Source organism: Zingiber officinale, chromosome 8B, assembly GCF_018446385.1.
Source record: "Zingiber officinale cultivar Zhangliang chromosome 8B, Zo_v1.1, whole genome shotgun sequence".
NCBI lineage: Eukaryota > Viridiplantae > Streptophyta > Magnoliopsida > Zingiberales > Zingiberaceae > Zingiber > Zingiber officinale.
The window spans coordinates 36,991,091-37,133,755 of NC_056001.1; the positions used below are offsets into that span (position 1 = coordinate 36,991,091).

The 142,665-nt window shown below is 40.0% G+C and overlaps 11 protein-coding genes and 1 long non-coding RNA gene across 18 annotated transcripts in view; 10 read left to right on the top strand and 2 right to left on the bottom strand.

The window, feature by feature from the left end:
- LOC122013388 (S-type anion channel SLAH2-like) overlaps nucleotides 1-1,477 on the top strand; it is a 5,393-nt gene extending 3,916 nt beyond the window's left edge. Inside the window, exons 5-7 of one of the 2 annotated variants that reach the window (XM_042569649.1) lie at nucleotides 1-346; nucleotides 744-775; nucleotides 865-1,477. The exon at nucleotides 1-346 is cut by the window's left edge and continues 425 nt beyond it. In XM_042569649.1, the coding sequence (XP_042425583.1) occupies nucleotides 1-346; nucleotides 744-775; nucleotides 865-1,231 (745 nt within the window). In that variant the 3' untranslated portion in view covers nucleotides 1,232-1,477. The remainder of the gene's footprint in view (nucleotides 347-743; nucleotides 776-864) is intronic. The other variant, XM_042569650.1, reaches the window with a different exon arrangement.
- Nucleotides 1,478-2,714: 1,237 nt separating this feature from the next.
- LOC122013387 (proline-rich receptor-like protein kinase PERK1) lies at nucleotides 2,715-8,458 on the top strand. Its single transcript, XM_042569647.1, has 8 exons — nucleotides 2,715-3,338; nucleotides 4,563-5,117; nucleotides 5,697-5,783; nucleotides 5,855-5,925; nucleotides 6,598-6,674; nucleotides 6,953-7,103; nucleotides 7,191-7,352; nucleotides 7,963-8,458. Exons 1-8 carry the CDS (start codon nucleotides 2,870-2,872, stop codon nucleotides 8,245-8,247), a joined length of 1,857 nt encoding a protein of 618 aa, XP_042425581.1. The 5' UTR covers nucleotides 2,715-2,869; the 3' UTR covers nucleotides 8,248-8,458.
- Nucleotides 8,459-17,569: 9,111 nt separating this feature from the next.
- LOC122017740 lies at nucleotides 17,570-22,279 on the bottom strand. Its single transcript, XR_006121440.1, has 4 exons — nucleotides 22,229-22,279; nucleotides 21,659-21,701; nucleotides 17,739-17,808; nucleotides 17,570-17,648 (listed from the first exon to the last, which is right to left on the bottom strand). It is a non-coding gene; the product is annotated as an uncharacterized LOC122017740 (long non-coding RNA).
- A 19,582-nt stretch (nucleotides 22,280-41,861) lies between these two features.
- On the top strand, nucleotides 41,862-42,332 carry LOC122013686 (pentatricopeptide repeat-containing protein At5g43790-like). The gene has a single exon (XM_042569923.1). The coding sequence runs from the start codon at nucleotides 41,862-41,864 to the stop codon at nucleotides 42,330-42,332; it is 471 nt and encodes a 156-aa protein (XP_042425857.1).
- Nucleotides 42,333-44,423: 2,091 nt separating this feature from the next.
- On the bottom strand, nucleotides 44,424-45,185 carry LOC122013687 (protein OPI10 homolog). Its single transcript, XM_042569924.1, has 2 exons — nucleotides 45,164-45,185; nucleotides 44,424-45,119 (listed from the first exon to the last, which is right to left on the bottom strand). Exons 1-2 carry the CDS (start codon nucleotides 45,183-45,185, stop codon nucleotides 44,518-44,520), a joined length of 624 nt encoding a protein of 207 aa, XP_042425858.1. The 3' UTR covers nucleotides 44,424-44,517.
- Nucleotides 45,186-53,212: 8,027 nt separating this feature from the next.
- LOC122017651 (remorin-like) lies at nucleotides 53,213-55,245 on the top strand. Its single transcript, XM_042575318.1, has 6 exons — nucleotides 53,213-53,900; nucleotides 53,976-54,040; nucleotides 54,099-54,356; nucleotides 54,433-54,718; nucleotides 54,777-54,858; nucleotides 54,951-55,245. Exons 1-6 carry the CDS (start codon nucleotides 53,875-53,877, stop codon nucleotides 55,140-55,142), a joined length of 909 nt encoding a protein of 302 aa, XP_042431252.1. The 5' UTR covers nucleotides 53,213-53,874; the 3' UTR covers nucleotides 55,143-55,245.
- A 46-nt stretch (nucleotides 55,246-55,291) lies between these two features.
- LOC122017650 (rho guanine nucleotide exchange factor 8-like) lies at nucleotides 55,292-57,814 on the top strand. Of its 2 annotated transcripts, none has more exons than XM_042575316.1 (7): nucleotides 55,292-55,949; nucleotides 56,031-56,147; nucleotides 56,250-56,404; nucleotides 56,486-56,560; nucleotides 56,637-56,909; nucleotides 57,009-57,329; nucleotides 57,413-57,814. In XM_042575316.1, the coding sequence occupies exons 1-7, from the start codon at nucleotides 55,709-55,711 to the stop codon at nucleotides 57,674-57,676; spliced, it is 1,446 nt and encodes a 481-aa protein (XP_042431250.1). In that variant the 5' UTR covers nucleotides 55,292-55,708; the 3' UTR covers nucleotides 57,677-57,814. The 2 variants fall into 2 exon arrangements, with proteins under 2 accessions (XP_042431250.1, XP_042431251.1); XM_042575317.1 differs by having other exon boundaries at nucleotides 55,297-55,949; nucleotides 57,420-57,485.
- Nucleotides 57,815-58,231: 417 nt separating this feature from the next.
- Nucleotides 58,232-64,937, top strand: LOC122015990 (cyclin-A1-4-like). Of its 3 annotated transcripts, none has more exons than XM_042573113.1 (11): nucleotides 58,232-58,603; nucleotides 60,007-60,373; nucleotides 60,584-60,714; nucleotides 63,283-63,375; nucleotides 63,462-63,595; nucleotides 63,670-63,745; nucleotides 63,821-63,897; nucleotides 63,979-64,012; nucleotides 64,123-64,240; nucleotides 64,346-64,480; nucleotides 64,556-64,937. In XM_042573113.1, exons 1-10 carry the CDS (start codon nucleotides 58,403-58,405, stop codon nucleotides 64,429-64,431), a joined length of 1,317 nt encoding a protein of 438 aa, XP_042429047.1. In that variant the 5' UTR covers nucleotides 58,232-58,402; the 3' UTR covers nucleotides 64,432-64,480; nucleotides 64,556-64,937. The 3 variants fall into 3 exon arrangements, with proteins under 3 accessions (XP_042429047.1, XP_042429046.1, XP_042429045.1); XM_042573112.1 differs by having other exon boundaries at nucleotides 64,091-64,240; nucleotides 64,556-64,932; XM_042573111.1 differs by having other exon boundaries at nucleotides 63,979-64,240; nucleotides 64,556-64,936.
- Nucleotides 64,938-66,933: 1,996 nt separating this feature from the next.
- LOC122015991 (sulfoquinovosyl transferase SQD2-like) lies at nucleotides 66,934-71,427 on the top strand. 2 transcript variants are annotated; one of them, XM_042573116.1, is made up of 11 exons: nucleotides 66,934-67,264; nucleotides 68,462-68,528; nucleotides 68,733-68,803; nucleotides 69,694-69,811; nucleotides 69,880-69,953; nucleotides 70,070-70,125; nucleotides 70,200-70,283; nucleotides 70,362-70,449; nucleotides 70,521-70,598; nucleotides 70,667-70,723; nucleotides 70,805-71,427. In XM_042573116.1, exons 1-11 carry the CDS (start codon nucleotides 67,140-67,142, stop codon nucleotides 71,316-71,318), a joined length of 1,332 nt encoding a protein of 443 aa, XP_042429050.1. In that variant the 5' UTR covers nucleotides 66,934-67,139; the 3' UTR covers nucleotides 71,319-71,427. The 2 variants fall into 2 exon arrangements, with proteins under 2 accessions (XP_042429050.1, XP_042429049.1); XM_042573115.1 differs by having other exon boundaries at nucleotides 70,200-70,449.
- Nucleotides 71,428-72,778: 1,351 nt separating this feature from the next.
- On the top strand, nucleotides 72,779-73,537 carry LOC122015942. The gene has a single exon (XM_042573052.1). It carries the CDS (start codon nucleotides 72,787-72,789, stop codon nucleotides 73,036-73,038), a length of 252 nt encoding a protein of 83 aa, XP_042428986.1. The 5' UTR covers nucleotides 72,779-72,786; the 3' UTR covers nucleotides 73,039-73,537.
- A 63-nt stretch (nucleotides 73,538-73,600) lies between these two features.
- On the top strand, nucleotides 73,601-74,237 carry LOC122015941 (Bowman-Birk type trypsin inhibitor-like). 2 transcript variants are annotated; one of them, XM_042573050.1, is made up of 2 exons: nucleotides 73,601-73,746; nucleotides 73,810-74,237. In XM_042573050.1, the coding sequence occupies exons 1-2, from the start codon at nucleotides 73,662-73,664 to the stop codon at nucleotides 74,070-74,072; spliced, it is 348 nt and encodes a 115-aa protein (XP_042428984.1). In that variant the 5' UTR covers nucleotides 73,601-73,661; the 3' UTR covers nucleotides 74,073-74,237. The 2 variants fall into 2 exon arrangements, with proteins under 2 accessions (XP_042428984.1, XP_042428985.1); XM_042573051.1 differs by having other exon boundaries at nucleotides 73,607-73,746; nucleotides 73,822-74,237.
- A 59,516-nt stretch (nucleotides 74,238-133,753) lies between these two features.
- Nucleotides 133,754-135,289, top strand: LOC122013688 (zinc finger MYM-type protein 1-like). Its single transcript, XM_042569925.1, has one exon. The coding sequence runs from the start codon at nucleotides 133,754-133,756 to the stop codon at nucleotides 135,287-135,289; it is 1,536 nt and encodes a 511-aa protein (XP_042425859.1).
- Nucleotides 135,290-142,665: the final 7,376 nt, after the last annotated feature.

Consider the following 142,665-nt stretch of genomic DNA (forward strand, 5'->3'; position numbering starts at 1 on the left):
ATGGATGTCTGGAGGGCGACGAAGGTTATCAAAAGTTGCAAATCCATCGAACCACCTATCGATCGTGGGAAATTTTGTAGGCGCTTTGCTTGGTGCCTCTATGGGGCTTAAAGAAGGGCCTATCTTCTTCTTCGCAGTCGGGCTGGCTCATTATTGTGTACTCTTTGTGACTCTTTACCAGAGGCTTCCAACAAATGAAACGCTACCCAAGGATCTTCATCCGGTTTTCTTTCTGTTTGTAGCAGCCCCTAGCGTTGCTAGCATGGCATGGGCCAAAATAACTGGGGAGTTTGGATTTGGTTCGAGGATTGCTTACTTCATTGCACTCTTCCTATATGCTTCTCTTGTAAGTCTCTCTCACACATCAACTTATTTTTATCCTATGTTGTGTTTACTTGGAGAATCAGAAGGAGAAAAGAAAAGGATTTTAGTATCTTACTTTCAATCTGTTCTTTCTTCTTGTTTACTTAGAATCGAAAAGAAAGAAGCAGTGTTAATTACTCATTTGTGTTTATTAAATACTCAAAACTCATGTACATCTATTTCTGCCCGATTAGAGAGAAATTTGAGGTAGAGAAATCAGGCAGCGATGAATTGCTTCCTCTCTATTTTCTAGTAAACAAGAGAAATTAGTGATCCTAGCTTTTCTTACCTTTTCTTTCCTACTCCTGTCAAGCAAACACAATATAAGTTGTAGTTTCTACTTTTGCTTCCATCTAATATCTTGTTGTTCACCTTTGCAGGCTGTTCGCATTAACTTCTTTCGCGGTTTTAGGTACTACTCGCTCTCCACCTTAGTTGTCGTTTTCGCTACTTTGTTCTTAATTTTCGATCCACTGTTCTTATTCCCAACCAATCATTTAGGTTCTCACTTGCTTGGTGGGCGTACACTTTTCCAATGACGGGTGCCTCTATTGCTACAATTCGATACTCGGTCGAAGTCACAAACATATTCACTCGGATTTTATCAATTGCACTCACAGCCATATCCATCATAACTGTGGCATCTCTTCTAACTTCGACTATGGTTCACGCATTTGTGCTTCGCGACCTTTTCCCAAACGACATTGCCATTGCCATTTCCGGAAGCAAGATAAACCCAAACAAAATGGATTTGCCTATACAGACATCGAGTGCAAATGCTAGCGACAATGAAGCTTGTCAATCTGCGAGTAATGGAGATCATACTGGAACGCTATCAAGCGAATCAAAAGGACCTACACTTGTTTGAACAAAACATGAATGAGTTGACCTAAGCATTATGGCGATGAATGATATCTTTGACATGCGATCAGACCCGAATATCGTATTGTTCAACGAGCACGTGAGTCGCGGTAACTTTGTTTACTGTGATAAGAACAGGGGATGAAGATCGTAAAATATGGAATATGATCAAAAGTCGATATGCTTTTTATTGTGAGCTCTATTTGTAATTAGTTGATTATTATGAATAAAAGAGATTTTAATATTTAGGAATAGAGGAATTTCAGTATTTTAAAAAATATTTTAAAAAAATTAATAAAACTATCAAAGTGGTCTATGTTTCTAAAATCTTATCATTTCATCCTAACCATTAATATGGTTAATTCAGTTATTAATTTATAATTTTGATTTAATTTTTGAACAAAAATTAAAAGGGCATCTTAAATTTTATAAATCATAGAACTTTTTTTTTCAAAAAAATTAATCGGGGCGTAGAAATTATCAGGTTATTTTTACAACGTGTAGAAGTTATCTAGTAGTCATTATAATGTGCAAAAGTTATTGGATAGTTGTTATAATATGTTTAGTATGAATTTCAGATTTATGATCTCTAAACATAATTATATTAAAATATTATATATCAACTTAATTCTTTGAGTTGATATTCTATTTGTTTATTTCGGTTTTGCATGGAGCGTTGACTTCATTTCTTCACGAACAAACAAAGGAGGGGCCTTATTTTTTCAACATCTTAAAACTGAAGAAATAATAAAAAAATTCCAATCTTTCACGCATAATTGCAAAAATTGTCAAACATTTCTCCTCGAAGCTAATTCACTTCTAAGCATATGATTTCAACTTTAGTAATAATAATTATTATTATTAATGTTCATCGAGAAAATTTATAGATGGACTCCTAAACCGAACAAAACTTCATTTATAAAATAATATTTAAAAAATAATATATTGCTTTTTTGTATGTATGGGAAGAAAAGATGATATCACTGACTGTGAGTGGTCAGTGGTCGTTTTTTTTTTTTTTTGTAAAAGAGGTCAAATACCATATATTTTATATTTATTAAAAATTAATCATTCCTAACATCCTCATCAAGCCATTAATATGGATGATCAACATACTCATATATATTAAATTTCGATTCCAAAATCTCATATTACAATACTCACTACCTTAACCTGCACCGTCCGAAGAGACAATAATAATCTATACATAAAACTTATAAAATGGAGATCTTGTTCATAAATATTACGATAATTACAGTCCAAAAATGGGGTTGAATTGGAATTTTAAAACAAATGAGATCGGATTGATTTTTTTGCTGCCTATTTTCGGTTCGGATTGAACCGGAATGGTTCGGCCGGTTCTTAATGTTATGACGAAATGAATTCAACAGAGTAGACTACGAGGGCCCTATTCGAGTTGGTAGGATCTGATGTTATCTTCCAGACACAGAATAGGTTGAATCTCACATCATCTGCTCAATGTAAGCAAAGCTTCCCAGGGCGATTCAACTTTTCAACGGTGGACTGTGGACGGAGTCAGAGAGCTAACTTTTATTTCTGTTTCGCTGCGTCGGAAGTGATCGCATGCACTCGAGAAAAAAAGGAGGCATCGAGACTAAAGACGAGGAGAAGGCGCCACAGCCCCATGTCCACCTCCTCCTCGCCGCCGCCGGCCTCCTCCCCCTCGCCGGCGGCTGCACCGCCTGATCCAGCGTCTCCGATTCCCACCTCTCCGCCTCCGGCGTCGCCCTCTCCACCCCCCAGCCCCACCACGCCCGATTCTCAGCCTGCGGCCTCCCCGCAGCCTTCCAGCCCGCCCGCCCCTCCTCCTCAGCCGTCTTCGAATCCGCCTCCTCCAGCTGGTCGATCTCCTTCGCCTCCATCGCCGCGTGTGACTCCGTCTCCTCCGTCGCCGAGACCGCACCCTCCTCCGTCTCCGCGCTCGCCACCGCCGCAGTCGTCGTCGAGCTCGGTACCGACGCCGGTCGTGGTCGGAGTCGCGGTTGGAGGTGTACTTATCCTATTTCTTCTGAGCTTCCTATGCGTTTATTGTCGGAAAAAGAAGCGCCTGCCGCCGCTACTGTCCCCACACCACCCGCCCCATTACTACGAAGGTTCGCTTCCGTCTACTCCTGCAAGAAAACGTCCGACCATGTTAATTCGACACTAATTTCTGAAAAAAATTGTTTTTTTTTTAAAATTCTAACATTACATATAGATGAATAATCTCAAGCGAAAAACACTGAAATCTAGATTGGTTCTGCTTCACTGTTCTTCCATAAATCTATCTTCTATCATCTTTATTTTAGAACTGTTTTTTATTTTGTTAGGTTTTCCTGTAAGAAAATTTCTTTCTCTGTAGTTTCCCTTACCATTTAAACAGGGGAATATGTACATATGATGTATAACTTGTTAGTTGGTAGGTAGATTGTTGTCCAATGAAACTAAGAATTTTATGTGAGAGACGGAGATTCAGATCGTCATTGGGAATTCAGAATTTTTGTGCATATCCATGAGATCTAGTTGTTGGTGAAAAAGGAAAATATATAAACAGAATAGAACAAAAGTCCGGTCTAAGTCTTATGGCCTAAGCAACTGCGAGATGTATTCCAAGCTGTCTTTTTGTGAGAATGGTTGATGCATATGACTTTAAATTTGAATTTTGCAACAGCTGATGGATTCTGGTATATTGTCAACCAAATCAGATAGAGAAACCTCACCAAACTTATTACTAGTCTTGTGACAGAGACATGGAGAGAAAATTAGATGAGAGGGTAACAAGTTTCTTGGATAACTACCAAAGGTTATGTTTCAAGTCAGTGAAGCATTAGAAATACAGAAGGTATAATGCATCAACGTGTTTCACCATTGATTCCACAAATCTGTTATCTCCTCCTTTGGTGGAGGAATCTTGAATCCTTGATGAACATTCTAAGCTGTCATTTCTATGTTTTGGAGGATTTATTCTTGAACTCACGTGAGACTCAATTAAACTTGCCATAGCTGAGCAATATAGGGTGGTGTAGAATTTCCTCCATCATGTTGTTGCATAACAGCAGTGGAAAAGTTTATTGAGGATGTGTATTATTGAAGGTATTAAGTTAGTTAATGTAAGAGCCGAACGATTTCTGTCTACTTCAGCAACTAAGATTCACATTTCACAGGTGCTAACTTCATTCAGTTGCATATCTGGAGCTATAATTGGCATTCTTACTATTTTTGTTGAGGAGAACTGTAGTCATTAATGTTTAGTCATTGCTTTGGAGTATCTTTTTAGTTGCATTGTGGAATTTGTATCAATCAAGATCTTGAACTGTTTGAGTGTGTTGGTTTTTCAGATGACTGGTATGGTGCATATTTGCAGAAACAAAACCATGCTTCATCTCTACAAGATCATGGTGTCAAAGTGCCTCCTCGACCTCCTCCTCCTCCACCAACAGTTTCTTTGCTCCCTCCACACTCACCTGGTCCTCTTCCGACTCCACCTCTGAATAAGATCGGCAGCAGTGGAGGTTCTGGGTCCAACTATTCTGGGTCTGATATACCACTTGCATCTCCATCTCCTGATGTTTCTCTAAGCTTCTCAAGATGTACCTTCACTTATGAAGAGATGGCTATGGCAACAGATGGTTTCTCTGATGCAAATCTCCTTGGGCAAGGTGGTTTTGGTTATGTACACAGAGGAGTACTTGCCAATGGCAAGGAAGTTGCAATTAAACAGTTGAAAATTGGAAGTGGACAGGGTGAGCGTGAATTCCAGGCTGAGGTTGAGATAATAACTCGGGTTCATCACAGGCATCTTGTTTCACTGGTTGGATATTGCATCTCTGGTGGCAAGAGGCTGCTTGTTTATGAATATGTTCCTAACAATACTCTGGATTTTCATCTGCACGGTAAGCCACTGGAGTTTCAAATTTTTAATCATATCCTATTGTTTCGAGTACAACTACTGTATCATCGTTTGTAGCATAAACCATTTTAAAATCTAATCGATAAAACAGTGGAATCTTTGTTAAAGCAAATACTCCAAGTGTTTTATTTTTCCAGATTGCCAATTTTACTTACATGAAATAGTGGATTGGTGATATTGAAGTGTTTATTACTTATAAAAATTGATTACTGGTTGCTATGTTATTAACTTTATTAATGTTGACAATTTGATTTAGTGATTTGCTTAACAAATTCAAAATACAAATTTCCATAATTTTACAGGTGACACAAACAACAAGAATATTATTATTGATACAATAATAGACCTAGTTTTTTTTATCATTGTAATTCCCTACTTTGTTTTTAAGATGAGACATAGTTTCATGTGGTAGCACTCCCTTTTTAGAACAATCTTAAGATGTGACAATAAATAATATGCTACTTTTCCACCACTAGTTGATTTTGTTTCGCACTTGTTCATTTTAATTTAAATTTCTATCTTGACGCTAGGTCTTTTCGTCTAAAGGTAGAATATTTTTCAGGGAAAGGTCGACCAACTATGGAATGGCCTGCTCGTTGGAAAATTGCATTAGGTTCTGCAAAAGGGCTGGCATATTTGCATGAGGACTGTGAGTCACACATAACTTTTCCTCACTGAATTTGTTTCTTTTGCTCGTGATGAAGAATTCTTGATCTTCAGGTCACCCTAAGATTATTCACCGTGATATAAAGGCATCCAATATTCTCATTGACTACAAGTTCGAGCCTAAGGCAAGCACCTATTCTAGCTTATCATGTTTACTTATCGACATAAACCCTACTGATTGACCTCATGTATTTGGCATTGTATGTTTTTCGATAGCTTCTTGTAGGGGTGTCAATTCGGGTGGGTCGGGTCGGGTTGGGTCGGGTTAAGTTTTTTTTTTTTTTTTTTTAACCCAACCCGAACCCGACCCGAACCCGAGTTCAACCCAAAACACCTCAACCCGAACCCGAACCCGACCAACCCGATCAACCCGAACCCGACCCATATAACCCGAAAATCCGGTTCAAAACGATTTTTTTGGGCTATTTTTCCTTTAATTCTTCACTTTTATCTCAATATTCCATCATTATCATACAAACATGATATTAATATACATAAAAACATCTAAATTTTTAAAATAAAATTTGATTTAACCCCAAAAAAATCCACAAAACCCTATATTTAAGTCAACCCGGGTCAACCCGAACCCAACCCGACCCAACCCGAGACTCTTTTACTCTCCAACCCTCCAACCCGAACCCGACCCGAACCCGAAAATGCCCAACCCGAACCCGATTTTTTTCGGGTCGACTCGGGTTGGGTCATCGGGTCGGGTTCATTTTTGACACCCCTAGCTTCTTGTTTGTTTCTCCAAAGGGCATTTAGTGAATGCTCACTTTTCGTATCTGGTTATGCAGGTTGCAGATTTCGGGCTTGCTAAGTTTGCTTCTGATAACAATACTCATGTTTCTACTAGGGTTATGGGAACCTTTGGGTGTGTTAAAGTTCCACACCTTTAATTCATGTTCGGTCTTTGCAATACTCATGTTTGATCTAATAGCCATATCTTACTGAAAGCTGGATCCTTACATCAGATTATTGAACACATTCTGCTCTTTACTTCCAACTGTTGAAGATTATGTAGCACTTTTTAGATTTCTCCTAAATTATAATAACAAATACAAGCTTTTGAATCTGTGATGCGCGCTACAAAGTTTAGTTGCTCATGACCTTTATATCCTACATTAACCTGTAACTTCTTCGTTATTTCAGTTATTTGGCTCCTGAATATGCATCTTCAGGTAAACTCACTGATAAATCAGATGTCTTTTCATTTGGTGTAATGCTCCTGGAGCTAATCACCGGGCACCAGCCTCTTGTTTCTTCCCGATCTAAGTTCTTGGATGATAGTTTAGTTGAATGGGTACTTGTTCTTCACGCCGAATCTTTTTCCTACCCCATATTAAAGTGTATAACGATATCGCTTCTGCTGACTTTTTCATACCTGCAGGCAAGACCATTGCTCACTCGAGCTCTTGAGGATGGCAATTACGATTCCCTTATTGATCCAAAGCTAGGAAATTATTTTAATCCAAATGAGATGGCTTGCATGATTGCTTGTGCTGCTGCTTGTGTGCAGCATTCAGCACGGCGACGTCCAAAGATGAGTCAGGTGTTGTTTCTTTGCTTCATGCATCTCTCAATGAAAATTTTCCATGAAGTTCTTTGAACTTTGCCGAGCTGGGACATTTAACATAAAAAATTGTATGTGCTTGCATTATTTGTTCTTGAATTTGAAGTCTAGCCTTCTTTTCTTTTCCGTTTTTGGTAAGAATTTGTTATGATTTGTCGATTGAATAGCTAGCAACTACTGGTGTTTTTACACGATAAGAGTGTGTATTTCGTTTCTCTGAAGTGTAGCAACTATTGAATGTTTTTTTCATCTCATTCTTTGTGATGTTGAGAAGTTTGTTGCTGTTTCTACTCGATAATACTATTCCTCCTAAGTTGTAAATATAAGAGTAAGAGTGTGTTCTGTTTCTCTGAAGTCTAATAATAGTCGCCTATCATATATTTTTTCACCTCATTCTTCACAATATCGAGAAGTTTATCGCTGTTTCTACTAGATTATTACTAATCCTATTCAGTGGTAAGTCCAAAAATTTGTATTCTGTTAGTGTAAAGTCTAATGAGTAGTAACTGCCTTCAATTTACGACATCACAAAAGCTTTTACTGTTTCTACAAGATCATTACTAACACTATCAAATGGTAAATCTATCAGATTGTCCGAGCTTTGCAAGGAGACGTCGTTCTCGAAGATCTAAATGAACAAACAACCCCTGCTCACAATAGTTCGGAGCTCGAGTCTGGCCAGTACAACGACAACATGAAGAAGTTTAGAAAGGTGGCATTGGCACCTCAAGAGAATGCGAGCAGTGAGTACTCTCAGAGGACCAGCGAAAACAACCGGAATCCACTGTCTTCGAGTTGTGAAAACCAGCAGACACAAGAGATCGAGGCGAGCAACAAGAACGACAGCTATGGTTCGTCCGGCAGCAGCTTGTGAGAAACCCTTTGTAGCTCCATTTGTGAAGCCTCAGACAATCTTAATTCCATACACCATTCTTCCATTCGATGAGCATAAACAGTTTGTATATAATAAACATATTATTTAGGAATTAATCATGCAAATTTCATATTTGTTGTAATTAGGTATTTAGTTTGATATGAATGGACGTTGCTAAACATCTTGTTATATAAAGTTGAATGCTGGACTATTGATGAGAGTTATAGAGATGAAAATATTAAGCTGGATGTCCAACGCATGTATATAATAATAAATAAAAATTAGTGAGAAAGTTAGAATTGTATCTATTGATGAAAAATTTTAAAAGATACATTTAAAATGGTATGTGTATTTAGAAAATTTATAAAATTATTACAAATATACTAATTAGGTAGGAAGATAAAGATAAAAAAAATTTGATTAGTAATAATACTAAACTAGGATAAAATTTATTTAAATAAAACTTATAATATAATTAGGGATATAGCTCATAGAAATATCATATAATTGACCTTAGTTTTTTTTAATCCGGTATTCAATTCTTGTGAGCTAGCTAATTTCGGGATGGACGGATCTCACATTCTCCCTACCAAGTAAATTTAGAAAACATGATCGCCCTTGATCTGACAATCTAACATCACTAGTAGTTCAATCATCGTAAATACGTCCTGTGTGAAAATTAAATCCTAATTACTTGGGAATACATCTGCCACTTACCACTACAGTCCTGGTATAATACTTAGTTGTTATTGTTGTATCTAATTTGTCTAATGAAATGATAAAATGTGAAGATATTTTGTTTAAAGGTAAATTAAAGGGTGCAAATTGAAATTTTCTCAAACAATAACTGATCGCCAACGTACCATTTCGTCGTTCTCGGACCGGGCCCACCTTAAACGTAGTAAGTTATCCGATCACAGTGCGGCAGGTTTGTGGGTTACTCGTAATCTTGATCTTCTAAGTATAGGATTATTCCCTTGAACTTCTGATCAACACGTACGATATCTGTGTGCTGCTGTAATTGTTGGGCTCCTATGACTTTGATAGCGTCATTTCTATGTTTGCGGAGACACTTAGGCTCGCTCTTCTCTGCTGGATCTTAGAGCGTACGGTAAATTCGAATGGCCTGAGAAGACGATATACCTATTTATTGACATTTTGATAGGATTAATTCCTCTTATGTAACTTCATAATTGGTACATGAAATAGTCATTATCTTCCTACTCGTTGACATGTGATGCGGTGATAAAGGAGGACCCATCAAGTATTGGTAAGGGTGGAGATAGTAACTAACGTGGAAGTTAAAGTCAGGACGATCAATGCCAGAGAACCAACGGATTCGCCAAAAAAATGTCGAGTGGAGGTCTACTGCAGTTGCCGATCGGGCATAAACTGTCCGATCGACAAGTGGATTGTCCGAGCAGAACGCTCGAACAACCAAAGAGCACTACGGCTAGAACATCAGATGTTCATCAGGAAGTGGAGAAACGCTAAGGTGACCAGAGCGGGTCTGGTCAGGCGGAAACAATCCACTGAGCTTAACGGATTATGGAGAATATTGACTGAGGTCGACAGGGCAGGGATCTTCAGCCCAGTGACTCCCCTTCTCAGCTAAACAATGGGATCCTTTTTATATCTCTTAATATCCCTTTGAGAGATAATGTCGCTGACAACGAGGCATAGTCAACAGGCGGATTGTACGGTAGAAGCTTCTACTATCTCATCAGGGATTTGCAATCCCTGTTAAGGTAGGGTGTCAGAGATACTTTCCTGACAGGTCCTTTCATAGGATGGTTAGGGAAGCGTGCCCGTGCTTTAAGACGCTTGCACGTTGCCCACTGGAACGCTATATAAAGGAGTTCATGCACCGGCGGAGATGCCCATTATTCACTATTCATTGTGGCAAAAGGCGAATACGCTCGCCCTCAGCGCCCCCCGCCAACCCGTCCTAGGGCCAACATGGAGAAGGTAAATCACGGGTGGCTACTAGCCTTTGGAATAGTGACTAGCACATAAGGGAGGTATTTACCTCGGTTTTGTCGAGATTCAAACCCCAGACCTCATTGTAGCAACACCTCATGTGCTAGCCACTAGACCCATCCGAGAGGACCCATTATTCACTATTCATGCAGGTACTTACTGTTGCTCCGATTTCTTCCATTTTTCTGATGACTGACTTAAGCGTCGGAGGGCCAACGGACCCCTTCCCTGGCCCGACACTGACATTTCTTATGTTGCAGAGCGAAGCGAGGTTTACACTCGGTCAACTCAGAAGCCACATCCCCAGCTAGCCTTCTTCACAAATTTCGGACAGGATCATATTGGTGTCATCGTGGGAACATAGCCTGCATCTGAGACGTGGAGATGGAGTACGTTGGACGACTTACGACGATGACATTGACAAAGGAGAATTAGATATGCTGATACAAGCTTGAGTAAAAAAAATGGTAGGGCAATAACAGTAGTAGGCACTGACCAAGCGCTAGGTACATGAACCCGCGGCATCAGCAGCGGGGCAGCAGGCCACATATAGAGATCGAGCGGAATATATATTCGTTCGGGGGAAGAATAAGAAGCCGACTGACACATATGGAGACACACCCAATGCGCTGATCCCCTTTCATCACGCATTATTTCAGACTCCATCAGATGAATAGTGCCAAGCGGACAGGGAACTGGGATCCTCGTCAGATGAAGCGCCTGTTTGGGATGAACAAAAAAGGAAAGTGTTTGCACAGCGGGGCCGACAATAGGAGGTGAATTTCCTATAAAACAAAATGTCTTTCTCGTTCTTTCAACTTAGATTAGTAGCAATAGTATAATTATAAAAATTAAATTAAAAAACTACAAAATGAAGGAAGAGACACAAGATTTACTTGGTTACAATCTAGATGGTTGTTAATCTAAGACAAATGAAAAACTCTTAAAAGTCTCATTCGATGAAGGTGAAGAAGCTTCTTACACTTGTTAAATGCTCAGACAGTTGCTAGGAAATGAATACTATAGTTGATTCATAATTCCTAGATCCAGGGGTCTTTTTATAGCCCCCGAAAAATCTTATCCAAGACTGGAAGACGCCTCCAATCAAATTGGAAGGCACCTCCAGCAAGGCAAGAAAGGATAAAACTTTATCCTTTGCCAACAACACTTTTGCCCAGTCAAAGGCGCCCTCCAAGTTGATTGAAGGCGCTTTCCATGAAGGGTTGAAGGCACCTTTAATAGCTTGAAGGAACCTTCCACCAGAACAGCGTAAGGGCGCCTTCAATCCACTTGAAGGTGCCTTCAGCAGCTACTACCGAGCTCCAAATCTTCTCCTTTGGCTCTTCTGCTGCTTCGCTCGCTTGGGTGATTTCGGTCAATCGAAATATGGCTCACCCAAACTCATTTTCCTGCCTTCTCCTCGAGCAGCCTTCCTCCCTGGCTTCTCGTCCCTCGAACAGTCGCGCGCATCCTTCTCATCCGCCGGTGTACTCTTCCGCAGCACCTCGCCCCTCCGATGCACCGATCCCGTCGACTTTCTTCCCGTGCCATCCTTCTCGCTAGCCGCGTCTTCTGCTCGATTTCTTATGTTCCTAAGATCCTGCACACTTAGATACAAGGATCAAATACATAGGACCTAACTTAAGTTGGTTGATCACATCAAAATTATTATGGGGTACCAATAATCTCCCCATTTTTGATGTGTATCAACCCAAGCTCAAGTTAGGGGTTTAAAAAAGTATAACATAATAACATGATGATTATATAAGTATAAAATTGCAATAAATTTAAACAAATTAGTTGTAAAATTCAAAATTTAAAAAATCCTAACTCCCCCTCAATCTCCTTGAACTTTTACTTATCTTCCCCTTTGATCACATCAAAAAAAATGAAAGAAAACACAATAAAGTGTTACACAAATTTGGGGGAAAAAATTGGCTAAACATTCATTAAGAATTTGAAAAAATGTTTAAAAAATAATTTTATAATATTTAATCTTTTATACAATTAAACATTCATTTCAGTAATTAGTTTCTAGGCTATGACGAGCCACTATGCCTTCTTGAATATTGGAACAACCACTTCTAGACAAAGTCTCTTAAAAAAATATATTTAATTTTCTTTTTTTTTAGTATGCTAAATGGATTAAAACAATTTAATCTAAACATGATCTTGGAACCCAATATAAGTTTCTTCCTACTGGATATCCTAAAAATTTAGGGGGTATATAATTTTTAGAGATTTTTCTAATTTGGCCACTATGATTCCTGATATACCAACTTAGCTATCTGTAATTTAAAATTTTAAATCCTTTATGAGTTAAGCATGCATAGTCATTTTTTAGTTTTTATATTTGGATCTTTAAGTTTTTATTTTCTATTTTTAAGCAATCATACATTTTTAGGGGACATGACTTTACTAAGTTTAATTTTAACTTAGCATTTTATTTTTCTAGATTTACTAGATCCTTAGAAAGTACTTTAATAAATTGAAATAATTTTTCAAGAGGTAAGACACATACCTCACTTACCTTGTGTACTGATACTCCTCCTCCGTGCTTCTTTCTTCAGAGGATCCTCCCCCTTCGTCGATGCTCATCTTTGAGGAACTTTCAATGTCCCTCTGGTGATCTGCAATCAAAACTAGTTTGGCGTAGGCCTCAATCTCGGACTCAGAGGACGACGACTCATCCCAAGTTGCCTTCAGATTCTTGTGTTTCGATCTTGTCGGTCTTTTGCCCTTATCTTTCTCTCTCTTCTTTAGTTCGGGGTAGTCGTCCTTGATGCACCCTTCTCCTTAACAGTTGTAACATCGTACCTTCCTTTTGCTTCTGATGTCCTTTTTTGTATGCGACTTGAATCTATTAGATTTAATAAATCTATTGAATTTCCTTACTAATAATGCTGCTTCATCTGCGTCGATTAAATTCTTGGAGTTTTGATCTGGTTCGTCCTTTTGGTTGGCTTTTAGTGCTATGTTATGACTGTCTTTTCCCCTTTGTTTTGCAAGACTGCACATCTTGATTTGTGTAGTTCAAAAGTGGGAAAAAAATATTTTCTAATGTACTAACTTCAAGGTCTTTAGATATGTAAAATGAGTCGACTATAGATGTCCACTCGAGTGTCCTAGGAAATGCATTTAAAGCATACCATAACGAATCTTGGTTCATTACCTTTTCTCTGAGATTCGTGAGTCCGGTGATGAGTTCTTTGATCATCGAGTGCAGATGTGCAACTGTTTCACTTTCTTCCATTCGGAGTTTATCAGTTGGTTCCGGAGTAGGTCTTGCCCGCGAGCTTTACTTTGGAAGTTCCTTCGTGCAGCTCCAGGAACTTCTCCTAAAGTTCCTTTGCTGATTTATAATCTCCGATCTGATTTACTTCCTAAGGTGGAAGTACGCTGAGTAGGTGGAACTCGGCTCATCCGTTTGCTACGAAATCTGCTTGCTCCTTGGTCTATTAGTGTTCTTCCTTTTCATTTCCTTAGGAGTCTTTGGGAGATACAAAACCATATTTAATTATTAACAGAATTTCAAAATCAGTTTTGAAAAATACTTCCATACGTTTCTTCCAAGACGTAAATTCTCCCTCAAACTTTGGTGGGAAGATTGTCGATTCGACCATCGTTTCAGTGCTTCAGTCGGTGGTTAGTCCTTTTGAGGTGGTTGGACTCTGATACCAATTGTTGGTGCAGTGGGGCCGACATTAGGAGGTGAATTTCTTGTATAACAAAACCTCTTTCTCGTTCTTTCAACTCAGATTAGTAGCAATAGTATAATTATAAAAATTAAATTAAACAACTAAAAATTGAAGGAAGAGGCATAAGATTTACTTGGTTACAATCTAGGTGGTTATTAGTTTAAGACAAATGAAAATCTCTTAAAAGTCTTCTTCGATGAAGGCGGAGAAGCCTCTTACACTCGTTAAATATTCAGACAGTTGCTAAGAAATGAATACTAGAGTTGATTCTTAATTCCTAGGTCCAGGGATCTTTTTATAGCATCTGGAAAATCTTATCCGGGGTTGGAAGTGTTGGAGTGTATACTGAAAGCCTAAGCTTTTGTAAACATTTGTTTTGAATAAAGAATCACATTTGGTCAAATTGTCTACATTTGTTTGTAGTTGTTCATTTAATTTATATTGTAGATAACATAGTATGTGGTGTCACATACAGAAGATGATGTTATCAGTACCTTATAAATTATAAACAGTAGCTCACGACCAGAATGGAAAGGAACAAACCATTAGAAGGTCGTAGTGTAATTAGGTATTAGTTTATCTTGACTATATAATTGCACTAGTGCACTCAGAGTATATTGAGTAGGACCATTTGAGGTCGTTTCTTTTATATTGACTTTATAAAGGAACAAAGACCTCGGTTATTATGGAAGTGTGTGCTCTTAATCCTACTATAATAACAAACACATATATTTGATATTTATTTCTTTAATTTATCAATGGGTGAGATTTAGTTCGATGAATCAATAAGCCCGATAAATTGGGAAATGATATCACTTATAGTGTGTGTTGTTGATTATAGAAGGAAACTGTGTCCTAGAGATACTAGGTTGATAATGTCCCCAAGAGGAGCTCATAAGGATTGTCATGTTAAACCCTGCAGGTGGACTTAGTCCGACATGACGATAAGGTTGAGTGGTACTACTCTTGGACTTAGATATTAATTAAATGAGTTGTCAGTAACTCACTTAATTAGTGGACATTCGATATCTTAAACACAGGGAGACTAACACACTCATAATAAGAAGGAGCCCCAAAATGTAATTTGGGATTGGTGTGATAGTTCAATAATAGTTCTCTAGTAGAATGAATTATTATTGATAAAATTAAGTTGTGTGTTCGGGGCGAACACGGGATGCTTAATTTTATCGGGAGACCAAAACCAATTCCTCCTCTCGGTCCCTATCGTAGCCTCTTATTTATAGAGTTCTATACCCACCTATACCCACCTTCTATACCCACCAATAGGGGGCCGGCCAAGCTAGCTTGGGAACCAAGTTAGGGCCGGCCTAGGTATACTACAAAAAAAACCAGCATTACCGACAGATTTATCCGTCGGAATTCCGTCGCTATAGACATATAGCGACGGAATTCCGACAGAATAATTTCTGTTGGTAAAATATCCGCCGGCTTCTATTACCGACGGAAACAGAATTCTGACGGTATTTTATACCGACGGAAATTAAGTTTCTGTCGGTAACGTACCGACAGAAAATACATTCCGTCGGTATAATAACGATATTCTCCATCACCGATTGAGCGACATTCTCCGACGGAACAACATCTTCCGTCGGTAAATACCGACGGAAAAGGCTGATCCGTCGGTATTTACCGACGGAACAGGATAATCCGTCGGTAATTACCGACGGAAAATCCCTTTTCCGTCGGTAATTACCGACGGAACAACTTTTCCGTCGGTAATCACCGACGGATCATCCTGTTCCGTCGGTTGCCCGAAGTGATGCATCGAACTAAAAGTTCGATAATTACCGACGGAATATTTTCCGTCGGTAATCCGTCGGAATTTCAAAAAAAAATTTCCAGCTTCTTTTCGTTTACACGTTGTTCCCATATACATTTTCCACATATATAAACAAACCATCACACTCGATGGTTTCATACAATATCCACACAACAAATACAATCCACAATAAATATAATCTACATCAAATATAATCTACACACATATATCTATCATATGATAATCACAAACTAATAAAATCCACAAAAAAAACCATATTCCATATAATCCATAGCTAACTAAATCTACAGAATATATATTCTACACATATCCATATCAAAAATCAAGTTTACATAACACATACCGAACTAAAATGTAGTCCCAATAATACAAGAACGGGAAATCGTAGAGAAAATCCTGTAAAAAGACAAATACAAAATGATGTTTAAATAAACTGTTTACATATTTATTTATTAAGAATTTTATATGAAATAATACCTGAACAATAATTGTGCAAATGATGTAGTGAAGAGCCAATATGTATATATGACTGAACGTGACTCCTGAAACATATAGTAATAAAACCTTTAGAAATAAACATGTTATAATATCAAAACAGGCTCACGTTCTATATAATAAATAAAAAACTAAAGTATAGCTGAACTAACAAACCTCAAAAAGCTAACGACCACCGTCTGATAGATCTGGAGTCTCCTGTGACTCAGATCCCTGTGATGCTTGGGTGAAAGAAGCCACGATTGCCCGCATTTGGGCCATGAGATCTTCATTACTCTTGTCACGTTCAGCTCTCTTCTTCTCCTCATCAGCTCTCCACTGATCCATATCAGCCATCCTCTGATCCATTGATTTCAGCTGAGACCGCAGTTCTTGATTTTCACGTCTTAAAGACTGCATCTCACCAGAAGAAGAGGAACTAGCACGGCCTACTGGATTCCTCAAATGATCAAATGCCACTTTGGCCTGAGAGCCAAGGCCGTAGAGGGTGGAGTTTTTTGTCCTTCCACCGACAACATCATAATATATCTCATTTAGATCGTCGGTGGATAAAGACTGTGACTCTCCACCCTCTGCTGATGGCTGAGATGCCTGAGCCACCCGTTCTGTCATTTCTTGCTGCATAAAAAATAATATAGTATCCAATTTGATATGTATTACTAATTACTAATCAAGATATAAATGAACAAATGTAATAAAGTTAATTATCTTACATGTAGAATTTGAGATCGAGAATCAACAAATGACCCATCTTTCTTCTTGTGGGTCTTCAGAAAAATCTCCATACATGTAGGCTGTCGGGCAAGCTCACGTTCCTACATTTATAAATTAAGGAAAAAATTAATATGCTCAACAATACAAGGTTGGTAATAAATACAAAATTTGTTATAAAGTATAATTTTAAATTATACTCACCAGATCAATGGTATGCTCAACAATAGATCTGGATCCTGACGTATGCCGAGCGGTTCCGGTGCTCGGGCCACCTGGTTCTGTATTCCTATTTGCTTTTGCCTTTTCGGCATTAGCTTGCCACCTTTCTGCAGCCCAGGTGGCCGTCCATGCACTCCATATCACCTCCGAAACATACGCAGGCCTAGTGCCCTTCTTTCTCATGTAATACATATGATCTCTGTAGAGTTTGGCACAATAAGTATTCCATGTAGCTTTAAATTGATCTTCTTGTCCGTCCACCCAAGTATATCTTTTCTATAATTATAAGTTAAACATTTAGTTTAAATGATATAAATGATAACTATATTATAGAATGTGAATTAAATATATTAAATTTACTCACCACAAATTCATTATAATAAAATAGCTTCATCTCCTGGTCTACATGCCTCCATGTAGTACCAGACGCGCTAACTCGTTCCTTAAATTTTGCAGTGATATATGTGGCAACTCTGTGCCCATCCGGAGTGAACCTGCACAAAAATAGACCTTTAGGTTATGAGAAATATATTATAACTAATGTTATATATAAACTTGAATAATTAATAAGACAATATACTTACGAGTCCCCGACAACGGTAAGGACTTTGTGGCCACGGGGTGCCACAGCCTGCTGCTCTGCCATGATAATATCTACAAAATAACATTGCAACACATCATAAAAAGGTCTAAAAACCTGATAATATAAATACAAAATATTAAGGAAATCTACTTACTGACGGAAATAATAATGTTAATATTTAATCATCATTAACATCTGACTAGTCAACATTAACAGTTTCTATGTCCTCATTGCTAGATGAGCTTAGTTCAACTTCATCCTCACTGTTGGACATCTCCCCATCATCCATCTCTTCGTAAATGTCATTAGCATCTACAAGCAATTGAGAAGTAGATTGGTGTTGTAAATCAACTGAATATATCTCCACTTCATTATTCTGAAATGCATCATGGTTTTGAGCAGTGATTGTATTCGGCATCTCTATGGTCGAGCGAGGCTTGATTCGACAAACAGACAACCATTCACTAGATCTTCTTCTCTTCGTAGGGTATTCAAGATAGAAAACTTGACCCGCTTGTATTCCGAAAATAAAAGGCTCAAACTTGTTGAATCTTTTATTTGCATTAACCTCAACTAAATTATAATTTGGATGAATTCGAGTACCTATTCTTGGGGTCGGATCATACCATGAACATTTGAACAACACACATCTCTTTATTGGTAATGCAGGATATTCAATCTCTATGATTTCATCAAGTCTACCATAATAATCAAATTCAGTGTTATTGTTGTCCACATATCCTTTGACGCAAACACCAGAATTATAAGTTAATCTTCGTGAATCTCGTTGTGCCACGTGGAATTTAAGACCATTAACATAGTAACCAGAATACACCTTTATTTTACGAAAGGGTCCTGATGCAATATTCATTATCCTATCATCTTGCACATTTGATATTCTACGATCTTTCACCTATAAAAATAAGTAACATATATCTTAGTACACTTCTTAATAAACATGAACTTAAAAATTTCACAAATTTTCTAACTTACATATATTTGAAACCACAATGCAAATTCGGTCTCTAACTTTGTAGCTACCTCAGTTGCACCAATTGATGGATTTTGGAGATATAATTGTTGTTCGTATAAGCTGAGAAAATAAGTAATTATATTAAAATTGGGATATCAAGCAAAATAATTAAACAAATGATAATTGTTTGATTTAAGAAGTTTACTTACTTTATGTATGGTTTGACCTCTTCACAATTTAAGAGTATATATGTTCTTGCAGCATGATATTCTTCCTCGGTTAACCATCTAGCAAGCGATGCACCCATTAACTTACCAGAAACTTAAAAATAGAAAGCATAGATGGATCTATCGGTGACAAGCATCATCAGAATTTCTAGGACACTTGCGATGTCTTGTTTGCACACTATCAACAAAATAATATGAGCAGAAAGAAGATGCTTCTTCTACTAGATAAGCATTGCATATTGACCCTTCAACTCTTGCTTTGTTACGAACATTATTTTTTAATTTCCTCAAAAACCGTTCAAATGGATACATCCATCTGTACTGCACAGGACCTGCTATTTGTGCCTCGTATGGTAAATGTACTGGTAGATGTTCCATTGAATCAAAAAAACTTGGTGGAAATATGCGCTCCAGTTTACATAATATGAGTGGAATGTCTGTTTCTAGCCGAAGCATATCATCTATCGTAATACACCTTGATGTCAAATCTCTAAAAAATAGACTCAATTCAGTGAGTGCTTGCCAAACATTTTGAGGAAGTAAGTCATGGAAAGCTACTGGAATAAGTCTTTGCATAAATACATGACAGTCATGACTTTTCATTCCAAACATCTTTAATCTATTCATATCCACGCATCGACCTGCATAACCATCTCGAAATTTGATTTCTTTCAACCAATTACATAAAGCTTGCTTGCCATCTTTGTCCAATGTATAACAAGCCTTTGGAAATCTATTAGTTATTTCATCTTGATGCAACTCTGGTCTATTGACTAGGTCTTTTAATTCCTCACGTGATTTTGCAGTGTCTTTAGTTCTTCCAGCACATTCATCACAGTATTAAAGATATTATCAAGAAATTTTTCTCAATATGCATAACATCTAAATTATGTCGAATAAGCAGATACTTCCAATACGGTAACTCCCAAAATACTCCTTTTCTTCCAACCACACTTGCACATCCTAACAATATATTTATTTATCTCATCGTAATCAGATTGTGATATTGGTAGAAATCCATAACTATCAATTTGCTCAATGATTTGTTCACTTGAAGCATGGAGTGGCGGAGATTTTCTGACTACAACATATTTTTAGAAAATTTTTCTTATTTCGCCTAAAAGAGTGATCAAGTGGTAAAAATTTACGGTGATTATCAAACCAAGACACCTTCCCACTGTAAGGTAATGAAAATGCATCAGAATCGGTCATGCAATGTGGACATGCTAATTTACCAGCCGTGCTCCAACCCGATAACATTGAGTATGCTGGAAAATCACCGATCGTCCATAATAATGCAGCATGCAATCTAAAATTAGTTTTGCTTGCAACATCATAAATCACCGACCCTACATTCCATAATTCATTTAACTCTGCAATAAGAGGTTGTAAGAAAACATCTATCTTCTCTTTGTGATTGGTTGAACCAGGAATAAGTACTGTAAGGAACATAAATTCATCTTTCATACACATCCATGGCGGTAAATTGTAAGGTGTTAATATAACCGGCCAAGATGAATATTGTTGTCCTGACTGTCCAAATGGTTGAAATCCATCTGCAGAAAGTCCCAATCTCACATTACGTGGTTCCATTGCAAATGAAGGAAATACAACATCTAGATGTTTCCATGCAGGTGAATCAGAAGGATGACACATTATACCTCCATCATGCTCATGCTCATGATGCTACGTCATATGGCAAGCTGTAGCAGCAGATGCATACAAACGTTGAAGTCTAGCAGTTAACGGAAAATAATACATCACTTTCCAAGCTATTTTTTCTTCTTCCGCCCTGTATGCGAGTATCATGCTTATAACGAGGGTGTGTACAGATTTTGCATTCACGCAGATCATTGTCTTCATTCCAAAATATCATGCGCTTATTTATACAACAATCAATTTTCTCCACAGGCAAACCTAAACCTCTGATCAATTTTTTTGTACTGTAAAAACTATCCGTCATTATGTTATCATCAGGAAGCAATTCGACATCAATCGACAAATGTCGTCGTAACATCTTTCTGAAAAATGATGTTCGCTTTCATATTTAATAACCTTACAGTAGTTGATAATTGAGAATGACCCGAGGGAATGTCTTTCCACACTTCTCTTTCACTAGCCTTTAACATTTCATATAGTTGCTGATATTCGGTGTTGGTGTTTCATCTATATTAGAATAATCAATCGTAGCATCGTATCATGAACCATTGATTGCATTGCGATATCATTAATTGATGATTCCCTAATCGCAATTGTGCCGGATGACGAACCACCGGAAGGTCCAATTGGTTCATATAAATAAGGTTCTCTGTGATAGTACCAGTTATAATTTGGCACAAAACCATTTCTACATATATGCATTTTTACGGTATCCTCATCACAGAAAGCTCTATTTTGACACTTTTTATGATTGCATGGACACCGTAACTCGGCACCATTCATACATTCTGGGTGACTTTTAGCAAAGTTCACAAACTGCTCAACTTCAGCAATAAAATCATCTCTGATAAATCCTTTTCTAATCGATTGTACATCCAAGCTTTGTTCATAGACATTTTTACCTAAAACTAATATATTGAGAACTAAAAATTAACATACATTAAGATACTAACACAAAACAAACAAACGGACTATATTATGCTATAAATTAACATACTAACATAACATATTTCTAACTTTAATCATGTTAAATGACATACAGTATAATTTAGTAAATTTTACCTGAATATGTGTAGGTCAACTGGAGAAGAGCAGCAAATGCTACCTGTTTACAAAATAAAAATAATTTAGCTAAAAAATTAACACAAAATATTTTTCAAATTTCTCGTGGCACCAGCAGCCAGCTGCCGGTTAGCACAGCAACCAGATGTCGGCTGGCACAGCCGCCAGCAGCCAACTGGCGGCCGACAACAGCCGGCACACCTGCAGGCAGGCACAGGCGCCCGCTGGCCAGCGCAGAAGGCCGCAGCCGGCCACTGGCGGGCGCAGAAGGCCGCAGGCAGCCGCCACCGACCACTGGCGGGCCCAGTAGGCTAGAGGCGGCCGCCGCCGGCCCCTGCCGGCCCCTGCCGGGCGCTGGCGGCAGCAGTAGGCCGGAGGCGGCCGCCGCCGGCCCCTGCCGGGCGCAGATGGTCGCTGGCGGCCGAAGCCGAACGCCGCTAGCCGATGACGGGCGCAGAAACTCGCTGCGGGCGAGGAAGCCCACTGCGGGCACGCGCCGCCGCGTGTGGGCGAAGGCCGGCGGCAACTGCCGCTCGCCGAAAAAAAAGGAAAAAAAAACCAAAAACTAACCTGCGATCGGGAACGGGAGAACGAAGCGATCGGGAACGGGAGAACGAAGCCGTCGGGCGCGCGCGCGTGAGGGAAACAGGAGGGAGGTTAGGGTTTTTTTAGGGGAACTTGCCGACGGAATTCATATTCCGTCGGTACACTTTAAGTTTACCGACGGAATTAGTAATTCCGTCGGTAAATTACCGACGGGATCGCTTATTCCGTCGGTAATATCATTAGTTTACCGACGGAATATTAATTCCGTCGGTATCACGCTGTTATACCGACGGAATGATTTATTCCGTCGGTAAACTAATGATATTACCGACAGCATATTAATTCCGTCGATAATTCCGTCGGAAACACTGGTTTTTTTTGTGGTGCTATAAAATTGGGTGGCCGGCCCTAGCTTGAACCCAAGCTAGTGGGGGCCGGCCAAATTAAATTAAAAAGGGATTTTAATTTTAGTTTTTATTATGTGGAAGAAATAATTTATTAAAGAGAATTAAAATTAAAATATCTCTCTTGTAAAAGATCTACAAAAGATTAAAGAAAGAGATTAAATCTCTTTCCTTATTTGTAGATTGGTGAGTTATTTTATTTTCTCTTTAAAAATTATCCACATGTTGATAAAATTAAAATTATAGAAATTTCCTTTTATCAACCATGAAGAGATTTTTAAAGAGAAAGTTTATTTTTAAAATTTCCGGAAACAAATTAGGAAGTTTTAATTGTTGATTAAAACTTGTCTAATTTTTTCCTTCATTGATGTGGCCGGCCATTAGAGTTTATTTGGGAAATTTTATTTTATTTTTCTCAAATAAATCATGTCAAGGAAATTAAGGAAATTTTATTGTAATTAAATTTCCTAATTTGCCTAGGCCAAGGAATATAAAAGAAGGGGTGAAGGTGCCTTCAAGAGAGACAACCTCTATTATTTTCTCTCCCTCTTTTGTTCCTTGGTGTGGCCGGCCATCCTTTCCCTCTCTTCCTCTTGTGGTGGCCGAACCCTTCTCTTCCCTTGGAGCTCTTGTGGTGGCCGGATACTACTTGGAGAAGAAGAAGAAGAAGGAGAGGAAGCTAGCATCTCTTGGAGCTTGGTTGGTGTTTTGATTTTCTTCCTTGGTGAAGCTTCTTTCTTTGTGGCCGAACCTAGCTAGGAGGAGAAGAAGGTGGTTGGTGGTTTCTCATCTCAGAAGATCGTTGCCCACACAACGTCCGAGGTTAGAAGAGGAATACGGTAGAAGATCAAGAGGTTTTTTCTACAAGGTATAACTAGTAATTTTTCTTTCCGCACCATGCTAGTTATTTATGGAAATAATACCAAATACAAGAGGCTTACGTTCTAGATTTTCGAATATGTTTTTCGATATTGTGTTCTTTTGTTTTTTCTTTTCCTTGTGATTTAATTGTTCTCTTTGGTTAACCTAAAGTTATTTTAGGAAATTAAATATTAGCTTTCTATAAAAGGTTTTTGTCTAGTCGGTGGTGGTTGCTCCCATATCCAAGAAGGCCATGTGCCTCGCCACGTCAGTACTGGGAACCAATTATGGAAATTAATATTTAATGGAATTAATAACTTAAGGAGACTTGGGTCAAACGTGTTAAGTTCCGCAGGAGATCCAAGTCAAAACCTAAAAGAACAAATAGATTAAGTTTTGGATCAAACGTGTTAAGTTCCGCAGGCGATCCAAAATTTAATTTAAAAGAACACATGGTAGCTAGGAAAAGGTTCAGACCTTTGTACAAAATTTTTGTACAGTGGAACCTGTTGGAGCAATCCCAATGGTCCGCGGGACCATGTGTTTTGGTGTTTGGGCAAAGGGTTTAAGTTAGGTTCACCCTTGTATTTGATATGTGTATTTGAGTTGTGCAGGTTTGCAGGATACACATATGACTCAGGTTGATGGCTTCGGGTCCGGTGAAGGATGGAGCATCCGAGGGACCGTGGACAAGGCAGCGAGGACAAGGGCCGAGGGAAGCGACTTCGAGGCATACGCGAAGGATGGCATTGGGTACGAGCCGCGGGCTTGAATGCATCCGAGGGACGAGAGCCAAAGGAAGTAGGCTTGAAGGCAAAAGGTCAAAGCTGCAAAGGAAGAATCAAGTGAGTCATAAGGGTGAGGGTACGAGTGCACGAGAGATTGTACTCGGAGTAAAATCCTAGTTTTTAGGGTTTTACTGTAGCAGTACTGTAGCACTACTGTAGCAGTACTGTAGCAGTCGACTGCATGTTTTAGCAGTCGACTGGTGCAGTCGACTGGGGCAGTCGACTGGCAGCGAACAGAATGTGTGGAATCGAGCCGTTGGGATGTAACGGTCGAATTTCCACAGAGGGCAGTCGACTGCATGTTTTAGCAGTCGACTGGTAGGCGGGGTTTTCCAACCCGTGGCCTATAAAACCAAAGCTTGGGAGCTTGGTTTGAGTTGACGAAATAGAGGTGGTTAATCTCTATTAGTAGTCTACTTGTGCCCTAGCGTCAAAAGAGTTCTTGTGAGGGTTGTGGTGAGGTTTCTCCACCCACAAGGAGCTACGTGAGCTAGCCGGAGTTTGCCGGGGTGTAATCCACCGAAGGATCGGGATCGTCCACCTTACGGACAGCCGTGGAGTAGGAGCCCTAATCTCCGAACCACGTTAAACGATCGTGTCAATTGGTTTGCTTGTCTTTCTTATTCTTGTCTTTAGTTTAGCTTGTTTGTTTTGTATTTCCGCTGCGCAAGCTAACATCGTAGGAGAAGCGAGTATTTGGGGGCGCCGTCTATCCAACCCCCCTTCAAGTCGGCCGTCCGATCCCCAACAAGTGGTATCAGAGCGAGGACGCTCTCCATTGGACTAACCGCCAAGGAAGCACAAGATGGCCGGGTTTATTGTCCCTCCAAAATTTGAAGGAGGAAGCCTTGGGGACATCACGTATTGGATGATGAGGATGGAGACCTTCTTCAATACGGATTGGGACATAATGATGGTGGTCAAAGAGCCATTCAAAGTCCCAAAGGACAAGAAAGGAAAGAAGCTCCGAACACGACATTGGACGGAAGAGCAAACCTCACGATCGGAGGCAAACTCAAAGGTAATATCAATCTTAATAGATATATTGCCGTCTAATGTGATAAATGGTGTAGGTGAGTATAAGAACGCCCACGAGTTGTGGAGCAAAATAAAGAAGGTTCAATGGGAAGAACTCATACCTACACAAGAAGAAGAAGAAAAAGAAAAATCCGAAGAAACGGATGTAGAAGCTCAAGTAGAGGAAGATCAACAAGAAGTTGAGAAATGTTCAACATCCGAGGAGGAGAAGAAAGATGAAGTGGTTCAAGAGGAGAAGAAGGACCATTTGGATGTGGAGACCAATTCAACATCAAAAGAGGAAGAGGAAGTGAATTCGGTCACATCCAAGGAGAAGGAGGATGAAGAAAGGCCATCCACAAGTGTGGATGAGGAAGATGAGGCATCATCAACATCCTCAAGAAGTGAAGAAAAATCCAAGACAAGTGAAGAGGATGAAGAAGAGGTCTTGGAAGTGGCCAACATAGCAAGCACCTCCACCGAAGTGAAGTCAAAGGACAACATAATATGCTTCGGGTGCAATGAGAAGGGACACTACAAGAATAGATGTCCTATGGGTAAGAAGAAGGTAAATCCTAAACCCAATCAAGTTATTTTAAATTCTAATGTGGATTGTAGGAATGAAGAAGTCCAAAAGAAGAAGATGCGCATCATATGCTTCACGTGTGGAGAGAAGGGTCACTACCACACCAAATACCCCAAAAAGGGAGAGTTCAAGAAGTTGGAGCATCTAAAGAAATGGGAGAAGAAGAAGAAGAGCTCAAATCAAGGGGGAGCTTCAAGGGTAAGGGAGGTATACCCTAATTTGAAGTGTAATTCAAATTCAAATTCTTATGTTCCCATGCATGTTAGGAAAAATAATGTTAATCATTATATGCCCATGCAAAATTTTGGTTTCAAATATCATGATAGGAGTAGGGAAATTGTAGATCAAAACCCTAGGAAATCTATGCATGAAAAATCTAGAAACAATAGACCTAGGGAGACCCAAGGCATTAATCCCAAGAAGGGGAGACACATGCCTAGGAAGGGTAGGTCTAGGAATGTCCAATTTGGACAAATTAACTCTAGGGTTAGAAACCTAGAGAAGGAGAATCAAGCTTTAAGGGGAAAGCTTGATAAGTTGGAACAATTCCTTAAGAGATTCAATGTTGGATCTAAGGAATTAAGGATGATGTTGGGTAGCCAAAGACCCAATAATGATAGATCGGGCTTGGGATACCGATCTAGTCCCTCCAAGGCCAATGAGAGTTCATATGCTAGGGTGGCAAATGATCATGGCAAGGGAGAGGTCTCCAAGGCTAAGGGAAAGTCTTATGCTAGGGTTGCATATGACTATAGCAAGGAGAAGTCAATTAATGGCAAGGGAAAGTCATTTAATGGTAAGAAGAAATTAACCAAGGACAAGGTGTCCAAGGTTAAGAAAGTTACGTTTGTAGGCCAAGTGTCACCGGGGGTGGATCGATGTGGCCTAGCCATTGTGGAAGAGTCACCTAGGGAGGTGGCTAAGGCTAAGAGCTCTAGGGGGAGCTCAAAGAGTCAATTTGGGATCCATGGCCAATGGATCTCAGGTGGGTTCTACTTGGGGGTCTAGAGGAGCCATGGAGTGTGCCAAGTGGTTTAGAGACGGACTTGAGTCTCAAACCTAGGGAATTGGCACACATGGTTTATGTTTCATGCAAGAAATATGACAATTGGGGTCATATTGCATGATAATTGGTTTTGGAAGTATAGATGCCATATAAACCAATGCTAGAGATGCATTGTGGGTTAATATGGGCAAATACATCAAGAGGAAGCCAAAACTAGGACTTTAGGTCAAGGTTCAATTGAACTTTTTAGCTAGTTTTGTGTTTTGTGTCAATCTTGGGATTGGTGATAGATATATTTTTATATATATTTTTCCCAAGTAGATATTGATATAATAGACCTCTCCACAAAATTTGGGGATTTTTGGAGGTCTGTGGAATTTCTGGCGCATTTCTGAAGTTGGCCAGAAAAGGCTGATTTTTTCATGAATAGTGTACCAGTCGACTGGTACAGTTACCAGTCGATTGGTAACATGTTTCAAACACAGAATGTTCTGTGTGTTGTCGTTATGGGGCAGCCGACTGGTGTTTCTGGCAGTCGACTGATACCACCTGAAAGTGTTTTCAAGACTAGATTTTGACCATGTCAACTCATATAGATGTATGGGATCCATGGGTGATACATACATGAGTTTAGGGTCATTTGGATGACAAGTTTTCAATAATTGGGATATTGTTGGAGAACTTTTGGATGTTAGGCAAAGGGGAGAAGTAAGGTTTAGTTAGGAAAACCTGAAAGTACCTTTGTGAAGGGGGAGCCTTGGGATAGGTTCTTAAAAAGCCCGTTGTAAAAATCCTAGCTCAATGGAGAGCTTAGGTAAAGGGGGAGCCTTGGGATAGGTCCTTCAAAAGCCTTATGTGGAAAATCCTAGCTCAATGGAAGCTTAGGTGTAGGGGGAGCCTTGTGATAGGTTCTTAAAAAGCCCTGTGCATTGTTACGGCGGTTGCCAAGTGTGTAGCCTTGGCAACGTAAGTCCATTTGGCGTTGTAAGTCCAAGTGTGTAGCCTTGGCATCGTAAGTCCATTTGGCGTTGTAAGTCCAAGTGTGTAGCCTTGGCATCGTAAGTCCATTCGGCGGTGTAAGTCCAAGTGTGTAGCCTTGGCAACGTAAGTCCATTTGTTTTAGCATGTTTATTTGCTATATGTTTTCCCTAACTTAAACGTATTGCCAAACACCAAAAAGGGGGAGATTGTTGGAGCAATCCCAATGGTCCGCGGACCATGTGTTTTGGTGTTTGGGCAAAGGGTTTAAGTTAGGTTCACCCTTGTATTTGATATGTGTATTTGAGTTGTGCGGTTTGCAGGATACACATATGACTCAGTTGATGGCTTCGGGTCCGGTGAAGGATGGAGCATCCGAGGGACCGTGGACAAGGCAGCGAGGACAAGGGCCGAGGGAAGCGACTTCGAGGCATACGCGAAGGATGGCATTGGGATGAGCCGCGGGCTTGAATGCATCCGAGGGACGAGAGCCAAAGGAAGTAGGCTTGAAGGCAAAAGGTCAAAGCCGCAAGGAAGAATCAAGTGAGTCGTGAGGGTACGAGTGCACGAGAGATTGTACTTGGAGTAAAATCCTAGTTTTAGGGGTTTACTGTAGTAATTACTGTAGCCATCGACTGTAACAACACCAGTTGACTGGTGTATCGCATGTTTTAGCAGCCGATCGCGCCGATCGGTCACCGACCGGCATCGAATGTGTGGAATCGAGCCGTTGGGATGTAACGGCCGAATTTCCACAGAGGCAGTCGACTGCATGTTTTAGCAGTCGACTGGTAGGCGGGGTTTTCCAACCCGTGGCCTATAAAACCAAAGCTTGGGAGCTTGGTTTGAGTTGACGAAATAGAGGTGGTTAATCTCTATTAGTAGTCTACTTGTGCCCTAGCGTCAAAAGAGTTCTTGTGAGGGTTGTGGTGAGGTTTCTCCACCCACAAGGAGCTACGTGAGCTAGCCGGAGTTTGCCGGGGTGTAATCCACCGAAGGATCGGGATCGTCCACCTTACGGACAGCCGTGGAGTAGGAGCCCTAATCTCCGAACCACGTTAAACGATCGTGTCAATTGGTTTGCTTGTCTTTCTTATTCTTGTCTTTAGTTTAGCTTGTTTGTTTTGTATTTCCGCTGCGCAAGCTAACATCGTAGGAGAAGCGAGTATTTGGGGGCGCCGTCTATCCAACCCCCCTTCAAGTCGGCCGTCCGATCCCCAACAGAACCTATAGGTTTTTCGAGTAGCAACCAACAGGAAGGCGCCTCCAATCAAGCTGAAAGGTGCCTCCAGTAAGGCAAGAAAGGATAAAACTTTATCCTTTGCCAACGACACTTTTGCCCAATCAAAGGCGCTCTCCAAGTTGATTGAAGTCGCCTTCCATGAAGGGTTGAAGGCGCCTTCAATAGCTTGAAGGAACCTTCCACCATAACAGTGCGAGGGCGCCTTCAATCCACTTGAAGGTGCCTTCAGCAACTGCTACTGAGCTCTAAGTCTTCTCTTTTGGCTCTTCCGCTGCTCCGCTCGCTTGAGTGATTTCGACCAACCGAAATATGGCTCACCTGAACCCATTTTCCGGCCTTCTCCTCGAGCAACCTTCCTCCCCGGCTTCTCGTCCCTTGGGCCGCCGTGCTCGTCCTTCTCGTTTGTCGATGTACTCTTCCACAACACCTTGTCCCTCCGATGCACCGAGTCCATTGACTCTCTTTCCGTGCCATTTTTCTCACTAGCTACGTCTTCTACTCGACTTCTTGTTTTCCTAAGCTCCTGCACACTTAGACACAAAGATCAAATACATAGAATCTGACTTAACTTGGTTGATCACATCAAAACTATCATGGGGTACCAACAAAAAGCATAAAAAAATGATGATTCACCCTAACGGATCAACCGACAGTTCTCTCAGGGAATCTTAGATGACCCCCTACCCCGACATTACACCCCATTGACGATCGGGGAATACAATGAAACAACTGATCCGGATGACCATCTGGCCAAGTTCGATAACGTGACCACACTCCATCAGTACACTGGCGGAGTGAAGTGTCGGGTTTTCCTCACCACTCTTTTAGGTGTTGGTTGCTACTCGGAAAGCCTATAGGTTCCACTGTACAAAAATTTTGTACAAAGGTCTGAACCTTTTCCTAGCTACCATGTGTTCTTTTAAATTAAATTTTGGATCTCCTGCGGAACTTAACACGTTTGATCCAAAACTTAATCTATTTGTTCTTTTAGGTTTTGACTTGGATCTCCTGCGGAACTTAACACGTTCGACCCAAGTCTCCTTAAGTTATTAATTCCATTAAATATCAATTTCCATAAAAGGTTCCCAGTACTGACGTGGCGAGGCACATGGCCTTCTTGGATATGGGAGCAACCACCACCGACTAGACAAAACCTTTAATAGAAAGCTAATATTTAATTTCCTAAAATAACTTTAGGTTAACCAAAGAGAACAATCAAATCACAAGGAAAAGAAAGAAACAAAAGAACACAACTTAAAACCATATTGAAATACTAGAACGTAAGCCTCTTGTATTTGGTATTATTTCCATAAATAACTAGCATGATGCGGAAATAGAAATTACTAGTTATACCTTGTAGAAAAACCTCTTGATCTTCTACCGTATTCTCTTCTAACCTCGGACGTTGTGTGGGCAACGATCTTCCAAGATGAGAAACCACCAACCACCTTCTTCTCCTCCAAGCAAGGTTCGGCCACAAAGGGAAACTTCACCAAGGAAGGAAAACAAAATACTAACCAAGCTCCAAGAGATGCTAGCTTTCTCTCCTTCTTCTTCTTCTTCTCCGAGTAGTATCCGGCCACCACAAGAACTCCAAGGGAGAGGGAGAAGTTCGGCCACCACAAGAGGAAGAGAGGGAGAGGGTAATGGCCGGCCACAACACCAAGGAAAGAGGGAGAGAAAACAATAGAGGTTGTGTCTTGTGAAGGCACCCTCACCCCTTCTTTTATATTCCTTGGCCTAGGCAAATTAGGAAATAAATTTTCCTTAATTTCCTTGACATGATTTAATTGAGAGAAATAAAATAAAATTTCCCCAATTAATTTGTGATGGCCGGCCACATCATTGGAAGGCAAATAGGACAAGTTTCAATCAACAATTAAAACTTCCTAATTTGTTTCCGGAAATTTTAAAAAATAAAATTTCTCTTTAAAATCTCTTCATGGTTAATAAAAGGAAATATCTATAATTTTAATTTTATTAACATGTGAATAATTTTAAAGAGAAAATAAAACATCTCTCCAATCTACAAATAAGGAAAGAGATCTAATCTCTTTCTTTAATCTTTTGTAGATTTTTTATAAGAGAGATATTTTAATTTTAATTCTCTTTAAAATATATCTTCCACATAATAATAAAAATTAAAATTAAATTTCTTTTTTAATTTTATTTGGCCGGCCCTACTAGCTTGGGTTCAAGCTAGGGCCGGCCACCCAAAATCATACCTAGGCCGGCCCTAGCTTGATTCCCAAGCTAGCTTGGCCGGCCCCCTTGGGTGGGTGTGAAGGTGGGTATAGGTGGGTATAGTACTCTATAAATAAGAGGCTACGATAGGGACCGAGAGGAGGAATTGGTTTTGGTCTCCGATAAAATTAAGCACGTGTTCGAACACACAACTTAATTTTATCAATGATAATTCATTCCACTAGAGAACTATCATTGAACTACCGCACCAATCCCAAATTACATTTTGGGCTCCTTCTTATTATGAGTGTGTTAGTCTCCCGTGTTTAAGATATCGAATGTCCACTAATTAAGTGAGTTACCGACAACTCATTTAATTAATATCTAAGTCCAAGAGTAGTACCACTCAACCTTATTATCATGTCGGACTAAGTCCACCGCAGGGTTTAACATGACAATCTTTATGAGCTCCTCTTGAGGACATTATCAACCTAGTATCACTAGGACACGGTTTCCTTCTATAATCAACAACACACACTATGAGTGATACCATTTCCCAATTTATCGGGTTTATTGATTCATCGAACTAAATCTCACCCATTGATAAATTAAAGAAATAAATATCAAACATATGTGCTTGTTATTATATTAGGATTAAGAGCACACACTTCCATAATAACTAAGGTCTTTGTTCCTTTATAAAGTCAGTATAAAAGGAACGACCTCAAATGGTCCTACTCAATACACTCTGAGTGTACTAGTGTAATTATATAGTCAAGATAAACTAATACCTAATTACACTACGACTTTCTAATGGTTTGTTCCTTTCCATTCTGGTCGTGAGCTACTGTTTATAATTTATAAGGTACCGATAACATCATCTTCTGTATGTGACACCACATACTATGTTATCTACAATATAAATTAAATGAACAACTACAAACAAATGTATATAATTAGACCAAATGTGATTCTTTATTCATAATGAATGTTTACAAAGCTTAGGCTCTCAGTATACACTCCAACATTAGGATCAGCGCAACGTTGGTTTAGACGTCGGCCATTCGAATCAATTCACAGCTTCAAACATTTCCAAGCTACATTCTTGCATCACTTCGCTAGCAGTCGCCGCTACCAGAAGACAAGTATTAGTCTGTTCACAGTGAAGCAGGGGCCTAAGGAAGTACTGAGGGCCTACATTAACGGTTCAACTAGGTGACCATGGATGTTTCATCGGTCCCTCAGAGATATTAACAAATGTCTTCTCCCAGGGGCTCACCGAAGGGGAATTCTTTCGCTCCCTTAATCGATGGCCGCCAAAAGACTTTGACCACCTACTCAGGTGGGCCACCGAATACATGAACGTGGAGGAAGCCCAAGCGGCGTGGAGAAAGGAAGCGTCTGCCGAGTATACTACTCCCCCGGAACGGTGGTCGACCACCAATCATCAACCACCAAAGGGCCCTGATCGGGAGTAGCACAACGGCACCAGGAGCCAAGAACACATGTCGTGCAACATCTAGCAGCAAGTTGGCCCAAAGCCGAGAAAGGCAAGACTTGGACGTTGTTGTTGTTAGAATTTGAGGGATATCATAAGGCAATCGCCTTACAATTTTTTTCTATTTATTTGATAAGTATAAATTCACTATTTGAGTACATATTATATGTTTGATTGTCTTAAACTCATTTACTGAATGCTCGTAATATAATTCATAGAATGAGAGAATTTATGATTGGATCCCTAGTCGTCGAATTGACGTATTCAGACACCATCAATTCTGTAAGACTAGCACGGGTTATACTCCTTGGTTCGGCCAAGCAACTTTTTTTCTCACTGGCTGGAGATATTGGGATGTCAAGAGTTAAACGTGGATATTGGTTATGATAACTAGTTCATTAGAATGACTCACTGTAAGACTTCATATGATTCTCTACATATATATAGATATGTCTGTGAAGTTCTTACCGTAGCACGAGTGCAAGTTTCCTTCAACTTGAGGTATACAAGTCATCTTGGTCATGGAGACTTATACTTTGACATCTTAAGCAAGCATCTCATTGAGGTGTGGACCCGAGATGATTGAATATAAGTTGAAGTGCACGAAGGTGTTTGGATAGCCCAAAGAGGATTCATCATTCCTTACAAGGAGACATATACTCTATGGTCACTCGTTAGGATTATTACTCAAAGTCTTTGGCCAAAGCATCACATGTTAAGAGTGCGAGACTTTTGTACACATGTACGAGTAATTTGAATATGCAAAACAAAAAAGAATTACTTGGGCTAGGTGTGACATAGTCAGCCTAATGGGGACAAGATGTTGGTGCAGTTAGCACTAATGGTCTAACTCAGGTTTTGATGAATGACAAATCGGGTTAAGTTAGGTTTGTCGTGATCTAACACTCTGATCGAGTGTGCAGATGAAGTCCAGACAGGTCGATGGGCTGATCGGATGTCTGGCAAGAAGTCCAAGCGGGTCGACGGGCTGACCGGACGCTTGGTGAGAAGTCCAGCTAGGTCGACGGGTTGACCGGATAGCTGGCGAGAAGTCCAAGCGGGTCGACGGGCTGACTGGACGCTTGGTGAGAAGTCCAGATGGGTCGAAGGGCTGACCGGACGTCTGGCAGGTGAGTAAAGGTAAGTCACTGGAAGGGAGTGACTGTGAGGACGCGTTCCCGGGAAGGGAACATTAGGCGTCGATCCGGCTTAGATCCATTTCGGATACCTAAGTCGAGATTGTGACTAGATTCCGGTCTCAGAAAGACGGAATCTAAGTCATACTCTTTTTGCTAAACTATAAACTGAACTAACACTCTATTTTGTAGATTACAATTTATATATTTGTCTCGGACTAACCTTGTTTTGCAAGAAAGGTACTCCCTGGAAAAAGGTGGTCCGGGCGCCCGGGAGGCGAATTTTATCCAAACGCGTCTCGCCACGTGGAGCTCACTGGTTGGACCTGCCACGTCCCATCAGGGGGATCCGGGGTGCCTCGAGCTTCATATAAAAGAAGGGGTAGGGGTGAAGCTTCAACAACAACTCTGATTTGACGATCTGTTCTCTTGTGCTCCTGCAACGCTGTGACTCTGCTCCGACAAGTTCCATTCTTTTCTTATTCTGTTACATTTGTGGGTATTCTACTTCTAGCTTTTCTGTACTTAATCATTGTAATACATTATTCGAATTGCTAGTGGATTGCCCAACGAAAGTACTCAACGAGTACGGGCCTTGGAGTATGAGTCGACACAGGCTCCGAACCAAGTAAAAAGAACCTGTGTTAGCATTGTCCTTCTGTTATACTTTTCCGCTGCGCTTACTCGTTTCGAACATTTTTCGATATTCACCCCCCTCTATCGATTCCTCACGATCCAACAAGTGGTATCAGAGCAGGTACCGCTCTGATTTGGTGCAACCATCAATCAGACAAGGGGGTGATTTATTTTTTTTTATTTTTCGGATTTCAGTTTTTCGTAAAGATCCAAACTGTATTATTACCTTTTTGGAAGTTTCTTTCCGTCGTAATTTAATCTAAATTGGTGCAACACCAATTTAGTTATTTTTATTTAATTCTTCCCGCACTACTAATCCAAGACCAAGTCTTGGAACCTCTCTATATTTTTGTGTGCAGATTTAAAATGTCGCAGATCGAGGGCTTCAACACAGTGCGACCTCCCCTCTTCAACGGGGATGATTTCCCGTACTGGAAGAAGCGAATGGAAGTGTATCTCAAGATGGATTTCGACCAGTGGATGAGCGTCACCAGACCCTACAAAATACCAGTAGACAGTCCGGGAATCTACTGGATCCAGAAGATTGGACATCAGACCTAAACAAGAAGGCATCAACAGAAAACAAGGCAATCAGCACCCTACAGTGTGGATTGACTAGAGAAGAACTAAACCGGGTCGGACCACATAAGAACGCCAAAGAGTTGTGGGACAAACTGATCGAGCTGCACGAAGGAACGAGCGACGCTAAGGTAACAAAACGAGACTTGCTCTTAAATAGAATTTTTAACATAAAAATGCAGGAAGGAGAAACGGCGAGCCAACTCCATGCAAGAATTAAAGACATTCTCAACGGACTCCATACAATAGGGCACCAAATGGAGAACCGGGACTTAATAAGGTATGCCCTAAACGCCTTTCCACGCAACAGCTTGTGGGCATCTATCGTAGATGCCTACAAGATCTCTAAAAATTTATCTAAATTAAAATTAGATGAGCTTTTCTGTGAATTAGAACTGCATGAGCAAACTAACGCCGGGGTCGAGAAAGGTGTAGCCTTATTTGCAGGTTCCTCAAAAGAAAGGAAGAACAAGTCTGAACCGGAAGAAGACTCTGACCAGAACTCTGAAGATGAAGAACACCTGGTGAACCTGGTAAGGAAGATGTTCACCAGGAGGAAAAGAAGCTTCAGCAAGAAGGACCTTCAAAAGATCAATTCTCCAGCCGAATCGAGGAGTGTGACGTGCTTCGGATGCAACAAGAAGGGCTACTACAAGAACGAGTGCCTGAGATTAAAAATCGACAAACTGAAGCCGACCAAAAAGAAGGCCCTCAAAGCGACGTGGGACGACTCCTCCTCGGAAGAGTCGGAAGCACAAGATCAAAAACACCAGAGCCACCTCACGCTGATGGCCCGCGAAGCAGAGTCGGAAGATGAATCGGAAGACGGGTCCGAACCCGAATCAAGCCACGAGTCCATACTCGTTTCCGAAGGTTTCAAAGAGGTATTCCTAAACTTAAATCGGAATTTTTTTAAAATTATTTCGTACTTAAATAATAAATTAGTTAAATTAGAAAATGAAAATAAATTGCTCCTCGAGGAAAATCAAATCCTCAAGGAACAAGTTGTAAATATTAAACCAACTCAAGATCTAACACTTGAGGAGGAGAATTCATCATTAAAATTAGAAATTAACAACTTAAAAATTATGTTAGAAAAATTTACTACTAGATCAAAAAATTTAGATTTAATACTAAACAATCAAAAAACATGTTATAATAAAATCGGACTCGGATATAAGTTGAACTCAAATAAAACATATAAATCATTAATAACCTAACACAAATCAACGAACAAAGCCTGGGTTCCGAAAGCGTGTTTGACCACGCAAATTGGAGCTAACCAATATTATATCCCTAAAGATAAAATATATTATATAAAGTCAAATAAACCAAATAAAAAACCAGAATACAAACCTGAACCAAAAAGTTTAAAATCTAAATATATTAAAACTCAACAAAATGTAAACTATCATCAAGTAAAATATAATTATAAAAGAAATAGACATAAACCGAGAACAAAATTAAATTAAACGGTCATTAATTCAGGGGGAGGCTCCAGAATAGCTGGCACCTCCAAAACTAACCTACCCGGCAGGGTAATCCTAACCAACCTACCCGACAGGGTAATTAGGATTAGTTAAAAAGGGTTCAAGTTTAACTTGAAAAATGGTACTGGTGAAATTTTGGATGATAGTACATTAGGGAAGCTTAGTCTATGCATGTCTAGGAAGATATGGCTTCGACCTGGTGCATTTGGCTAAGTGGAACTGACCGAAGCTACCTTTATGGATCCTAACTAGTTAGACCAAGGTTTTGTACTAAGTCCAGTGGATAGGACTATTTGGAAAACCTCGAAGGCATAGTTACTTTAATGATGTCCGAGTGACTCACCGTATCCCAGAAGTTTATCCAGAGAACGCCTATTTGTTGAACCCAAAGCTAAACCTGAATCTAACACAAGTTAAAAACAAACTCTAAAATTGAATCTAATTCATCTCACAAAATTATAGGATTCCCTGATTGAAAACATAGATCGGGTGAGATGACAAAGGACATTAAATAAAATTAAAATTAAAATTAAAACTAAAATTAAATTAAAACTAAAATAAAATTAAAACTAAAATTAAATTAAAACCAAAATTTAAATTTAAATTAAAATTGAATTAAAACTAAAATTAAATTAAATTAAATTAAATTAAAATTAAAATTAAAATTAAATTAAGAATAAAATTAAATTAAAATTAATCGTAATTTTTTTTAACTTAAAAATTCATTTTAAAACTTATTTTTAACTTAAAAATTATTTTAAAAATTAAAACTTAAAATTTTTAACTTAAAAATTATTTTAAAAATTAAAAATTATTTTAAAAATTAAAAATTATTTTTTAACTTAAAAATTATTTTAAAAAAGTAAAACTTATTTTTTTAACTTAAAAATTATTTTAAATTAAAACTTATTTTTTTTAACTTAAAAATTATTTTAAAAATTAAAACTTAATTTTTTTAACTTAAAAATTATTTTAAAAATTAAAACTTATTTTTAACTTAAAAATTAAAACTTTTTTTAAAAATTAAAACTTAAATTTTTAAACTTAAAAATTATTTTAAAAATTAAAACTTAAATTCTTTTAACTTAAAAATTTATTATTAAACTTAACTTAAAGTTTTTAAAACTCAAAAAACAAAAAAAAAAATTTATGTTTTAAGTCCAAGAGTTAGACTAACCCCAATTCCTACCTATTGTAGGAAACTAAGTAGATTTTGGATAGTGGTTGCTCCAAACATATGACTAAAGATCACACAAAATTCACTCAACTCACCTACAAAAGCTTAGGAACAGTTGCCTTTAGGAACAATGACAAACTCAAGGTAATTGGTATAGGTAATATCGAATTAAAAATTGACTTTATTATTACAAATATTTTACTCGTTGAAAATTTCAAGTATAATCTTTTAAGTATCAGTCAACTGTGTGATACTAGGTATAAGGTTAGGTTTTTATCTACAGAATGCTTAATCAAACACCTAGACAACCCTAACATAAGCCTAAAAGGGTTTAGAAAAGACAACATCTATGCAATTAACTTAACCACTTCTTCAATTGAGTGTCACTTAACACAAAAAGAAGAAACCTGGTTATGGCATAGAAGAATGTCATATACAAACTTCAGAAATATAAGCAGACTAAATGGACTAGTTAGAGGACTACCAAAATTAACTAACCTTGATTCAACCATATGTAATGCCTATCAACAAGGTAAGCAAACAAAATCTACCCACAAACCAACTAATGAATCACAAACCAACTCAATTTTAGAACTGTTACATTTAGACTTATTTGACTCCCATGGAGTCAAATCAATAAATGGAAGTCTATACTGTCTAGCAATAATAGATGACTATTCTAGGTTTACTTGGGTAAAATTTTTAAAAAATAAAGATGAAACTTTTGAAAATTTTACAAACTTTTGTAAACAAGTTGAAAATGAAAAGGACCTTAAAATTAAAAGAATTAGAAGTGATAATGGGGGAGAATTTAAAAATCATAATTTTAACAAATTCTGTCTTGAAAATGGCTACCATCATGAATTTTCGTGCCCTAAAACCCCCCAACAAAATGGGATTGTAGAAAGAAAAAATAGAACCTTACTTGAAGCCTCTAGAACGATGTTAAATGAATACAACTTACCTAAATATTTTTGGGCAGAAGCTGTTAGTACAGCTTGTTATGTACAAAACAGAACAGCACTAAACAAAACCCATAACAAAATATTTTTTGAAGTTTATCACAATAAGCAACCTAATATAAAATACTTTAGAGTGTTTGGGTGCACAGCTTTTATCTTAAACACAAGAGAACATTTAGGAAAATTCACCTCCAAGGTTGAAAATGGAATTTTCTTAGGATACTCCCTAAATAGTAGAGGCTACAGGGTTTACAATAAGGTTACCTTAAGAATTGAAGAAACCACTAATGTGAAATTTGAAGAATCCAAACAAAACCTAGAGCAAACACAACATCAATCAAGTGAATTTGTTCAAGAAAATAATAACTCTGAAGGAACCAACCAAATCCTAAGTCATGAAGAAGAAGAACAACTTCAGGAGAGTCAACCCCCTAGAACAATAAGAGTCAATCCAAATCACCCAACTGATCAAATAATTGGTGACCCAGATCTTAGGGTTCAAACTAGATCTTCCTTTAGAAATCTAAGTCAAATATCTTTAATCTCAAAAATTGAACCCAAAATCATAGCCGAATCACTACTTGACCCAGACTGGGTCATAGCTATACAAGAAGAATTAGCTCAATTTGAGCGTAATGAAGTTTGAGACTTGGTACCACCACCCAAGAATAAGAAAATAATAGAAACAAAATGAGTATTTAGAAACAAACTAAGTGAAACTAGTGAAATTACTAGAAATAAGGCCAGGCTAGTTGCTAAGGGATTCAGTCAAGTGGAAGGACTTGACTATGATGAAACATATGCCCTAGTAGCTAGACTAGAGTCTATTAGGATGTTACTAAATTATGCAGAATACAAAGGGTTTAGACTATACCAAATGGATGTTAAGTCAACATTCCTAATAAAAGAAGAAGTCTACGTAGGACAACCACCTGAGTTTGAGAGTCTAGAACACCCTGATTATGTATATAAATTGGAGAAAGGCTTATATAGACTTAAGCAAGCACCTAGGGCTTGGTATGAAAGACTAACGTCTTACCTAACCTCTAAAGGGTTTAACCAAGGATAAATTGACCCAACCTTATTTGTCAAATTAATAAAAGAAAATATTTTTATAGCACAAATCTACGTAGATGACATAATCTTTGGTTCAACAAATTCAGAATTCTTAGATGAATTTACAAGTTTAATGGAACACGAGTTTGAAATGAGTCTGGTAGGAAAATTAACCTACTTCTTAGGATTACAAATCAAACAGACAAATGAAGGTAACTACATTTATCAACAAAAATATACTAAGGAATTACTTAAAAAATTTGGAATGGAAAACACCAAAGAGATAAAAACACCTATGACAGTAAACATAATCCTAGATGATGATCCAAATGGAAAACCAGTTGATCTAAAACATTATAGGAGTGCCATCACTACAACAAAAACCCTCATAGACATTGATTTTCCACCGGTGTCTATTTCATTTTCGACCGATGTCTACGAAGCCGATGTAAAAGGTCTGACATTTTAGACATCGGGTTAAAACCGGTGTAGTATCACTTAACGACACCGGTCTTCGAATCGGTTATTAACCGATGTAGTATTACTTAACGACACCGTTTCATCAACGGTGTAAAACCGATGTAATATTGTATGTTAATAACACCAGTTTTGGCAGCGGTAAATGACCGATGTAATATTAGTTAATAACACCGGTTTTGCAACGGTGGAAAACCGATGTAATATGGATATTTTTTAACAGCACAAATTTGATTTTCGAAACAATGAAAAATCGACAGTAATAAAAAAAAATACACAAATATTCATAAATTACACAAATATTCTTCATTCAACAATATCCATAAAATACACAAATATTAATAAATTATATAAATAATCTTCTTACAACAGTATCCATAAAATACCCAAATATTCTTTTTACATCAAAAGCTAGCTAATAGATATCAAAATCAAGGTAGAACATTCTTTTAACAACACATCAAGGTAGAACCGCACTTCAAATGTAATCTAGCATGCATTCAGCCCATTCGAACCGCACTTCATCAATTTCAACTTTGGAGTACTTGAGATCTGTAAACTATAAAAACACATAAATAATATATTAGTAAACCAAGACCAAAAATCATAATTGAAAAAGTAGTAAGAGCACCATGTAACAAGATGACTAATTGGAATGCTTAAAAAGAAAAACATTCATCAATTATCTCAACCACATCATATAGTGATAGATCTATCATTCCTGGGAACTTAATATAATCCAAACTAAAAATTTTAATCTAACTACATAAACAACAATTTAATCTTTCAAATTCAATTCATTAGTAGTCGACCCAAATGACATAACTGTTTACCACTAAGAGTACATGGAAAGTAAATAAATTCACTTTTAGTTTGCAAATAATAAATTCACTTTTATCACTAAGAGTACATGGAAAGTAAATAAATTCCTCAGCAGCAATAAAGATGAGTAACATCAATTCATTTATATGATTTCCAATGAGATATATATGCACCTTAGATGATAATTTATGTTTCAGAAGTGAAGCAACAGAGCATAAAGCAACAATAGTCAATAACCACACCTCATCACCAATGTCATTCATGTAAAGATTCAGCCATAGCAAGGACTTAGTTTTCTTAACATACTCAGTGATGCTAAAGGCGCCTTTGGGACCAATCTCATTGTTGCTAAATCTAGAAGTGTTATTTTTCCTAAACAAGAAGAAATATAGTTTTACATAATTGCTGAGAAGTAGTACAATCAATAAATACTGGAAAGTCAACAGATCTGATGAAGAAATTAAATCTGCAAGAAAGAACTGCATGGATAGAAAATCTAAGTGTGTGTAAGTCTTATTAGCTTGAGATGTATAGATCGAATTGCCTTATTCTCAACTAGTGCTCCAGCAAGACTTGCAAACCCCTATAAAATTTCACATGGAAATAAGGTGTAAGGAGTAAGGACACCAGAAACAAAGTGTAAAAGATCTAGGAATTTCATAAAAAAACATGAAAGATTGCCCAAGAATAAGATCATACAGAATACAATTGTGTGTAAGTCTTAAGTCTGTGTGGATTGGCTGTAAATGGATGTGGAATGGCTACTTTTTCCCTGTTTGCGCAGATGATCAAGTTCAGATTGCGACCAGATAGGATTACCTTCATCGGAATTTTGATGGCTTGCAGCCATGTAGGCATGATTGACACTGCTATCATCGGCTTCAATTGCATGAAGATGGTTTATGGAGTTGAGCCAAAGGCAGAACATGTTGGATGCTTGGTGGATGCTCTTTCTCGTGGGGGGTATCTCGATAAGGCGAGATTAGTGCTTGAGAGCATGCTTTTCGAAACAAATGCTTCTGCTTGGCGTGCACTTTTAGGTGGATGCTTTGCTCATGGTGATTACGAGTTGGGCGTAGTGGTGGCGAGGCATCTCATTGAGCTTGAGCCACCGGAGGAAAGTGGATATGTAGCTCTGCAAAAGTTGTATGCAATTACTGGTAGAATAGAGGATGCATTGAAAGTGAGGAAACTGATGTGTGATTTGGACATCAAACAATCCTCATGAGCAAGCATGATTGAAGTGGAAGGAGCAGCGTGTGAGTTCTTGGCAGGAACACTATGATCATCTAGAGACAAGTAAATACAATCTCATACAATTCCAAACAATCTTTATCTAAACCAGAAGAGAGAAATCAATGGAATGTGCCTGGGTTAGGCATGATAAAGATCCATCAGAGTCACTTTCCGCACTATGCTCAGTTTGCCATGGTTGTAGTATGGCTCGAGAATTGGATTTGCCCTGCAAGCTGCTAGTATGGCGTAACCCTTTGACACTACCCAATTTGCATCTCTAATCAGAACTACTAATGGAAAACTAACATATCATAAAGTAGAAAATTTTAAGTTCAACATTTTAACCTACCATGGAAACAAACACTCCACAAGAGTATATCTGAGGACATTGTAAAAGTTTCAAGATTGTTCATGTGGGCATTTAGTTTAGTAAAAGGAAGTTAAAAGATGGGCAGTGTCGTAGCTTAACGGGACTAAATTGATCCACTGAGGAATCACTGGTTCTTTCTTCTCTGCTCTTTTCTTGGAAGCAGAGAAGAACTAGCTAAACATAGAGCGGAAAACCGACCTAAACAAACTAAGATAAATACAGTCAAATGAACTAGCTAAACATAGTAGGGTATTTGCATTTAGCAACTACAATTAGGAGTATGCTAATTACTTTGTGTGAATTCCTACTATATCAACCACAGTAAATTTATCTAATACCATTAAAGGATTTTATCATTTACCGTCAAAGAAATCATCTACTATCAAATTATCAATTAATGATGATAATGAACTTTAATTTTTCTTGTATTCCAATACACTATTGTACTTCCAGCAGAATCAAATTGCTTATTTCCAGATGAAAAGGCGCAAACATAAAAATTAGTAAAATTAAAAATAAAAAATGGACTTACCTTAGCTCCTTCATCGCCAATATTATTTCCTGATAGGTTCAGAGTTTTAAGCATGGTATTCGTCTGAAGAACACCATCAAGTGCCTTTAGGCCAATTGCTGTAATCCCATTGCCAGAAAAATCAACTTCCTCTGCTGCCTGAGACTTGGAAAAAAACTAATGAGATGCTAAACGACACTAAAAAAAGTTATGCTTAAATGTCTTGCTTTAGTAATGTCATACCTTTAAGAGTCTGGTTCAGCAATAGTTTACAAGTAGGAACAAGAAAAAAAAAGTAAGGTTATGGAAAAGGAAGGAAAAGAACTAACCTGATTGTAACCAAGGCTTTTAGCAAGAAAAAATAGACCATCATCACCAAAGTTACGACCTAACAGAATCATGAATTTGTTAAATATTTACAAGTATTCCATTACCTTGGTAAAGTAAATGTAAGTTTAATCCCCTGAAAAGTTATCTCAGCATATTCATTACCAGATATTAGATTTAGAAATAATCAGTTATAGAGTGAACAACTGTAATCACTCGCTGTAGATACATTCTAACAAGTTCAGTGTGCTAACCTGACAAGTCAACACTTCTGAATGTTCTAAGTTCCTTGGAAAACTCATTTAGTTTTTTCCTAAACTCTTTTTCAAGTTTTGCAGCACCACCTGATAGTAGGTTAGTCCCAGGAGAAAAGGACCACTTAAGTCCAGACGATGAAGCTTTTTTAATCTCAGATGTTGAGCCCTTTGGTTTTGGCATGATTAGTTTTCTAGCCACCTTCCATAAAACTGTGTGCTAAAGGAGTAAATTAGCTGTACCATCTGAATAACTAAAGCATGATGAAGCAAAATGGAGTTCAACAAAGCTATGATATCTTTTAGTGTTTCTTGATGCATGTTCTAGTTGACGTTTTCTAGTTGACTACTTCAATGAGATGAATAAATCCAAAATTAAATAATTACTGAAAAATTTAGCTTATTTCTCCTGCCATATATAATATCTTGAGATCCTATCACTTTTTGAGAACTTCACTTCAAACAATGTCAAAATCGCTTTATAGTTGGTTGGGGACAATCAACAAACACATTGTGGGTGGTTAAAGTGGACATCAAAGATCATCCGCCTGGATTAATTGAGAGAGACATAAAAATGAAGAGGCATGAAAAGAAGAAGTATCATACAATTCAAGCAAATCAGATGCAACCAAAATATAATATGAAACGCGATACCATCAAGGAAAGAGATCCTTGCAAAAAGCAGCACCTTTGGGATTGGGCATTCACCTGTCTGTCACAAGGCGAAATCTTTGAGGTAACTGGTATCCTTCCGGGCTCGCTCCTGGAACTTCTTGAACCACCGGTCAAGGATATCCATGGGCAATACGAGCTGGCTTCCGTCAATCCCGCAGAAGGACTGCATGAAATTGAAGAGGTTCTCACCAACCCTAAGAGCAAGTCGCTCGGCCTTCTTCTCCGCAACGGCATAAGCGACAGGTGGCAAGGAGGCGAGGTCCTCGACCGAGATGCCGATCTTGGCGGAGGTGAGCGCGAGCTGGAGGGGATTAGGGTTAGGGTCAGGAATGGGGGGTTCTTCGGAAGGGTCAGGCCAAGGGAGGGAGAGGAGAGCGGATGGGCGGGCAGGGTGGACGGCGCCGCAAAAGAGGAAGGGATGACCAAGGGGCTGGAAGTAGACGGTGAGGGTCTTGCCGGGTGGGAAGGAGGAAGCCGCAACCGGGAGGAGAAACACACAGAGTTTTCTAATGTCGCGGTAGGCATCACTGACGAGGGAGTTCATGTCAAGGATCCAGTGGAGCGGGTCGATCTGCGCGAATGCCGATGCGTCCATGGGGAAGCTCCGCTGTAGTCGAGGTTCTTCTCCATTTTCTTTGATGACTATTTAAAGTCGTCTTCATCGGATCGGTGGAACTTAGTATCACCTTTCCCCCTAGTCGTCTTCATCTTGCCTCCCTCCGCCGCTACTACTCTAAAACCCTAGAAAACAAGACAAACTCGTCACCTCTCCTTTCTCGAAATGCGAAGAAGGGTTTCGGCTAAGTATTGGTGTGAAAATTAAATTATTTTATTTTATCATAGACACCGGGTTTTAAAAATCGCTGTTAAAATCGATGTCTATTAACGAAAAAAAGGCACTCATAGACATCGGCTTAAAAAACCGATGTCTATGAGCGAAAATCTACACTTATAGACATCGGTTTTTGGAAAAACCGGTGTAAAATACTCAAAGACATCGGTTTTTGCTTAAAATCGTTGTTGTTCCACCGATGTCTATGAGGAGTTTTCTTGTAGTGCATAGGTAGCCTACTATATTTAACTGCAAGTCGACCGGATATCCTATTTGCAGTCAGTATGTGTGCCAGATACCAAACCTGTGCTAAAGAATCTCATTTGACTCAAGTCAAAAGAATCTTTAGATACCTTAAAGGAACAACAAATGTAGGTATTTGGTATCCTAGAACTAATAATTTTGAATTAATAGGGTATTCTGACTCAGATTATGTTGGATGTAAATTAGACCGCAAAAGCACAAGTGACGGATGTCAATTATTGGGTCCATCACTTGTCAGCTGGTTCAGTAGAAAGCAACACTATGTTGCCTTATCTACAACTGAGTCAGAATATATAGCAATAGGAGAATGTGATGCACACCCTAAAAGATTTTAACTTGAACCTTACAAATGTCAAAGTCTTAATTGATAATATTAGCTCAGTTAACCTAACAAAAAATCTAGTTCATCATTCTAGAACTAAACATATTGAAATTAGACATCACTTTATCAGGGATCATGTTACTAAAGGGAACATTGAACTTAAATACATTGAGTCCAAATCCAATTTAGCTGACATATTCACAAAAATCACTCCCTGAAAGTGAATTTAGCAATCTGCGTAGAAAATTAGGAATGTGCTTAATAGACTAGGACTTTTTCAAAACTCAAAACTATTTTTTCAAAAATAATTGTTTCAAATTCTAGGTTAAAATTGTTCTATTTTTTTGAAAATCTTCCTACTTTTATAATTTCAAAACAACTTTAGCCTTAGACTAGAAAAATCCCTTTAGAAATCATGTTCCCCCAGGACTAGTATTTGAGCATTTCACCAACACCCTAGGATTACCTTGCTTGTGATTGACAAATATAGAAAGGGGTGAGATGTATAGGCCAATTGCCTGAACTTAAGATGCTTATATCAGTGCATCGATATAAGTCTAGGCGTTAAATACAAAACATACATTAATCAAGTTAAGTTATTTAGTTTAGTCAACCGCTAACTGATCACAATGAACTTAACTTGACTAACCAAGTGAAAGCTGCTATCTTCTGATAGACAGTAAGTACCTAACTGGTTAGACAACTATTTTAGATGTCAAGTTTAGGGGAAGGATTAAATCAACACTTAACCTTAATCATACTATCTTTTCTAATATTTTTTTTCAGTATTCAAATTGAATTTTGGTTTCAAATTTAATTTTTTTTACAAACTTAATAAGTATTGAAAAGAAAAGTTTTCAAACTTAGTTTTTGAAATCTTATGTTTCAAATATTTTTAACTAACTTTCATAAAATTAAATTCTTCAATTAGATTTTATAAACTCAGATTTTTTAGTGAAAAGTAAATATCTTTTAAAACTCAGTTTTGAAATCTTTTTCAAATTTGAAAAATGTTGTTTGAAAAATCTAGTTTTGAAAACTTAGCCTTAAAATTTTAATTTTCAAAACTTATGTTTGAAAAATACTTCAAAATTGAAACATATTTTGAAAATTTACTTTGATCCTAAAATTTGAAACTTATACACTTATATTAGAAAATTAACTTTTCAAATTTCTGATTAGAAAATTCTCTTTTGAGTTTGCAAAAGTAATTTTTGAAAATTAAATTTGTAAATGATCCTTTAAAATTGGTCACTCTTTCAAAACTTAGCTATTTTTCCAAAAGCTAAAATTTTTTAAAAACTCCCTCAAGATAACTAAGACATCATGCCTTACATTTTTTATGTGTTTTGTGTTCTTAAATGTTTAGATTATATCCTTGTTTGATGAATGTCAAAGGGGGAGGGATATGTAGTTAAGTTAGAAAAATAAAATTAAAATTAAAAACTAACTTAAACCTCATGCTAGAACAAAATGTTTAACTTTTTACTCGCATATTTTTACTAACTTAACTAGGTTGTCATTCCATCAAAAAGGGGGAGATTGTTGGTGCGGTTAGTACTAACGGTCTAACTCAGGTTTTGATGAATGACAAATCGGGTTAAGTTAGGTTTGTCGTGATCTAACACTCTGATCGAGTGTGCAGACGAAGTCCAGATAGGTCGACGGGCTGACCGGATGTCTGGCAAGAAGTCCAAGTGGGTCGACGGGCTGACCAGACGCTTGGCGAGAAGTCCAGCTAGGTCGACGGGCTAACCGAATAGCTGGCGAGAAGTCCAAGTGGGTCGACGGGCTGACCGGACGCTTGGCGAGAAGTCCAGACGGGTCGAAGGGCTGACCGGATGTCTGGCAGGTGAGTAAAGGTAAGTCACTGGAAGGGAGTGACTGTGAGGATGCGTTCCCGGAAAAAGAACATTAGGTATCGATCTGGCTTAGATCCATTTCGGATATCTAAGTCGAGATCGTGACTAGATTTCGGTCTCGGAAAGACGGAATCTAAGTCATACTCTTTTTGCTAAACTATAAACTGAACTAACACTCTGTTTTGCAGGTTATAATTTATATATTTGCCTTGGACTAACCTTGTTTTGCAGGAAAGGTGCTCCCTGGAAAAAGGTGGTCCGGGCGCCTGGGAGGCGAATTTTATCCAAACGCGTCATCTCCACGTGGAACTCACTGGTTGGACCTGCCACGTCCAACCAGGGCGCCCGGAGGGGATCTGAGGCGCCCCAAGCTTCATATAAAAGAAGGGGCAGGGGTGGAGCTTCAACAACAACTCTGAATTGACGATCTGCTCTCTTGCGCTCCTGCAACGCTGTGACTCTGCTCCGACAAGTTCCATTCTTTTCTTATTCTGTTACATTTGTCGGTATTCTACTTCTAGCTTTTTTGTACTTAATCATTGTAATATATTATTCGAATTACTAGTGGATTGCCCAACGAAAGTACTCAATGAGTACGGGCCTTGGAGTAGGAGTCGACACAGGCTCCGAACCAAGTAAAAAGAACCTGTCTTAGCATTGTCCTTCTGTTATACTTTTCTGCTGCGCTTACTCGTTCGAACATTTTTCGATATTCACCCCCCCCTCTATCGATTCCTCACGATCCAACACAAGACACATAGACCATGTCCTAAACTAAGTGGGTGTAAGACGAGTGAAAGGAATGAGACACAATTCACTGTAACTACTGAAGGGTTTAGAATTAATTCTAAGATCAACTATGATTTTTCGGCTAATTGGGATCATGATATACTACTAGGTGTCACTCATGATCGTTCTATAATTGAGTAGTTAATTATGGATGCCAAAATAAATCGGGAACCTATTGAGTCACACGCACTAATGAGTCTCTAAAAGACGTAAAACAAGTTAAAGAATAAGATTCTTAAATCAAGAGATAAATGTTTGGTTGGACCATACATAAGACAAATATGAAAATAATTGTCGCAATGGAAGCGCGGATGAGCCACATTTCTTATGAAAGAGTTGGACCATATTTAGTTTAATCATGAATTAATCATGAACTAACTTGATTTAGTTGTAAACCAAACCAAGGGGTTAATGAGCTAATTTTTGGTTAAGGGACAATGAGTTGGATTTGTGATTTCTAATCCAACTCATTAATGAGGGCTATATATTGATATGGTTGAGAGAAAATTATATACATGAGATTATTAATTGGCTTGTAAGATTTTTGAAAAATCTTAACCCAATTTCTCTTCTCCTCTCCCTCTCCCCTCTCCCCTCTCTCTTTGTCACCACCAACAAGGGGAAGCCTTTCCCCTTGTTTCCGTGACCACCACAAGGGAGAAAACTCTCCCTTGTGTGCTTCTCTTCCTCTTGATCCCTCTTCTTCACTCGTGACTAGTAACTTCCGAAGGAGAGGCTTATACTCAAGAAGTTATCTTGAGGAGCTATGCGTGGATATGAATAGAGGCGAGGTTCGACAATGTCACTATGATTGATGCCTTTCTCGTTACAAGTCATCCGTAATGTACACCTAGCGTAAATTTACTTTCCGTAAAAATTTAATTATGCGATCGTATTTGACATGTTGTATCCTTGTATGTGTGGTGTGCATGTGATGTAATAATTTAGGAATTATTATTGTTTTATTTTCCATTGCGCATGTTTACAAAACGTGTTTTAGCACACGCCGCATTGGGCATATCCCAACAGTTATTTTGTTCGTTTCATCAATCGACGATGCATGACACTCAAGACTATTACGATTTGAGGTCGATTTCCAGCCGGTCGGCTCCTCCAGGATATCGTCGTCGCTCACCGACTCCCGAGCGACGACATCGATGCCGATCGGAAGTGCGAAGAGAAGAAGACAAACTAGCGGATGAACAACACCATCGTCAGCCTCAAAGAAGAAATAACACAAGTCTCATACGAGCTTCTACTAAGCGGACTAGATTCTCAGCTCAGGAAGAGGAGAACCGAAGCAACGTCGCTCGGGGCGAAATTGGAATGATCACCGATGGGCCAACCGACTGTGATTCCAACCGAGCAAGAAAGTCGCATGCCCAGTGACTAGAGATACACGCTATAGGATGCAGTAAAGAGAAGGCCGAGGGACCAGACATCAGTTTCGACCCTTGAGACCTAGAGGGAGTAGAGATCCCTCACGACGACGCCTTGATCATCCGGGCGGTAATAGCTAACTATACTCTTTATTAAACTTTTATTGATACAGGTAGCTTGGTGAATATAATATTTAAGGAGTTCGACCAATTACAAATCGATCAGAGCGAACTACAACCCATGATGACCCCACTCTACGAGTTCATGGGCAATGAAGTATTACCGATCGATCATGCTCGGTTGGCCATATCGCTCGAAGAAGAACGTCTCAAGAGGACCAGGACTACAAATTTTATTATGATGGATGCGCCACCCGTCTACAATGTCATATTAGGCCGACCGACCCTTAATGAGTTCCGAGTTGTGGTGTCTACCTTCTGCCAGAAGATCAAGTTTTCGGTAGACAATGAGGTGAATGAAGTTAAAGGTGAATAGTTGGTCGCTCTGGTGCTACGTCGAGATGGTCAAATCCGAAGCAAGGGCCGTGCGGAAGATCCTTTGTCTGGAAGTGAACACTATCATGGAAGAACCTCCCACACTGGTCTATGAGAAAAAGAAGGAGGTTCATATCCATCCCAGCCGGTCGGAAGCCACTACATTTATCACTGCCGACCTAACAGATGAGAAGAAGGCAAAGCTAGTCACTTGCCTTAGGCGAAACCATGATGTGTTTGCCTGGTTGACACACGAGCTCCCGGGCATCTCGCCAAGCGTAGCTCAGCACCAACTTCACATTTGACCGGACGGTCGACTGGTGAAACAGAGGAAGAGGGACTTCAGCTCGAAGGAGAATCAGATCATCCGAGCAAAGATAGAAAAGTTACTGGAAGTTGGCCACATCTGCGGGGTACAATTTTTAAGTTGGTTGGCTAACATTGTGCTAGTCTCCAAGGCGGGCAACAAGTGACCAGCCTGCATCGACTTCTGCGATTTAGACAAGGCCTGCTCAAAGGATTTCTATCCCCTGCCTCGGATAGACAAAATGGTAGACTCCACGGCGGGTTGCGAGCTGATCTGCATGCTCAATGTATACCAAGGTTACCACCAAGTCCGGCTCGCCCGAGAAGATCAAGAGAATGTCAGCTTCATTACGACCGACAAGACTTACTGCTATAACATCATGTTATTCAGATTGAAGAATGCCGATGCCACCTATCAAAGATTGATGAACAAGGTGTTCTGATGGCAGATCGACCGTAACATAGAGGTATATGTCGATGACATCTTGATAAAATCTTTGCGAGCCGTTGACCTTTGCACAGATATTGAAGAAACCTGCCAAACTTTAAGTGCATATAAAATCAAACTGAATCCAAACAAGTGCCTATTCGGATCAAGGAGTGGTCACTTCCTGGGCTATATAGTCACCGAACGGGGGATCGAAGCGAATTCGAGCAAGGTGAAGGCACTACAGGACATGCCCCCACCCCGCAATTTGAAGGAGGCCCAACGACTGACTGGACGGATCACCGTATTATCGAGATTTATCTCCGAATCATCCAACCGGAGTCACTCGTTCTTCAAAGTGCTGCGCTGTGTGACAAAATTCCAGTGGAACGCGGAGTGCGACAAGGCGCTGGAGCCTGGAGGAGCTTAAGGAGTACCTTACCTCCTTACTTGTATTAGCAAAACCCAACGTCGGCGAGCTGCTCTGGATTTATTTGTCATCCACAGAATATGTGGTTGGCTCGGCATTGCTGCGGCAGAATGGATTTGAGTAACAACCGGTGTATTTTCTAAATCATATATTAAAAGATGCAAAATTCTGCAACACTGGTCTTGAGAAATTAGTGTACACGCTAGTATTCGCCGCTAAGGGACTTCACCCGTATTTTCTCTCACATCCAATCGTGGTGATGACCAGCATCGCACTGGGAAGAGTTCTCCTTAACCCAGAAGTGTTTGGACGGCTGATCAAATAGACTACCAAGCTGAGAGAGTTTGACGTACAATATCAATCGTGGATGGTGATCAAGGCCCAAACCTTAGTTGATTTTGTCACTGAGGTCCAGAACGCCGAGCTAGACACGACTTGGAATATATGTAGATGGTTCATCCACTCGGCAGGGCAACGGGATCGGCGTCCTTTTGCTTTCGCCACAGGAGGACAGGATGTAATTGTCTGTACAGCTAGATTATCAGGCTAAAAATAATGAAACTGAATATGATGCCTTGATAGCTGGCTTACATGCAGCTCAGTATGTAGGAGCCACAAGAGTCCTCATCCATTCGGATTCTCAGCTAGCATCTCAGCAGCTATTGGGCAAGTTAGAGATAAGTAATACCCGACTCAAGCTATACGTCGAAGCTTTCGAGAAGTTGAAGGCAAGCTTCTAAGAAGTGGTTATACAGAAGATCCTTCGGTCGGGCAGCCAGGCCGCTGACGAGCTAGCTAAGTTAACTAGTTCGTTGTTGCCGATCGTTATTGATAAGTCGATCGAACAAGTCTCATTGGTGGCACATATCAACAAGACGGACGGAATAAAATTCTCGAGCGATTGGAGGACGCCACTGATAAAGTTCCTCCGATCGGGCGTCACTCCAATCGATCAGGAGGAAGCTCATTTGTTGAAAAAGAGGGTCGGGTGGTTTACTCTAGTTGGCGACTAGTTATATAAAAGAGCTTTCTCAAAGTCGTTGCTCAAGTAAGTCAGATCGGAGGACATAGAGTACATCTTGCAAGAGGTTCATCAAGGCTCCTGCGGTAGTCATCCAGGCGACAGATCATTAATATCCCTTTGGAAGATAATGCCGCTAATAACGAGGCATGGTCAATAGGCGGATCGTACGATGAAAGCTTCTATTGTCTCATCACGGAGTTGCATGCCTTGTTAAGGTATGATGTCAGAGATATTTTTCTGACAGGACTTTTTATAGGACGATTAGGGAAGCGTGCCCGCATCTTGATGCGCATGCACGTCGTCCACTTGGGTGTCATATAAAAGGGAATCCATGCACCGATAGAGGTATGCATTATTCACTATTCACGTCTGTGCGTATTGTCCTCCGCTTTCTTCTATTTTTTTGATGACGAACTTGAGCATCGAGGGTCAACGCCGAGGACCCTTTCCTTGACGTTTTTTGTATTACAGAACGAAGCAAGATCTATATCCGATCAACTCAGAAGTTACATCCTCCAACCTTTCTTCATAATTTTTGGACAGGATAGTTATTCCTGATATGGATCTAATGAGAGTCTCTCAGCCATGCACATTCATAGCCTTGTGGTGAGCACAATTTATATCAGCATTGTTGTTTAGCACTTCTTTTAGCTCTTTCATCCTAAATATGCTTTTAGTTCTGATAAATTTGTAGAACTTTTGAATATTCATTTTCCCTAAATTCTTCTTGTCTACCTTAAAGTAGTTAGTTCGCTGTAGAAAGTCATCGCCGGAGCCGCCAACTTCATCCGATGCCTCCTTCCACTGCCACCGGCCACCGGCCACCGGCCACCGCAGAAGAGGAAGAAGGTGACATGAAGTGCTGCGTTGAAGACCCTTCACTGCCCAGTGGCGGGAGCGGCCCGGACGTGCTCGTCGGCATCGGAGTCGAGCCTTCAGCTTCGACTATGATAGACCCATACTAGTTGAGGAAATACTTGTATTTCTCCAACCTTTTTGTAACATATTCTGTTGCTCCAGGATTCTAAAGCAACACACTCAAGGAACCATCTAAATATCGTAGACTCAGATTGAAAGCTATTCAGTGACGGAAACTGATGCTTTTATTCTTCGTGAAACTTGCAGATGCTCGCGAGGCCTTCCATGGCGAAGCAATACCTTGCCTTTCTTGTCCCTGAAGCCTGCCCAAATTCTAACCGACTCGATCGCTAAATAAACTTCCCAGATTTCGTCTCTAATAACAAGCTCGAACTACTGCTGCACCCGAATGGACAGTCTCTTCAAGCAAATAAGGTCGGCTTTCTTCCCAACCGCTCAAAGGTTGGATCAGAATTTCAACTGAGTTCTCCTCCTCTTGTTCATTGCCAGGGTGAGATTTTCTGACTCAGGAGAAGAACCGATAGCACCGGAGAAGATTGCATCACTTAAAGAAGGTAATCCATGTTGCCTATCACCAGCTTTGGAGGTTCATCCATGGCCGTTGTTTTGTAGGGAAGAAGAGGAACCGTAACTGGTTCCAGAGGCCATTTCCTGGGGAAATGAGCGGCATCGACGAGACTGCCGATATTGAGTTTGCAGCTGCGGCTGCAGCGGCTGCTTACGCTGTCGCTTTACTGGACGAAGAAGAATCGCTCGATCAGAACAAGAGAACCATGAAGGTAGAAGACAACATGAACAAACCCCCTGAATACAGCAGAATAACCAGATGGTTGACTGGTAAAGATCAGAAGGAAGATGAAATTCAATCAGGTACTTTTTCCTGTTCTATGCTCCTCCAATTTTTCAGAGGTGAAGAAACTAAGTTTTCTCACGTTATCCATGTCAGGAGGTTCTTCAATGAGAATCGGAGGAAAGACGCAGGATGAGTTTGGCATTGGCCAGAATCTATCAAAGGAACCCAATCTTTCCCTGAAAAAGAAGCCAACTTTCTCTGACAAGACAAGCAGCAAGAAACCAGAGCAAGAACAAAGTCAAACAGGTCCGAAAACCCTCAGACTTACAGACTTGATTTCTTTCAATGCAAGCAGAAGCAGGAAAACAACTTATACCACCAAAGACGAAACGAAAGTAGATGCATGGGAGAGAGCGAAGATGGAGAAGATAAGGAAAAGGTAAAGTGTACCTTTATTTTTCTGGCGAATGTATTCTGTTGATATATCTATTTTTCAGGTATGAAAAACTGAAGTCCTCGATTGCGGAATGGGAGGACGAGAAGAAGTTGAAGGCGAAACGTCGACTGGAGCGCAAAGAGGTTTACGATTCTCATAAAATCCTAAAGCACTTCAATAATCTACAGAGAAGTACGAGGCAACTTACATGGTTTCATGTGGGATCGATCTGCAGGGGTATCTGGAGCTGCAGCGTGCGAGAGCAGTACAAGAACTTCGAGATGAGATGGCGAGAATAGCCAAGATTGCTGGTGGAGCAAGAGCCCTCGCAGAAGAAAGGCGAAGAAATGATGAACAGAAGACGAAGGGAAAGGCGAGGAAGATGCGATCCGCTGGGAGTTCTCCTCGTTCCTGCTTTGGTTTCTGACGTATCCTTGAATGCGTGAAACGTCGCTCGCTGTAAATCTGTATAGTTTGTATAAAACAGCAAGAAAAAGGAAAATAAAAAATAAAAAATCATGATATTGCTATTTCTTCTTTCTTTTTTCCATTTTTAGAACCACATCGGTCGCTCCTCCTGCCAGGCTTCGCTCCGATGAGCGCCACCCGTTCGATTTCTTCCTGGGAAAGCGCCGCACCTCAAATCTGCAAGATACCTTATTTGGAAGCTAAATCTATCTTCTTAATCCATTTCCACGTGATTTGGATCAATTTGCCTGCATCTTCGTCGACAAAGATGGAAGTGCATTGATCGTTTTGCGCCGGAAAAGATTGAATCTTTGCCGACGTTTTGAGTCGGCAAGTTGCAATCTCTAGCTTCCGTTAGGCGTCTCTGATATCGGATTTTAGGGTTTTCAGCAATCCGTCAAAATTCCGTCGCGGAGGCGATCGGCGTGCACCCCTCTCCTCCACCCTCTGATCTCCCGGAGAAGCGGAGATGAGCTGGTGCACCCCCGGCATCTGTGGACCAGGGTCCGCACGCTGAGCCTGCTGATGGTGCGGTTCCTCAAACGGGGGCACGGCGCCGGGAAGCCCTACGATGAGGAGCGCGACGAGGGGTGCGGCGCCGCCGTGCGCCAGGCGGAAAGTCCGATACTGGAGGACGTGAGCTGGGATGTCCCGGCTTTCGACGACTACGACGACGATGACTACGGCGTCCTCTTCCAGGACCAAGGGGAGCCCGCCGCCGGCCGCCCCCGCAAGGCGCCGCTTATCGGAGATGAAACGCCTTCGGGTAAGCCTCAAAGCTCCGATCAAGCTGAATCTCGCCGACGATCAAATATCACCGTCTGTTTCCATTGCTTCTTTTCTTCAGAAATCGAACTGTTTAAGGACAGGTACGCAAAGCTGCTGCTTGGCGAAGACATGTCCGGTTGCGGCAAAGGAGTTCCATCGTCTCTTGCTCTGTCCAACGCCATCACCAACCTCGCCGGTGCTTTCCTGTTCCCTCGATCATCATTTATGCAAAAAGATTTCTTGTGAGTGACGGCAACAGAAGAAGTAACATTTTCTGTTATGCTTCTGGATCAAACAGCATCTATTTTCGGCGAACACTCGCGGTTAGAGCCGATGTCTGCTGAAAGGAAAGCGAGGTGGAGGAGGGAGATGGACTGGCTTCTATCTGTTACTGATCACATTGTTGAGTTTGTTCCTTCCAGGCAGACATCAGAGGATGGAGCTACCATAGAGGTCATATAACACTCTGTTTCGAATTTGTCGATCGATCGTTCAAGCAAGCTTAGCTCATTTGTTCTTCTCCTCCAACTGCAGATTATGATAACTCAGCAACGCGGAGATCTTCAAATGAACATCCCCGCGCTTCGCAAGCTAGATGCGATGCTCATTGTAATAAGAATTCTCCCACAATCTTTGGTAGAATGGATTGTTCTAAGCTTACAATTCTAAGTTCGTGGCCTCTCAGGGCTCCCTCGACGACTTCGAGGACCAGACCATGTTTTCGTATGTCTCAAGAGATGCTGATGAATCGGAGAAGGGAAATGCTCGAAGGGACGGCGATAAATGGTGGCTTCCTACGGTGAGAGTCCCGCTCGGCGGACTCTCAGAGTCATCCAGGAGATGGATTCAGTTACGGAAGGATTCAGCTACACAGGTACACAAGGCAGCCATGGCAATCAATGCTCAAGTTCTCATGGAGATGGAGGTGCCTGAAGCCTATGTCGAATCTCTTCCTAAGGTTAACACTAAACGTAAACGATGATCCTTGGTTTCAAAATGAGTTCTGAAACAATTTGAGTTAGTATCTGACTGTTTTGGTTTTTACATCATGTCGTAGAATGGGAGGGAAAGCCTAGGAGATACGATCTACAAAAGCATCACAGACGATGTCTTCGACCCCCAAGAATTCCTCGGAAGGATGGACTTGTCGACGGAGCACAAGATTCTCGACCTGAAAAACAGAATCGAGGCCTCGGTTGTGATATGGAAGAGGAAAATGCAGGACAAAGAAAGCAAGCCCTCGTGGGCTTCGGCAGTCAGTTTGGAGAAGAGGGAGCTGTTCGAAGAGAGAGCTGAGATAATCTTGATTCTCATCAAGCAAAGGTTTCCCGGCATCCCTCAATCGGCACTCGATATAAGCAAGATCCAATACAACAAAGTAATTAAAAAAAAAAGGGACTATGAAATCTCTCGATCTTCTTTGAAAATGTTCCCAGTGTTGGTTCTAATCGATTTCTTCAGGATGTAGGACTATCGATCCAAGAGAGCTACTCGAGGATCTTGGAAAGCTTAGCTTTCATGTTGATTTCACGAATCGACGATGTTCTTTACGCGGATTCTATCGCTAGGGGTCCAACCACCAAATGTCTAAAGGGAAGACAATCCCCGCCTAACGTGGAGGCAAAGACGGGACATGCGAAGGTGCCCCCCGAAGTGAAGGCCGGCAAGAAGTTTTCTTACACGGAGCACGTAGGAGTCGCTAGAAGTCCTACCGCTCGCCATTGAGGGGGTACAAGAACCTCTCGATTGTGTTCATGGTAGATAGAGCCTTTGTAGGTCTTACGATTTCATTTACTCTTCCATGCTTGTCGGCCCACTACTGAACTGTGATGCATCATTCAATCCATTGCATCGAATGTTTTGATTTCGATTCTAGTTTATTGTTCCTTGTTTGTCAAGGGGATCGACTGGGACTTCAGCAGAAGAACTTCCCTCTTCTTCTCTAATATCCATGAAACAATTAACAATTTAATTTTCACCGATATTAAAATAAAAAAAATTGCACCTTTTGATTTTTTATCCAAATAAAATTTTCCTATTTTTTTTCACATAAAAATATATTTAAAAAATGAAAGTTCATTATTAATGCGTTAACTAAAATTCTGTGGTCAGATGGACGGTTGAGATCTATTTTTGTTCAAACTAACTCTTTCCCTCCAAAATAATAATAATAATAATAATAATAATAATAATAATAATAATGTTTTCTGAGTAATTTGTAAAGTAGCGTTTTAATAAAAGCCCTTCGTGTTCTTATTCTCGCCCTTCTCATTTTATCCACCAGACGGAGAAGGAAACTGGTACGCCTTTCCCGATTCCCTCCCTCCAAACCTAAATACTCAAGATTAGGTTGCCGAATGATCTGGTGATCGATCCTCTCCCTATCCTTGTTGCTTGATATTGACGGCTTCTGTTGTTGTAAGAATAGAGTATTGTGAGGGTTTCCGGAAGATGAATCGCCGGTCGTCCGTTTCGTCTTCTACGTCGGCAGCGATGGCCTCGTCGAAGAGAACAGAGGCGATGGAGGTTTCAGCCAAGTTTACGGCTGCCAGAGCGGCGCAGGGGAAGAAGAGGGTCGCTCTTCGGGATATCAGCAAACAGAGCAATGTGTTACGCGGTACTCCTAGCCTAGTAGGCGCTAAGGGGGCCAATGTGGGTATCCTTTCTTTTGGCTTTCTTCTTCTTCTTCTTTCCTTTTCCTTTCAACTTGTTGGGGAAAATGATGCGATCTTTGAGCGGAATCTTCACGTTTCGTCATGATTTCACTGAGTTTTAGTCTTGGCAATTGTTTTTATCAAGTGATTTTTTTTCTTCAACATCAAGAATTTCGTAATTTAGTATTTCTGACCATGGTTAATCTAGTGATGCTGCAGTTTTTTTAATGTTTTATTCGCTTTGAAAATTTCTTTTTAATAACTTTTACATACGATAGTATTTTAGCATGCCATTTTGAACAAGAACTATGAAAAGTGACTTTCCAAAATTGTTCTTAGGTTCAACTTTTATTCCATTAATTTTTACATGATGTAACACGCACTATATATTGTTGAAAAAAAAAACCAAAGATAAAACCAGCATGAGTTCTAATTTATACGAGCAAAAAAGTAAGTAAGAAATTTGACTTTAATGTGCAAAAATATAAGACTTGAAACATCGATGGCTTTTTTTTTCCTAAAGAATATTTTTCCCAATTAAATTACATACTCCGTGATAAGCACAAAGTAAGCAAAATATGTTATGTATAATTATTTTATTCCTCACTAAAGTCACGTGAATTTTTTACTCAGTGGAAAGAGGATCCTAGTAGAGGGGCAAAAAGTTTTAACAATTAAAATATATGTAATATTGACAGAAACTATAGTCTCTTCATTATTATCTATAAGCTATTCTATGGTTGTTCCTAAAAAGTACTTGTGAATGACTTTGATTAAATATAAGTATGGGAAATTTTTAACTTGAAGTGCACACTATTTTAGCCTGATTAAAATTCCTTAGCTGCTATTGTTTTTGAGTCCAATAGTATAGCTTGTTTTAAGTGCCTAGTTGTTCACTTTTGATGACGCTGATTTTACAATGGCATTATTTGCTTTGAGGTGGTTGTGTCAACTGTCAAGTTCAACATTTTGGAATTTTGGATACAGTCAACTCATTCTGAACATATCTTGGGATCCTCTAATGCTGCAGAAACTGCATATATTGGCTAACTAAAATATTAAATGAGTTATTGCAGTATCTTTTTGGTGGAGGAATATTTGACTGAGCCATGATAATCACCTTTTTTTTACATGTTACTCTCTTTTCATTATTTTTTTGCTTCTTGATCTAAACTTTTTAATCAAAAGTCTATTGTGGCTTAAGATGTTTCTATTTTCAATTACATTGCTTGGAAATGCCATTCTTCTTTATTTTTCTTCTCTCTCTCTAGTTGATCACTAACTACTATTGTGCTTGCTTTCAATGATTGAGCATGAGCGTAATATTTTTGTCATATTTTCTTTGTCCCCACGTTTCTTAGTAAATAGCTAATCAGTTTTATCATGGCTATTCATAAGCAGACCAATGCTACAAGATCAATTTCAATGGTCAAGAAGGGGTCTTGCACTACTTATTGTGATTCAAGATTGAGTCAAACCTCTTCAGTTCTTTCAGCTTCTATCAAACCAAATGCTATTGAATCTAGCAACAAAAGTTCCCTGCCACACAGCAGTGTGTCTAAACCTGCAGTTGTTACCTGGCTAGTACCTTGCACTGCCCTCAAGTCACCTAACTTTTCTGGGGATTCTGTTTCATCAATGTCCACATGCAACTCAATTCAAAGCCCTGAATTTGAGTATATAGACAATGGAGATTCTCAGGCTACAACTTCTTTGGAGAGGCAAGCAAATGAGGATCTAATCATCTCTGAGCATGTAGCTGTAGCAGGTGCATTTTGATTAGTTGAATTATCCAATTATGTTTTAATGCTCTTTATTTAAGGTTCATGATTCTATGAAATGGAATCACCTACTATCTATTTATTTTTCTAGTAAAGCTCTACTTTTTTGGAGTTTTTGAAACCAAGTAGTTTAGAAATCAATCTCTAGCTGGGTTTTGTTTAATTTGTCTATTGATATTGTTGATAATATTTATCAGAGTCAAAATCAAAGAGTAATGGTTCTATGCTGATGGAAGTTGAAGTTGTGGAAGTTGATACAAACCACAATGATCCTCAGTTTTGCACTACACTTGCTTGTGATATTTACCAAAATTTACAGAAATCTGAGGTGATATATTCCTCTTTATTATTTATTGTTTTTATTCTGTTGTTTTTTATCCTCTTTTATATTTCCAAATATTTTCAATAATTAATGATATATACATATCTTCAGCACATTATTGTTTATTATTGATTAATGATTACTAATGATATTTTGGTATTTTAGACCACTGATGTTGATCTTGGTCATGTATGATATGCACCCTGCAGATTTATTATGTTTCCTTGCTAATTCTCTGGATTAGTTCTAAAATTTTAATATTAATGAATCAAGGTTTTTAATTTTCAATCCGAGTGTGTAATTTGTTCATTGGATTGCCAGAGTATAAGGTAGTAAGCTTTACAGGATATATATGTAGGACCGTTTAATTTACTAACAATCTTTCGATCACAATGATATTATAAGATGTGCAATTAAGTATAATATTATTGACAAAGGAATGGTAGTAGATGAAGCGTTTTGTTGGTGTTGCTCTCGACACGGAGACTTGCTCGAAGATGATTTTGGTGTAGATAATGAGAGTATAATGTAGAAGAGTCGTTTGTTTAGAAAAGTGAACCTTGACTCTGTCCTCGAGCCCTCTTTTTATAGTCGAGCTACCAGCCGATCAGATCCCACTGATCTGGCTGAACTTCCGAATTTGGACTTGATCTGTCAATTGATCTTGATGATTCGTCGACGGAATCTGGTGAACCTCCTCGAGTTCGCGTCCAGCTTCTCGATCTGATTCATTGCAAATCTGTCGACTGAACCTCTTTATCCGTCAACAGAAACCAAGTTTCCTTTTTGCTGGATCTGGCTGATCAAGTGGATTTCCATGAAATCTGTTGATCCATCGATTGATCAAGTCTATCCGTCGACGGAACACTTTTTGTCTTTTCTTCTATGATCCGATCTTAGATCCGTCAACTGATCAATAGGATCCGTTGACTGATGGAAGCTATCCGTCGACTGATGGAATCTATCCGTCGACTGATCCTTTGTTTAAACTTTAGAACTTTGTTTGCAAAACAAAGTTAGCACAGACAATATATAATAATAGAAGTCATGTAAAATAGAGTTAGAACAGATATTATGCATGAGTAAGACAGTTAGGACTGTTTTGATTTCAATTTAGAAACCTTCGTTAATTTCTTCTATTGGAACAGCATCTAAGGTTTGTCTCTACCGGGACAAGAACTTACTGCACTCCCACTAGGAGCTTATCTCAACTCACCTGCCAAACATCTGGTCCTCTAGACTTGTTTGACTTTCTCTGCTCAATGTATGATTGCCTGATTCACTAAAACTTTTCCTCCAATACTAAATTAGTACAATAGTAAGAATAGTAATACAAAATAGTATTAGTAAAATTATACTTAGGTTGACCAAAATTCGCTAGTCCGGTCAACCGTGCGCGATCGACCTGAAATCTTTCGTTAAACCTTGCTTGGAGTTCACTCCTCCAAGACTTCTCATTACCTAGGGCTACCTCCCTTTTCCACTGCTTAGCTTCACTCACTAGGACTTTTCATTACCTAGCTTTATTAACCAGGACTTTCCACTACGTAGCTTCACTCACCAAGACTTTCAACACCTAACTTCACTCACTAGGACTTTCACTTTGTTTGGAGTTCACTCCTCCAAGATTTCTTATTACCCTTGCAATCATTCGGTAGAGTACTCACTCGACTAACTCAACCTTGACCAAGCTCCATTAAACATATTGTCAAATAAACATCAAAACCCTAGAGGTCGATTGCACCAACCATAAATAGTGATAGAAGCATCCAAATAATCAATATTTCTCCTATGATTTATACAGTATATGTCGAAGGGAAAAAGATTTTTAACATACCTAGCTTGTGTGCCTTTGGTCTTGAAGTTATGATGTTCGTGTAAATTTACTTCTCAAGTTCAAGACAATTGTGATCATTGATAAAGTGGGTTGATTGCATAGCACTTGCATTAAACATTTTCTTCTTCGATCTGTGAAATACAAACTGTACTATTTCCTTTTCAGTAGTTTCCTTAATCCTGTCCTTGATAATGAAGTAACCTAGCTATTCAGTTAATGTCGGACTGGAGCTTTACCTTTGTATTTGAACTGTCTGTAAGCTAGATCAATCATCAAATGCCTTCAGTTAGGCTGAAGCCCTTGAACTTGATGAAATATTTTCATCTTTAAATGCTACGCCTAACACTTGTTTTGTTTATAATTTTAGTTTGTGTGATTAAACTAAGTGGAAGATTATATTACAAACTTGTAATTCCCATGCATTACTGTTTGTCAGATCGGCAATTATACTTATATGGAACAAGTCGCTTATTTCATGCTATTGTTCTGTTGAAAGGAAACCTTTTAAAATGTTTATGTAGCAACAATAATATGACAAACATTATAACTATGAACTGCAAGGTATGACAATTGTTTTCAATGTTCTTTGAGTCAATTATGTATTCGTCATAATTCAGATTAATGTTCCTAGACTTCACACTAAGTTCCTTAGTTTGGACTTGCTATCAAAATCACATTTTCTTTAAGTAAACACCTTTTTCTTTCTACCGGATAATGCAGCACTATTTTTTCTACAGACTAAGAAAAGACCTTCAATAGATTTCATGGAAACAATTCAGAAGGATATAACTGCAAACATGCGCTCCATTCTGATAGATTGGCTTGTAGAGGTACCTTTGCTCCAAATCACTCCATTCTAATAGTATTTTTGTCTTCTAACTTAGGTTGACTAATTTCTAATCCCATTTGACTACAGGTTGCAGAAGAGTATCATCTCGTCCCTGATACACTATATCTCTCTGTTAATTACCTTGACAGATATCTTTCTGGAAATGAAATAAACCGAGAACGATTGCAACTTCTTGGTGTTGCGTGTATGCTAATTGCAGCGTAAGAACTATTCAATAATGTTATGGGAATTTAGACTTGTTTTGTTCATAATAATTTGAATTCGGTGTCAACAGAAAATATGAGGAGACATGTGCCCCGCAAGTGGAAGATTTCTGCTGTATGACTGACAATACATACTCAAAGGATGAGGTGGATGTCTTTGTAACTCTAATTTACGATTCTGTGTTGCATGTTTGGGCTGCCCATTCATAACTTGGTGCGCAGGTTTTGCGAATGGAATCGGAAGTGTTGAATTACTTGAAATTTGAAATGACAGTTCCGACTACCAAGTGCTTCTTGAGGTAATACTAAGACCGTTGTATTAGCTCTTAAATGTCTGTGAATAAGTTGCTTATTTTCATATCTGATGTGCAAATGAAAAGGAGATTTGTTCATGCTGCTCAAGGATCCAATCAGGTAACTACATTGTTTGCGAATGGTCTTTTTAGTTTCTACATCGGAACGAAGAGTTCATTGTCATATTTGTTTTTCCAGCTGCCTCTATTGCAACTTGAGTTTCTTGCCAGTTATGTTGCAGAGCTCTCATTACTCGACTACTCTATGCTTCGCTATGCCTCATCACTGGTAGCATCTTCTGCTGTCTTTTTGGCCAAGTTCATATTGCAACCAGCGAAAAAACCTTGGGTACTGATTCATGCAGCAGTTTTCCCAGAATTTTACTAAAGAGAAATACTCTGAACATCATGACGTCCTTATCTAAGATTAGTTACATTGTGGTTGATGATGCAGAACGCCACGCTGAGCCATTACACGCTATACAAACCTTCGGACCTTGCAGACTGTGTCGAGGCATTACACCGACTAGTCTGCACTAGTGCAGGGAACAGCTTGCCTGCTATTAGAGAAAAGTACAGTCAGCACAAGGTAAATAATTTGGTCTCAAAACCTTGTTTCGATTCGCAGTTGCCCTGCAGAAGTCTTGATTTGTTGTTCTTCCAGTATAAGTTTGTTGCCAAGAAGTACTGCCCTGCTTCCATCCCTTCAGAGTTCTTCCAAGATAACTTTCAAGACATCACAGCCAAAGTCCAGGAATTGAGTTCAGTCTCTGCGTGACCGATGATGAAGGTTGCTCGATGATGAATGCTCGCAACAAGATGTGAATAGGGTGTTCATATCCTTTGATCTATAAGATACACTGTTGCAATTGATCTCCTAGAAATAAATAGAAATTGTACTACTGATCTTGTGAGAATGAGCATTTTTGTTTGGGTCTAGCCGAGTTGATACTCGGGCAGAGTTTACTATCAGTGAGGTATGATTCGATTGCCGATAAATGATAAGTGTAAATATTATTTTGGATTATTTCGTATCTCCTTGCTCGGGAAGGCCGCTCGACAAACGTTAAATAATTTCCTTAATTTAGGGGGTGTATTCAATCAAGAGATTGAATAATTTTCATTGACTTTTTTTTAATGATAGACTTTTGTGCAGTTGATTGATTTTTATTAACTTATATAGAATCTCACGTAGTTGTGGAAAGAATTTTATGGAGTTCTATAGATTTTTTTGCAAGACTTTTACAGACATTTACAAATGTTTTCATGGAAACTTGTGGATTTATGAGAAAGAAATATTCGTTTCGTTATTGCTAATATGATAAACATCGCTCTAAATTCAATTCGCTATTGTATCTCTCCATGCATTGACATTTGCTCGTTGTTATTATTGAGTATCAGATAATTGATCAAAGCAATCGATACCATGAACTTGTTCTGGTAAGGATGATGAAGTTTCATTATCTGGTTCAACTAGAAATTCATCAGAACAACACTCCTTGTGAAGAAAATTATGTAATCCAGCACAAGCCAAACTTTTTATAATAAAAATTTTATTTAAAAAAAGACCGTAAACTTTAAAAAAAATTTAAGGAAAATTAAAAAAGGGTAATTAAAAAAACATAAACTAAAAAAAGGTAAACTAAAAAAATAGTAAACTTTAAAAAAATGTAAAAAAAAAAATATAAACTTTAAAAAAAACTTTAACTAAAAAAACGTAAAGTAAAAAACTTTTTAAAAAAAACCTAAACAGAAAAAAAAAACATAAATTTAGAAAAAACGTAAACCTTAAAAACAAAAAAAATAAAAAAAAGAATAAAATAAAAAAAATAAATAATAATAAAGTAAAAAAAAGACATGTATAGTTAATTTTATAACAGAGGTTAACACACCCCTAAAGTAATCTCTATGGTAAATTGTCGACGTGATCAAGGTGGTGAAGAAATAACATCGAGAACAGTGTTAAATTTGACCAAAGTGGTGAAGATTCTTGGTTGAATATGTATCAAGTTGGACTGTGTACTATTGTATTGGTAGGCTCTGGACGGAGCTTAAAGAAATAATCAAAATCGAGGAGCAGCAAGAGAAATGACTTATTCGTAAAAAATTAAAATGATTTGAAGTCTATAGAAATCGCAAGGCTGAGGAGAAGACTTTTTATTTTATATTTAAACTTGTACCAAGTATTTTGGAGAGGTCTCATTGGTTAAAATTTATATCTAAGAAATTCTAAAAGAATCCATGAAAATCTATTAAAATTTTGGATGGCAAAAGATTTTCATAGAGTTTTAAAAAGTCGAGTTTGAATACCACATACTTTTTAAAACTCTATAAAAATCTAATTTGGATACCATTAGATTTCTATAGAGTTTATAAAAATTTAGATTGAATACATCTAGACTTTTAAAATCCATAAAAATCATTCAAAGTAATTAAAAGTCCAACATTGAATACACCCTTATTCTCTTTTAAAATGTGTGGGATCATCCTCGAGGGTTGACTACGACGATAAAGGGGCTAAAATGACTTCACTTTTCTACCATCCGAGAATGAACATTATTGGTTGTGAATCTATTGAGTTTTGAACCAAAAAATCAAAAAGTCCCCGATGTTTTGTGTTACATGGCTCCTTAAGTACGCCATGAAATGAATATTTTTTAAAAAACAAAAAATTATATTATATAAGCCTTTTATTTTAAATTTTAATTTAAACAAAAACAATATTTTTGCATGGGTGGTGGTGGGCCCGTTACAGATCGAACTGGCTGTCTCAAAACCTGAACTGGGAGTGGATCCCACCCCCCCTTTCCCTTCCTCTACTCCAAAGTCGTAGTACAACTCGTGTCTGATACGTGGCCATGTCTGATTGGTCACATCGCTGTTCAGTGGTGACGCAACACCAAGTAAAGAATTGGGACAAGAAAGGAGAGGCACTGAACAATTTCCATTATTGACGGGGAGGACAGGTGTCAGCTCCCGATTCGCGGAGGGAGACTAAGCAGAGTTATGAAAAGTTACCCAATTTGCGAAAGCGAAGGAAGCATATACGGCATTCGTGATGCGGTTCTTCCCTCGGGAATATACTCTTGCCGAAGAATCGACGATGCGAAGATTACAAGCTTGAATTCCTCCGCCTCTGATTCGTTTTCTATAAATTTCTACTTCCAGATCGCGATCCTGGTGGCTTGTTTCCATTCGTGCTTTCGTTTGGTGGAGAGCTGAGCTGGGTGCTGGTGGAGTGGAGATCGATGATTATGGAGGAGATCAAGGAGGCTCTGGTGGGGGAGGAGGAAATGCCTCCTCTGCTGCAGGATTTGGAGGCCGACGCCAAGCCTCGTCGCATTGCTCTCTTCGTCGAGCCCTCTCCGTTCAAGTTAGTAAAGCTATATTTGTTTGCTATGGCAGTCGTACTTATCTTAGTTTTGTTTGTTTGTTTCTCTCTTTTAATGCTTAGCGTTGAGTTCATGTCAGAAAGATTAGTGTCCTTAGTGATCGGGTTCTTTGTTGCTCGGAGGAGTTGCATCTTGGTTTTGATGCGCTGGTCACGACAAAAAAAAAACCCTTTTCTTAGAAGAAAAAATTGGGATTTTGGTGCTTGTGAAGCGCCTTTTAGTGATTCGGATACGCCTGGTCATTCAATAAGTTGATTTAAGGTCACGTTGCCTTGATCTCAGTAAATGGTTTTTTATTTATTCTTTCCCAGTTGCTATAACTGTTATCTTTTGTAAATTTGTGGCGTCTCTCGGTGATTTGGGTCGTTTCTGCTTGATTTAATTCGCTTTTGCTCGATGCAGCACATAGGTAGTTGAGTTGTTACCTTATTGGGTTGATTGGTTGAGGTAACTTTTGTTTCACTCCTTGGTTGAGGATCACCCTTTTATAGTCTTGAAGTGGGTTGAGACGATCTGTATCTTTTTCCTTTCAAGGGTAACTTGGCCATAACTTTTTTTCTCAGCAAAAAAACTTGGCCGCATCTTAGATGATTCACTGGTGATGCCTTTTCACTTTTTTTTTAGGAGAATTCTGGCCCTGAAGTGGGTTATATTGGTTAGGATGGTTATTCTTGTTTGGATTCTGATCTGTTTATAACTTTGTTTTTCCTGTTTAATTGAACATTACAAGTTACAACCTGTTCTATGTACCGTTCATAAAATAAAAGTTGTAACTTTGCTTGAATGCTTTCATTTGAGATTTTCTGGTATAAAGTTGTCGCCACCAGTCTTTCATTCTTCTATTTCTTCCCCAGTTTTACTATCAATTTGAATGGTAGTCTCTGATAAAATGTATATCATACTTGCGCCTAACGTCTTCTTTGAAAGGAGGAACTTTGGGACTTTCAAGCCAGTGACAAATTATTGTGCTAGACTAGTCTAGGCTAACCTCTGTCTAGTTAAATGGATAGACTTCTCCAAATAAGATTGTTAATCATTTATTGCAATCAGGAATTTGCCCTTAATCTTATGATCCAAATCTTGGTTTGTTAGTTTGTCTATTTCCTAGCAACTGTTTGATTTCAGAATTTTTAGTATGTTGCTTTAATAAACCTACCTCTCATTCTTATGTTTGACAGTTACATCTCTGGATATAAGAACCGTTTTCAGAATTTTATCAAAAATTTGCGTGAAATGGGAGATGAGGTGAATACTTCTAGTCCAAATTGATCCTGAAATTATTTATTTTACTGTTATATTGATGGGTTGTATGAGTATTTATTTCAAAGCATAGAGGCCAAATGGTATTTATTTTGGTCTTTCAACCCAAGGAAAAATGAATATGTTCAATGATCAACGAAGATCTGCTTAATAGAAATCCAATGAATGCCTTCGTCATGTTTGTTACAGGTAATTGTTGTAACAAATCATCAAGGTGTGCCTCAAGAGTTTCACGGTGCAAAAATTATTGGTTCAAGAAGGTAAGCAAAAATAAGTACCTTTTTGGTCCATGTACAGAAATTTTGGATAAAAATGATGCTTCATGCCAATAGAAATTCTGTTTTTAACTGGCATCTCGTTTTTCAGTTAACTTAGAGATCCTCCTACTTAATCATGTAATGCTTTCAAGAATTGTTTTTCCCTTTAAAAATAATACACACTGTCTTACTTAGGTTTCTCATTTACCTATTCTACTTGATGAGGTCTAAATGAATATTTATTCAAGTTAAAATATTTGCAGCCTCATTGATTATACCTGTCATATAATCAATCAGGTCTCAAGTACTAAGTCTATGCGTTATTCCAATCCACCTGCTAATTGTTCAAATTTAAGCTGTAATCTCATTGATATACAATATAAATATTCCAGTAGACTAGTCCAAACACTTATCAATTTGTATTGTTACGTTGAATTATATTTTTGGGTTACTATTGCTTTTGAGATGATTTCTTAGACTTAGTGTTACATTGTTCTAATTTGATATTTCTGTCGTATGATTTGCTACTTTATCGTGTATTGGTTCTTAATTGAGTGTTCTTGTTAGTAACCAAAAATTTGAGCAAATTGTTGCTTGGTTGATATGGTACCAAACAGAATCAGTCAAGTATATAGTGTAGGAAGACCTCTCCTCTAATCGACCTTTTAATTGTATACCGAACAGATCTTCAAACTGAAGAATTTCCTATTATCTGAAGTTAATTGAGACAATCCAGACACTATTGCACAATATTAGTTTCTCTGCGGTGAGAATTGACTTCAACATATTAAATTACACATTTGAAATCTAGAGATAAAGAATAAATCCCATAGAAAGCTCTCTGTTATTTCATTCTTTTGCTTCATTCTCACGGTTTCTAATTTGTTTGCCAGCTTTCCGTGCCCATTGTACAACAATGTTCCTCTTTCACTGGCACTTAGCCCGAGAATAATTTCAGAAGTTGCAAAGTTCAAGCCAGATATTATCCATGCATCTTCACCAGGAATCATGGTTAGTTCTATGTTTTGAAGACTTCAATACCTTTGCATATATTCCATTAAAACCTTCTGGTATTTCAGGTATTTGGTGCTTTGGCAATCGCCAAGATGCTCTGCGTCCCTATAGTAATGTCGTACCATACTCATATTCCAAAGTAAGTGACAATATGAAGTACATTCACTGAAAATAATGTGAATAACAAGTCCAGCACTTGAATCAAAATGTACATGATAATAATTATCGGTTCTGCAATTATACATTCTTGTTCAGATACATACCGAGGTATACATGGGGCTGGTTCGTAGAGCCAATGTGGATGGTAATAAGTAAGTTCTCTCTTTCTTTTTCTCCTTATCCATGTCCAATATCATCTGACTTGCTGCCACTCTCTCTTCTAAAGGGTTCCTTCATAGAGCAGCTGATCTTACTTTAGTACCTTCAGCTGCCATTAGCAAAGATCTCATTGCTGCTAATGTAACAGAAGGTTTGAACTTACTCGGTTTTCAAGCTTCTCAAGTTTTGTTATCCTCCATCACTTTGCTATTGCTTTCTTTTCTCATAGCTCATAAGCTACGCCTTTGGAATAAGGGTATTGACTCCAAAAGCTTCCATCCTCGTTATCGCAGCCATGAAATGCGTGCAAGGCTCAGGTATCTATCTACTACCTCAAGCAGATAGCATACGGCAAAAATGTTACAAACTCTGTTCTCTCCTTTGTCAGTAATGGTGAAACAGAGAAACCATTGTTAATCCATGTCGGACGCATAGGAAAAGAAAAGAACTTGGATTTTCTCAAAAGGTAAAATCTTTACTTTCACCATCAATCAAGTACCAGAATCACTCCTCATTTGATCTTCGTTTGGTTAGGGTTATGGACAGGCTTTCAGGAGTAAGAATTGCTATTGTAGGAGATGGGCCATACAGGTAGAACACTACTTTCCCATTCTGTTTTTGAGCAATGAATTCCGCCGCTTTGTATAGCATGGCCTTCCGCTGTGTAAACAGGTCTGAATTAGAGAAGATGTTCGCCGGCGTGCCTGCCGTGTTCACCGGCATGCTCCAAGGGGAGGAGCTCTCTCAGGCGTACGCCAGCGGCGATGTGTTTGTGATGCCGTCGGAGTCTGAGACCCTCGGCCAAGTCGTGCTGGAGGCAATGTCCTCCGGCACGCCGGTCGTCGCGGCCCGTGCCGGGGGGATCCCCGACATCATACCGGAGGAGCATGAAGGGAAAACGAGCTTCCTCTTCTCCCCGGGCGACGTGGACGATTGCCTGAGCAAGGTCCAGCGACTGATCTCCTGCGACGAGGTCAGAGAAGCCATGGCGACGGCCGCCTGGGAAGAGATGCAGAAGCACGATTGGGGGGAGGCTACGCGAGTGATTCGCAACGAGAATTACAACGCGGCGATCTGGTTCTGGAGGAAGAACGAGTCACACATCATCGGCCCATTGCAGGCATTTGCGAGATGGGTCTTTGGGTCACCTCAAAACAACCACAGCTCTGAACCATTGAATTATTAGGGTTTTAGGGTTTCCCCTTGATGATGATTGCCACTCTCGTGGATTTCCTCAAGATTCGTTTGTACAAAGACAGTAGACAGTGATTGGGTTTGATTCTTGATCGAAGTAATTAACGGGATTGCGCACGCAGGTTTAGAAATTTAGGACGCGTTATATCGAGCACGGATCCTCTTGCCGGCAAAACGCGACTGAGGATGTGCCAGTGATGGAGAGTGATAGTCCCACTTAATTTACATTTTCTCAGCGACACTATATTGATATTGATTTTTTTAAAATAAGAATCATGGTGATAGAGTGATCAGGATCAATTTGATTTTAGTCTGGATTGGATCCAATGTGGGTTTGATCTTTAGGAGATTAGGCCTAATATGTGCTTAGTCTCTAGGAGAGTAAATATAAATTAATTAACTGAAAGTTAGTATACTACTAAAGCACTTCTAGATACTCTGAAATAAATAATGAAAGAAAACGTGAGATTCCTTATAATTTTAAAAATCTATCGATCCAGAAATGAATGTAATATGAACTTTTTAAGTCGATCAATAACTTTTGACCGAAATCTACTAATACAGATAGGCTATTTGAATTTTTATAAATTTATACTCGGAATGAGTAAGCAAAAAAAATAAATATGATAGCAAATCTTAATTCAGATGAAGGAACACGGTTTCTGTGGTGGGCAAAGACCTAATCTGAAAGAAGATAAGACCCAACTTGATCTTAATCAGGATAATTAAGAAGGACCTGGTCCCCACACCAAGCCCAACCTTAGTTTATCTCTTAGCGTGATGACATCCTTCTCAATCATTTCCCTGTTACCCTCAAGAGGACCCTCACCAACGCCAACAAAGACAGAAAAACCACCTACTGACCAAATATTAAATATTAAAGTCAAACATTATGAAATTCAATTCAATGGCCTCCCATGAATACCAAGCCTTTGCAATATAGTTGATCAGTTCCATGATAAATAGATATGGTGTCAAGAGATCTATAAATTATTTCCCCTATTTTTAAAAATAGGAAAGTAAATGTAAAGCAAACGCCGTGTTCCTAGTATTCCTTAATCACAATTAATATTTGACATCATATTCTTTATCTTGTTATTATTCAACCCTATCAGGTAGATGTAAATTTACATAAATTCAAATAATCTAGATCTATCAGTAAATTTTTATCAAAACTATTGTATTCGTTATACTTACCAAAATATAATGCGCTGACAAGTTCTTAAATATGCGTGCGTTGTAAATTCTCGAGTAATTAACGGAACTTCGAAAGAGATTTTGACTTTGAAAATCGTCAGATTATTTAAGATCGGCACGTCAGTATTGAGCATGCCGTGCAAATCGCCACGTAGAAACCTCACCTCCTGCCCGCCCGCCACGCGTCTTCAATTCTGATTTAATTTTATTTGATCCTTTCGCCTGTGAATAAATATCTTAGGCATCGGACCGGCAAGCAAGAAATGGAGGGTGCGAAGGAGAGGAAGGAGGTGGCGTCGGCCGAAAATAAGGCGGCTCCGCCGCAGGAGGAGGCGACGGAGCTGCCGACGGAGAGCAGCCCGTACGTGACGTACAAAGACTTGGAGGACTACAAGATGAAAGGCTACGGCGCGGCCGGCCACCGGCAGCCCGTCGACAAGCCAGGCGGAGGAGGCGGCACCGACGCCCCCACGCTCGCCGGGAAAGATCTCTCTGCCACCGCTGCCGACCGCTAAGGAACTGCGAATCTGGCGTGCCGTTGACTTTGTCGCTTCTTAATTTGTAGAAGGAAATAAAAAAGAGGGAACGTACAATTTAGGTTAAATAACGGTGGGGCCCTTCCTCCACTTAATGAAGACTTCCACTTCGACCCCGAGGCGCCGCGCTGTCGAATCTATCTCTTTTTCTCCCCCTCTCAAAATCTAAACGGATAAGGTCGCTGCGTCATGTCAAAACTCGGGATCGTGTAAAACGTGCGAAATTCTACGGGCAAAGTGCAAAATCGCCAAATTTTTCACTTTGATCCTCGAACAAGTCTCCTAGTTTTTTAGTTTACATAATTCAGTAAATTATAACTTACCCCCGAGTACAGTAAGGTTGTATCATGTCGATCGATGAATATTTTAAACATAATTTTATAAAGTTGAGACTAATTAATCTTTTTTTAGAGTTTGTATATTTTTTAAAAATAAATTAGCTTTCACATAAAACGTTTCCAGGATAAAAATATAATTTATTAACTCTTTATGAGTAAAATGTAAAACATAGAAATATTCAAGGGTCAAGGTGAATTTTGTTCTTTTCCCCAAATTTGTGTATAAATCTTGCACGCCGTCGACTGATCGAAGTGGAAGAAGAAATGAAGCACAATCTAGCGGTTCTCGTCATGCTACTCTCTGCTGCGGCCGCGGCCGCCACCGCCGCCACCCTCCCGGAGCTCAAAGGTCAGCATCCAACTTCGAAATTTAGTGACTGTCCATTTCCTATTTAGGCTTCAATTTCGTCAGGGCATGAAACAGGGGCGGCGGCGGAGCAGGCCATAAGAGTCCGGCGAACGTGGCCGTGCTGCGACCGCTGTGGCGGGTGCGCCACCGGTTCCGACGCGCCGGAGTGCCAGTGCCACGACCTGGTGCGGCGGTGCCACCCCTCGTGCCGGAGCTGCGTCCGGTCGCCTCTCAGCGTGGAACCTCCCCTGTTCTACTGCTCCGACCGCATCCCCGGCTACTGCCAGCGCCGGTGCAACTCCGGCGACAGCTTGCAGATCCACTGATCTTATTTGGCAAAACAAAAAACTGCAAGTTTTTTGTTGTCAAATTCGAGATCTCATGAAGCAAGATTACATGGTTAGTTTTTTAATCTTGTGCCATATTTCTAGGAACTGTAAGAACAGATCTGTGATTGAGATGAACAGATAGATCTCCAGTTTTCGTTTAAATTGTTGATTACGACTCAAACAAAATCCTTTGCGTGGCCCTTTCAACAACAACAAAAAAAAAAAACAGAGTGGTTGGAATTAAGCCGATAGACCATAGACCATAGAGTGGTTGCGTGGCCCTTTTAATACGTAATTTCATTTCATGCCCTTAACAATTAATTATACATTTTTACGAAACTGCCCTCGGAAATTTGGATCTTCCATAATACGTCTAAATATTTTTAGGCACTTGTCTTTCCATCTTCTAATAATAATTATTTGTTAGGATTAATATCTTTAAGCACTTAATTTTTTTCTTACATGATTAATTGAGTGAAGGGTTGTTTTAGTTAACTTGAGTTTTTAAGCATCGAGGACTTCTTATATTCAAAATCTAATTTTATTGATCTAGAGTTGACAAAGCGCCGACAAGGAATCAAGGGCTTAAAAAAAATTAGGTAATTTAACCCCTTTAATTTTTTTTTAAAAAATTATCCACTCTTAATCATCAACTCAATCATAGCTCATCTAATTCTCACGTAGTTTTATTTATTAAAATTGATACGGTGATTGCATGATCGGCTGACATACAGGTCGATTATTTATAATCGAAGTTAAATAATTAAAGTGACAGAGTCGGACGACCTAAAGATTGCGGACTAGGTCTGGTTGGCTGAGTAGGATCTTAGTGCCGGACCGCCGGTCGGATGTCAAGGGCCGACTAGACCGATCTATTGATCGCCCTCCATAACTTATAAATGAGATTCAACCAAATACTAAATTATTCGGATCACCGTCCTTATAGATAGTGTTGGATATTGGGGCCTTAAATGGACCAAAATGATTTAGAGGAAGGAAGTCATCAATTGTTGAAAGTCGTAATTGACTTCAAAATTGAAATCTACGATTTGCGTAGATAGATTTAGACTATTAATTTGCTCAAAACCGATTAAGGGTGAATGAGAAATTAATGTTTAAAGTCAACCCAAAATAACATTTGTTATTCATTAATAAAGTGCATAGGAGAATAGTCCCACATCGGAAATTCTCGATGTGTATTCTCTACTTATTAATGAAGATGTGTTAATGGAGTTAACACAAAAAAAATAAAAGGACAGGTGACCCCTTAGCCCAGGGCGAGCAGGTGCTCGCACCTGTGAGCCTGCCACCCGCCACGTGCGCAATGGGCGCTTTGTAGGCGCACTTTGCACGTACGCATCGTCGCGAGGAGCTTAAATTTATGCTCCAGGTGACATTGCAGTGCCTGCGTGGCACTCGGGTGACGTGTCAGGCTCTTACCTGACGTGGCAGTGCCTATGCGGCATCCTCGTGGGCAAAGGGAGATGATTGGACAGTTGACTTAGGGAATGGATGGCTACCGTTGATCAACATTGATCAAATAGATATGATGGATCGCTTGTGATCTAGAGCGTTGGATCGCAAAGAGTAACGATCTGACGGCCTGGGATGAGGCTTGATCTGAAGCATCGAATCAATGGATCCAGATCCGATGGCTGATGACAATAGGCGGGATCTGAGGGTCACAACTCCTCAGATCTGATGGATGAGATTGAAGTGGGCTTGGTGAAGGGTTACAACCCTTCAGAATAGATGATGTAGATCGATCCAGCCCAAGGAACACATCCACTCACCCAAAGGACACTCAACCTCTTCGTTCAGTATAAATAGAACCCTCCAGATGATGGAATACTCACTCAATCTTCTCTTCTCTTCCTCAAGCATTCATCTCATCTTGTGCATTCAAGAGTCCAAGAAGTCTACTAAAAGGTTCGCTGGTCTCGGAAGTCGGAGTGCTACGATTCTGGGGAACTAATTGCAACAATCCGTTAAGCACCGTAGCGGAGCAATATCGTTTACGGAGATAGTGTCGAACACTAGCCTCGACGATCGGTTTGCATACTCCGAAGCTACCCGGAGCTAACAGATAGGACATAAGGGTCGATTGGACATGGTCGTACCGACCGTCGTTCCGACAACCATTCCACACGGAGAAAAGCCGGAGAAATTCACCGGAACCGATTTCAAAAGATGGCAACAGAAGATGTTGTTTTATCTAACAACGCTAAACCTTGTACGGTTTTTGCACGAAGACACGCCAGCCGCTACGGAAGGTAGTAAGGCTGCTAGCGATGCGTGGTCTCACGGAGATTTTCTGTGCCGCAATTATATACTCAACGCCTTGGACAACACGTTATATAACGTATATTGTTCTCTGAAAACGGCGAAATCTTTGTGGGAATCCCTTGAGAAGAAATAGAAGACCGAAAATGCTGGATTGAAGAAATTCATCGTCGGTCGGTTTCTGGATTTCAAGATGGTGGACTCAAAAAGCGTCTCATCTCAAGTCCAAGATATGCAATTAATGCTGCATGATCTGGACGCCGAAGGCATGAAGCTGAATGAGACATTCGCAGTTGCTACGGTAATTGAGAAGCTCCCTCCGTCATGGAAGGATTTCAAGAATTACCTAAAGCACAAGCAAAAGGAGATAGGGCTGCAAGACCTGATCCTGAGGCTACGAATAGAGGAGGATAATCGAAAGTTATCCGACTCCAGAGGAACCAAGCGGACTATAGACGAAATGTCCAACCTGGTCGAGCCGAACGCCAAAAAGCCGAAGCAGTTCAAAAAGAAGGCTCAAGCAAAGAAGTTCAAAGGCTCCTGCTACAACTGTGGAAAGGCAGGACACCTATCCAAGGACTGCAGACGCCCAAAGAAGCCAACCAAGGGGCCAAAGGATGTTGCGAATCATGTCGCAACCTCTCTTGAGGACTTGGATCTCACTGCGGTTGTATTTGAAGCCAACTTGGTGGATACCAACCCGAAGCATTGATACTGGAGCAACTCGTCATATCTGTTCCGATAAAGCGATGTTCTCCAAGTATACTCCGATAAATGGCAGGAAGCTCTATATGGGTAATTCCACGACGTCGCTAATTGTTGGACTCGGAAAAGTTGTTCTGAAGATGACGTCCGGAAAGGAGCTAACACTCATTGATGTACTCCATGTTCCCGACATCAGTAAGAACCTAGTTTCTGGAGCGGCATTTGTCAAGGCCGGATTTAGGCTAGTGTTCCAGTCAGACAACTTTGTACTTACGAAGAATGGTGTCTTCGTAGGAAAGGGGTACCTAGAAAAGGGTCTATTCAAAATGGTTGTAATGCCTGTACTCCAAAATTTTGATGGTAATAAAATAAATGCTTCCAGCTATGCTGTTGAGTGTTTTAATTTATGGCATGATCGACTCGGACATGTGAATAATAATACTCTCAAACGTCTCGTCAAATTAAATTTATTACCAAACGTCAATGTTGACGGAACACTCAAATGTGAAGTGTGCGTGGAAGCGAAAATGACGAAACTACCTTTTCATTCGGTGGAAAGGACGACAACTCCTCTAGAGTTAATACATAGTGATCTATGTGACTTGAAATTTGTGCAAACTAGAGGAGGTAAAAAATATTTTATTACTTTTATCGATGACTGCACAAAGTTCTGTTATGTCTTTCTTTTAAGAAGTAAAGACGAAGCCCTAGAGGCGTTCAGAACCTATAAAACAGAAGTTGAAAATCAACTTGACAAATGAATTAAAATAATTCGAAGCGATAGAGGTGGAGAATATGGTGCACCGTTTGATGAATTTTGTACAGAATCTGGCATTATCCATCAAACAACGGCACCTTACTCACCTCAATCAAACGGTGTTGCCGAACGTAAAAATCGGACACTAAAAGAAATGATGAATGCCTTGTTGATAAATTCAGGCTTACCTCAAAACTTGTGGGGGGAAGCAATATTATCGGCAAATCACATTCTCAACAGAATCCCTCATAAGGAAAATGATAAAACTCCATATGAACTATGGAAAGGCCGCGAGCCATCGTACAAATACCTGAAAGTGTGGGGGTGCTTGGCAAAGGTCGAAGTACCTAAACCAAAGCAAGTAAAGATCGGACCTAAAACGTTCGATGCGATATTTGTTGGATATGCCCATAATAGTAGTGCATATCGTTTCCTAGTTCACAAATCAGATATTCCTGATATACATGTGGGAACAACCATAGAATCTCGAAATGCGATATTCTTTGAAAACGTATTCCCAAATAAAAAGGGAAACGTTGAAAGTGATAACAACGGAAGTTCAAACAAAAATGACGTTACCGAACTTAGCTGTTATAAAAGGACTATTGACGATCAAAGTGAAGAGCCACGTCGTAGCAAACGGGCTAGAGTTGAGAAATCGTTCGGGCCAGATTTCATGACTTTCATGTCAGAAATGGAACCAAGAACATTAAGTGAAGCTCTCTCTAGACCCGATGCTCCAATGTGGAAAGAAGCTGTCAATAGTGAAATTGAGTCTATCATGAATAATCATACTTGGGAATTAGTAGACATTCCTTCTGGTAATAAACCATTAGGTTGTAAGTGGATACTAAAACGTAAGTATAAAGCTGATGGATCAATTGACAAGTATAAGGCCAGACTTGTAGCCAAGGGGTACAAGCAAGAGGAAGACCTTAATTACTTCGATACATACTCACCGGTGACAAGGATTACGTCCATACGAGTGCCATTGCAACACTGTATGACCTTGAAATACATCAAATGGATGTTAAGACCGCATTCTTAAATGGTGAGTTGGAAGAAGAAATTTATATGGAGCAACCCAAGGGTTTCGTAGCTGGAAATGAGAAAAGGTGTGTCGACTTGTTAAGTCGTTATACGGACTTAAGCAAGCGCCTAAACAATGGTACGAAAAATTTGACAAAGTAATGTAAACGAATTCAGAATAAATGAATGTGACAAATGCATTTATGTCAAAAACACACCTGAAGGATATGTAATTGTCTGTCTATACGTAGACGACATGCTAATAATGGGCAGTAATCATGATGTAATCATGACTACAAAGAAAATGTTGACCAGAAATTTTGATATGAAAGATATGGGTCAAGCAGATGTTATATTGGGAATTAAAATTCTCAGGACATCAGAAGGGATAGTTTTAACACAATCCCATTATGTAGAATCTGTATTGAAAAAATTCAATGCGTACGATCTCTCTTCAGTGAAAACACCTATGGATCTAAGTCAACACTTAGCGAAAAACCATGGTGAGACCATATCGCAATTGGAATATTCTCGGATAATAGGCAGTTTGATGTATCTCACAAACTGCACACGTCCGGATATTGCCTGTACGGTCAACAAACTGAGTCGTTTTACGAGTAATCCAAACGACACCCATTGGAAAGCATTGATGCGAGTTCTCAGATATTTGAAATATACTATGAACTATGGATTACATTATGGAAAATATCCCGCTGTGTTGGAAGGATATTGTGATGCTAATTGGATATCAGATACAAAAGACTCCAAATCCACTAGTGGATATGTATTCATGATCGGTGGGGGAGCAGTATCTTGGAAATCCACTAAGCAGACTTGCATTGCTCGGTCAACTATGGAATCCGAGTTTATAGCACTAGACAAAGTAGCTGAGGAAGCTGAATGACTGCGGAATTTCTTGGAAGATATTCCTAGCTGAGTGAAACCTGTGTCTGCCGTACTAATCCACTGTGATAGTCAATCGGCGATTGGAAGGGCGCAGAGTAATATGTATAATGGGAAGTCACGACATATACGTCGTAGACATAATACAATTAGGCAGTTGATCTCGAATGGAGTGATTGCAATCGACTATGTTAAGTCCAAAGATAATTTGGCAGATCCTCTAACGAAGGGTTGAGTCGAGATCAAATATCGCTCATCAAGAGGAATGAGATTAAAATCTACAACTAAAAATGGTAGCGGTAACCCAACCTTGTTGGTTGGAGATCCCAAGATCTTGGTTCAATGGGACAACGAACACAAGTTGTGGTCCAGCACATTAGACAGTTTATCTCTATCCCAATCCTAGGATGAATTTGTGCTGTCCTACCTCATGTAGTGAGGTTAAGCTTATGCTTTTAGTGACTTCTATACCTGATAAGGTGGAGTATGGTAGGATACTCTTGATAGAAGTGTCACCTATGTGAGTGTGAAGACAGGCCGCTTCAATGAAACACTCATGAATCCAAGATGGTATCCATGGCCGAAACGGAACCAACCATGAGAACCTAAAGTAGGTGAGATAGATCTCTATGTGGGTGTTATTGTCTAAGTATACACCAATAGCTGAGCAGTTCAAGACATCACGTTCACTGCGCAGCCTAGTATACTCGATAGCATTTCACTACGGAAGGTTCAAAGCCACAAGCTACCTCTCCCGATGCAGTGACTTATCGATTGGACTCTTGTAAAATGTCAGCATGCATACACGCATTGCATTAATTTCTATTCATGTGGGGGATTGTTGGATATTGGGGCCTTAAATGGACCAAAATGATTTAGAGGAAGGAAGCCATCAATTGTTGAAAGTCGTAATTGACTTCAAAATTGAAATCTACGATTTGCGTAGATAGATTTAGACTATTAATTTGCTCAAAATCGATTAAGGGTGAATGAGAAATTAATGTTTAAAGTCAACCCAAAATAACATTTGTTATTCATTAATAAAGTGCATAGGAGAATAGTCCCACATCGGAAATTCTCGATGTGTATTCTCTACTTATTAATGAAGATGTGTTAATGGAGTTAACAAAAAAAAAATAAAAGGACAGGTGACCCCTTAGCCCAGGGCGAGCAGGTGCTCGCACCTGTGAGCCTGCCACCCGCCACGTGCGCAATGGGCGCTTTGTAGGCGCACTTTGCACGTACGCATCGTCGTGAGGAGCATTGAGGAGCTTAAATTTATGCTCCAGGTGACATTGCAGTGCCTGCGTGGCACTCGGGTGACGTGTCAGGCTCTTACCTGACGTGGCAGTGCCTATGCGGCATCCTCGTGGGCAAAGAGAGATGATTGGACAGTTGACTTAGGGAATGGATGGCTACCGTTGATCAACATTGATCAAATAGATATGATGGATCGCTTGTGATCTAGAGCGTTGGATCGCAAAGAGTAACGATCTGACGGCCTGGGATGAGGCTTGATCTGAAGCATCGAATCAATGGATCCAGATCCGATGACTGATGACAATAGGCGGGATCTGAGGGTCACAACTCCTCAGATCTGATGGATGAGATTGAAGTGGGCTTGGTGAAGGGTTACAACCCTTCAGAATAGATGATCTAGATCGATCCAGCCCAAGGAACACATTCACTCACCCAAAGGACACTCAACCTCTTCGTTCAGTATAAATAGAACCCTCCAGATGATGGAATACTCACTCAATCTTCTCTTCTCTTCCTCAAGCATTCATCTCATCTTGTGCATTCAAGAGTCCAAGAAGTCTACTAAAAGGTTCGCTGGTCTCGGAAGTCGGAGTGCTACGATTCCGAGACGTCCGTCGTCGTTGTATCTTGGGAACGAATTGCAACAATCCGTTAAGCACCGTAGCGGAGCAATATCGTTTACGGAGATAGTGTCGAACACTAGCCTCGACGATCAGTTTGCATACTCCAGAAGCTACCCGGAGCTAACAGATAGGACATAAGGGTCGATTGGACATGATGTACCTCTCTAATAACATAAAAACCAAGTAAGAAATAGATCAATAGCTTCATGCTATATGGCCGGGCTAACGATATATTGGTCGAGTGATCACTGGTCGGTCTATAGCAGAACTTATATATTTGTCATTGTCATATCATACTATTTTTAAAAGTTTGTGTCGGAAATGAGAGAGAATATCTTGTCAACAAATCGCCCTTTAAAAGCTTATAACCTATCAAGTCACAGCGATTTATAGATTTATTTAAGAAAAAATATCAAAGATATTTTATTATTATCATTTCTTAGGAAAGTTTTGGGAAACGAACTAATACTTTGAGATGCGTGCATAATATAATAGTAGGAAAGTTTTGGGAAACATGTTAATACTTTGAGATGCATGCATAATGTAGCATTAACATTATAAAAGGAGTCTCTATCTATAGGTAAAGATATGTGATGTTTCTTATTTGCACACGCCTTTCGCTATATTTTACTATTTTCTTCTAAGATCGAGAGCCATGAACGTCGGAGGACCAATATCAAAGACCCCTTCTTTGACTCGGTACTAACACTCATTGTATGGTAGAATAGTGCGGAGTCTTGTCTTTGCTGATTTCGAACCGGATCAAAAATCATTTAAAAAAAACTCTCTTTTTTTATTTATTATTAGACTCACACGGTATCCATCTCAATACATTTTTATTTTTAAAAATATTCTTATTTTAAATATTGTATGACCGTTATAAAATCAAAACCGTAGGACAGTTTAACTGTGATATTTTCTAACTGTTACAATATAAATAGTTTATTTTGTATTAATAATTAATCAGTATTATGTTAGAATAGCTACGAGTATTCTATTATAAAATAGTTGAAAATAAAAGTAAATTGAGATATTATTTTATGATATATATATTTTTTATTCGATCAAGATAAAAAGGAATACTACGTAACTTTTTGTCGTGTTTCCCCCAGTAATAGGATTTGAGTATTATGAATTTTAAAAAATATCTCTAGGTCCGGTTGTCCTATAGTAGCCAGATGATTAGATTTGTTTAGTGATAGATTAAAAATTTAAAATTCAAGATTTAATTATAACATATTATTAAAAATTTTCTTCTTAAGGAATAGTAAATTTGAAAATGTTGATGAGAAATTATGCGAATATTATCTGCTTCCTAATTTTTTCTCTCTATTATATTATTAGTTGCCCCTTCGTTAGCACCAAAGGTTACAACCATATTTCTTAACTCTGATGGTCCCCCCTTTTATGGTTGTAGATTGAGAAAAAGCCTAGAAGGATCATGAAAACGACCTTTAACAAACTGTTCCAATGTCTTAGTCTTTAATCTTGCTCATTAATTATATCCATGTCCATTAATACCAACTGTATTATTATTATTGTCGTCCTAATTGATTAGAGGGTGGCCAGATGGGAGACCAGCTTAATGACATGTTACTAGAATGTATTATTGTTATTGCCATTTTTTATATAAATGATCATAATGGGCCCATGCTAATTGCTAGTGGCCAATTATTGCAAAAGACCGAGCACTCGAATGGAAAAAAGTCTAGGGGGTTTTTATTCAGAGGTGTCTATCCAGAAGAAAAGAAGAACAATCTATCGTCGATAGAGAGAGATTGAAAAGACGAAGAAAATAAGAAAAATAAAAATAAATTAGACTCATACCGTTCTATTTTTTAAGATGGATAAAAAAAGTAAATTGATTCTTTTTTAATTTAAGTTAGACGAAGGACGATTGAGATAATATTGATATTGATGGAGAGATGATTTGGGTATATTTAGTATATGTGCATCGAAAAAATGAACCTCAGGTGGTACTCTTAGACAGTGGCAACGAGACTGGCGGTACTTTGGCTCTGCGCACACTTAGACAAGCACACGGAGCGTTAGAGAAATAGGAAAGAAAAAAGAACTGTAGAAGACGAATGCATATGTACATGTATCTGGCTAAGGGAGAGGACCTCTCTTTTATATGATGCTGTGCACCTTCAGAGCCTGCATGTTGTTAGAGAATGTTGGGTGTCAAGACCTGTCGGGTGAAAAAGGATGTACGGTGGCTTTCTATTGGTGGAAGGAAGGTTCCATTTGCAGGCAATAACAGACCACTGGAATATTCCCTGACGCATGACATTTATTCTCTGACAAGAAGTTATAATTCCCTGACATTGTTTGTCGCTTAGCGCTTTCTGTCCTACCCGGATTTAGCTACGGACAGTTCGGGATGATCGTTCGGGTGTGCCCCTGGCTTGTGTCTTGATGAGGGAGATGAGTTGTGGCGAGGGCCCCATCTTTCACACTTGGATCGTTGAAGGGTCGACCGGGAGTTGTCTTACTGAAAGTACCAGGCCTGGCTATGCGGCCCGAGCTGAGGAAACCCGATCAGTCGGGACAGGTCAGACGCTACTCCAGGCTACGTCTCATGTCTCATATCTAGGACTCTTTTTCTATCTATACCCGGTTAGGAATTATGTGGCTGGTAACATGAGGCGGTCAAACTCCTTTCTGCTAACTGTTAATTGTCACGTTTCTTTGACTTCTAACCGCCACGTCCCCTTGACTTTGGATTGTCCTTGACTACCATGTGCCCTTGACTTCTGACTACCTAGCCTTATTGGGCCCCACCTTTATGCACCGTGTCATAAGTCTCCCCTCCAAGTCCAGTCGAAGGAGGCTCAAGTCCGACTGACTAGACCCAAACTCAAGTTTCACTTACTTCGCCTTTATGACCATAAATGCTATTTCTTTTCCCGGACTATTAGTATCTGTAACCTGTTTAATTGCTCAATTAATCTTGGGCGAAGGGCCACTTTAATCTCTGCAAAAGTCGACTTTTCCCATCTTCCTCTTTAAAAGGGGTTGACCCCTACCCACAGATACATAGTTTCCTTTAACTGACATCCACTAATCATGGTGTTGAACCCCGAGTTTAGTGAACTGCAACACCTTCACCAGCAACTGGCTCATATGACCCAACTGCTTGCCCAGAAGGATATGACTTTAGTTGAGATGACGCAGGAGAGGGACCTTCAGTCTTCCCTTTGTAGGGAAATTGAATAACTTTGGCTAGTTGCTAAATCACGAGCACGTGCTAAGGTAGCGCTGAAACATAAAGCTTATTCAGACCTGGAGAGCCAAACTCAATTCATGATCTATTTGAAAGAGAAACACGCCTCTTCCATGTCCCTAATGCAGGAAGAAGTAAAGATTAAAGATGAAACGATTGCTCAACAATGACGCATTCTTCAGTTGACTCAAGCTGAGCTAGAACAGGCTCGTATCCATCTCGAAAAAGTAGGTCAAGCAGCATTCTTTTGCCTGGGGTGCCGACTCCCCGCTGGCACCGAAAGAGAATTTTAAGCACTTAAATGACCTTTATGTTCTTATTGATTTAAAAAAGAGATTTTGAGGGGCGCTTCCCTGTAATTTATCAATTGAATGCAGATCTGATCGTGTTTCAGTCTTTTTTCCTTCCGTTTTACCTTTTTCACCCTAGAACTCCTTTGCTTTATGCAGACACCTTTAATAAAAAAGATGTTTTTGAATAGAAGACGCTCCACGAATTGAGTGACGGTAGCGACATTAATTGCTCTCGAGAGGTAGTTAGTGAAGGCCTCGCTTACTTATAACCCACGTAGGGACGAGAGTATAAAACGCCGGCCGAGAGGTTGTTGGTCGTGAGAACATGCTCACTTATAACTCGCGTTGGGACGAGAGTCTGGAATCCCGACCGAGAGGTCATTGGTCGTGAGAGCATGCTCACTTATAACTCATGTCGGGTCAAGAGTCTGGAATACCAACCGAGAGGTCATTGGTCGTGAGAGCATGCTCACTTATAACTTGCGCTGGGACGAGAGTCTGGAACATCGACTGAGAGGTCGTTGGTGTTGGATTGAGTAATTCGTTAGAGGGTGGTGAATAGCGATTTAGAAAATTATTGTAGAAATTCTAGTACGTAGTGGAAAGATAAAAGCGAGAACAGAACAATGCTAACACAACCAATTTTACTTGGTTCAGAGCCTTCGTCGACTCCTACTTCAAGGTCTGCACTCGTTGAGTGCTTTCATTGGGCAATCCACTAGCAGTTCGAAAATGTGATTATAAAATTAAGATACAAGAACTTTGGAAAAGAAATACCAACAATAGTAAAGGAAATAAAAGGCATTATGTTGTCGGTGTAGCTTCGCAACGTCGTAGGAGCACAGCACAGCAGAGCAAGCGTTGGAAGATCTTATTGTTGTTGAATTATCATTTGCTCCAGGGCTCACCCTCCTTATATAGGAGCTCCGGGCACCCAGATCCCTTCCGGACGCCTGGAGTGTGATGTAGCCTAGCCAACCATGAAACTCCACGTGGCGAAGCGGCGATGAGGATAGAATTTACATTCCGAGTGCCCGGAGTCCTTCCGGGCGCTCGTACCCCATTTTCCAGTAGCTTCAACTCCTTGTAGGAAGACATTAGCTCGAAGCACAAATGTAAATTATATATCCTGTAAAATAAAGTGTTGGCACAATTTATAATCAAAAAGAGTATTAATTACATTTCATCTCACTGAAATCAGAATCTAGTCAAGATGTCAACTTAGAGTTCCGAAATGGTTCTAAGTTGGATCGATGCTTAAGTTCCCTTTCCGGGAACGCGTCTTCACCATCACTCCCCTCTAATGACTTACCTTAACTTACCTGCAAGAGGTCCGGTCAGCCCTTTGACCCGTCTGGACTTTGTGCCAGACATTCGGTCAGTCCGTCGACCTATCGGGACTTCGTGCCTGACATCTGGTCAGCCCGTCGACCTGTCTGGACTTCGTGCCAAATATCCGGTCAGCCTGTCGACCTGTCTGGACTTCGTGCCAGCTATTAGGGATGACAATTTCACCCGAACCCGATGGAGGATCCGACATTTGACCCGAATGGAGGAGGGTATGGAGGGACTATCAATACCCGATACCCGATCCGAATACCCGATTAAATAATATATATACATATATTAAAGAAAATTTTATTTTTCCAAAATCAACTTACTATTTTTGTTGATATTAGGAGGAGACTATATAAATGTTTAATCTATTTTTTTTAATTATATATATATATATATATATTTTAATAGGTTGTTAATTTTAATATATTTTTGTTGAATGATAATAGTTGGATAGAAAAAAAAATTATAACTATAGAAGATATCCGATCATTTAATGGGTATGAGTATACCCAATGGGTATGGGGACGGAGGATATAGAATCCGACCCGAACCCGACCCATTGCCATCCCTACCAGCTATCCGGTCGCCCCGTCGACCTAGTTGTGTTTCTCCTGCACACTTGGTCAAAGTGTTAGATCACAATGAAACTAACTTAACTTACTTTGTCATTCATCAAAACTTGAGTTAGACCGTTAGTGCTAACCGCACCAACAGTTGGTCATGAGAGTATGCTCACTTATAACTCGCGCTGGGGCGAGAGTTTGGAATCCCGACTGAGAGGTTGTTGGTCATGAGCTCACTTATAACTCGAGCTGGGGTGAGAGTCTGGAACATCGACGAGACGTCATTGGTTGTGAGGGCATGTTCACTTATAACTCATGCTGGGGCGAGAGTTTGGAACACCGATCGAGAGGTCGTTGGTCGTGAGGGTATGCTCATTTATAACTTATGTTGAGGTGAGAGTCTGGAATATCGACCGAGAGGTCGTTGGTCGTGAGAGCATGCTCACTTATAACTCGTGCTGGGACGAGTGTCTGGAATCCCAACTGAGAGGTCATTGGTCGTGAGAGCATGCTCACTTATAACTCGCACTTGGGTGAGAGTCTGGAACACCGACCGAGAGGTTGTTGGTAGTGAGAGCATGCTCACTTATAACTCGCGCTGGGGCGAGAGTCTGGAATACCGACTGATAGGTCGTTGGTCGTTAGAGCATGCTCACATATAACTCATGCTAGGACGAGAGTCTGGAACACCGATCGAGAGGTTGTTGATCATGAGGGCATGTTCACTTATAACTCGCACTGGGGCAAGAGTCTGGAACACCGACCGAGTGATCGTTGGTCGTGAGAGCATGCTCACTTATAATTAGCGCTAGGACAAGAGTCTGGAATCCCGACCGAGAGGTCGTTGGTCGTGAGAGCATGCTCACTTATAACTAGCGCTGGGGCAAGAGTCTGGAATCCCGACCGAGAGGTCGTTGGTCATGAGAGTATGCTCACTTTTAACTCGCACTGAGACGAGAGTCTAGAATTCCGACCGAGAGGTCGTTGGTCGTGAGATCATGTTCACTTATAACTCGTGCTGGGGCGAGAGTCTGGAATCCCGATCAAGATGTCATTGGTCGTGAGAGCATGCTCACTTATAACTCGTGCTGGGGTGAGAGTTTGGAACACCGACCGAGAGGTCATTGGTTGTGAGCGCATGCTCACTTATAACTCATGCTGGAGCGATAGTCTGGAATCCTAACCGAGAGATCGTTGGTCGTGAGAGCATACTCACTAATAACTCGCGTTGGGACGAGAATTTGGAACACCGGCTGAGAGGTCGTTGGTCGTGAGGGCATGATCACTTATAACTTACGTTGGGGCGAGAGTCTGGAACATCGACTGAGAGGTTATTGGCCGTGAGGGCATGCTCACTTAGAACTCGCGCTGGGGCGAGAGTCTGGAATGCCGACTGAGAGATCGTTGGTCGTGAGAGCATGCTTACATATAACTCGCGCTGGGGTGAGAGTCTAGAGCACCTACCGAGAGGTCTTTGATGATCAGGAGAAATGAACTCATAGACCTGCCCTTTGCGGCCCTTGGAGTAATCTATGATCATGACTCCTACCTCCCTACCTCGCCATTAGGCCTTGACCAAATTTAAATCTTTCTCTGAATCTGAGTTTGGGGTAAGGCACCAAACTTTGATCAACGACTCCCGCCACCTTCTATTCCTTTTCTCGAGGTAGCCGCATGGAATTTTCGGTCCTCGAGGCATGATGCCACTACTCCCATATAAACACTATGATTTTCTTGTCCTATCCATTATAAATGTCATTTCATAGAACATCACCACGTGTCCCACTTACTCCCTCTGACACGACACCTGATGCACATTTTTTGCACGTGATCCGATGACGCTTCTCTTCCCTTGATCTGATGGCTGCCATGCGTCATGTTATTTCGATTTTTTGGTTCGAATCCCGATGTCTCTTAAGGGTTTTGGTTTAGAACCCCTAAAGGCCACAAGCGGCTATTCATTGGTGCTTCTTCTCCCTCGTCTTCCGCTCTAGCATTTTTCAATTTGGTAATGGCCGGAGAAACAATAGTCCCCTGGTACACATACTTCCGATCCGATTTGGATAAGAGTAACCTTAAGTCGAGACGCTCTAGCCTGCAGCTTTTCGAGGCATACAAGCTTTACCTTCCTGGTCCTGATGACCATCCTTGTCCTTCTCCCCACAACTTCATGACTTTCTTCAAGAACCAGCTTCTTGACGGTCTGCGCTTTCCTATCCCTTCCTTCTTTTCACACTTGAGTCGGTATTTTGGTATCCCTTTATCTCAATTTCCCGCAATGCCTTCCGTGCCATGTGCGGAAAAGTAATTCTATGTCACTTGTATGAGATTCCTTTAACTCTCCAACTCTTTCACAATTTCTATTCCCTCAAGTGATTAGAGCCGGGTGTGTTTATGGTGTAATCTAGGACCGGGTATAAGTTTTTTGAGGATATGCCTTCTTACCACAAAGGCTGGAAGTCCTGTTTCTTTTACGTACAATTGCCTGAGTCTGTGACTTGACATATTTATTGAATGGCATCCCAGTTTTCCTTCTCCTTTTGAGTTGAGTGACTATCAGCACTGGCTAGATTGCTTCATTACTTTTGAGAAATTGGCATGGGGTGTAGCTCTGACTTCCCTCCTTGTTGCGGGAGAGTGTGTTGTACACCTCTGGGCTGAGCCCTATCCGGACGCCTCTGACTGCACCTTTTGATAAGATCAAACCACTTTCCTTTCATATATTCACTAACTGAGGTATTTTCTTTTGCCTGAAGAAGTCATCATGTTTAGAGCTTTTGCCCTTGACTCCTCTGCAATGCCCAGCAACATCTTGAGGAAACGTGGGAGAGAGATTATGGCTGACCAGGAGGTTCCCCCGGCCAGCGCTTTAGCGGGAGCCTCTTCCCAACACACAGGAGGACACGAGATTCTTAAAGAAGAATCTCGCCCCACAGCATAACCTTCGACCACAACTGTGTCTGGTGAGAGGACTTCTTCTCCAGCGGTCGAGTGTCCCTTGCGTCTTGAACGTAAGAGGTGACACATGACTCCCTCGGTCCAGTCCTCCCCCCAGAGGCCGCCTCTGTCACGGGTGTCCGGTAAGGCCAAGACTCCCGCCCGGGATAGTACTCCAGTTTTTTCAGAAGCTGCGGCCTCCTCTCCTGTTCCTACCTCGGTCCAGGAGCAGACATCCTCCCGAGCGAAAATCCAACCCAGGACTTCTACAACTCCTGTTCCTCCTTTGAGCCAATGATCACCCCCAGCTCCTATGCTCCCTTCTAACCCCAAGGAGTGATCTAAGGGACGATATGTTTTCACCTCTTCGTTTAAACTACCATCCCTTCAAGTGATGGGTCCAATCCCCTCTTATAGCAGCTCTCCCAACTACGGTCAGGTGCAACTTCATGGTACCTTGGTTAATTCGTGGAAGAGCACTGCCGACCAGATTTTGGAATATCCTCAACTAGACTTGGTTGATCAGTTCTCCCAACAAATAGTGTTGGTAAGTTTTATCTACTTCCTTTCTATATCCTCTCCTCTAGACCTCACTCACCTTATGCTCTTTACAGACCTGTGTCATGGGCCTGAGCCTGTCCCAATAAGTGACTGATCTGCATCAGAAGAATGAGTCCTTGAGGGCTCGAATTCAGGAATTAGCGTCTCTTGCGACCACAAGTCATACTTTTGATTTGACAACCCCCGAGAGCCTGATTCAATCCTATTTGTGGATGGCGGAAGACCAGACTCGAGCCGCCCAGGACTTGGCACGTGCTGTGTCTGAGCAAGTGAAGTCCCTGGAGGTTGCCCTAAAGACCAGCACATCCAAGCTTAAGTCTGAGGACCTGAGGTGTGCTCAAATCTTAGCAGACTTGGAGGCGAGGGACATAGAGGTTACCAACCTATCCTCTCAACTGCAGGACCTCCAAAGGGCACATGCCTCCTTACAAACAGACCTGACTACTAAAATGGTAGATTTGTTTGCCAGCACTGATTGGGAGGCCACTCTACAGAAGCAACTGGATGCTGCTCAAGCATCTTTCAAGTCTATGCAGGTGGAGCTCTCGGCATTAAAGGTGGAGACAACGGCTGCTTGCCAGGAGTTGGCCAGTGCCCAGGACGATGCACACAAGGCCCAGGAAGAACTAAAGGAATATCGGGCAGGGGAGGGCTCTCGCCTTGCAGCGCACAAGACTTTCTTCTTAGCTTCCAAGGGTTTTGGAGCTAAGCTAGGCCACCTCATCGACCAGATGTTGTGTTATGGTGGCGAAGGGGCTTTATTGTAGCTACATGAGAAAGGTTTACTTCGGTCGACTCCTCCTGAAGACTTCTTGGACCGGACCCATCTCCTCAATGAGCTCCCCGACAAAGCCTTTCCCACCTTTGACTAGTCTATGATGTCTTGTTGTAACTGTCTTTATTTTAGACAACAATGCAATGTCACCAACCTCCCTTTAAACTTTGAACTTGTAGTTATAAAAAATGTTGGGTTCATGAACATGTTGCTCATGCGTAGTGCTGTGCCTAAGTGTCTGCTAGGTTCCCTCAGGATCCTCTGACATTTCCCCTTATACGGCTAAGTGTTAGGTTAAATATCCAACCCTCTTTTAGATCCCTGATCGGCTTATCACCTGGGCAGACATCATTGAAAGAAGGGCTAGCTCTCCCCAGTCATGCATTATCGCTAGTTATTACTAGCCACTTCCTTTTCCAGAGCAGGTCACCCCTTATCGATACCAACTATCCGCCCAGTCCCGAGTCGCAGTGATTTCAGAGTCATCCCACCTGCCCAGGCAAGGATAACTATAACATCGTCTATTTTCGAGGTTATAAAGACTTCCATTCCTTTTGTACCACGTGTCCCTTGATCCAGCTTTTTCTGACAAGACCACTTCTGCATAATATTCCGAGACGATCCAACAACCAACCTCACTCCTATGCCTGTGGTTGACGCCAGCTACCACGTCTACAGATCGCATAATTGGCGCTGATGTCGAGGCATTCTTCCAAGAGTCCTCCCAGATAGTTATAAATAGTCTGCTTCGACCTCTCACTTAGACTTCATCCTCCCTTCTCTTCCTTCTTTCGTGCTTCTGCTTCCTTGCCTTCATGGATTCTCGAGCGCCCAAGTATGCTCCAGGAATCTCGACCTTCACCGGTGTAGATCTGGATGATCTCTGTTTTGCGTATGAAGTGTCCACGGTATCTAAGGTCCATCGGGTCTCCCAACCCCCTCAAGGTTATGTGACTTTTTTCAAAGAACATATTATAGCTGGTCTTTACTTTCCTATCCACCTCTTCTTCTCCAATGTGAGTTTCTACTTCCGCCTTCCCCTTTGTCAGTTTACTCCCAATTCCATGCGGATCCTGTGCGGGTTCGTTCTTCTTTGCGAATTGTGTGACATCCGCTAGACCCCTCGCTTGTTCCATTGCCTTTTTACCCCTCGACACTATAGTGAGAATCTTTTTCGCTTCCAGGCTCACACCCGGACTACCCTTTTTGCTCCCCTTCCATCTTTAGAGCCAAAGTGGAAAGATAGGTATTTTTTCCTTCGCTTTCTCTTTACCGTTGAGTGGCCTACCTAGCGCCGATCATCCCTTCTTACGGTGCCGTATCTGGGAGACTACCGCACGGACCCCACTTTTATAGAGGTGTCGTCGCAACTAGAGGGCAGACACTTTGATCTGCTCGTGCTACTGATGAAAGACGTACTGTTTCTATTTAGTCTGAGCGTCGTCCTTTCAGAGCTATCGCACTCTCAGGTAAACATTACCTTGCACATGATTTTGCCTTCTTATTATGACTCTTGCCTTGTCGCAGCGGACACTCTTGCCCAAGCGTCTTTGATCAGGCCTCTCCCACTAAGCGCTTTGGAAATAAATCACCGAGGGTGCATAATCTTAGGTAGACGGGGCCTCTCGCATTCCACTCCAAGTGCGCCTGAGATGGCTACAAATAATGCCTCTCATCCTACCGCTCCTCAAGCGACGTCGCCTACCCGCTCTGTTCTTGAACCTGCTTGGCGGACTCATCCGGTTCCCCCTGCTCGTCACCCTTTGACTCCAGAAGAGGGATCAGATTCGGAGGAGCAGCCACTTTCACGTTGGTCGAGGCACAGACCTGCTGAGTCTCGCCTGTTGGCTGAGGACTCCGTTGCTACGCAGATACCCAGGTCACCTCCGTCTTCCGTTCCGAAGCCATAAGTTTCTAGCGACCCTACTGCTCCTCCAGAAGACCGACCAGGGAACCTTCGAGGGAAAACCCTGATCGTTAAAGAAGAGATCGACCCGGAGTGACAATCTACACCAGCCACCCAGGTCGGGCCTTCTTCCTCTAGATCATCTACCTCCACTCGTCTTGCCACTAGCGGGATCGCCCCTGGACCACCCAAGTTCCGATGTTTCCATTTTAACACTTCTATGCCTTCAGAGCGGGGATTGCGTCGTGACCCTTCTATCAAGGCTGGCAGTGTCCTTCTATGGGGGAACTATCGACTGTTTCGATGGAGTCTCTGAAACAGATAGATTCCATCCCAATGTCCGCTCAAGTAGATCTGTTCTCCGAACATACTATTGAGGTAAGCCTTCACCTTCTTTTATTGTTGTTTTCTTCCAATTCTGACTATCCTTTTATATGGCTAGATCTGTGTCGAGATGCTGCACTTGAGTCCGACGTCCGTGGATATGTATCAGCAAAATAAGGTCTTGAAGGATCGTATTGAGAACCTGGAGTCTCATCCTCTTGACTCCTCTCCAGCCATGCTCCAGCTAAAGGTAGAGGTGGAGTCTTTAAAAAAAGTTAAATGCATCCTAGGAACAAACCTTAAGCGAGATCTTATTAGAGGCTAATCGGCTACAGGAGGACAAGAAGCAACTGGAAGCCCTCCATCAATTAATTGATGCTAAGTACCAAGAGGAGCTGGCCCTCAAGGAGAAGGCCTTATCCGAGTTGGCCCAGCAGACTGTGGCCCTAGAGACCTGCAAGCTCACCCATAAGCAGGAGATGGACCGCTTGACTAATGAGCTTAACTCTAAAGGCATACTCCTCATGGATCATTGAAGGGATTTGGAGTCTCAAGCTACAGAGCTGGGTCTCTTACAGGAGGAGCTATCTCAAGCCCACTCGGTCGTATCTACTTCTGCTACTGCCTTAGAAGCTTATAAGGCTGGGGAGAGCGTGTTGGATCGAGAAGCGCTAGAGGGGGAGGAGGGGGGATGAATAGCGCTCGTGACTTTCGCTTATTGTATTCGAAAATGTACAAGTAACGCAGCGGAAATAAATAAAACACACACAAAAAGACCCAAGTATTTTTATTTGGTTCGAAGCCTTGGGCAACTCCTACTCTAAGGCTCATGCTTGTTGAGCGTTTATTTTGGGCAACAACTATAATCATGCAAAAGGATTACAAAGAATGATTACAAATAATGCTAGAAAAAGCTATACCGACAACACAATATGAAAATTTCGTAGCTTTAGGTTGTCGGGTACTTGTCGTAGCTCAATCGGAACGTCTCGTAAGCAGCACATGGGAGAATGATCACTTGGAATTCGTTGAATGGAGCTGTTGGTCAAGATCTACATATAATGGCTGTTGAAGGTGCCTCAAAGCCCCTTAAGGGTGCCTCCATCATAGCCAAGTCAGCCGCGCGGATAAGCGCAGAAGAAGTCCTCGCTGATCCTCTTGGAGGCGCCTTCAAGGCTATCCGAGGCACCTCAAGCTTCCATGAGGGCGCCTCCAGCCTTGCCGCTCGCACATCTTCTCCTTTTCACCCGAGGCGCCTCCAAGCTCCATGAGGGTGCCTCGGGTACTGTTCATCCGAGGCATCCTTTGCTTTTTTTTTGTCCCTGCAACACGTGTTAGTTCACAAAATACCAACATATCCTGTAAAACAAAGTTAGCACATAATAAACATAGTAACAGAAATATTTTGACAATCTCCGGACTGTCCGGTTCTGACTTCGGATTTCCGACCAGAAACCTTAGGTCGAACCGACGTCTACTTCCGGGGAACGCGTGCTCACCTACTCCACTCTAGAGAGCATATCTGATGCCAGTCCAGTCCTCTAGACCTACTGGACTTTCTGCCTAGAGTTACCACCCCCTAAGACCTAGGGTTATCACCCCCTAGGATTTTCTGCCACCTAGGGTTACCACCCCTACGACCTAAGGTTCCCCCCTTAGGATTTTCCACCACCTAGGGTTACCACCCTGTAGGACTTAAGGTTGCCGCCCCTTAGGGGTTTCCTCCACCTAGGGTTACCACCCCCTAGGACCTAAGGTTACCACCCCTTAGAGTTTTCCACCTGCCTAACCACAGTTAGGATTTTCCTGCAAACTCATTCAACATATCAGATAACAAACAACCTTAACTTCGAATTCCTTTGCCATTATCAAAACTTGGGTTCGATCGTTGGATGCTTCTCGCACCAACAATCTCCCCCTTTTTGATTATGCAACAAGAATTCAAAGTTAAGTAAAGCAATGCTATAAAGAATTTTCAAAGACAACATAAGCATGATAGTACAAGTATAAACTTAAGTACAAAGCTCTTCCTTAGTGAAAGCTTAAGTATAAAGACTCCCCCTTAATAAAAGCTCCTCAGAAAATTTTGAATTTCCTTATTTCTTCTTTGAATTTTCTATATTCTCCCCCTTTTTCATATATCAAAATTATCAATAAAAAGAGGGTAAAGACAAGTTGAGAAAGGTATTGGCCTTAGCTAAGAGTAACTCTATTTGAGAAATGATTTAGCTTTTTAAAATTGCAAATACTTTGATAAAAGTTTTAAATCTTTCTTTTGACAACTTAGATAACTTTTTTATTTCAAGATCCTTAGATTAAAGATTTAGTAATTATTTTTCGAAAAAGAGAGAGCCTTTTAAAGTTTTCAAATCTTAATTTTCAACGCATAGCTAAAAATTAATTTTAGAAAAAGTATTAAGGGAGAAAAACTTTAGCTAAAAATAAATTTTGACTTGAAAAGTGACTTAGCTAATTTTGAAAAATATGCGAAAACATAGAGAAATACTTAATTAAATCCTTAGTTTTTTAAAGAGGGGAGTTTAAAGAGTGAAATCATAATTTCAAACACTAAGTTAGAAATTAATTTTAGCTAAGGGAAAGTTTTGACTTGAAAAGTAACTTAGCTAAGAAGTTTGCAGAAAATAGATGATAAAACTTTTAAAAAAACTTTAGAAAAAAATGGATAACACTTTAAAATATTTTTCGAACAAGACTTTGATAAAACATTTAAAAATTTTCAAAAAGAAACTTTTTAGGGTGTAAAAAAAATTAAATTTAGTTAAGAATTAAATTAAAAAACTTGATAATCTTTAGGTAAGGCCACCCTTAAATTACATTCAAAAGTCCTACAGTCCAAGTATGAGTAACAAAAATACTTAGTCTCCTTATCCAAATGTCTAACCATTTGCTACTAGTTGTTTACCTAGAGGACAACAGTTTTCACTTGGTTAGTCAAGTTAAGTTAGTAATCTAGTTAGATTTGACTAAGACAGGATTACTTAACTTGATTAATGTATTTTTCGTCTTTAATGCCCAGACTTATGTCGATGCACAGACATAAGCATTCTTAAGTTTAGGCAGTACTCTATACATCTCACACCGTTCTAAGTGTTTTCAAACACAAGCAAGTTAAACCTAGTGTGCTTGTGAGATGCTCTGGCTGAAACTAGGGGTACATGATATCTAGGGGTAAATTCCTAAGCTAAATCAGATTCTTGAAAAAAAAACTATAAAAATTTGGAATTTTGAAAAATATTTTTCCTAGGATTTTAAAACCAAAATAAAAAACAAGATGATTAAAGAACTTAGTATAAGTAGAAATAAGTGCTAATCTACTAAGCATAACAAAAATCCAAAAAGACAGTCATCCATACATGAAGTATAGGTCTAATAGATACAGTGCAAGTCTGAAAGAGGATCAAATAAGAGGGTCGTCAGCTGGAGGAGGTGATCACTCGGGTGCATGTAGTGCACGAAGAACCTCCTCTCGGAGAGTGATCATCTCGACCTGTAGTGTACGGAAACCATCCGAGACGAGCTGTCATGTCTGTGCGGAAGATCGCTCGAGATGAGTGAGTCTATCCTCAATGGATAAGGAAGTGAAAGGTTGAGCTGACGTCGAGGGCTGTGATGGATCGAGAGGCTCCCCAAATATCTGATCATGAGTAAACTCAAATAACTCCTCTCGTCCCTCAGGTGGCTGAAAGAACTCATCTGGGGGTAGACCAAATCTCTCGGCTGGAGCAACTGGCTCATCCTCGATTGGATCGACTGGCGGCGACCCACCTCTCCATGCTAGGACCCCCTGAGCAGTGATATCTATATGTGCTAATCTAAGATGACGCTGGCCAAACTCATCATAAGGTGTAAGGGGGCTAACTGTCCCATGAGTCATATCTATACCATCTATAGTAGAGAAGATGTATGTCAAGATATGGCAGTAGGGCATATGGACGACTCGGGATGTAACAAGAATGGCGGCATGAATAATGTTATAAGAAATATGTAATGTGATGTCTATGTCTAAGTGTTGACACAATGCATACAAAAAGAAGGAATGTGATGAACACATCTTCGGGACATCCCGAGTTGAGATAGGCAAAATGCATGCTGTCAGGATTCTATACATGATGTAGTCCTGAACCCTAAGATAGAGTGGCCTGAAGTCAAAAACTTCAAGTGGTCTCTCCTCCCCCAAAAAATACTCATAGAGTGTATCTAGAGTAATGTGGGAGTAGGGCTCGTCAAATGGCAGATCTCTACCAGGGTAGCACAGGAAGGGGCATGTTGACTGTTTAAGCTCTAAACTGGTACGTAATCAGGAGGGAGTAAGCTGAAAATCCTTTCCACTAACTCTGGTGGAATAGGTCAAGTCATCAACTCTTTCTAGGTTATTATAGAATTGAGCACATAAGGTCTGATTTACTGCATTACTGCAGTAAACCAGCTTATCAAGCTGAAAATGCTTAATCATTTGGACCACAAGCTGACAATAACTAGAAAATAATTGTCTATTTAAATATCTACATTTGATTACAGAATATGTATGCTCAATGAAATCAACCCTATGCCGCTCAATGGGGAATCCAGCATCGGCAGAGGGGGCAGTGCCCAATGTGGACACAATATTGCGTCATTTCCTAATTTTAACCGTATACACATAAAATAGTAAAACAAGCACAACAAACATGTATAAGATGATTTAGAATGGATTAGGGTATACCTAGGAAGCATTGTTAGGTTTAGGCGAGGGAAACTTGGATTGAAGGCACCTTGGAAGGAGAAATCACCGACTTTGTGAGTGAAGATTGCGAACAGAAGTCGAACAAAAAGTATTCTGTTCGTGGAAAGATTACTTGTTGAGGGCACCTTCAATGACCTTGAAGGCACCCTGAAGGCGTTATTGGAGGTGCCTCGGAGATGATCCTAGGCGCCCTAAGATGGGTCAGCTAGAATTTTCCCGCCTCTCTCGAGGGCGCCTCCCTTGTGTGGGAGGCGCCTCCGAGAGGCGCTTGACGTGTCCTTTTTTTATTTATTTATTATTATTATTATTATTATTATTATTATTATTTGAATTAGTGTTTAGGTTAAGCTTTGATTAAGTTAAATAAATTAATTTAAGTTAAGTTAATTTATTAAGTTAAGTTATGTTATTAAGTTAATTTAGTTTATTTATTAGGTTGATTAAGTTAAGTTAATTTAGTTTATTAAGTTAAGTTATTAAGTTAATTTAGTTTATTTATTAAGTTGATTAAGTTAATTTAGTTTATTAGTTAGATTAATTATTAAATTGATTAATTATTATTAATTGAATAGTTAAGTTGATTAATTTATTAAAGTTAATTTAATTAATCTGATTAATTTATTAAAGTTAATTTAATTAATTTATTTGATAAGCTAATTAAGTTGAAATAGTTAAAATTGATTAAGTTTAACCTAGATCCATCTCACCCGATTCTAAGTTATCAATCAGAGAATCTTAAGTAGTTTTGTGAGATGATTATCTTTAATTTCGATTATTTCTAAGGATTAATTTACATTTGAATTAAATTTAGATTTTCCAATTGGTTAATTAAATATACATTTTGATGATTGGCTCCCAGGTTGTGACGAGGCACTAGACTTTCTTAGGTATGAGATCATCCACCACTTCTAGACAGAGCCTTTCAAAGAAAATATATATTTAATTTCTCTTTTGAAACCCCTAGGTTTAACTAAACAAGTGTAAATTATGCCTAGGCCCTTAATCTATCCTAATCTAAGCATGCATATTACAAGGAAAAGAAAATAAATAAGCATCAAGCAATTTTATCTATTTATTAAGATAGTTTTCCTATTGGCTCCCCCTGGATCATAGCCTCGATATGGTCTATCAAAGTAATGTACTTGATCCTTGGGGACCCAATATTGACTAAGTCCCACTTGATTGACCAAGTTGGACTTAGGTACCCATGCTTGGACTATCTTTCTATTCGGTATGTTAATAAGCGATAAATAAGACCGATATTTTCTTTTAGCTTTAAACCCTAGTCCGGATCGATTATATACAACTTTCTGTTTTCCAACAATCAAGTCAAGATTCTTGGAACCCAGTGTAAACCGTTCCAATGTAATCTTCATATCCTTGACTTGAGTTTTCAGACTAGAATTCTCTTCCTCAAGCTTTTGGACTTGAGTTGAAGTTTCAGTCTGAACAAGGTCAATCAAGGATTCAGAGTGAGTCACTTCTTTAAGGGATGTTACCTCCTTTAGAAGCGACTTTATCCGAAGATTGGATTTTGATAGTTTATGCATTAAGTAATTAATTAAATTATATAATCGACGCGTACTTACAGGGAGGTTAGGCCCTTCGGAAACAGATACGGATCCGTGGCTTCTCTCGGACTCAGCTTCCGATTCATCCTCGCTTCCGGATTCGTTGAGTTGGTCCCGGGCTGTCATTGCAAGAAAACTCGTCTGCTCGAGTTCTTCATTGTCTGACTCTTCGGAAGAAGACTCGCCCTAGGTCGCCTTCAGTGCCTTCTTTCTTCTTGGATTCTTCGCATCTTTCTGGTTCGGACAGTTCGCCTTGATGTGCCCCTTCTGGTTGCACCCGTAGCAAGTGACTTCGACTTTCATCTTGGAGTTTGGGTGGGCCTCCTTGGACTGGATTACATTTTTGATATCCTTCTTGTTGAAGCCTTTCTTCTTTCTGTAGAGTTTCCTCACCAGGTTGACGAGTTCTACCATAGCTCATCATCGTCGTCATTGTCCGAGTACGGTTCTTCTTCTGTCTCTGATTCGGTTCTGTGTCTTGGTTTTGGTTCGCGCACTCTGCTTGTACCTGTAATCAAAGCTATACCCTTCTCGGTCAGACGTGAGTTTATCTGTTCATGCAATTCAAATTCTGCGAAAAGTTCATCTAGCGTAATTAAGGAAAGATCCTTAGAAATCTTGTAAGCATCTACCATGGATGCCCACAAGGTATTCCTTGGAAAAACGTTTAAGGCATACCTTAGGATGTCGCGGTTCTCCAATCTTTGTCCGATCGCGTGAAACCCATTGAGCAATTCTTGTATTCGGACGTGGAGCTGGCTAGCCGTCTCACCTTCCTATATTTTCATATTATACAATTTATTAAGTAATAAATCATGTTTACTTACCTTCGTGTCAGGCATTCCCTCGTGCAACTCGATCAACTTTTGTCATAGTTCTTTGGTGCTTGAGAACGGATCGACGCGGTTCAGTTCCTCCTTTGTTAGGCCACACTGAAGTATACAGGTTGCTCTGGCATTTGCTTCTACTTTCTTTATAAGTGCAGCATCCCAGTGTTGGTGCAACCTTAGGTCAAGGTTGACCTGGTTGACCCGACTCGAGTTGACCCGACTCGAGTTATATTTTGATATTTGATGAGAACAGAAGAGTTGTATTTTGATGGGAGATTGTTGGTGCAACCTTAGGTCAAGGTTGACCTGACTCGAGTAGACCTGACTCAAGTTGTATCTTGATGTTTGACAAGAACAGAAACTTGGGAGGTTGTGGGTGCAACCCTTGGTCAAGGTTGACCTGGTTGACCCGAGGTGAGTTGAATTGGCACGGAAAAGTCCAAGCAGGGAGCTTGGCACGGGAAAAGTCCAAGCAGGGAGCTTGGCACGGGAGAAAGTCCAAGTATGGAGACTTGGCACGGAGAAGTCCAAGTATGGGAACTTGGCAAGTGGAAGTCGGAGAGGGCTCGGTAGCTCGTTCTCCGGACTAGGTCAGAGAGGGCTCGGTAGCTCGTTCTCTGGACCGGAAGTGAAATACGGAGAGGGCTCGGTAGCTCGTTCTCCGGACTAGGTCAGAGAGGGCTCGGTAGCTCGTTCTCTAGATCAGGAAGGTAGATGGAAAATCCTGGTGAGTGAAGCCAGGTGAAAATCCTGGTGAGTGAAGCCAGGTAAAAGTCCTGGTGAGTGAAGCCAGGCAGATGGAAAGTCCTGGTGAGTGAAGCCAGGCAGACGGAAAAGTCTTGGTGAGTGAAGCCAGGCAGATTGGAAATCCTGGTGAGTGAAGCCAGGTGAAAACCCTAGTGAGTGAAGCTAGGTGAAAGTGAAAGTCCTGGTGAGTGAAGCCAGGCAAGGGAAAGTCCTGGTGAGTGAAGCCAGGCAGTTGGGAAGTCCTGGTGAGTGAAGCCGGGCAAGGGAAAAATCCAGATGGATCAAGGGTGATCGGACATCTGGTGTTGGAAAGACCAAGTGGGTCAAAGGGATTGACCGGACACTTGGTGGGGAGTCTTAGCAGGTCAAGGGAGTGACCGGATGCTAAGTATGATGTACCAACAGGTCAAGGTTGACCGGATGTTGGTTTGGAAGGCTTGGGACTTGGTTTGGGCAAAAACCAAGCTCTGGATCGATCAGTGGATCGATCCAGTGATACACTGGGTATCTGGATCGGTCTGGTGACCGATCAGTAACCAAATAGTAGCCTACTGAGTGTTATCTGATCGGTCTGCAGACCGATCAGGAAACAACGATCAGAAGGCAAGAAGTTCGGGAGAAAAGGAAGGGACATGCATGCTGATCGGTCCCTGGACCGATCAGAGGAAGCCCTGATCGGTCCCCAGGACCGATCAGGGTCTTCCTGGACCGATCAGGATATGTCCTGATCAGTCCAGGTATATCCGTTGAGATTCAACGGGTATCTCCGTCTTCTTCGCTGTCTGCTTTGCAGGTGCAGTTGCAGGTTCAGGTTATAAAAGGAGATCGAGGGCTTCTACAGAAACACTTATTCTTCTTCCTCTCCTCAGCTGCTACCTCTTGCTTCTGTAAGAGCTTGCTGTTGCTGAGCTCTTCTTAGCTGAAGCTTCGCGTGAGCTTCCTCGGCTGGGGTCTCCAACAGTTGCTGCTGTATTTGGCCCGTGAAGTTGCTGCTTCATTAACAGCCGACGAGAAGGCAAGATTGTTTGTTTTTACATTCATATTGTTGCTTCTTCTTGTGTATTCTTGTACTCCTATTCTTACTGGTGCAAGAAAGATTGTGGCGATGTTTCTCCACCCAGAAGGAGTATATATATTAGCCGGTTCTCCGGGGACTCATCCACCGATGGATTGATAGGCTTCGTCCACCTTACGGACACGCCGAGGAGTAGGAGTATATCTCCGAACCTCGTTACATCGACGCGTGTTGAGGTTTGCTTTCTCCGCTTTCGTTTCTATTATTTTTATTTCCACTGCGCTAACCTTGATTTGTAGAAAGAAACAAAGATTTGGGGTCGGCTATTCACACCCCCCCTCTCTAGCCACGACCATCGATCCTAACACCCAGTTCTCGCACGAAATTGGTTTGTTAGCGTTGTCCATTGGAAGGTCCAGACCAGTTTTGATGATCATCTAGACTTCAAAATTTGTTTGGAGGTACGACTCCATCCGGCTCTTCCAGTAGCCGAAATCTTCTCCGGTGAAGAGCGGAGGTCGGGTTGTACTGTAAGCTTCTTGGAGTGCCATAAAATCGACGATAAAACTTGCACACAAAATAAACAAAAAACTTGTCCTAGAAATAGATCCTAGATTAGTAGTGCGGTTTAAAATAAGAATAAAATACGATCTCGAGTGGTGTCGCACCAACTTCGAGAAAAATTCGATTACGAAAAATCATATCGGAAGGCGGCAAAAATACTGACTCCGATCGACTCCGAAAACTGAAAATCACCATGAAAAGAATGCTTGACTGGTGGTTGCACCAAATCGAAGCGACCCCGCTCTGATACCAATTGTTGGATCGAGAAGCGCTAGAGTTGGGGGGGGGGGGGGGGGGGAGTTGAATAGCGCTTGTGGCTTTCACTTATCGTATTCAAAAATGTATGAGTAACGTAACGGAAATAAATAAAGTATACACAAAAAGACCCAAGTATTTTTACTTGGTTCGGAGCCTTGGACGACTCCTACTCCAAGACCTATGCTCGTTGAGTTACTTTGGGCAACAACTATAATCGCGCAAAAGGATTACAAAGAATGATTACAAACAATGCTGGAAAAAGCTATACCGACAACACAATATGGAAATTTCGCAGCTTCAAGTTGTCGGATACTTGTCGTAGCTCAATCGAAACATCTCGTAAGCAGCATGTGGGAGAATGATCACTTGGAATTCGTTGAATGGAGCTGCTGGTCGAGATCTGCATATAATGGATGTTGAAGGCACCTCAAAGCCCCTTGAGGGTGTGTCCATCATAGCCGAGTCAGCCGCGCGGATAAGCGCAGAAGAAGTCCTCGCTGATCTTCTTGAAGGCGCCTTCAAGAGGTATGGAGGCGCCTTCAAGGCTGTCCGAGATGCCTCAAGCTTCCATGAGGGTGCCTCCAGCCTTGCCGTGCGCACATCTTCTCCTTTGCACCCAAGGCGCCTCCAAGCTCCATGAGGGCGCCGCAGGTACTGTTCATCCGAGGCATACTTTTCTTTTTCATCCCTACAACACGTGTTAGTTCACAAAATACCAACATATCCTACAAAACAAAGTTAGCACATAATAAACATAGTAACGGAAATGTTTTGACAGTCTTCAGACTATCCGGTTCTTACTTCGGATTTCCGACTAGAAACCCTAGGTCAAACTGACGCCTACTGTTCCCTCTTTCGGGTAACGCATCCTCACCTACTCCACTCAGGAGAGCATACCTGATGCCAGTCTGGTCCTCCAGACCTACTGGACTTTCTGCCTAGGGTTACCACCCCCTAGGATTTTCTGCCACCTAGGGTTACCACCCCCTAGGACCTAAGGTTGCCCCCCTTAGGATTTTCCACCACCTAGAGTTACCAACCCCTAGGACCTAAGGTTGCCACCCCTTAGGGATTTTCTTCATCTAGGGTTACCACCCCCTTGGACCTAAGATTATCACCCCTTAGGGTTTTCTACCTGCCTAACCGCAGTTAGAACTTTCCTGCAAACTCATTCAACATATCAGATAACAAACAACCTTAACTTTGAATTCCTTTGCCATTATCAAAACTTGGGTTCGATCGTCGGATGCTTCCCGCACTAATAGAGTGACCGTCTGCGAGCAAGCCGAGAAGAATACCTGCATTTTTTAGAGTTTGGCTCCCAAGTGGGAGACCGCTGTTGGTGCGGGAAGCATCCGACGATCAAACCTGAGTTTTGATAATGGCAAAGGATTCAAAGTTAAGGTTATTTGTGATCTAATGTGTTTAAATGAGTTTGTAGAAAAAGTTCTAAGGTATCTTAGGCAAAAGTCTTAGCTGCGACTAGGTAGGCAGAAAATCCTAGGGGGTGGTAACCCTAGGTGGAAAGTCTTGGCGGGTCGAGATCTTCGGGCAAAAGTCCAAGAGTCGAAAACTCTAGGTGAAAATCCTGGTGTCGCGGATCGGGTGGAAAGTCTGGGTGGGTCGTTGAGCGAATGCCCAGCGGAAAGACTTGAAGATTCGGGTGCTGAGCAAAAGTCCAGTTGATCGGGAGGATCGAACTGGCAACGAGTATACTCTCCTGAGTGGAGTAGGTGAGGACGCGTTCCTCGTTGAGAGAACAGTAGGCGTTGGTTCAACTTAGGATTTCCGATCGAAAATCCAAAGTCAGAACCGGACAGTCCAGAGACTGTCAAATACTTCTATTATCATGTTTATAGTATGTTTTGTTGGATATGTTGTTGTTTTGTAGACTATAATATCTTACAGGACATAAAAAGAACTCAAATCCCCGGATGAACAGTGTCTGGGGCGGCTCCATGGGGCTTGGAGGTGCCTTGGATGCTTTGGCAGAAGCTGCACAGAAAGCCGGGTTGAAGGTGCCCTCTTGGAATGATGAGGCGCCTCGGACGGACTTGGAGGCGCCCTTAAGGGCATCGGAGGCGCCCTCAAGAGGATAAGCAGCGGGCGAAGTGGAGCTTATTCGCGTTGCGAATCCGCCGGTGATGGAGGCTCCCTCAAGGGCCTTGAAGGCGCCCTCAACGGCCTATATCAGCCATCTCGACCAGCAGCTTGAGACAACACATTCCAAGCAATCCTGCAGCTATGCACTGCTAATGAGACAATCCGGGTGAGCTATAACAAGCCCCCGACGACCCGAAGCTGTGAAGTTTCAATTTGTTGTTGTTGGTATAGTTTTTTAGTACAATTTTATTATACTAATCTCTTGTAATATTTGCGAGCTTATAGTTGTTGCCCAAAATAAACGCTCAACGAGCGTGGACCTTGAAGTAGGAGTCATCACAAGCTCCGAACCAAGTAAATCCCTGTGTTTGCTTGTGTCTCTGTGTTTTGATTTCCACTACATTTATTCTAAGATTTTTGAAACGAAAAGTGAAAGCACGAGCGCTATTCACCCCCCCTCTAGAGCTTTTCGATCCAACAATTAGTGTCAGAGCGGGGTCGCTTCGATTTGGTGCAACCACCAGTCAAGCAATTTTTTCGTAGTGATTTTTCAATTTTTCGGAGCCGATCGGAATCGGTATTATTGCTGCCTTCCGATCTATTTTTTTCATAATCAAATTTTCCTCGAAGTTGGTGCAACACCACTCGAGTTCACGAGTTTATTCTCTCTTTATCCCGCACTACTAATCCAAAACTAAGTCTTGAAATAAGTTTTTATTTTCCCGTGTGTGTGAGATTTTCTTTGCTATAATGGCTCATCAAAAAGGCTACAACATTGTCCGCCCTCCGCTCTTCACCGACGAAGATTTCGGTTACTGGAAGGGCCGAATGGAGTCATATATTCAAACCCAGTTCGAGATGTGGATAATCATCAAGACTGGTATTGTTCTTCCACTCGACAGCTCGAGAAAACCGGTATCATGCGAGAACTAGGATGCAAGCATAATCAAGAAAGTCAAGGCCAATGCCAAAGCGACCTGCACCCTCCAATGTGGACTAACGAAGGAGGAGCTGAACCGCGTCGACCCGTTCTTGAGCGCCAAAGAATTGTGGGAAAAGCTTATCGAGTTGCACGAGGTCACGCTCGACACAAAGGTGAGTAAGCGTGACTTACTATTTAATAAATTATATAACATTAATGTTGGTTAATCCTAGGAAAACGTATCGGTTCCACTGTACAAAATTTTTTTTTGTACAAGTATCGAACCTTTCCTTAAATAACCTATTGTGTCCTTTAGAAGTTAAATAAGGAATCGCAGACAGAACTTAACATCATTGATTCCAAATTTAACTTATCTGTTCTTAATCATTTAGATTTGAATCACAAGCAGAACTTAACACTATTGATTCAAATCTACCTAAGTTATAAATTCCATAAATATTAATTTCCAAAATTGACTTCCAGGACTGCATGGCGAGGCACATGACCTTCTTGGATAAGGGAGCAACCACCACCGCCTAGGCAAAGCCTTTTAAGGAAAGCTAATATTTATTTCCTTAAATAACTCTAGGTTAACCAAAAGGAACAATCGAATCACAAATTCGAAAAATGAAATAAAAGAAACAACTTCGAAACAAATCCGAAAACTCTAGAATCATATGCCTCTTGTGTTTGGTATTTCCAAAAATAACTATACAAAGAAAACTAGTATGATGCGGAAAACAATTACTAGTTATACCTTTCTTTGTAAACAAATAACCTCTTGATCTTCTACCGTATTCCTCTTCTAACCTCGGACGTTGTATGGACAACGATCTTCCGAGATGAGAACCACCAAGCACCTTCTTCTTCCTTCTAGGTTTCGGCCACCAAAAGCTCCTCCAAAGATGAAGAGGTTCGACCACCACCAAACTCCAAGGGACGCTAGAAATATCGCCTCCTTTTCTCTTCTTCTTCTCCAAGCAAGATCGGACCACCACAAGGACTCCAAGGAAGAGATGAGGTTCGGCCACAAGATGAAGAAGAGAGAAAGAGGAGGGGCCGACCACACCAAGGAGGAAAAGAGAGGAAGAAAAAAATAGAATAGAGGTTGTTCCCCATGAAAGCTCCTCTACCTCCTCTTTTATAATCCTTGGTCTTGGCAAATAAGAAAATTTTAATAAAAACTTCCTTAATTCTTTTGTCATGAAAAGGAAAATTTATTTAATTAAAAATCAATTTTCTTTTCATTATTTCAATAGTCGGCCACTTTAAAATCTCCAATCAAATAAAGTTTTAAACACAAATTAAAACTTCCTTATTTACTTCCGGAAATTTATAAAAAAATTCTCCAATAATTTTTCCCTTCATGGTGGATTATAAAATGGAAATTTTATAAATTAAAATCTTTCTTTTAAACATGTGGATAAAAAGAAAGTTATCTCTAAAAAATTAAAATCTCTTTCAATCTACAAATAAGGAAAGATATCAAATCTTTTCTTAATTTTTTTGTAGAAACTTATAAAAGAGAATATTTAATTTTTAAACTCTCTTTTAAATCATGAACATGGTTAAAAAGAAAAGTTTTCTTAAAATTAAAATCCACCTTTTAATCTACAAATAAGGAAAGATTTCAAATCTTTTCTTAATCTTTTGTAGAAAGCTATAAAAGGAAAGATTTAAATTTTAAACTCTCTTTTAAAACCATGATATCCACATAAGAAATAATTTTAATAAAAATCCCTTTTTAATATGATGTGGCCGGCCACCTAAGCTTGGGCTCCAAGCTATTGGCCGGCCACCTTAAGGCTCATCCTTTAGGCTTGGCCGACCCTAAGCTTGAGCTTCAAGCTTAGCTTGGCCGACCCCTACAGGTTGGGTAAGAAGGTGGGTATAAATCTCTATATACAAGAGGCTACGATAGGGACCGAGAGGAGGAATTGGTTTTGGTCTCCCGATGAAAATAAGCTTCCCGTGTTCACCATAAACACACAACTTAATTCCATCAATAATAATTCATTCCACTAAAGAACTATTATTGAACTACCGCACCAATCCCAAATTACATTTTGGGCTCCTTCTTATTATGAGTGTGTTAGTCTCCCTGTGTTTAAGATGTCGAATACCCACTAATTAAATGAGTTACTGACAACTCACTTAATTAATATCTTAGTCCAAGAGTAGTACCACTCAACTTTATCGTCATGTCGAACTAAATCCACCTGCAGGGTTTAACATGACAATCCTTATGAGCTCCTCTTGGGGACATTATCAACCTAGATCACTAGGACATAGTTTCCTTCTATATTCAACAACACACACTATAAGTGATATCATTTCCCAACTTATCGGGCTTATTGATTTATCGAACTAAATCTTGCCCATTGATAAATTAAAGAAATAAATATCAAATATATGTGCTTGTTATTATATTAGGATTAAGAGCACACACTTCCATAATAACTGAGGCCTTTGTTTCTTTATAAAGTCAGTATAAAAGAAACGGCCTCTAATGGTCCTACTCAATACACTCTAAGTGTACTAGTGTAATTATATAGTTAAGATAAACGAATACCTAATTACACTACGACCTTCCAATGGTTTGTTCCTTTCCATCTTAGTCGTGAGCTACTGTTTATAATTTATAAGGTACTGATAATATGATCCTCTGTGTGTGACACCACACACCATGTTATTTACAATATAAATTAATTGAACAACTACATTTATCATAAATGTAGACATTTGACCAATGTGATTCTTATTTCTAGATAAATGTTTATACCAAAAGCTAGGCTTTTAGTATACATCCTAACAATCTCCCACTTATACTAAAAGACTAAGCTGCCATTTCTGCTGCCATACATCTGATTTCCAACCCTTCAACATGCCTATCAAAAGCTCTTGCCTTAAGGACCTTAGTGAAAGGATCTATAGGTCATCACCTGATGCAATCTAAGCGGCAACAACTTCTCCTCGTTATACGATTTCTCTTATGGGTAGTACTTGCACTCTATTGTGTTTACTTGCCTTATGGACTTATGGTTTCTTCGAGTTTGCTACTGCACCAAATTATTTTGGGTAAACCAGAAATCATATCTAAGTCTATCTTGAAGTATCTGAGCCATACAACTTTTATGGCTACCTCAGAGGCTGCCATATACTCAGCTTCTATGGTGGAGTCCGAAAGAGCACTTATGCTTATCACTCTTCTATAGTTATGACTTCACCTCCTAAAGTAAACACAAAACCCCGAGGTCGACTTACTATTGTCCCTATCTGATTGGAAGTCAAAATCCGTGCAACCCACAGGGACCAAATTAACTGCCTTGTAAGTTAGCATATAATCTCAAGTGCCTCTAAGGTACTTCAATATATGCTTTACCACAGTCCATTGTCCTTATTCAGGGTTACTTTGATATCTGCTAATAGATTCCTAATCTCATGCATAGCATACATTAGCCTTCCGACAGCCGAAGCATAAGGAACTGCCTTCATTTCTTCTATCTCCTTTGATGTCTTTGGAGACATCTCTTTAGATAAAGCTACTCCATGCTGAAAAGGTAAGAAACCTTTCTTAGAGTTTTGTATGCTTAAAACGAGCAAGCATTGTTTTGATATATGAAGCTTGGGATAAGTAAAATATATTCTTTTCTTGCGATCCCTTTGATCCCAAGAATATATGCATTCTCCCAAGTCCTTCATATCGAATTGTTTGGACAACCATACCCTTACTTCTGACAATACTTTGATATTGTTTCCAACTACCAAAAATGTTATCTACGTATAGTACAAGAAATACCACCACGTTTTGATCACACTTTTTGTATACACAAGATTCATTCGGCTATTAAATAAATCCATAGATCTAGACTACTTTATTAAATTGGATGTTCCAAGACCTTGAAGCTTTACTTCAATCCATAGACTGTTTGAGCTTACACACAAGATGCTTTTTGCTCTTTGCAATGAACCCTTCTGGTTGCTTTATATGAATGTTTTCTTCAAGACTTTCATTTAAGGAAAGTTGTCTTGACATCCATTTGCTAAATCTCATAGATAAAAGAATCCGGGTAGACTTAAGCATGGCTATCGGTAAAAAGTTTCCTTTTTCAACAAGCCTTGCTTTGAAAGTTTCTACCTTCCTGTCTATCCCTCTTTTCCTATTGTAGACTTATTTTTCAAGTTCCCAGACTTTATTGGAATACATATATTCTAATTCTTTATTCATTGCTCTTTGCCAAGATGTTGCATCTTTATCTTGGAGCGCTTCGTCGTATGTCTGGGGATCAGGTTCATGTCCTCCAGGGATCAAATCCAAAGACTCTCTCAAAGCATGAATCTTTTAGGTTGCCTAACAACCCTCCCACTACGACGAGACACTTTCTGTAATTGTGTATCATTTGTGATACGTGTTGCAATTTCTTGTGATATTTCATCTTAAAATAATTTTTAAGACTAGGTTAGATGTGTCCTTTAATTTCCTTAAAATAATTTTTACTCATGGGCTTGTGGTTCATAGTATAGTCTAAAATCGAGCATTGGTACCAATAATGAACTTCCGATTTTAAGAAATATAAACCTCTTCTCGTTTTTCTAGGATGACTCTCAAACAAGTGAACTCATGTCCAACTTATCAGTGTCTCTCACGTGCTAGACCACCCAAATCCGAATATGCTTCGGACTAGGCTTATGCCTATTCTGCAATTCTGTGGGAGTAGAGAGTTATGACTTTAGAAGGTATTATGTTCACTTCCGTTTCCAGTGTATATCCTTAAAACGAATTTGGTAATTTTTCTTAATAACTCATCATCGATCTAACTATTCCATAAGAGCCTTCTACCTTCTTTTTACTACACCATTCTGTTGGGGTGTACCAAGTGCAGTTAGTTGAGATTAAATCCCGACTTCTGATAAGTGACTCCTAAATTCTCCCAAGAGGTACTCGCCACTATGATCTTACCATAGTGACTTGATACTTTTACTTTGACGTTTCTCCGTATCAGCCTTATACTCTTTGAATTAATCAAAGCACTTAGACTTACGGTGTATCAAGTAAATCTATCTGTGTCTCGAATAGTTGTCTATAAAATAGACGAAATATTCGAAACTACCTCTTGTCTGGATAGTCATAGGACCACACAAATCAGAATGAACCAATTCCAATGTATCTTTGGCTCCATACCCCTTATACTTAAAAGCTTCTCGGTTATTTTTCCTTCCAAGTAAGACTCGCAGGTTGGAAAGATTTCCACTACCAATGAACCCAAAAGTTCATCAGCTACCAATGAATCCTACTCAAGTTAATATAACCTAGCCTTAGATGCCAAAGATATAATTGGTTCATTTCCGAAGGTTGCTTTATCTTAAAGTTAGAAGATGTGTTATTTATTTCCATTTATTGCATCGTGGGAGTTATTGGATTTATAAATTGTCAACCAACGTACCAGAACAGATATCTTTCCTATTTTCTTGATAACAAGTTTGTTATCAAAATAGATAGAATATCTATTCTTCGATAGTTTAGAAATCAAAATCAAATTCTTTCTAAACTTGGTACGTAAAGATAATTTCTTAAAATCCATATTTTATTCCTATCAAAGGATAAGCATCTCCCACTGCAACAGCTACCACTTTTGCAGCAGTGCCCATGTAGACGGTGACTTCCCCTTCATATAGTTATCGGGTTCCCTGGAACCTCTGCAATGAATTATAGACATGATCAGTGGCTCCCGTATCTACACACTAGGTACCTGTAGATAACACCACTAATCATGTATTAACTAATGAATGAAATATACCTATTTTGTTCTTAGTTCTAAGAGGGCAGTCTACCTAAATGTCCAAGTCCTATTTCCAATCATTACAATTGGGTCTACTAAGTCTATTCTATAGTATAACAACTAAGAGATTGACAAACATTTTAAATCCTAAGAATCACAAAAATATTTGGTTAAGACCAACAACTTAAAATCCCCATGAATTTTGTATGCCACGATAGTGTGGACGTATATAAAATCAAAGTAGAGATTTTATTCATTAATTTTATTATCTCGTCATCCTAACTTTATGACAAATAAAATTAATAGTTGGTCTATCAAATATTTGGTCAAAAACTTTGAATTTGAAATGATATTGATTCCTCAAAACAATATCATTTAAATTCACCAACACCTCAAACACCGTGAAATTTGCATGCCACGATAGTGTGGACGTATACAAATTCAAACATTTGTAAGAGGAGGGTCTTACCCATTAATTATCTTGTCAATAAGTTTTTATGACAAATAAAATTACCTCAAACATCGTGAATTTTGTATGCCACGATGGTGTGGACGTATACAAAACCAAACATTTGTAAGAGGAGTTTTTCCCATTAATTTTATTTTCTTGTCATCTTGACAAATAAAATTACCTCATACACCGTGAATTTTGTATGCCACGATAGTGTGGACGTATACAAAAACTCAACATTTATAGGAGGGGGTTTTAATTTTATTATCTTGTCAACTTATCTTTTTGACAAATTAATAGTTGGTATTCCTTTGGTCACACAAATAATAGCAGTGACTCCGATGGGGAGGATACTATTAGACATGCCTAAGTGTATACCATTACTTGACACTAAGTCCGTTAATAAGATTATGCCCCTTCTGATGGGGAAGATCACACACTCTTAATTAATTTCCTATAGTCATCCTAAATGGAAGTTTGATCTAGTGATCCGCAAACAAACTCATCCGATATGGAGGAAGGCACTCAGAGCCAACGCGCAAGTTTGTTTGCATCACTTACAAACCAGTAATGGAGACCGTGGAATTTATTAAAATAAATCCCTCTCCCACTTAGTTATTTAAAGTGAGGAATTTTAAGTTATCCTAGCATACATCACATGCATACACACACATCACAGTAAATAAAATCAATAAATATAGAAATTATTTTCCAACTATTATGACATTTTCCTGTTACTGTCCTTCATGTGCTCCAACCCTAGCTGCTGCCATCTTTAGCTACCGCCATCGGGTCGAGTTGTCGCATCCATCTTGCTTCTTATTCCGCTGCGCCTCTGGTGCTCCAAAAGTACCACCCCTCGCAAGAATCTGATCCGCGACAAAAATATAATTTTACATATATCGATCCTATATTCCACAAGGGAATGTACATATAATCTAGATCGAAAATAAAATTCTAAAATCCTAAGGCTAATACAGCTCCTGCTGTATTAGTTACATACAATCATGCACACACAACATCTATAAGCCATAATAGTTGGAGCCTGCAACCAAAGAGTTAGCACATCCTACTATTATCCTGCCTAAATTATGTATGACATGTGCATAACCTAATTTGAAAACCAAACACACAGAGGCAAACCCTAGCTCTGATACCAATTATTGGTTAATCCTAGGAAAACGTACCGATTCCACTATACAAAATTTTTTTTTGTACAAGTATCGAACCTTTCCTTAAATAACTTATTGTGTTCTTTAGAAGTTAAATAAGGAATCGCAGACAAAACTTAACATCATTGATTCCAAATTTAACTTATCTGTTCTTAATGGTATAGATTTGAATCGCAAGCGAAACTTAACACTATTGATTCAAATCTACCTAAGTTATAAATTTCATAAATATTAATTTCCAAAATTGGCTTCCAGGACTGCATGGTGAGACACATGGCCTTCTTGGATATGGGAGCAACCACCACCGCCTAGGCAAAGCCTTTTAAGAAAAGCTAATATTTATTTCCTTAAATAACTCTAGGTTAACCAAAAGGAACAATCGAATCACAAATTCGAAAAATAAAATAAAAGAAACAACTTCGAAACAAATCTGAAAACTCTAGAATCATATGCCTCTTGTGTTTGGTATTTCCAAAAATAACTATACAAAGAAAACTAGTATGATGCGGAAAACAATTACTAGTTATACCTTTCTTTATAAACAAATAACCTCTTGATCTTCTACTGTATTCCTCTTCTAACCTCGGACGTTATATGAGCAACGATCTTCCGAGATGAGAACCACCAAGCATCTTCTTCTTCCTTCTAGGTTTTGGCCACGAAAAGCTCCTCCAAAGATGAAGAGGTTCGACCACCACCAAGCTCCAAGGGATGCTAGATATATCGCCTCCTTTTCTCTTCTTCTTCTCCAAGCAAGATCCGACCACCACAAGGACTCCAAGGAAGAGATGAGGTTCGCCCACAAGATGGAGAAGAGAGAAAGAGGAGGGGCCGTCCACACCAAGGAGGAAAAGAGAGGAAGAAAAAAAATAGAATAGAGGTTGCTCCCTATGAAGGCTCCTCTACCTCCTCTTTTATAATCCTTGGTCTTGGCAAATAAGGAAATTTTAATAAAAACTTCCTTAATTCTTTTGTCATGAAAAGGAAAATTTATTTAATTAAAAATCAATTTTCTTTTCATTATTTCAATGGCCGGCCACTTTAAAATCTCCAAGCAAATAAAGTTTTAAACACAAATTAAAACTTCCTTATTTGCTTCCAGAAATTTATAAAAAATTTCTTCAATAATTTTTCCCTTCATGGTGGATTATAAAAAGGAAATTTTATAAATTAAAATCTTTCTTTTAAACATGTGGATAAAAAGAAAGTTATCTCTAAAAAATTAAAATCTCTTTCAATCTACAAATAAGGAAAGATATCAAATCTTTTTTTAATTTTTTTGTAGAAACTTATAAAAGAGAATATTTAATTTTTAAACTCTCTTTTAAATCATGAACATGATTAAAAAGGAAAGTTTTCTTAAAATTAAAATCCACCTTTTAATCTACAAATAAGGAAAGATTTCAAATCTTTTCTTAATCTTTTGTAGAAAGCTATAAAAGGAAAGATTTAAATTTTAAACTCTCTTTTAAAACCATGATATCCACATAAGAAATAATTTTAATAAAAATCCCTTTTTAATATGATGTGGCCGGCCACCTAAGCTTGGGCTCCAAGCTATTGGTCGGCCACCTTAAGGCTCATCCTTTAGGCTTGGCCGGCTCTAAGCTTGAGCTTCAAGCTTAGCTTGGTCGACCCCTATAGGTTGGGTAAGAAGGTGGGTATGTGGTGGGTATAAATCTCTATATACAAGAGGCTACGATAGGGACCGAGAGGAGGAATTAATTTTGGTCTCCCAATGAAAATAAGCTTCCCGTGTTCGCCCCGAATACACAACTTAATTCCATCAATAATAATTCATTCCACTAAAGAACTATTGTTGAACTACCGCACCAATCCCAAATTACATTTTGGGCTCCTTCTTATTATGACTGTGTTAGTCTCCCTGTATTTAAGATGTCGAATGTCCACTAATTAAATGAGTTACTGACAACTCACTTAATTAATATCTTAGTCCAAGAGTAGTACCACTCAACCTTATCGTCATGTCGGACTAAATCCACCTGCAGGGTTTAACATGACAATCCTTATGATCTCCTCTTGGGGACATTATCAACCTAGATCACTAGGACATAATTTCCTTCTATAATCAACAACACACACTATAAGTGATATCATTTCCCAACTTATCGGGCTTATTGATTTATCGAACTAAATCTCACCCATTGATAAATTAAAGAAATAAATATCAAATATATGTGTTTATTATTATATTAGGATTAAGAGCACACACTTCCATAATAACTGAGGTCTTTGTTTCTTTATAAAGTCAGTATAAAAGAAACGACCTCTAATGGTCCTACTCAATACACTCTAAGTGTACTAGTGTAATTATATAGTTAAGATAAACTAATACCTAATTACACTACGACCTTCCAATGGTTTGTTCCTTTCCATCTTGGTCGTGAGCTGCTGTTTATAATTTATAAGGCACTGATAACATGATCCTCTGTGTGTGACACCACACACCATGTTATCTACAATATAAATTAATTAAACAACTACATTTATCATAAATGTAGACATTTGACCAATGTGATTCTTATTTCTAGATAAATGTTTATACCAAAAGCTAGGCTTTTAGTATACATCCTAATAATTAAAATGCAGGAAGGTGAGACGGCTAGCCAACTTCATGCCCATATACAAGATCTGCTTAACGGACTCCACGCAATTAGACAAAAAGTGGAGAACCGCGACGTCCTAAGGTAAGCCCTAAATGCCTTTCCGAGGAATACCTTGTGGGCATCTATGGTAGATGCTTACAAGGTATCCAAAGATTTATTTTTAATTAAACTTGATGAATTATTTGCTGAATTTGAATTACATGAACAAATTAACATTCAATCAGTCGAGAAGGGTATAACTTTGATTGCAGGTACAAGCAGAGCATGCGAACCAAAAGCAAGAGGCAAAACCAAACCGGAGTCAGAAGAAGAACCGGACTCAGATGATGATGACGACGAGATCACAACCAAACTCGTCAACTTGGTAAGAAAGCTCTACAAAAAGAAGAAGGGCTTCAATAAGAAGGACATCAAGAAGGTGATCCAGTATAAGGAGGTTCAACCGATTTCAAAGGTGAAGTTCGAAGTAACCTGCTATGGTTGCAACCAAAAGGGATATATCAAAGCCAACTGTTCGAATCAAAAAGATGCAAAGAAGCAAAGGAAGAAGAAAGCTTTGAAGGCAACCTGGGATGAGTCCTCATCAGAAGAGTCCGATGAAGAGCCCGAACAAACGAGTTTCCTTGCACTGACGGCCCGGGACTAAATCAATGAATCTGAAAGCCAGAACGAATCTGAATCGGAAGCAGAATCAGAGAGAAGCCGCGGATTCGTATCCATTTTCGAAGGGCCTAACCCCGCTGTAAGTATTTCTCGGTTGCATAACCTAGTCAATTATCTTATGTGTAAATTAGCTAGATCTAACGTTCGGATCAAATCACTTCTAAAGGAGGTAACAACCCTTAAAAAAGTGACTAACTCTGAATCCTTGACTGACCCTATTCAGACTGAAACCTCAACTCAAGTCCAAAAGCTTGAGGAGGAGAATTCCAGCCTGAAAACTCAAGTCAAGGATTTGAGGATCACGTTGGAATGATTTACACTGGGTTCTAAGAATCTTGATTTGATTCTTGGAAAACAAAATGTCGTATATAATCGATCCGGACTAGGATTTAGGACAAAAAGGAAATATCATTCATATCTATCTCTTGTTAATAGAACAAATAAGAAACTAGTCTAAGCATGAGTCCCCAAGTCAAACTTGGTTAATCAAGTTGGACTTAGTCAATATTGGATCCCCAAGGATCAAATTCATTACCTGATAGACCATATCATGGCTATGATCCAGGGGGAGCCAATAGGAAGACTATTTTTAGAATTGTTTGATAATTATTGCTTACTGCTTTTACTACACATGCTTAGATTAGGCTAGATAAGGGCCTAGGCGTAATTTACACTTGACTAGTTAGACCTAGGGATTTCAAAAGGAAAATTAAATACCTAATTTCTTTGAGCATCTTTGTCTAGAATTGGTGGATGATCTCATATCCAAGAAGGCCTAGTGTCTCGCCACAGCCTGGAAGCTAATATTTGAAATGCGTATTTAATTGACCAATTGAAAAACCAGAGTCTAACTCAAATGTAAATTAATCCTTGGATATAACATAAATCAAAGACAAAATTTAACCATCTCACAAAATTCATAAGGTTCCCTGTTTGACAATTTAGAAATGAGTGAGATGGACCTAGGTAAAATTTAGAATTGAATTAAAATAATTTTAAATTAACAAATTAACTTTAAACAAACAAATCAATTTTAACTTAATTAAATAATTTTAACTTAATTTTTAATTAAATAATTTTAATTTAATTTTTAATTAAATAATTTTAACTTAATTTTTAATTAAATAATTTTAACTTAATTTTTTTAAATAATCTTAATTAATCAATTAATCCTAACTTAAAATTGTTTAACTCAATAGAACCATCACACAATCACCCATAGGGATCATATAGCTAAGGGTGACATTGTGCTTAACTACATTGAGTACAAGTCAAATCTAGTTGACATTTTCACAAAATCCTTACCTGAACTCAAGTTCAATACACTTAGAAGGCAAATAGAGATGTGCTTAGTAGAACAGGGGTTGTTTTTTTTATTCTTCATTTGAAATTTCAAAATACTTTGAATTCAAATTCTAGAAAAAATAATTTTCAAAATTTCAATTTTTATTAGTTTTCAAAATTTGGACTTAACTTAGGAATTTACCCCCTAGAAAGCATGCACCCCTAGTTTTTAGCCAAAGCATCTCACAAGCAAACTAAGATTACCTTGCTTGTGTATGAAAATACTTAGAATGGTGTGAGATGCATAGGGCACTGCCTAGACTTCAGAATGCTTATATCTGTGCATCACAGTAAGTCTGGGCAATAAATACCAAATTTACATTAATCAAGTTAAGTTATCCTATCTTAGTCAAATTTAACTGGATCACTAATATAACTTGACTAACTAAGTGAAAGCTATTACCTTTTAGGTAAGCAACTAGTAGCTAATTGTTAGACATTTGGCTAAGGAAACTAAGTATTTAGTTTGAATTTTTAATTACTCATGCTTGGACTTTAGGACTTTAGAATAGAAAACTAAGTTTTTTCTTTAACAAAATTATCTTACTCTTTTGATTCTAAGTGAAATTGGACTTTGTAATACCCACTAAACTTGTAAGATAAATATATGAATGTGGAATTTTGCCTTAGAAAAATAATAAGAAGTGGGTTGAAGCAAAAAGAAATAAAATGAAATAAAAAGAAGTGAAGGTCAAGGATTGAACCTTGAACCTCTTATATTATAATTCATAGAATTAATTAGTAGAAACCAATTGGGATAGAGAAAAGATATTGATAGCAAAGGAGGGAAACTCATGATAAAGGTAAGAGTAAAAGCTAGCCAAAAGAAAACAAGAAAAGAGCAAGAGAAAGGCAACTTGCCTTCCTCCCTTTCTCTCCCTCTTCCTCTTTGATTTTGCCGAAAACGTAAAGAGGAATTAAGGGGATTCATTCCCCCTTATTTTATCATGAATGGTGAGAATAAATAGAAAATAAAATAAATGTAAGAAAAATAGAAAATGGGTTAAGGGAGAAGGAAAGCAAAAATCAATTTTGCTACCTCTTCCCCCTTAACATAAAAGAGAGCAAGAAAAGAGAAAATTATTTTTCTCTCATTTTCTCTCATTCATCCTCTCCCTCACCGAGAACACCACAGTCCCCTCTCCTCTATCTTCGGCCCCAAAGCCAAGTTTTTTCCCTAAGAAAGCCTAAGATACAAGGAGGACTTAGCAAAGGAATCAAAGGAAAGGAACTAGAAGAAGAGGCTACTTCTTCTTCACCATACCTTAGATCCACAAGCGAAAAGGATGTAAGCTTCCCCTCACCTGTGGTACAAGGCTTTTATGTGATTTTCAGATTCTATAAGGATTAGAAAACCTAGAAAAGAATTTAAGAAAATTCGGCTAAAGAAAGGGTTTTCAAATCTAGGATGGTTTAAACAAGTCCTTATTTCATGATATTCTTTCTATGCTATGTAGGAAGGATTTTCTTCATGTTTTTATACTTAAATGATGCTTGATCAGAGGAGTACCTAACCCTAGAATTTCGGCCAAAAATATGTTAAGGAGGTTAGGGAAAAATATTGTTTAACTAAACTAGTACAAAATTTCTCCCATGAACTACTAAGGGTTTTTATTGGTTTTCTTGCTTGAAAGTTACTTGGAACCAAAGAAATCCATTTATATGTTTCGGCCAAGAAAAGGGCTTAGGGTTAGGAAGACCTTTAAATTTAAATAACCATGTTTGCATGATAGAATATAGAGTTCTCTTAAAGAATTGCATGTTGTACATTGCTAGAAATTCATGAACTCTTATTTTAGATTTTCGGCCATGATAAGATGGATAGTTTAGAAAAGCTTGAACAAAATTATAATATGCTCAAGACCTCTGTGATATTATGATATGAAAGTTGTTTAATGCTCTTATGTTTAAATTGAGTATAGAAAATTAGTTACATGATATATGACATGTAAGATCACAAGGGTCCTAACTTGTTTATGAACCAACTTTGTATATGATATTCTTAGTAATTTTTGCCATGAAACTTACTTAGGTTTTCCATGCTTTAGGCCACTTAAAACCTAGTTTAGAGATTTGTAGGTTTCGGCCATGAGGAAAAATAAAATAAAAAGGGAAAGAAACCTAGGAAGCCTAAGACACAATTCACATGTATGTTTATTATGATTGTCTTTATACATGCTATGAAACTTGTATAATTTCTCATGCTTTTAGGCTATTTGAAGTAAGTTTATATTCTGTGAGTTTCGGCCAAGTAGGGTTTAAAAGACCTAGAGGCCTTAGAAATGAAACCAAATGTGTTAAAAGTGCTTCTTATGAAAATATGATAATGTGTTGATTGTGTCACATATTTGTATAATTTTTCCATGACCTAAATGGATCATTGTGTGTTTCGGCCATGAAGGGATAAATGCCCTAGAAACCCTAGAGCAAAAATTAAATATGCTTATGTCACTCTACATGAAATATGATAAGTAGAAAACCAAAGTTCTCATACTATATGTTGTTTAGTGACCTAAATGAGGCTAGGGTAAGTTTCGGCCATACCTATCGTATGATGTCTTGTTATGAATTTATACATGATGTTAGTTCAAGTTCACATGCTTGTATGTTTGTTTTTAGCCCTAATGAACACTTGTTAAAAGTTTGACCAAGACATACGTTAAGGGCTTGAAGGACTTAGGAACTAGCTCAATATGCTTACTATGCTATTTGGAAAAAAATGCTATAATTATGGTTTAAGATTTCCATGCTTTCATGACATTTGGGACATTGTTTATATACTGATAGGGTTCGGCCACATGAGTTTAAGGACTTGGAGAACTTAGAAACCAAGTTAATCATGCTTATAATGCTTCCTATGAAATTTATGTAATGATGATTTAGGTTTCACATGCTTGGAGGTTATTTTTACCTAAATTGAGACCTAAGGGGGGTTCGGCCATGATTGGAACCCAAGGGTTTAGGAAGCTTAGAACCCAAGTTAACTATGTTACCATGTTTCTTATGATAGTATAATCACATGATACACCCTTATGCTTAAACATGTATGCTTGTGATTTATACTTTCTATGATATGAAATGTGTTTAGAATATGCATGTTTTTATGATATGATATGTGTTTAGAATATGTATGTTTTTTTGATATATGTGGTTAGAGATATGCATGCTTGATGATATGCTATATGCTTAGAATATGCATGCTTTTATGATATGCTATGTGGATAGAAGTGATGCATACTTTTTATGACATGATGTATGCCTAAGTGATGCATACTTTTTATGATATGATGTATGCCTAAGTGATGCATACTTTCTTAAGACATGATGTATGCCTAAGTGATGCATACTTTTTATGATATGATGTATGCCTAAGTGATGCATACTTTCTTAAGACATGATGTATGCCTAAGTGATGCATACTTTTTATGATATGATGTATGCCTAAGTGATGCATACTTTTATGACATAATGTATGCCTAAGTGATGCATACTTTTATGCTATGCTATGTGACTAAATGATGCATTTTTATACATGCTATTTTACTTTGTAAGGCTTGTACCAAGGGTGGACTCCTAATCAGTCTCTAAGCCTTGCTTTGTGATCTAGGCTAAGCCTTGCTTTGTGATCTAGGCTAATAAGGGATGGGCTCCTTAGTACACCCCTAGGCCTTGCTTTGTGATCTAGGCTAATAAGGGATGGACTCTTCAAGTACGCCCCTAGGCCATGCTTGGTGATCTTGACCTAGTTCCTAGTATGATTCAAGACTTGCTACCTTGGATATACTTAGGACGTGCGCATCTATGTTATGTATGTATGGTACAAGCCGGGGCCCTAAATATGTTGATATTATGTTCAAGTATATATATGTAAGAAGAAAATGGTTTTAAAAGATCATGAGACATACACATGTTTTTCGGATACATGTTTTTAAAATCATGATGCATATAATCTATGATTATGTTGTGTTGAGGCTATGATTTAAGATATGCCATGATATGATTATGTTATGTTTCATGCTATGTTTTAAGAGATGATATGCCATGATATGATTATGTTATGTTTCATGCTATGTTTTAAGAGATGATATGCCATGATATGATTATGTTATGTTTCATGCTATGTTTTAAGAGATGATATGCCATGATATGATTATGTTATGTTTCATGCTATGCTTTAAGAGATGATATGCCATGACTAGTTATAATATTTGTTATGTTGCATGATATGCTTAAAGAGTATGATATGTTATGCCATGACTAGTTGAGATCATGTTAAGTTGAGACATTATTTGATTATGTGTTGATTGTTGGTTTTAGTGAGTAGGAAAGGAACTTTCCTTGTACCACAGATAAAGGAAAAAGCTGGATGAGTTAAAGGAGCAGCAGGAGGGGCAACGAAGATGTGTGTGGCGGTGGCTAGGCAACTAATTAAGAACCTGCTTTAAAACCTTTAAGAACTATGCTTTGGTTTTGTGAAATGTAATACAATATGGGTGACTTGATGTTAAGTTTTTATTTATTTTGTTATCATGTTATGAAACCATGTTAGTGTAGTTCGGTTTTAATTAAGTTAAGAAAAATAATTTTAAGTCTTCCCCTGTAATACGTACGTAGAGTATCGTAGCCCCGTCCCTTGTTGATAGCAGGGAGGGCGGGCGTTACAGGTTGGTATCAGAGCCAAAGTTTATTGCCAGCTCACTACACACACATCAAGCCTCCTACCTGCCGCTCCAAGTAAGAATGTTTATGCTTAATTTACTTGTTATATGCTTATGTTTAATTTTCTTGTTACATGCTTATGTTTAGTTTCATGTTATATAACTTATGCTTTATTTTTCTTTCTTGTTATATTGCCTATGTTTTATTTCTTTACTACATTGCTTATGCTTTATTTCCTTATGTTACATTGTTTGTCATTATATTCCTTATTTTTCCTTATGTTGTTTATGCTTTAGATTCATGTTTTACTTGCTTATATTTGATGCTTTATTCTATGCTTTTAGTTATAAATTAGATTAGGAGTACATATTGGTAGGTTAGGAATAATACCATAACAAATAGATAGAAACAAACCAGTATGTTAGATTGGCTAAAAATCGATAACCACTTACACTAGTCTATTTCTTTTAGATAAACATGGTTAGGACACGCAATGCCCGAACCGGAGGGACAGTGACTCCACCAGATCTGACGCAGGTAGTCGCAGACCTCCAGCATCAGATCGCAGAACAACAACAGCTGATCACTACCTTAATGGGTCAGCAAGGAAACCCAGTTACCCCACCGGTGAATCCACTACCTGTTGTACCTACAGCCGCACCAGTGCCCCCGGCAGCCCCTACTCCGATGGTCCGACAAGAGGCCTATCTAATTCAGTGGCAAAGGCTTAAGCCGGAAGCATTCTCGGGAAACTGTGAACCATGGGATGCGCAAGCTTGGCTCAAAACCGTGGAGAACATAATGGAACTATTGGATTGGCCTGAACACGAGAAGGTCAAATGCGCGTCGTTCTGTCTTACCGGAGATGCCCGGATGTGGTGGGACAGAGTAAAGGCGAAAAGGCAAATAAACCAAATGCAGTGGACAGATTTTGAGACAGAGTTCTTAGAGGAATTTTTCCATATGCAAGTTACCAACAAGCACTATGACAAGTTCACTGAATTTCGGCAAGGTGATCTGTCAGTCAATGAAGCCGTCAAGAGGTTCAACCGCCTAGCCTGACTGTGCCCAGAACTGGTCCGTACTGAAAAAGAAAGGGTCCGGTTGATGTTAAAGATGCTCCGACCCAAGATAGCTCTGAACGTAGCCGGCGGAGTTAATAGACCGCAGACTGCAGAGGAGCTGGTCAGTAGCGCCCTGATGATAGCTCATTCCGTTATCCTGGCCAATGCTTCTGCCTCTACCCACTTAGAGAAGTAATCCACCGCCACAAGTAAAAAGTGTTGCTACCCGGGAGTCATGGGGAAAGGTCCCACGATGTCCATAACCCATTGGTCAAAGGGACAAGAGACTATTGAGGTTTCAAAATCTCGGTCAGCCAATGGGTCAGGTTTTGATGCTTTTCGCAAGAGAGGCAAGTGTCCACCAACCGTTGGGCATCTCTCTACAAAGTAGGCCAAAAATACTCGGCCAACAGTACTTTTCGGGCTAGCATCCTTCCTCCAACGTGACTACCACAACATCCCTGGTGAACTTCTTGCAGGGCATACTCCGTCTCGTCCGGACCTAAGTATTTGAGCAGTGGTCGAGAGAATGCCCGCTTGTATAATTGCTCCCCGATCAATATATATGCATGAGCTCTTTTTCTAATCGATCTAGCTGCTTCAGCATCGACAGGAGGTAAGATACCTTGTTACAGATAAATGATCATTGGAGTTCTCCAGTCGATTGGTTCTTCCATGTTGTTGTGTAGGTCGATCTGAACTATTAGAAAACTCTGTGCTATCGACTTATCCAGAACCCAAGTGGTCAAAGAGCTAGCCATTTTTGGCTAATTCATCTGCTCTTTTGTTGTCCGTTCGCGAAATCTTGGTCACTGTAACTTCCTTGAAGCCCTCTTTCATTTTCTCATATGTTTCTTTATATAGCTATAGCTTCTCATTGTTGACTTCAAAGTTATCGGCCACTTGCTGAGCCATCAATTGGGAATCAGAGTGAATGATTACCCGAGTTGCTCCTATATGTCGAGCTGCCTGCAATCCAGCCAGTAATACCTCATCCTCTGCCTTGTTGTTGATAGCTCTGAAGTTTAGCCTAACAGCTAGTTGCATGATGTCTTCTTGAGGGGATATAAGGAGTATCTCCACTCCGCTTTCTTGCTGAGTGAACAACCCATCTACATATATCTTCCATGTTTCCTCAGCATCACATTGATGGATCTCCATCAGGAAGCCGTCTAGGGCTTGTGCTTTGATCGTTGTTCGGGGTTGATACTGTATATCATATTCTCCCAACTCGGTTGCCCACTTGATGAGACGACAAGCTATCTCCATGTTGGTAAGGGTCTTTTCCATGGTACTATTGGTCAGGATAATAATTGGTGTGCTAGAAAATAAGGTCTTAGGCGGTGAGCCATGAGAACCAACCCGTAAATCAACTTTTCTAGAGTCGTGTATCGAGACTCGTGTTGGTTGCTACTCGAAAAGCATAATGGTTCCACTGTACAAAAATTTTGTACAAAGATCTGAACCTTTTCCTAGCTACCATGTGTTCTTTTAAATTAAACTTGGATCGCCTGTGGAACTTAACACGTTTGATCCAAAGTTTAATTTATTTGATCTTTTAGGTTTAGACTTGGATCTCCTGCGGAACTTAACACTTTCGATCCAAATCACCTAAGTTATTAATTCTATTAAATATTAATTTCTAAAATTGGCTTCCAGTACTGATGTGGCGAGGCACATGACCTTCTTGGATATGGGAGCAACCACCACCGACTAGACAAAGCCTTTTAAGGAAAGCTAATATTTAATTTTCTTAAATAACTTTAGGTCAACCGAAAAGAACAATCAAATCACAAGGAAAAAAAACAAAAGAACACAACATCGAAAATAAATTCGAAATACTAGAATCGCATGCCTCTTGTATTTGGTATTTTTACAAAGAAATAAAACTAGCATGATGCGGAAAAAACATTACTAGTTATACCTTTCTTTTGAAGACAAAGACCTCTTGATCTTCTACCGTATTCCTCTTCTAACCTCGGACGTTGTGTGGACAACGATCTTCTGAGATGAGAACCACCTTTCCACCTTCCTTCTTTCTTCTAGATTTCGGCCACAATAAATTTCTTCAAGGATGAAGAATTTCGGCCACCACCAATGCTCCAAGGGATGCTAGAGACGAAGCTTGCTTTCTCTTCTTCTTCTCCTTCCTTGATCCGGCCACAAACAAGAGCTCCACCAAGAAGATAGGTTTCGGCCAACAAGAGGAGAAGAGAGAAATAGGGTCGGCCACCAAAACCAAGGAAGAGAGGGAGGAAAAGAATAGAGGTTGTTTACCCATGAAGGCTCCTCTACCTCCTCTTTTATAATCCTTGGTCTTGGCAAATAAAGAAATTTTAATAAAAACTTCCTTAATTCCTTTACCATGAAAAGGAAAAATTTATTTAATTAAAAATAATTTTTCTTCTCATTATTATAATGGCCGGCCACACCAAATCTCCAAGCAAATAAAAATTTTAAACACAAATTAAAACTTCCTTATTTGCTTCCGGAAATTTTATAAAAAATTTCTCCAATAATTTTTATTCCTTCATGATTGGTTAAAAGGAAATTTTATAAATTAAATTTTTCTTTAAACATGTGGATAATTTCCGAAAAGTTATCTCAAAAATTAAAATCTCCTTTCAATCTACAAATAAGGAAAGATATCAAATCTTTTCTTATTCTTTTGTAAAAACTAATAAAAGAGAATTATTAATTTTTAAACTTTCTTTTAAATAATGAACATGGTTAAAAGGAAAATTTTTACAAAAATTAAAATCAACCTTTTAATCTACAAATAAAGAAAGAGATTTAGCTCTTCTCTTAATCTTTTATAGAATCTTATAAAAGGAAAGATTTAAATTTTTAAACTCTCTTTTAAATCATGTTATCCACATAAGAAAAATTTTAAAAAATAAAAATCCTTTTATTTTAATTTGGGCCGGCCACACCAAGCATGAACCCAAGCTACGGCCACCTTGAAGCACCCATGAACCAAACTTTGGCCGACCCTAGCTTGGTCTCCAAGCTGGCTTGGCCGACCCCTATAGGATGGGTAAGAAGGTGGGTATAGGTGGGTATAGTACTCTATAATTAAGAGGTTACGATAGGGACCGAGAGGAGGAATTGGTTTTGGTCTCCCAATAAAATTAAGCATCCCGTGTTCGCCCCGAACACACAACTTAATTTTATCAATAATAATTCATTCCACTAGAGAACTATTATTGAACTACCGCACCAATCCCAAATTACATTTTGGGCTCCTTCTTATTATGAGTGTGTTAGTCTCCCTGTGTTTAAGGTAACAAATGTCCACTAATTAAGTAAGTTACTGACAACTCACTTAATTAATATTTAGCTCCAAGAGTAGTACCACTCAACTTCATCGTCATGTCGGACTAAGTCCACCTGCAGGGTTTAACATGACAATCCTTATGAGCTCCTCTTGGGGACATTCTCAACCTAGATCACTAGGACACAGTTTCCTTCTATGATCAACAACACACACTATAAGTGATATCATTTCCCAACTTATCGGGCTTATTGATTTATTGAACTAAATCTCACCCATTGATAAATTAAAGAAATAAATATCAAATATATGTGCTTGTTATTATATTAGGATTAAGAGCACACACTTCCATAATAACTGAGGTTTTTGTTCCTTCATAAAGTCAGTATAAAAGGAACGACCTCAAATGGTCCTACTCAATACACTCTAAGTGTACTAGTGTAATTATATAGTTAAGATAAACTAATACCTAATTACACTACGACCTTCCAATGGTTTGTTCCTTTCCATCTTGGTCGTGAGCTACTGTTTATAATTTATAAGGAACCGATAACATGATCTTCTGTGTGTGACACCACACACCATGTTATCTACAATATAAATTAATTGAGCAACTACATTTATTGTAAATGTAGACAGTTGACCAATGTGATTCTTATTTCTAGATAAATGTTTATACCAAAAGCTAGGCTTTTAGTATACATCCTAACAACTCGGCCCCTTTCAATAAATGGATGAAGAAATACATTAGACGTTGTACATCGTCTTTCTCTTTCACCAGAATTGCCCCTATGGCCTCAAGAGTAGCTGACAAGTACACCGAGAGTGGCTCCCAGCAATAGGTTGAAACAATGAAAGCAAGGTCTCTAGGTGCTGCTTCAATTCCTCAAAAACTTTGCTGCACTCTTCGTCCCACTAAAACTTTGTAGCTCTTTGGAGTACCTTAAAGAAGGGGAGCGCTCGGTCTGCTGATCGGGATATGAACCTGGAGAGTACCGTGATTTTGCCCACCAGCTTCTAGGCTTCTTTCAGATTCTGAGGCGCCTGCATATCTCGGAGTGCCTGAACCTTCTCCGGGTTAGCTTCAATTCCTCGCTCGGTAATGAGGTATCCTAGGAATTTTCCTCCTCGAGCTCCAAATAAGCACTTTAGTGGATTCAACTTTAGCTCATACTGCCACAGCGTGCCACAAGTCTCCTCCACATCAGAAATAAGGTTTGTTGCTGTAGTAGACTTGATGAGGATGTCATCCACATAGACTTCTACGTTCTGCCCAATTCGCTCTCAAAAGATCTTGTCCATCATCCGCTAATAAGTAGCTCCAGCATTCCGCAGCCCAAATGACATAACCGTATAATAGAAAGTATTGTTGGCTATGATGAAGCTAACTTTCTCTTGATCTTCTTGGGTGAGAGGGATCTGATGGTATCCCTGGTAAGTGTCGAGTATGCAAATTATTTTGCAGCCCGAGGTTGAGTCCACCATCTGATCGATCATTGGTAGCGGGTAGCAGTCCTTAAGGCTAGCTTGATTGAGGTCTCGAAAGTCGATGAAAACCCTCCACTTATTGTTAGGTTTGGACATCAGGATCACAAGAGAGCCAGGGCGGAAATTGTACTTCCCTAACATGTCCTACTTTCAAAAGCTGATCAACTTCAGCTCGGATAATATTATTTTGTTCGGTCAAGAAGTTATACTTCTTTTTCTTGATCGACCGGGAATTAGGCAAGAGGTGCAGCTAGTGCTCAGCTTCCTTAGGCTTGACTCCCGGTAGCTCCTTGGGGGACCAGGCGAAGACGTCCCTGTTGCGCCTCAAACATTCGACCAGATCTGTCTTTATTTTGATCAGTAGGTCGCTTGATATGCGGGTGATGCTCTCCAGATGCTCAGGATAGAGCTGGACCTCTTCCCAAGGGATGAGTTCTTCGGATATAAGAAGAGGCTCCTCTTGGATGACGTGGGTTCTTCCATCCTGGGCTCTCTGAGCCTTGCGGGCCTCAACCTTCACCATGTCGTTATAACACCTGCGAGAGACCAGTTGCTCGCCTCTGACTTCCCCGACCTGATCTCCCACAGGAAATTTAATCTTTTGATGAAATGTAGAGACTGTCGCTCGGAACTCGTGTAGTGCGGATCTTCCCAGGATGATGTTATAGGAGGATGGAGAATCCACAACGATGAAGGTGCTCCTTCGTGTCCTCACCAATGGTTCGCTACCCAAAGATATGGCAAGCATAATTTGACCCATTGGTCATACCTCATTGCCAATGAACCTGTGACAGAGCTTCTGGTGTTAATGAAAACTCTGGTCACGCGGCTGTTGGCAATGACAGCTTTGGTTATGAGGACATCATCATGAAGGTGCTCCACCCCCTCCAGGTCTTGCGACCTGAAGCTGATTACAGACCTGACAGCTTGTTCCCGGCTGCACCCCACCGTATGTATCTCCAAGCGGCGCTCATGGGACTTTCGGGCTTTGGTGGAGTCCCCATCGGTGGGCCCCGGAGATTATGCCAATCTCCTGGATTGCAATATTTCCCCTATTTGCTTCCTTAGGGGATTCCACCAGCTCTTTGCCCCAACCTGGTTGCTGAGCTCCCTGGCCTCTACTTTCTGGCAAGGATTTACTTGACTGCCCTGCGACAGTATATGAGTTGGCTAACAACTTCTGAAGCTTGGGCGCAATCTCGGGCGGAGGCAGGCCTAGTTCAGCTGCACGCCGAGAGTCATAGGTGAACTGGATGTAGTCTCCCGTGGAATGGGTGTGGGACCTATGGTAGGTGCAATAGCGAGGCCCCCACTGACCAAGTCCAGGGGCTTGAACAGCTTCGACTCGTTGCGCCGCCCTGGATTCCTGACCAGCTGGAAATCCTAGTCGGGCATCCTTGGAGCGGGGAAAGGGTCGAGCTGGAGCTTAAGGCGGTCTTCTCTTCGACTTGTTGGCAGGAGTGTTGGCATGAGCAGGCATCTTGTCTACTTTCCTCCGGGCAGTCTGAGCTTCTTCTACATTAATGCAGCTTGCTGCCTTTCTCAGCATCTCATCAAAGTTCTTTACAAGCTCTCGAATAAGGGCTCGAAAGAACTCTCCTTCCACCAGGTCGTGAGAGAAGGCGCTTATCAAGATCTCGGAGGTGGCGGATAGGACATCCTGAGCTACCTGGTTGAAGCGCTTTATATAACTTCTCAAGGGCTCTGCAGACCCTTGCTTAAGGGCGAAGAGACAGTGGTCTGTTTTATGATATTTCTTGCTACTGGCGAAATGGTGTAGAAAAGCGTTCTTGAAATCCCAAAAGCAGGTGATGGATCTATTCGGCAATCCATCGAACCACTTTTGTGCCGAGCAAGACAGAGTGTTTAAGAGCATTCGACACTTGATGGCGTCGCTGTATTGGTGTAGCAGCACAACGTTCTAAAATTTTCGGAGATGATCCTCTGGGTCCTTGCTACCATCATATTCTCCAATAGCTAAGAGCTTGTACCCCTTCGATAGCATCTCTTCGAGTACCCTTAGAGAAAACCACTTGATCCTCGGGCATCTCCCTCGGCTCGTCCCGGAGGACTATAGCTTTCCCCTTCTTCGAATCTCTGGGCGGTGAACTCTCGGCCGTGGAGGCCTGATGTTGCTCTTTTTTGTGGTAATACTCCGGGCAGGGGCCGCGATAGAAAGCTTGGGGGAAATCCTCCAGCTGCTTTCTTTTAGATCCCCTATCTGAAGCGTGGGTCTGGTTTTTTGAAACAGTGTGCATCTTGTGCGGTTGTGAAGCGGTGATATGCCTTTTGGAAGCCGCTCGTCTCTTGGCTTCCTTGAACAGCTCGTACTCTCCGGCCGTCATGGTGACATTGATCTTGCCAGTGTCCTCCATCATCACGTTCTGGAACAGGTGAAGGAGATTCTCACAGATTGTGCCAAATTGATCCTGTCCAAAATCTGAGTCAGACGAATGCCAGCTGAAATGGTGTTGGCGTTGATGGAGAGGTGACTTGGGCACACCTAGCGTATGTGCATCGGAAAAACAAACCCCCCCCCCACGTGGTACTCCTGGACAGTGTCAACGAAATCGACGGTATTTTGGCTCTGCGTACACTCAAACAAGTACACGGAGCGTTAGAGACCAGAAATGAGGGAAAAAGTACCTGGCGCAAACCCTCCGATGCTCAAGTCGGGTACTTTTTCTCCAAAAGAACAGTGTACGAAGGAAAAAAAGAATTGTAGAAGAAGAGTACGTATGAGCGCGTATCTAGTTAAGGGAGAGAACAGCTCCTTTTTTATATAACGCTGCGCACCATCAGAGTCTGCATGTTGTTAGAGAATGTCAGATGTTAGGACCTGTCGGGTCAGAGAGAGTGTACGGTTGCCTCCTATTAGTGGAAGGAAAATTCCATTCGCAGGTGATAGCAGACCACTAGAATATTCCCTGAAGCATAACAGTTATTCTCTGACAGGAGATTACGATTCTCTGACATTATTTGTCGCTTAGCGCTTTCTGTCCTACCCGGATTTAGCTACGGACAGCTTGGGATGACTGTTCGAGTGTGCCCTTGACTTGAATCTTGATGAGGGAGATGAGCTGTGGCGAGGGCCCCATCTTTCAAACTTGGATCGCTAAAGGGCCGATTATGAGTTGTCTTATTGAAAGTACCAGGTCTGGCTACGCGACCCGAGCTTAGAAAACCCGACCAGTCAGGGCAGGTTAGGCACTACTCCAGGTTACGTCCATAGAAGGATGTATTCAAGGGCTATACTGGGCTATAGCCCAGCCCTATCAGCCCAAAAAAATAAAAATAAATGAAATGTTTAATTCTCTATTTTGTCGTTTGCTCTCGACAGACTCCTCTTGATCTCTAACACTACGCCATTTGACGATACCGCGAACTCGAAGGCGGTGCTCGGCATCCAACTGTGGAGACGTGGAGTGACTCCTCTGCATCAGCACGACGACACCGTTGCACCAGGCCTGGCAGCGTATGTGTATCTCTGATCTCTCCGACTTCGAGGACGAAAGTTGGACAATTGGACATGTAACCCTAACCCTAAATCCCTAATATTTTCTTTTCTCTTTCCTGCGATAACTTATTTGCAATTGCCTCCCGACTTCTGTTGTCGTGGCCGCCATTAAGCAGCCAACATTGTGTCTTCATTGCCAATTGCCAAAGCATTGCTTATTTGCTTTACATGTTGTGTCACTGCTGCCTTAGCTTTTCTAAAGCGATGATTTTGTCACTACTTGAGTTGTTAACTTACTTGACTTACTTTGGTAAATGGTAATCAATAGAGTAAATCTGTAAATATACTTTGGTAATCAAATAAAGTAATATCATTATTTTATTGATTAGTACCCTGTACCCTTAAGTTGACTTTAACTTTTTAAGGTTTTATTTTTAGAATAAGATTATAATTTATATTTTATCTTAAACTAGTTCCTCACATAATTTTTTAAGTCATTAATTGTTTATTTATTTGATTATTTATTTAGGAGATATAATTGAACTATCTCAAATGGAACATCAATCTGCTACAAAGAAAGGAAAGACATTAATATCCTCTTTCTTTAAAAAGAGAGATCGTGAAACTAGTGAAAATACTTCAATTCCTACTACAATGGAACATCAATCTAGTGAGAATCTTCTCATTCCTAGTGTTCAAATCCCTTCTATTTCTTCTCCTAACGAAGATCATCAGTCATCCTCTACTTGTATTGTACGAGATCCGGGGAAAAGAAAACAAATATGTGAATATCATGTTAATATACGAGATGAGATAAGACGTTCATATCTAAAGATAGGGCCTTATCAACCAGATATGTTGGAGTATCCGGCTACAAAATTTGGAAGTCAAAATCGTCGATTTCAAAAAAAATGGTTCCAGAAATTTCATTGGTTGGAATATTCGCCTTCAACAAATAAGACATATTGTTTTTATTATTTTCTTTTTCTGAATGATATTAATTCATCTAATATCTCAGCACTGGTCAATGAAGGATTTGACAATTGGAAAAGAGTAAATCAAGGAAAAACATGTGCATTTCTTGCTCATATTGGTTCTGTAGCTTCTTCACCTCATACTATGTGTGAGAGAAGGGTTGAAAATTTGATGAGACCCTCTCAACATATCGATAATGTGATTCATGTTCAAGCTAAAGAGGAAAAGGAGAAAAATCGTTTGCGTTTGAGGACCTCAATTGTCACTGTTCACTGGCTAGCACTTCAAGGTTGTGCCTTTAGAGGCAACGATGAATCTCTATCTTCATCTAATCATGGAAATTTTCTTGAATTGGTGAAGGCTTTTGCAAAAATGAGTATAGAAATTAATGAAGTTGTACTAGAAAATGCTCCAAAAAAATGCTCAATATATTGCTCCAGAAATTCAGAAAGAGATTTTACATATTATGGCCAATAGAGTACGACAGATGATTCGTAAAGAAGTTGGAGATAAAGTCTTTTGTATTCTTGTTGATGAAGCACAAGATATATCTAAACGGGAGCAAATGGCCATTATCTTGAGGTTTGTGAATGATCATGAGATTTTGACAGAAAGATTTTTTGCCATCAAAAGTGTTAGTGACACTACCTCATTGAATCTGAAAAATGAAATATCAAATGTTCTTATACATTATGACTTACAAGTTAAGAAAATTAGAGGTCAAGGATATGATGGTGCTAGCAATATGCGTGGTGCATGGAATGGACTTCAGGCATTATTTCTCAGAGAGTGTCCTTATGCATATTATATCCACTGCTTTGCTCATCGACTACAACTAACATTGGTTTCTGCAGCCAAGGATGTCAGCATTATTTGGGAATTCTTTTCTCATTTGGACAATATTGTTAATATTGTCACTTCTTCTACTAAGCGTATTGCTGAGTTATGTACTACACAAAGAAATGAAATTGAACACATGTTGGCAATTGGAGAACGTGATTCCGGAAGTGGGGCCAATCAGATTGGTAGTTTGCAACGGGCAGGAGCTACTCGTTGGAGTTCTCACTATGACTCAGTAAAAAGCTTGATAGGTATGTACGCTGCAACTTGCAAAGTTTTTGAAGTTCTTAGTGACTATTCTCCAAATGCAAGAGTTAAGGCTGAAGTTCGGGGAATTTACAGAAACATGGCAAGCTTTGAATTTGTGTTCATTTTGCACTTAATGCATAAAATTATGAGAACAACAGATACTCTTTGTCAAATTCTTCAAAGAAAATCTCAAGATATTTTGACTGCTATTACATTTGTCTCTACTACCAAAACTATCCTTCAAAAACTTAGAGAATGCGGTTGGGAAGAATTTCTTCATGAAGTGAAAGTTTTTTGTTCGAGAAATGAAATTGATGTGCCTGACCTTGATTGCCAATATAAGATAGGTCGTTCTCGTCAGCAAACTACAGTTGAGCATCATTACCACTTTGATGTTTTTAATGTAGCAATATATTTCATCTTGATGGAGTTAAATACTCGGTTCAATGAGTCATCGATGGAACTACTTTCTCTTAGTACAACTTTAGATCCTAAAAATTCATTTGACTCAATCAACAGTGATGATATTTGCAAACTTGCAAAGAAGTTTTATCCTGAAGATTTCACAAGTCAAGACATCGTTGCTTTGGAGTATGAATTGGTACATTATAAACTTGATGTAGTGCAAAATTTGAAGGTTTCAACACTTGTTGAGTTGTGTCAGCAATTGACTGAGAGTGGACGGTCAAAGGTTTACATTATGTTGACTAGATTGATTCATCTTATTTTGACGTTACCTGTTTCTACCGCCACTACTGAGCGAGCATTTTCAGCAATGAAGCATGTGAAGACGGCACTTCGCAATAAAATGGAGGATGATTTTCTTGAAGATTGTTTAGCACTCTATATTGAACGAGATTTAGCTAAAGATATAGATGTAGATTCTATTATAGATGAATTTTATGTTTCAAAATCTCGTAGGGAACAATTTTGAGCAGTATAATGTAATGAATTTTTTTTGGTTATATATCTATAATTTATTATATTTATTAATAATAATATATAATTTGTTATATTAAATTTAAGCCTATCCCAACTCTAATTCCTGGATCCGTCCCTGGTTACGTCTCATGTCTTAGATCTGGAACCTTTTTCTATCTGTACTCAGTCAGAAATTATGCAGCTGGTGACATAAGACGGTCTAACTCTTTTCTCCTAACTATTGACTATCAGTCTGCCACGTCTCTTTAACTTCTGATCGTCATATCCCCTTAATTTTAGATTATTCTTAGTTATCATATCCCCTTTTCTTCTAATTATACGATTTTATCGAATCCTATTTTTATGTACAGTATCATAAATTAAATTTGATCGGTAATGATTTTAAAATTCGTCTATCCGTATTTTTTATATCATCTACGTTTGGAAATAAATTAAGATTGAGTGAGATCATCTGTTCAGTATACGTGTCGATCACACTGAGTCTTGACGTAATGATAATATTATTATCTTGTGATCTTGATTACGAATTCAAGTTGTGAGAATTTTGAGCGTGTAATACGTGCCATGATATCAACGCCTAACGTTCCATCCGTCCGACACGATCGGAAGAATCTGTCTCCCTTTGACCAACTGACCATGACAATGGTAGTCAATTCAAAGTTCAACATATCAACAACTAAGACAGATGGCAGCTTCGTACAGGTCCATGCATTCACCAACACGCTAAGATTTGGTCGACGTGCACCCATCAACACGTTCATTATATTTGATTTGGATCGATGCTAATTAGGGAGAGAGGGCAAGAAGAACGCCGAGGGGGCGTTCGGTAAATGCACGGGGAGTTACCAACAGCCTTCGTGCAGTCTGAATATGATGAAAACGGTTGACTGAAAATATAATTTCTCGATGGATCCTGTGAAGAATTTATTTTATTTTGTAATATACAGGACGTCAGTATTTATCAGGAAAGGGTCCTGATATTAATTGTCTCATATTTAAGTCAGTTATTGAAATAATAAAAAAACTAATAAAGTAATATAACAACAATAAAAGCACAAATATAGATAACATATATCTCATACCGATACATAAACCTTTATATATATATATATAATAAAGTAATATAACAATAATAAAAGATAACATTTATCACATACCGATACATAAACCTTTATATATATATATATATATAGACACGCTTTCCCAACTGTCCTATGAAAATATATATAAAAAAAATATCTCCAATATCATATCTTAACAGGACGTGCAAATCCCAGCTAATATGACAGTAAAAGCCTCTGTCGCACGATTTGCATGTTGATCATGTCCTGTTGTTAGCAATACTACCTCCCAGAAGGATATTACGAGATATGTGAGGGTCCCGCTGTTTGGTCGAGTGGGTGAGCCTCTCGGCTAGGATTTTTCGCCCAATCACTCAAGGCTCTTCTCCGTAATCACTCGATGCAGTAGGTTGTTTCTTGCCCAACCAGACAGGCGCTCTGGTCGACCTAGCATTCACCTGGTCAGTTGTGAACATCTGATGTTCTTTCTGTAGTGATCCCGGCCAAAAAAGTGATCTGCTCAGATGAGCCTCCTCACTGACAGTTGGCGTCGACTTCCGCTTGGCCAACTTTGGTGAGCCCGTTTGTTCCCTGGCATTGACCACCTTGACTTTGATTGCCTTGACTTTGACTTCCATGTCGACCGCCTTTTTCGCCTCTAGCTCATCCTTGGTTTGCCCCTTTTACCACTGCATCACAAGTCTTCCACTCAAGTCTAGTCGAAGGAGGCTATAAGTTCGACTGACTAGACAAGCAGTATCTTCAGTGACTATTCTGCCTGATCGGTCATTCTCTGTTCTAGAGCTGTCGATCGACTCACATCGTCTTTATAGTCGTTGCTCGACTTTATCTTGTCGACTTGAGTTTAGAGCCACCGCTTGACTGTTTTCCAGTTACTCGGGTTTAGAGCCATCGCTCGGCTACAAAGGACGTTGAAGTTGTTTTCTCCCATAGGTTTAGAGCCGCTGCTCAGCTATACCTTGTTGACATGGGTTTAGAGCTGCCGCTCGGCTATATCTTGTTGACCTGGGTTTAGAGTTGTCACTTTTTATATCTTGCAGACATGGGTTTAGAGTCGCCGCTCGGCTATATCTTGCTGACATGGACTTAGAATCGTCGCTCGGCTATCAATTAATGACTTAGGTTTAGAATCGTCGCTTGGCTATCAATTATTGACCTGGGTTCAGAGCCACCGCTCGGCTATGATGAATGTTAACATTGTCACCACTCAACCGCTTCTTAGTCAGAGATTTTTGCTAGTCGGGATGGTTGGCAACGACACTTAGCGATTTTTCCACTTCTCACTGTTTCCTCGGATGTGTGCCTTTTAATGGTCGCTGATGTCCTTCCAATTTCTGGAAGACTGTGCTATTAGCAGGTCATTATTGTCGAGCACGCCACCCATGCCTTTTAATTAAGCCTCATTAATGCTTCCTAGTTGTCAGCCGCCACATGTCCCACTCTCTATCGCCGCATGCTCGATGTGACAGGCAGATATTCGTGGTTGATATGACAAGCGCCATTTTAAATTTTACGACTAGATCTTGGCTTCGTTTTCTCTAACCCTCAATTGAATGGCTCAGAGCGATCGTCCCCAGGGTTTATAAGCCCTTACACATTGTCATTCTCCTACTTCATCCCCCTTTCTCTCTTGCGCATGCTCCCTGCCGATTCTCTCCTTCCTCGTCATCGTCGACGATATTTCTCAGTATGCTTTTTCTTTCTTTCTCTCCTCGAGTCCTTGATTTTCTTCCCTCTTTGTTTTCTATGGTTGCGTCTACTCAGCCTCTGAGTCCATCCCCGAGCTGTGGTATACTTCTACTGGATTTGAGTTTAACGGCAACGAAATTGATCAGATGAGACTTACCTATCGTTTTCCCACTGATTATCAAATCGCCATCACCTCTGCTTATGACCGAGCCCATTTGTTTACCGATGATTTTTTGCCCTTTTTTAAGGACCAGTTCTACGCCGACCTTCGTTTTCCCATTCACCATTTCTTCTTAGTGTTGGTCCGGGTAGGCCGGCTGGAGAGGGTTGAATTGTCTGAAACACTAAAATAAAATACCTTTCTCGACTTTCAACTCAGATTAATAAAGTAATTAAAACAGAATTAATAATTTAAAAGAAATGAGTAAAAGGTCACCATTTACTTGGTTATAACCTAGATAGTTATTAATCCAAGGCGGGTGAAAGCTCAATAAGAATCTCCTTCGCTGAAGGCGGAGAAGCCTTTTGCATACAATGAAAGCTCAGAAATGACTAGAAAACTGAATATTGAAGTTGTTACATCTTTCCTAGGTCCAGGGGTCTTTTTATAGATCCTGGAAAAACTTATCCGAAGGCTAAAGGCGTCTTCCATAGGGTTGGAAGGTGCCTCTAGTGAGGCCAAAGGATAAAACTTTATCCTTTCCACAACGACCAACATTACCTGGTTGAAGGCACCTTCCATGGCTGGTTAAAGGCGCCTTCAGCCATTGAAGGCGCCTTCAGTCATTGAAAGTGTCTTCTGCCTGAAAGTCACAGAGGCCCCTTCAACTCCTGTTGAAGATGCCTCTAGCAGCTCCATAGCTCCACTCTAGCTCTTCCGCTGCTCCAATCGCCTCGGTGATTTCGGTCAACCGGAATAGGGCTCATCCAAATCTAATTTTCAGTCTTCTCCTCGAGTAGTCTTTCGCTCCGGCTTCTCGTCCCTTGAACGTCACACACATCCTTCTCGTCCATCGGTGTACTCTTCCCCAGCATCTCGTCCCTCGGACGCACCGAGCCTGTCAGCTCTCTCTCGTGTCGTCCTTCTAGCTAGTCGCGTCTTCCGCTCCGCTCGACTTCCTGTGCTCCTAAGCTCCTGCACACTTAGATACAGGGATCAAACATAACAGGCTCTTAACTTGGTTGATCACACAAAAAATAACCTTAGAGTACCAACACTTAGAAGTATGTAGATATTTCCACATTTCTCTGCACTAACTAGTGCCCAACTCCTTTAAGCTGCTGTGCGAAGTGGTCATGCTATTCCGTCTGTACGACATCCCTTTAGTACCTCGGGTGTTTTATTAGTTTTATTATCCCAAATTATCTGAGCTGAGAATCTTTCTATTCCAAGCCCAAGTAGGTGCTGTCTTTTTTGAAAAAATGTCGTCCTCTAATAAGCACCGAAAGGAGCATTATTTTTTTGTTCATTTTCCCATTCGGCCCAACTTTCTGACCGACTGGCAAATGAAAGCGATGAAGGCTCCATCGCTCAGAAGATATCGAAGTTGATCGGACTACCTCCAAGCAACCTCTAGTCTAGTCGGTCAGAAATATCACATACACCAGCTGTTATTGGAGAGTGTCTTATATGTGTTTGGATTGAGCCCGATTTGAACATGGCTGCCCGTTACCCTAGGTATGCCCTTTCTTCTCCCCATCTTTGAATCTTACTAATTTATTTTCCTTTCTTGCAGCTCAAATCATGTTGAGGGCACGGCTGAGCGGCAAATGCAAGCTTATTGACGCTGAAATTAACGCTAAGAGAGTTGCCAAGCTGGAAAGTCGTGGCCTACTACCGGCCAACTAATTTGACGATCCGACTAATGAAGCATGAGGAAGCCACGTGGCAGCTAGCGAGGCAGGAGGAAGCCAGACGGCGATTAGCAATGTCGCGGCTGCCATAGCAGAACTCCGTCCTGAGCGACCATTAATGGCGCTAATCGCGGTGCCCTCGAAGTCGTCCACCTTGGGTGAGCTATTAATTCGATGCAAGAGACATCAAGGGGAAGCTTCGTCTCGTTCGACTACCTCATATCTCGTCATTCCTCTACCCAGCAAACTTCTGCACCTACTGCCTAAAGTCCGCCATCCGAGCAGGGGAGACCTCATATCCTGTCATTCCTGAGCGAGGGACAACTGCGGTTTCCACTCCTATGTCATCTGACCAGATACCCTCACTGTCTACGCTGCCTTAGGGGACCATATGCGCGCAGCCCATCATGTACATGCTACCCTAGTCATCCCTGCTAGCCGCCCAAGTATCTACTATCCGCTCCTCCCCTACGACCAAATCCAAAGGACATGCCACTTCCGAGCAATCAGGTCCGAGCGGTCGTAGGTACATAATGACCATCATTCACCTACTAACGGATGAGTGGTGCCATCCTGACGACGCCGAGTCACGCTCCCCCGAACACCAAATCAAGATTCAAGGACCATTGGCACAAGTCTGGGTTGATGCCTAAGCCCGCGTGGTGACCATTTCACGTGGAGAGCTCGCGGACGAACATACTTAGAAGTCCATCGGGGTATATATATATTATCCTTATATTTACTTTTGTATTTCTGGACCGGCACTCATTAACCTATTTTCACTACAGTTCTGAGTCAAAATCCTAGCTATGTGCTAGAGGTTGACATTCTTGGAGCACGAACTGTAGTAGCCGCATGCTTCAAGCAGACAATCAAAAACCTCCCATGCGCACCTTGAGCAGCTGACCGCGGAGGTGACACAATTGAAGGTCGACCTGCAAAGGAGCTCTGAGGAGCTAATAGACTCAAAGCGGACGCTCAATGCTGAGAGGAGCAAGAATGATAAGCAGGCCCTCCAACTCGACCGGCTCACCAAGCAGGCTCATACTTTGAGTTAAGATTAACTCTGCCAACGGTAGAAAGCTCTGAGCCATCGAAGACTTAGACATAAAAAACAAGGAGGCTCGGGTTTTGGCCCAAAACCTCAAGGAGGCGAAGGCTGCTCTAGCGTTCGAATGGGATTGCTGATCTGTAGAGCAAACAACTATGAAACTCCAGCTCGACGCCAAAGACACCAAGCTGGCTTCACTGAAAGCTGCATTAGAGTCACCCCGAGCAACCTTCAAGATGTACCAAGCAGAAGAGCCCAGACAGAAGTCTTCAAGCGTAACTATCTCTGTTCTAACCCCTTCAACGACAAGCTCACAGATTGAGCTCTTCACCTCTTTAACTATGACATTGATGGGACCATCCAATAGTTGAAGGATGACAGCTATCTCTCTTCAGTGCTGACCAACAAGATTATAAACAGGGAGAAGTTCACTGAGTCGCTACTAGATGATGTGCTCTACGACCTCGAGTAGTCTTCTCTTTAAATTTTTAGGTTGTCTCTTGTACTCCCCCCCCCCCCCCCCTGATATTTTATAAAAATTTCTAGGTATCAATGAACGTGTGTCTGTTCAGCAGTTACCAACTTTTGTTGTAGGGTATTGTTAAATATTCCAAGTGTCCTTCTATGCCTCCCTGCTCGGCTCCATAAGGTTGTTCGATTCCCCTCTTACAATCTTGTAATACTCATGAAAATATTCCAATTGTGAATCCTTGCGCTTCCATTCTTCTAAGTAATTATTTGCTAAGACATTTGACTGATCATTTCAGCATAGCTCGATAGCCTGTTTGCCTTTTTAATTGAAAATCTCAATGACACCTTCTAATATTTATATCTATCATTCAACCGTTGAACTAGGATTTATAGTCGCCGCTTAACTGGTGTAGTATCGAGGTTCGAGGTTTTATAGTCGCAGCTCGACTTTCTAACAACATTTTGCTTGTTTTATAGTCATCGCTTGGTTGTTGTTATCGTTGACTCCTGGATTTATAGCCGTTGCTCGGCTTTAGTTGACTTAGACTCTCGAGTTTATAGCCACCGCTTGGCATGGTTGTCGTCGACTCCCGAGTTTATAGTCACCGCTCAACTTTGTTATCGTTAACTCTAGGATTTATAGTCGTTGCTCGACTTTAGTTAACGTAGACACTCAGGTTTATAACCACCGCTCAGCTTTGTTGTCTTAGACTCCCGGATTTATAGTGGTTGCTCGACTTTGTTGTCGTCAACTCCCGAGTTTATAGTCACCGCTCGACCTTTTTATAATGACGCACAAGCGTTTATAGTCGCCACTCGACTTTATTTGGCATACACTCTCGATTTTATAGCTGCTGCTCAGTCTTTTGTCGTCGACTCCCAAGTTTATAGTCGATGCTCGACTGTTGTTTATTTACTAACATAGAATCTATAGCCACCACTTGATTATTGTTTTCTACGATTCTTGGGTTTATAGCCGCTGCTCGACTTTAATTGACGTAGACACTCTCAGGTTTATTGTCGACTCCCGGGTTTATAGTCGCCGCTCTACTTTTTGGTGATGGAGCACAAGAGTTTATAGTCGCCGCTTGACTTTTTGACAATAATGCATCGGGGTTTATAGTCGTCATTCGACTTTTTGACAATGATGCACCGAGGTTTATAGTCGCTGCTTGACTTTTATCTTGGACAATCGGCACAAGAGACTAGGACACTTAAGTT

Coding starts and splice junctions, on each gene's coding strand:
- LOC122013387 (XM_042569647.1), top strand. CDS start 2,870: ATGTCCACCTCCTCCTCGCCGCCGCCGGCCTCCTCCCCCTCGCCGGCG. Junction 3,339..4,562: donor CCCGCCCCATTACTACGAAG/GTTCGCTTCCGT, acceptor TTGGTTTTTCAG/ATGACTGGTATGGTGCATAT. Junction 5,926..6,597: donor ACTACAAGTTCGAGCCTAAG/GCAAGCACCTAT, acceptor CTGGTTATGCAG/GTTGCAGATTTCGGGCTTGC.
- LOC122013686 (XM_042569923.1), top strand. CDS start 41,862: ATGGCTACTTTTTCCCTGTTTGCGCAGATGATCAAGTTCAGATTGCGA.
- LOC122013687 (XM_042569924.1), bottom strand. CDS start 45,185: ATGAAGACGACTAGGGGGAAAG. Junction 45,120..45,163: donor GAAGACGACTAGGGGGAAAG/GTGATACTAAGT, acceptor GACTTTAAATAG/TCATCAAAGAAAATGGAGAA.
- LOC122017651 (XM_042575318.1), top strand. CDS start 53,875: ATGGACAGTCTCTTCAAGCAAATAAG. Junction 54,719..54,776: donor ATGGAGAAGATAAGGAAAAG/GTAAAGTGTACC, acceptor TCTATTTTTCAG/GTATGAAAAACTGAAGTCCT. Junction 54,859..54,950: donor GTCGACTGGAGCGCAAAGAG/GTTTACGATTCT, acceptor ATCGATCTGCAG/GGGTATCTGGAGCTGCAGCG.
- LOC122017650 (XM_042575316.1), top strand. CDS start 55,709: ATGGTGCGGTTCCTCAAACGGGGGCACGGCGCCGGGAAGCCCTACGAT. Junction 56,148..56,249: donor CGCCATCACCAACCTCGCCG/GTGCTTTCCTGT, acceptor TGGATCAAACAG/CATCTATTTTCGGCGAACAC. Junction 56,561..56,636: donor AGCTAGATGCGATGCTCATT/GTAATAAGAATT, acceptor GTGGCCTCTCAG/GGCTCCCTCGACGACTTCGA.
- LOC122015990 (XM_042573111.1), top strand. CDS start 58,403: ATGAATCGCCGGTCGTCCGTTTCGTCTTCTACGTCGGCAGCGATGGCC. Junction 60,374..60,583: donor TGAGCATGTAGCTGTAGCAG/GTGCATTTTGAT, acceptor AATATTTATCAG/AGTCAAAATCAAAGAGTAAT. Junction 64,481..64,555: donor AAAAGTACAGTCAGCACAAG/GTAAATAATTTG, acceptor TTGTTCTTCCAG/TATAAGTTTGTTGCCAAGAA.
- LOC122015991 (XM_042573115.1), top strand. CDS start 67,140: ATGATTATGGAGGAGATCAAGGAGGCTCTGGTGGGGGAGGAGGAAATG. Junction 68,804..69,693: donor AAAATTATTGGTTCAAGAAG/GTAAGCAAAAAT, acceptor TTTGTTTGCCAG/CTTTCCGTGCCCATTGTACA. Junction 70,599..70,666: donor AACTTGGATTTTCTCAAAAG/GTAAAATCTTTA, acceptor TCGTTTGGTTAG/GGTTATGGACAGGCTTTCAG.
- LOC122015942 (XM_042573052.1), top strand. CDS start 72,787: ATGGAGGGTGCGAAGGAGAGGAAGGAGGTGGCGTCGGCCGAAAATAAG.
- LOC122015941 (XM_042573050.1), top strand. CDS start 73,662: ATGAAGCACAATCTAGCGGTTCTCGTCATGCTACTCTCTGCTGCGGCC. Junction 73,747..73,809: donor CACCCTCCCGGAGCTCAAAG/GTCAGCATCCAA, acceptor CAATTTCGTCAG/GGCATGAAACAGGGGCGGCG.
- LOC122013688 (XM_042569925.1), top strand. CDS start 133,754: ATGATTCGTAAAGAAGTTGGAGATAAAGTCTTTTGTATTCTTGTTGAT.